The 124,835-nt window shown below is 39.3% G+C and overlaps 10 protein-coding genes and 1 long non-coding RNA gene across 20 annotated transcripts; 8 read left to right on the forward strand and 3 right to left on the reverse strand.

The window, feature by feature from the left end:
• Positions 1 to 1,341: 1,341 nt before the first annotated feature.
• LOC130567799 (uncharacterized) lies at positions 1,342 to 2,510 on the forward strand. Its single transcript, XR_008964651.1, has 2 exons — positions 1,342 to 1,566; positions 1,982 to 2,510. It is a non-coding gene; the product is annotated as an uncharacterized LOC130567799 (long non-coding RNA).
• An 87-nt stretch (positions 2,511 to 2,597) lies between these two features.
• On the reverse strand, positions 2,598 to 11,014 carry sec22bb (SEC22 homolog B, vesicle trafficking protein b). Of its 2 annotated transcripts, XM_057356196.1 has the most exons (6): positions 10,980 to 11,014; positions 10,816 to 10,895; positions 7,653 to 7,762; positions 6,805 to 6,965; positions 6,581 to 6,727; positions 2,598 to 6,470 (listed from the first exon to the last, which is right to left on the reverse strand). In XM_057356196.1, the coding sequence occupies exons 2-6, from the start codon at positions 10,888 to 10,890 to the stop codon at positions 6,316 to 6,318; spliced, it is 648 nt and encodes a 215-aa protein (XP_057212179.1). In that variant the 5' UTR covers positions 10,891 to 10,895; positions 10,980 to 11,014; the 3' UTR covers positions 2,598 to 6,315. The 2 variants fall into 2 exon arrangements, with proteins under 2 accessions (XP_057212179.1, XP_057212180.1); XM_057356197.1 differs by lacking the exons at positions 10,816 to 10,895; positions 10,980 to 11,014 and adding an exon at positions 7,862 to 8,453.
• An 813-nt stretch (positions 11,015 to 11,827) lies between these two features.
• npl (N-acetylneuraminate pyruvate lyase (dihydrodipicolinate synthase)) lies at positions 11,828 to 18,700 on the reverse strand. Of its 2 annotated transcripts, none has more exons than XM_057356194.1 (13): positions 18,584 to 18,700; positions 15,947 to 16,080; positions 15,691 to 15,758; positions 15,523 to 15,596; positions 15,257 to 15,344; positions 15,095 to 15,152; positions 14,812 to 14,887; positions 14,570 to 14,662; positions 14,283 to 14,431; positions 13,990 to 14,036; positions 13,597 to 13,681; positions 13,385 to 13,424; positions 11,828 to 12,674 (listed from the first exon to the last, which is right to left on the reverse strand). In XM_057356194.1, exons 3-13 carry the CDS (start codon positions 15,756 to 15,758, stop codon positions 12,529 to 12,531), a joined length of 924 nt encoding a protein of 307 aa, XP_057212177.1. In that variant the 5' UTR covers positions 15,947 to 16,080; positions 18,584 to 18,700; the 3' UTR covers positions 11,828 to 12,528. The 2 variants fall into 2 exon arrangements, with proteins under 2 accessions (XP_057212177.1, XP_057212178.1); XM_057356195.1 differs by having other exon boundaries at positions 15,942 to 16,080.
• A 442-nt stretch (positions 18,701 to 19,142) lies between these two features.
• On the forward strand, positions 19,143 to 26,701 carry edem3 (ER degradation enhancer, mannosidase alpha-like 3). Of its 3 annotated transcripts, XM_057356191.1 has the most exons (21): positions 19,143 to 19,270; positions 19,364 to 19,409; positions 20,066 to 20,166; positions 20,288 to 20,327; positions 20,435 to 20,547; positions 20,652 to 20,802; positions 21,278 to 21,412; positions 21,858 to 21,963; positions 22,065 to 22,162; positions 22,244 to 22,369; positions 22,460 to 22,543; positions 22,671 to 22,754; positions 23,086 to 23,210; positions 23,394 to 23,565; positions 23,742 to 23,887; positions 24,016 to 24,160; positions 24,350 to 24,541; positions 24,673 to 24,838; positions 25,004 to 25,189; positions 25,412 to 25,459; positions 25,614 to 26,701. In XM_057356191.1, exons 1-21 carry the CDS (start codon positions 19,149 to 19,151, stop codon positions 25,901 to 25,903), a joined length of 2,676 nt encoding a protein of 891 aa, XP_057212174.1. In that variant the 5' UTR covers positions 19,143 to 19,148; the 3' UTR covers positions 25,904 to 26,701. The 3 variants fall into 3 exon arrangements, with proteins under 3 accessions (XP_057212174.1, XP_057212175.1, XP_057212176.1); XM_057356192.1 differs by lacking the exon at positions 25,412 to 25,459; XM_057356193.1 differs by lacking the exon at positions 22,671 to 22,754.
• A 565-nt stretch (positions 26,702 to 27,266) lies between these two features.
• On the forward strand, positions 27,267 to 49,906 carry zgc:92140 (uncharacterized protein LOC447854 homolog). Of its 3 annotated transcripts, none has more exons than XM_057357331.1 (6): positions 27,267 to 27,397; positions 35,674 to 35,797; positions 43,996 to 44,081; positions 45,275 to 45,345; positions 47,292 to 47,352; positions 48,497 to 49,906. In XM_057357331.1, exons 2-6 carry the CDS (start codon positions 35,707 to 35,709, stop codon positions 48,536 to 48,538), a joined length of 351 nt encoding a protein of 116 aa, XP_057213314.1. In that variant the 5' UTR covers positions 27,267 to 27,397; positions 35,674 to 35,706; the 3' UTR covers positions 48,539 to 49,906. The 3 variants fall into 3 exon arrangements, with proteins under 3 accessions (XP_057213314.1, XP_057213316.1, XP_057213315.1); XM_057357333.1 differs by having other exon boundaries at positions 27,275 to 27,454; XM_057357332.1 differs by lacking the exon at positions 27,267 to 27,397 and adding an exon at positions 32,704 to 32,852.
• Positions 49,907 to 52,765: 2,859 nt separating this feature from the next.
• On the forward strand, positions 52,766 to 70,130 carry colgalt2b (collagen beta(1-O)galactosyltransferase 2b). The gene is made up of 12 exons (XM_057357654.1): positions 52,766 to 53,097; positions 62,037 to 62,147; positions 62,634 to 62,751; positions 63,421 to 63,555; positions 63,949 to 64,153; positions 64,792 to 64,911; positions 65,088 to 65,161; positions 65,302 to 65,408; positions 65,494 to 65,626; positions 66,745 to 66,872; positions 66,949 to 67,155; positions 68,537 to 70,130. The coding sequence occupies exons 1-12, from the start codon at positions 52,868 to 52,870 to the stop codon at positions 68,808 to 68,810; spliced, it is 1,842 nt and encodes a 613-aa protein (XP_057213637.1). The 5' UTR covers positions 52,766 to 52,867; the 3' UTR covers positions 68,811 to 70,130.
• On the reverse strand, positions 68,863 to 72,757 carry mpeg1.2 (macrophage expressed 1, tandem duplicate 2). Its single transcript, XM_057355859.1, is given in 6 exon segments — positions 68,863 to 68,978; positions 71,459 to 71,837; positions 71,840 to 72,110; positions 72,112 to 72,156; positions 72,158 to 72,347; positions 72,529 to 72,757. Coding segments are annotated over 6 exon segments (1,230 nt in total).
• Positions 72,758 to 75,881: 3,124 nt separating this feature from the next.
• Positions 75,882 to 100,423, forward strand: rgl1 (ral guanine nucleotide dissociation stimulator-like 1). 2 transcript variants are annotated; one of them, XM_057357220.1, is made up of 18 exons: positions 75,882 to 76,402; positions 90,729 to 90,839; positions 92,687 to 92,895; positions 93,872 to 93,946; positions 94,315 to 94,508; positions 94,614 to 94,738; positions 94,992 to 95,207; positions 95,519 to 95,622; positions 95,719 to 95,803; positions 95,908 to 95,997; positions 96,124 to 96,210; positions 96,436 to 96,468; positions 96,702 to 96,823; positions 96,913 to 97,002; positions 97,106 to 97,280; positions 97,373 to 97,624; positions 98,064 to 98,178; positions 98,323 to 100,423. In XM_057357220.1, the coding sequence occupies exons 1-18, from the start codon at positions 76,268 to 76,270 to the stop codon at positions 98,508 to 98,510; spliced, it is 2,406 nt and encodes an 801-aa protein (XP_057213203.1). In that variant the 5' UTR covers positions 75,882 to 76,267; the 3' UTR covers positions 98,511 to 100,423. The 2 variants fall into 2 exon arrangements, with proteins under 2 accessions (XP_057213203.1, XP_057213204.1); XM_057357221.1 differs by lacking the exon at positions 75,882 to 76,402 and adding an exon at positions 87,821 to 88,015.
• Positions 100,424 to 101,147: 724 nt separating this feature from the next.
• plin3 (perilipin 3) lies at positions 101,148 to 104,917 on the forward strand. Of its 2 annotated transcripts, none has more exons than XM_057356781.1 (8): positions 101,148 to 101,244; positions 102,088 to 102,151; positions 102,350 to 102,545; positions 102,640 to 102,722; positions 102,806 to 103,037; positions 103,439 to 103,797; positions 103,870 to 104,085; positions 104,173 to 104,917. In XM_057356781.1, the coding sequence occupies exons 2-8, from the start codon at positions 102,089 to 102,091 to the stop codon at positions 104,275 to 104,277; spliced, it is 1,254 nt and encodes a 417-aa protein (XP_057212764.1). In that variant the 5' UTR covers positions 101,148 to 101,244; position 102,088; the 3' UTR covers positions 104,278 to 104,917. The 2 variants fall into 2 exon arrangements, with proteins under 2 accessions (XP_057212764.1, XP_057212763.1); XM_057356780.1 differs by having other exon boundaries at positions 101,149 to 101,244; positions 103,867 to 104,085; positions 104,173 to 104,908.
• A 204-nt stretch (positions 104,918 to 105,121) lies between these two features.
• On the forward strand, positions 105,122 to 111,436 carry zgc:77486 (uncharacterized protein LOC405808 homolog). Of its 2 annotated transcripts, none has more exons than XM_057357373.1 (6): positions 105,122 to 105,243; positions 106,426 to 106,626; positions 106,903 to 107,010; positions 107,300 to 107,424; positions 107,548 to 107,655; positions 108,144 to 111,436. In XM_057357373.1, exons 2-6 carry the CDS (start codon positions 106,469 to 106,471, stop codon positions 108,290 to 108,292), a joined length of 648 nt encoding a protein of 215 aa, XP_057213356.1. In that variant the 5' UTR covers positions 105,122 to 105,243; positions 106,426 to 106,468; the 3' UTR covers positions 108,293 to 111,436. The 2 variants fall into 2 exon arrangements, with proteins under 2 accessions (XP_057213356.1, XP_057213357.1); XM_057357374.1 differs by having other exon boundaries at positions 106,426 to 106,619; positions 106,905 to 107,010.
• A 1,035-nt stretch (positions 111,437 to 112,471) lies between these two features.
• Positions 112,472 to 119,356, forward strand: abhd17ab (abhydrolase domain containing 17A, depalmitoylase b). The gene is made up of 5 exons (XM_057357365.1): positions 112,472 to 112,777; positions 113,304 to 113,674; positions 114,346 to 114,540; positions 114,833 to 115,012; positions 115,731 to 119,356. Exons 2-5 carry the CDS (start codon positions 113,310 to 113,312, stop codon positions 115,954 to 115,956), a joined length of 966 nt encoding a protein of 321 aa, XP_057213348.1. The 5' UTR covers positions 112,472 to 112,777; positions 113,304 to 113,309; the 3' UTR covers positions 115,957 to 119,356.
• Positions 119,357 to 124,835: the final 5,479 nt, after the last annotated feature.

Raw genomic sequence — 124,835 nt, forward strand, 5'->3', positions numbered from 1 at the left:
TCTTGTTTCATGCCTGGTGAGGGAGGAGGGCAGTTCCCAGGCCCCATGTGTACGCTGGGGGGAAATAACTCATAAGCTCCCTCTGAACTTCCTCTTTCGTCCTTGGTTTTTACGACCCCTGCAGACCGAAGCACAGCTGGCCGGTTTCTGTGCTGCGAAGCGAGAGAGCGTGAGAGAGAAAAAACAGGAGAGATAGAACAGCAGGAGAGCTGATGGTAAGGTGCATAAAAAAATCACAATGTCAATTTGAGCAGCAAGCAGGAAAATGTGGAAATTGTGACATTGTGATTCGAGGTAATTTGGTGATCAAAATTGAAATCAAGCCAGAGCCTTGGTGTGGTTACAAAACAAGCCATTACATGTGAGAAAGGTGCTTATTGTGGTTATGCTATCACCACAGCGAATGAGAAGGGGTTATTGAATTTCACCCATAAATAATGGCAAAAATTTAAAGATTAGAAATAGATATCAAAGATGTGATGTTAAATCACTATGCAAAATACTTAAGTAATTTTTTCCCGAATAAAAATTCTGTAATCATTTACAAGCCGTTGAGTTGTTCCAAATCTACATAAATTTCTTTGTTCTGATGAGCACAGAGAAAGATATTTGGAAGAATGCTTATAACCAAACTGTTCTTGGACCCCATTGACTACCATAGATTGTTCTATTGAACAAAAAAGAAGATATTTTGAAGAATGTAGGACAGCAAACAGTTCTGGGCCACTTTTGACTACCATTGTCATTTTTCCTACTATGGTAGTCAATAAGGTTCAAGAACTGTTTGGTTACAAGAATTCGTCCAAAAATTTTTCTCTGTGTTCAACCAAACAAAGAAATTTATACAGATTTGGAACAACTAGAAAGTGAGTAATTCATGACAGAATAACAAAAGTTTGGGGTGAACTATCCCTTTAAGCTGGGAGAGAAAAAACAATAATATTGGAAAATCTCAAAATAGTTTAACAGGAATTCATTACCTATTACTTCTCTGACAACTAACATGCCTACAAACTGTTCAGGGCCCTCGACAGCGTGTGCGCGCCCATAATCAGTTTATAGTGTGTTTAGTACAAGTGCTGTATCTCCAACCCCTGATCACACCAAGTATTTTAATTCAATCGGCCTCATTTTCACATGACTGTCACGCACCCCAGCAGCCATGGAAACAGAAAAGAGAGAGAAGGGAAGAAGGCAGGCGAGAATGACCAAAAGAGGGAGTGTCAAAATGCACCCTCTGCCTTCTTTGGTTTTACCATTATAGCCATGTCCTCTTTCTGAAGTCTTCTGGTGTGAATGCAAACCCTATCAGACAGGGGCGGTTCTGGGGGGGGCAGAGGGGGCCAGTGCCCCTGTGTCAGCACACTTGGCACCCCACTGGCCCCCCTAAATCTGGAATCGTTTCTGGAATTTTTTACCACAACCGAGCAATTTCGGGTGCAATGCACAGTTTGTCCTGCGAGTGGCAGTAACGATGCTTGTGTGCCAAAAGGAAGATTACGCAAGCAAGACGCAAACAATGTCGAGTCTGTGCGTCTTCAGCAAGATTACGTCTACATCATACAGGTAATGGAAATATTTTGTAAATATATAACGAAAATGCATATCATTACACATCATATTAAAATACTGACCTATATTTTCCGGTGTTGCGCATGTTAAATATACATAGGCTATAAAGCAGTCGTGACTCGTGCCTATACAAAGAATCAGCTGCTTCCAGAGAACGCGTAACGCACTATAGAAATTTTATTTGTTAATGAAATGAGATCAAATGCAACTTACATTTATTGGGGTGAATGTTTGATAAAATGCACTTTTGCCTTATAATTAAAATAAATGGTCTGTCATTCCCAAGGAATTAGCAGAGTTCAAGTAATCAATACAGTTTATTCTATACTGTCCTGTATATTACTTGTGGTGTATTTGAGAGTCGAGCTATAGGTTTCATTTACACATTTTCATAATTTTCCATTTGCAGTTAAAATGAAGAGAAAAATCCTAAGGATAATGTCCTTTTTTAATAAGAAAACTAAAGATAATAGTCAGTCAAGGCTGGAGAAAGAAGATGCTTCTGAAAAAGAGTCAGAAATGCACAAAAGTTTAGAGAATGAAGAAAGTCCAGTAGAACAGAGGACCCATCAGCAAGGTGATTTAGTTGTGCAGAGAGACAACTTTTGTAACCCTGAAATTCCATGTGAAAAACATGAGTTTTTACAAGAGTATTTAGTTAACATGGCATTCACATGAAAGTGTGCCAAAACCACATATATCACATGTGAAAATTTTGAAATTCATGTTTTTTTTCTTTGTGTAAAGGAAATACCTGATAATGTGACTCATGTTAAGATGACTGCTTAAGTTGATTTTTGGATATCTTGTTTATGGGTAGTTTTTCATTTATGTATGTACATTTAAGATGCAGAAAAGTGCCTAAATGTTATTATTGTTGTCATTGTTATTTTGACTATATACAATGTGTTGTGAAATAAATGACCATGGAACATTAATTTGAGCTGAACTTGTTTTATTAGCTTATTAGTTTACTTCTAGAGAAAACAGTAATACATGACAGTGAAAAATGACTCATGACACATGTTAGTGTGCACCCTAAAAGCCCCCATTAAGTTGATAATCAACTTAATGCAAACACCTCCCCACCCACACAAACTCACAGGGTGTAAGATAAGGGTCTTCGGCAGAGGTGAGAGAGAGAGAAACAAAAAAAAACATGCAACTTTACCCTCAGGTCAAAAAAAGACAGAGAATTTTTATCTAAAAGGAAGGATGTTAAGCTTTGAAAGGGGATTTTGTTAACAAAATCTAGTTACTTAAAAAATTGTTTCTTTGATGGCAGAGGCAAGACAAAACAACTAAGAGGTCTTTAAACTCTCAGGCCAAGATTGCTTTTATGGATAGAAAGGAGGAGCAGGGACCCCTGGTGCATATTGTATAAAAGCACTTTCAATAGTTCACCCAAAAATGAAAATTCTGTCATTATTTACTCACCCTTGTCATTTCAAACCTGTACGACTTTCTGTCTTTTTGAAGAATGTTGGTAACCGACAAAGGTGCCACCCATTCCCTTCTATTGTATGGACACAAAACCAATGCAAGTCCATGGGTACCACCATTGTTCGGTCAACATAAATTATCTTCTTTTGTGTAGAAAGTCACACAGGTTTAAAATGACAAGAGAGTGAGTAATAATGACAGAATCATCATTTTTGGGTGAACTGTCCCTTTAAGTCAGGCATATAACATATAGGCCCGGTTTCACAGACACGGCTTAGCTCAAGACAGGACTATGCCTTAGTTGAATTAAGATATTTATGTTGCTTTTACAAAAATGCCTTAGAGGAATACATTACTGGTGTGCATCTTGAGACAAAACAATGGCACTGACATATTTTAAGATATTTCTGGGCAAGTTATATTCAGTTATGTCAGGTCAAACATTCATTTTAGTCTGGGACTAGCCTTAAGCCTTGTCTGTGAAACCGGGCCATATAGTACCACACGAAAGGGTTCACATACTTTGTTATGATGCTTACATTAGACATTAAATATCAAATAAAATAATTTTAATATAATATTTATTTGTAGCATGCAAAGTCATATAGGCTACTGGTAACATTCTACATTCCATGTTTATTTTAATGTACTGACTTTATGCTCTTCGTTTTGAATAATATTATAATTTTTACATTTATTCCTTCCATTTGTGTCTGATGCCCAGGTTTACTTTTCAAAACATAAATTGATATTAAACAGTAATTGAAGGACCCCCTGATAAGGACCCTCGGTCTATGTCAAAATGACCGTGAAAACTGAGCCTACAAATGTGATCTTATACCGAAAACCAACCACAAAGAGTGAAGCATGAGATGCAACTGATCTACCATGACCATCACTTCTGATACACCTCGTGATCTTACAAAGAACACGACTACTACACACACACACACTCAGAACATGCTAAACATAAAAATAGTGCATACCTAATAGGGCAGCAGTTCCAAAAAATGGACTAAAGCAGATCTACATTATTTAACACCTGGCTGGCACACAGAACTGAACAGTTTCTTATGAAAGATAAGAACCTCGAGTTGCCCAGCAGAGTTCAAGGCCTGACAGCGTTTATCAACAGGTCACCCTCAGCAGACCTCCGCTAACTTCCCCTCTCCAGAGAGAACGCGAGGGGTGAAGAGTTGAGACGCAGAGCTGTGGTCGATGATGCACGCTACTATGGCAGCTTCTCTTTTCGTCTGTGCCCACTTCCTGAACACATGCAGACAGATCGGGGCAAAAACGTCAGCGTTTTGTTCTCTCTGCAAGGATGGTTAGCACATTTTCTTGCTTCCAGTCTCTTAAATGAGCTTTTGCGTTTCCGTTTTGCTAACAAACTTTGCACAATGACTCAAAACAAGAGCGAAATTTTTATTAGACGCTTTGGGACACAGTTGGGCGCACTCTGGTGGATACGTGTGAAAGGACAGGATTTATGGGACCATCACATTTTCTAAAGCCAGTCTTATGGCCTGCCAGGAAAAAGCTGAAATCTGATTGCTTAACTTAGTTAAGAATTAGTAATTAAAAATATGAATTAAATGTAAATTTAAAGTAATATCATTAAACATAACAGTGTAAAACAAGGTGTGCTCCAAAGTTTTAATAGGGGCGGTTTCCCGGACAGGGATTAGCTAAAACCAGGACTAGACCTTAGTTAGATTAGTTTCATTTTAAATATTAAAAATACTTTACAAAATACATTACTGGTGTGCATCTTGAGACAAAACAATCGCACTGATATATGTTAAGATATGTTAGTGCAAGTTGTTTTCGATCAAGACACCTCCAACATTTAGTTTAGTCTGGGACTAGGTTTAAGCCCTGTCCAGGAAACCACGCCACAGGGTCAGGGCTTTGTTCAAATCCATAATCCCAATTATGAGCAAAAGTAATTCAATAATAACTTTATATTCACTCTTTTCTCTTTAGTGGATGTTCTGGATTCATGTATAAGGAGTGTGTGTAAATGTCAGAAACGTCTTATCACTCAGTTCATCAGGTCATGCTCTTCAACAGCAATTCTAGAAGCAAATTCTTCATGAACCGCGGTTTAGCGAAAACATGCATGTGTGAAAGGCCAGGGGTACCATTACTTAACTATGATTGACAATAAACTTGTAAGGCAACTAGAATAGGCTGCTGTTTAGCAGGATAAAAACACACAAAAGTAAGTGTAATGTATTTGGCTGTTTCTGGGTATAACACAAGACACACAAAAGTGAATGTAAAGGGTACTGACATTCAAAATCTGAGTTTGAATAATTTTATTTATACAGGAGGCTTGGCAAGCTGAATGATTGCTCTTTTGATTAGAATGCATTTCTGTCTCATGAACTGAAACGGACGTCTGTACATGGATGACTGGTCGGATATTAAGTGTTTAGTTCTTCACTGCATGTAGTAAAATACTAATGTAAACTCTGATAAAGGAAGCAAAAGGACGCCAAGTCAGATGTTTGCAACTGTGTAAGGGTAAGTTCCATAGACATAGATAAGCTTGTTTAACAAAATTTCACCCAGATAGCTGCTTCTTATAAAAAGTAGCAGGCCACCACTCTCAATGACGCTTATTTTATAGATATTGAGTAATTTAACACGACTGTAAATCTCTTCAATGCGGTTCAAGCGCTGTGTGTTATGCAACTTTGGTCAACATTTTCTAAATGCTGTGGGTTGATTTTGAAACAACAAAATTTCGAATTTGTATCCAATTAAGACAACTTTAAACTAAGACTAACGCTATTTCATTCAAAAGATTTGAGAAATAAAACGTTTCTCTATTTCTTTAAAGAACTCATAAACGTCCACTGTTTGGAAGAACAGAGCATTAAACGTTCAGTGGAAGTGGTAGCCCACCCACTCTCAAACCCACAATGTGCTGAATCAACAAATCTAAATTAAAATACGTATGTCATTGAACCATTAACTCCAGGGTTTGTTGCTCTATGCTTCAGCTGTACAGTATATACGATCTTTTACAGACAAAACACGCCTTTTACTCTCTTTCATTCACACACATCCATTACTCACTCCAAGCAAACTTCTGTGTAGTTCTTAAAACAAAGATCAGTGAGAATCAGGTTAGGGACTCAACGGCCTGTTAAGGAAGGAAAGTGCCTTGTCCAACAGTCTTTAAGAACAGGCCCAGCGCTATAAAACACAACGTGAGCTTGTTGTCGCTTGACAGTCTGTCTGCTCTTCACCTGTAACTTTCTCAAGAGCCCCTCCACACATCTTCTACACTCACAGCCACCAGAAGCGCACATATACGATAAGCATGATGAAGAAGACTCCGCCCGCAGCTAGCTTAGCGTACGTGGAGCGCGTATTCAGGTACTTAGCATCGCTCCTGTATTTCTTAGACAGGCTGGAGAGGTTGCTGGCCTTAGAGTCCAACGCTGAAGAAAAATAAAGAAGAAACGAACAAGTGAGATATTTTACTTGTAAAACACTGACTCTACCCATTCTAAAATTGAATTGCATTCAGTAAAACATAAGAAGTGTTTACCAGATAAGGCTTCTCCTCTCTGCAGAACTTCTTCTATGTTGGCCACCATGATCCTTTGAACATCCTGCAGCTCTGTGTTAATGTTGCTCAGGTTTCTGCGTGCTCTACTGTCAATGTATGACTTTTTGGTCTTCTGAATATACGTATCTATGGATAGGTGAAAAGTATTAGGAAACTAATGATGTTCTGAAGTTCTGAAACTGATGGAAAACGAAGGCCATTACCAAACTCTATGAAAGAGTAGGGCCTGGAGACCGCGGGCACCTTCTTCCCATGTTGTTCATGAAACTCTGCTTGTAGGTCTTCCAGATAAGCAAAAGCTAGCTTCTTTGGAAACCCAGCTTCACATAGCACCAGATAGCAAACTCCACTCTCTATGAAATAGCTTTGAGAAAAGGTCAAGAGATGCTTTAAAGGGGTCATATGACATGGCTAAAACAAATATTATTGTTTGTTTTAGATGTAATGCAATGTGTTTACACGATTTAAGGTTCAAAAAAGCTGTATTTTCCACATACCATGGATGTTTGTATCTCCTCTTTGCCCTGCCTCTCTGAAACGCGCAGATTTTTTACAAAGCTCATCGCTCTGAAAAGCGAGGTGTGCTATGATTGGCCAGTTAACCAGTGCGTAAGTGATTGGTCGAATACTGCAAGCGTTTGACGGAAATGTAACGCCTCTTACCATATTTGGAAAATCAGGTTCCAAAGCAATTATACTGACTATACTAAGGTATGCCCACCTTACTTGCGTATACATTTGGGCGGTCTTAGTCAAATCATACCACAAACTGACGTAGATTTGTGGGGGTGTGGTTACACGAGGCGTTTCAGGCAGGTCTGGGTGAGCATTCGCTTTGAGATAGAATGCATCTTTTGTTCCGACACATTCATTTTTACAATTTTACGTGTCTAATACATGCATGGGCAACTTATAACACACCAAAGACACAGAAAAACACATATTCGCGCAATATGACCCCTTTATTGAAATAAATACATATCACTCCGTTTTTTGTAAATGGCACATTTTAGCTATTGGTATCGTGTGGTGTATTTGCCATTATACTTACTGAAAGGCCATTGAACCAGCCTCTAGGGTGCATCGGGTGGGACTCTGTTCGTTCAGCTTCCGGAAGAGCTGTTTGGCTTGGCTCTGATATTGCTGGAGGTCTCTGCCCATCTGAAGACAGACGTGCAAATTAGACCCAATAACAAACTCACTTTTACATTAGTACATGTGACTCGATCCTCTTCAGACAAAGTCTAAAGGTGAACAAACCTTTTCACTTCCCTTCATTGCAGCATGAAAGGGGGAAAAGTAAAGACGTTAGACCTTAAGGTAAAATGCTGGGTACCTACACGATACACTGCAAACTACTTTTTTCAAGAGCACATCCAGGGAAAGTCTCACTGTTCTCTAATCTAAAACCAAATATACCGCAAGCCAGAATAGATGTGTTTGATCCTCAAAATCCTTAAATAAAGATTTTGAAAGACCACCCTTAACCTACAGTTAAAGGAAAAGTTCACCTCAAAATCAAAATTGTGTTATTTTTACGTTCAACATGTTTTAAGACCTCCCGGCATCTTCGGAACACAAATAAAGTTCTTTTAGGTGACATCAGAGAGATTTCCAAGCCTCCTCATAGACATCATGGTTACAGTTGAGCGGATGGACCAATTTAACGATGTCTTTAGTACTTTTCTGGACCTTGACAACAACTATAACCATGATGTCTATTTAGGAGGCCTGGAAATCTCTCGGACGTCACCTAAATAAGCATGGGCCGAATACCGGTTTCAAGGTATACCGAGGTTTGAAAGAGTCAAGGTTTCAAAACCACTCAAATTTTCTGTGATACCGTTTCTAAGGTATGAGCTGTGTTTATACAAAAATAAATAATTAAGTCATGTAATGCAATGTAGGATGTTTAGGCCTAATTTATGACAAAAATACATTTTTTGAAAGAGTCTTATAATTTCAAGGCTTTATTTTTACCTGACATATATGTTCTATGAATGTTGGTTAAAGGAGCCATGAATAAAAAACCACAATTTTAACCCGAGATTTTGTTGTATAAGAGGGAATCGTATTCAAGCTAACATCCTGTAAGTGTCAGAACTGAAAACGCCCTTGTTACTGAAATTACAACCGTTATTGACACCAGGCTCAGCGAACGCCAGGTCCTGGAATGCACCTATCTATAGGTTGAACACTGCCTCCACAGAAAAATATCAACGACTACTTCTCTAGCCCCGCCCACTGGTTCTTGAATGACTTTAGCCACACATAGTACACACTCCCGCATTTGTGATGATCGACAAACTGGTAACCATAGAGACATATTTTTCGGCTAAAGATTTGTTTTGTCCGTAAATTTAAACTAAACTGCTGATATGCCCTGTGTTGTGTTTATGCTCGGAAGGCTCCATCACACAGCGCTCTTTTGCTGTGTTGCCATGTTTGTTATTAATAAGCATGTTTATGCTTGTCGTTTGGTCTTAGATCCAAAAGCCTCAGCACTTAGGTCTTAATAAATGGTCTGTTGCAGATTTTAAGAATTATTGGTCTTATAAAATATATAAACAATTAGCATTTTAAGGTTTGTTTTTGTCTTGTCTTTATTTGCTTATTTTTTCTGTGAAGATCTGTCACTTTAGCGAAGGGCTCCCGAGGGCGGCTAGCCCCGTGTCATATGTGCAAAAGTGAGGACTTGTTTCGACCAAGCAACAAACATGCAACATTGTGCAGCACCTGGTTGTGGAAGAACAGTCGCTTCCTTCGGATTCTGATATTAGGAATGCGTGGTTGAAGTTTATTTTTAAGTACGTTCCTGCTCACGTGGGTGAAACATTGAGCATTTGTTCGCGTAATTTCACCATTGATTCCTTTGGGAACACAGCACTGGATTTGCGGAGAGACTAAAATTAAAGAGCAGTGCTGTGCAGTCAATATTGGATCCGACAGGAATGGAGCAGCAATCTTATGTGAGTAAAACATATTTGTACTATGCGTCACTATTGCTTTGTTAGAGATCGCTTGATATGTCCTGATAATGTGTAACCTAACATTACGTGTCTAACCAAATTCACAGAAGGCTCCAACTAAGTTTACTACGCAAGCTGCTATCCAATCATAACAGTGGGCGTTTACTTCCAAGTCTTCAATGCAGCCCGCCCATTTAAACAGAGCGTTTGACGAGACGACCTCAAAACCTGGGTAGAAAATAGCCTATTACTTATTGATTTTGATGTTTTCGAATGTAAAAACCACGCGAACATCATAAGTAGACCTCATACAACAGTATAAAACAATAAACAAGCCCAGTTCAGGACACCTTTAAACTTAAAAATAAAATGTACTTGTGTCCAGTTGAAAAGTTGTTGTTTGTATACGCAGACATTTGAAATAACACATTTTAGTGTTGAAATAGCAATACCATGAAACCGTGACACTTTTGCGAGATGTTATCATACCGTCAAAATATCATACCGGCCCATGCCTACACCTAAAATATCTTTATTTGTGTTCTGAAGCGCCGGGAGATCTTAAAACATGTTGAACGTCGTGTGGGTGAGTAAAAAAACACAATTTTTATTTTGAGGAGAACTTTTCCTTTAACAGCAGTTTAGCTCTAGATGGGGAAGTGAGGGGTTAATTTAAATTTACTGAGTTAAAGGGACAAAGGAATCACATAGTTTGTGCAAAAGTATCAGATCGTCAAACATCCTCTGAATTTCGAAATAATAGGGGTTTCAAAAATACATACTGTAATTCACTGGTGTCTTTGAACACGCAAAATATATTTTGTTTGATAGTATGTCAAATTGGTCAACTAAATACAAAGCACAACATGTACCACATTACTGGTTCGCATGCGACTTTAAATTCCATATAAGAAATATAATTATACCTGAATTATCATGTAGGGGTAGCTTTTTAAATTCAGATACCATCAATAATAGAAATTTTAGAAAAACATATTTTATTAGAAAAAACTTGTATCAAGATTTCGCACACTGCAATCTGAACGTTTAAATGTCAAATTAAATAGCTTTACGGATTCTCCCTGTAAACCCATATCAAAATTAACCATGGTTAACATGTAGTAAATTAGTTGGATTGGTTATTATTGAATTTTCTCTATTTTCAAGGCATTGTTCGTTGATCTGTCACAAACTGTCCTCTCCTGTCATTCTCACTAACGTAAAGAAGTGATTGGGCACAGATACCTGCTCGTCCTCCTGCATTGAAGCGGCCAGCGGCAGTCCATCCGCCAGACGGGCGATCATTGTCAGCAGCACCATTTTGCCTAATACGAGATTAAAAAACGATATACGTGAAACAGATAAAACAGCTGTACAAAATGTCTATGTAGGGATTACAGCTTCACAACCCTCAGTACGCTGAGCTGGCCGGAAATACGTGAATGTTTAGTGTCGCTCTATTTTTGTCCCGCCGGGTTTTACTTTTAAACCCACAATCATTGGTTCCGCATAAACTGGAGAGATGTGTGGATTAAGGCATATGTTTAAATGTTGTATATCTGTAGAAATAATAATTGATAGTATTTAGCTGAATAAACATTATTCATGTGCTACTTTAGCCTAAATTTAGACTGTTTAATAATGTTCAATCTTTAATGTCGAAATTTCTCCAATGGCGTAACTAATTGTGAAATGTGAAACTTTTACCCAGTATGTGGTGTAACTGGCTATGATGATATTCGATTCTGAAGAATGTTAAGCATAAAATTAGTTTTCAAAAAAGTACAAACTACAACTTTAAGATAAATGAGCACAGTAAAAATATGTATCTTGATTAATTTTGTTTAAGGTCTTCATCATAACACACAAAGTAGCACTGTGCATTCAAGTAGTAAATTGACACTGACGTGTGAAATAAGACTTGCAGGTGCAGCGAACAGACACAAGAGGGCAGCATTTCTCAAATGTGTCTGTTGAAGGAAGAGTTTAATCTAAAATGTTGTCATGACTTGAATTTTGAGGAGCTTGGATGTCAGTGTCAGATACAAATTCTCTCCAGATACAAATTCTCTCCAGACTGGGAGAAAACGGCTAGTGTTGTAATACAACAGTACGTTAGTACTGTGTAGTCAGCATTAAACGTGATGGGTGATGACAGTACAGTCCTGGGCATTATGTGGTCACAGTCTTCATAAGACATGACATGGCACTCCTACAATTCAGTATTTTTATTGTAATTATTTTTTGAAAGTTTAAATTTTAAATACAATCTACAGCCTGAAACAGAACAACACAGAATGTTTAAACACATGACTGATATTTAATTACTTTCATTTTAATGTAAACATATTTCTTGAAATACAAAAATTTTCCCTGTATTGTGTTATTACAAAATGATACAAAAATGTGAGTTACATGTGCAAATATGAATTTAGTGTATTAATAGTACAGTAGTACGATAGTACAGTATCAGTTCTAGTAACTTGATAAAAGGTTAATACATTGATTCTATTCTGCATGTCAGAGCAGTGGATTTTCATACTTGCAGTACACGTTTTGCAAGAAATGCCTTACAGTACAAGTTTTGTGAGGAATGTAATTTGTTACAAACTGTAGAAATGCTTTGATAAGCGTCTTACACAAGGGTGCAATAGTGACACAGCAAGAGCTGTGGAACTGACCTCAGTCGCCAATTAATGTAACAGTCATTACATTAATCACCAAAAACAATACAATATTAAAATATTAAGAAAGTTCAGAAAGAAATAATTATTTCATTTTTCTGTGGTTATAGGAAAAACATAAAACAATAAAAGATCAAGCGTATAACATACAAAATGTACATTTCAGAAAAGTAAATTTCAACTGTGTATGTATAAAAATTCTTTACAAATTCAGCAATTTTAAGGTCATTAGCACTGTTGATTAAGTCAAACCTGTCTTCTGAACTTTGTAAAGTTATGTTAAACAAAAGGAGTCCTTGATTTTCTGTGCTATAGTCTGGGCCTTTGAGATGGGGCAGGGCAGCATTGGAAGACGGGGAGGACCCAGCGCTAACCCTGACAGTTCACTCATCACCTGTTTATTCACGGCCACATCAAAACCTGTACAGCACAAATGTTTCAAATCAAGTGAGGTTAATGCAATCACTTAATGAAGAGTTTCCTGAAATATACACGAGAACAACAAAGCTATGCCAAACTGAGACCTACACAGGGCTGGCGCCAAGGGGGGCACGCGCGGGCCATGACCGCCCCCGAATTTGTGTTATTCTTGTTCACTTGTACGGAAAATAGCATCCTGCACGAGTTGTAAGTGTGCCCTTGCACAAATGTGGTAGTTTTGACTTTTTTTGTATTAATGATGCTGATTGTGTGCCCTCCCACTGGGAGCCACTTGCTCCCCTGTTAGTAGTGGTCTGGCGCCGACTCTGGACCTACAGTTGTACTCAAGGTTATTTTAGTTTACTAAAATTAAAACTTTGAAAACGTTTCTGTTCATTGAAATTAAATAAAATATTGACCTAAATTAAAAAAAAAACTGAAATAAGTTTAAAGCACTAAATTTATAATAATAAACAAAAACTAAATTAAAAATTAATTAATCTTATATAGCAACATAAAAAATTACACAATGACAAAAGCAAATACCAAAATTGCTAAAACTTTAAGTAAAATGAACATAAAAACTTATGAAACTTGTATTTATGAAAAATAAAAGCTAATTAAAAATATTTATAAAACTAAGTAAAACTAAAATCAAAACTATAAGAACTCTGGCTGTACTGTAAGTATGGGGAAAATGGTCAACTCACCAAGGTTCTTGGCAAATGTGATAACGTCCATACATTTAAACTATAAGAAAAAACAAATGATTAAATGCTGCGGTTAAAACTATAGAGTAAATCATAAGATTACGGTAACACTGTTAACGGATGAATGAAATGATTGAACAGCAAAAGTGGATGTAAAAACACATGTAATAAAGCCAAACAGATGCACACATAACATGGGACGGGTAAGATACCTGTATGTCTCTGGCCTGCGTCATGTTTCCCTCATCAAAAGCAGAAAGCATTTGCTTCATTTTGCATCCGAGGTAGTTATATGTGCTGAAGGAGAGAGAGTGTTGAGATTTTTTATACCTCCTCAGTTACAAGAATGTGCGAACAGGCACTGTTTTTGTTTGGAATCCATTGTTAAGCCAATCTTTGTAACTAGATTCTCAAACATGTGTGAAACTGTTAGCAGAATACTAACTGTTAAAATAACAACCAATTACAACAAAGAGGTCACACTATTGTCAAACAGCATTTCATGATAACTAAGTCCTGAAAAAGAAGTTAAAGGGCTGAAATTCTACACTGCACGAGTCATGCTGAATGGAGAAGCTTGAAGATGCCGCGATGTTGACACTTACCTTCCTACAGCTCCATGAACACCCAGTACCAAAGCACCCAAGAGTTGCTGAAGCACAAAGTGTTGAATAAAAACATTTCACACAGGTTAAAACACCAAATGATATCCATAAAACTGTTGTTTTATAAAAATGTTTTTCTTGTTTCTGCAGGTACAACTTTAATTATTTTGCTTATAGTCAATATGTCTCATGTACAGCTGCTTTGTAACAATGAAAATTGTAAAAGCGCTATATAAATAAAGTTGAGTTGAGTTGTAAAAATCAAAATGCATTAGATTAATGAGATGTCATACTTCATCTACTCCATACAGGACAGACCAGTTGTGGGACTGGCTGTAACAGACACACTGTCCAAGGTCCCTAAGGTCAGTTCCACTGTATTTCACTCCCTTAAACGAGGGAATCATCTTCTCAATGCCATTAAGCACATCAGCCACTTCCACTGGAAGACAAAAAGAAGGAGTTCAGTTGGGTAGAGGGTCAAAACAGAGAGAAATCAAATACTAAATTATAGATAAAACGAATCTCTAAAATGTCACAGTAAAAACTGATCGACAGTAATGATGATGGTTTCACTTACAAGCAACTCCAGTCATGCTTGGAATATGATAATAATATAGCGGAAGATCTGGAGCAGAGGCTCCCACTTCCTTTAGAAACATCCTCAATGCATCTGAGAAAAAGAGGAAGGTGTGGTATGGCAGACATGAGAAAGAACAGTTGACTATATCTTTAAGAATGATTTTAAATTTTAAATAGACATCAAGTAAAGCAGTAAAAAAGAAAAATGTGAGAAATTAGAAAAAGTGAAAAATTAAAAACCTGCATTAGTGGGTTTGAAGTAGGAAGGGGAGATTACTGCTATACCATCCGCCCCTATACTGGAGGCATGCTGAGCCTACAGGAAACAAGAAAAACATCCACTCAGCATTTTGAATCAGTCACGAGGAGTGAACTACCTGTTAATTTGTACCTACATAAAAAATATGTATTACACAAAAACAGTCTTAGTTCGAATGTTTTTTTGGGTGCTGTTGTTATATTAAAAAATGCAGGATTGCATTTAAAAAATGGCATGTGAAGTAAAAGAAAAGTGTGTGCTCACCAGTTCTTGAGTATCTTTTATACTCATACAGCCAACATGAACTATAACCTGCTCGAGTCTGAACACACACAAACACATAGTCACAACAAAAGTCTTCTCCCTCTAACAACTATTACATTTCATCAGAAAATGTAACAATTTTGTGTATTATACATAACTCACTTGCCCTTGCCCTGTAGGCACCATTCGGCAGCAAGACGCTTTCTTTCATCCACAGTAAAAGAACAAGCTTCACCTGTTGTGCCATTTACTTTTCAAAAGAAGATGGAGTTAATTACAAAATATAAAAATTACTTAACACACTTACTGGGAAATGACGTACAGTAAAGCAGCTTTCTTTACCCCAAACTATTATATTTAATGGAAAAATGTTGTATAATTTACACAATGTTTTATTACACAAGAATGCAATTACAGCTTTAACTTACCAAACACCTTCTTGACACTCTGTTTCTCTGTAAGATAATCAATGTATGACCCAATAACAGAGAGATTAATCGCCCTGAAGAACAACAAGGAGTAAAAAAACAGATCAATGATCACAGTTGGACCTCATGTAAATAGTATTTTTTTTTTGAGAGGATTCAAATTTTTACCCATCTGTAGTGAGAGGTGTGAATGTAGCTGCCACGAGCCCAGTAAGCTTTTTCATGTCGCGAGACATCTTTGAATAAACATCAATGAAACAACACGAAATTAAACCGTGTTAACGTTACTCATCATTGGACATGACATGTCATTCATTATGTTGAGGCTTTCGATAGACATGGAAAGTCGACCTATTTTTTTTAGTTATTAAACTTTTAATTTACTGTGTGCCATAACAGCAAAAAAGAATGCAACTTACAGTACCTTTTCTTTCCCGTGAGCTGAATAAGCTTTTTTCCAGGGCTCGGGCTGTACTGCACTTGCAACTGAATCGACAACTGTATATTGTTTTGCCAGTTACGTCACATCACGAGGAAGTCATGTGAGATGCGTGCAAGCTGTGAAATGTAGTTTTTTTTGTCATTTTTGTCTGAAAACCACCTTAATTAAAAATAAAAATTGCACCCTGGCCATTTTGCGTTTATGGACATTATTAAAATTATATTACGAATTCAAACCATTACATAAACTAGGTTACGTTTCTTTGGCAAATTTCCTGTATACTTTATACAAATAATACATTCAGTATATTTCCTGACGTTATTACGAATATTGTACTAATAAAAGAGTAACATTTGTTAGTTGAATGAGAAATACATTATTTTTTCTCAGGGCGCCACTTGGGGCAAGTAGGCAAGGGGTCTCTATGGCGTTAGAAGTTGGACAAAACTACTGTATGTGAGCGTGTAAATACAGCGCGCAAGCAGATTACAGCTGCGCGGGCACACTGAAAACCCTCGCGCGTAAAATGTAAACCTGTAGAGATCGCAAATCTCTAACTTGAACACAAAAACCAAGATTGTGCACGTAAATCAAGACGTACGAGGGGAAATAACAAACCCCCGAGTCAAAGCAGTCGCTCGCGCACAGTATTGACTACACGCACAAATGCTACTTACGCGCGCGCGAGCTGGGATTCTTCATGCGCGCGAGTCATTTTGACTTTGGCACTAAGGGGGCGGGACACTGCGATTTTGTGACAACAAATGCCATTGGCCCTGCTCCTTTCTGGAACTCCCGTTGTGATTGGCTGTTGCTGCCGCCCTCAAGTCGATGACAGAACAGGAGAGATGGCAGGATATAACATTATATTACAATTTAACATAGACCTAAGGATTTTTAACATCAACCCTGAGTCTTGTCATCACTTCAAGAGTGTTATTAGTTTAGAGACATTGTACCACCCTTTAAATAATAATTGTAATTCACATTTGATTGTGACACTTATCAGCTGTTCCTTAAATATCAGTTATTTCTAAATAGTTCAAATCCGATATGTGCATCCCCTGTACCTTCATTTTACATTTACAATAAAACGCAATATGACATAAACACCTCCCTTAAGTAGTCTTGGAGCATTGCCTGTGTACTTTTGACTGAATTGTTTATCCCTTTGACAAGTACAATGTCAAATGTCAATGTCAAAAATAATGAGAAAAAAACTGGACATAAAATGCAAATTTGAAATATTTTATTAGCTCATTTTTACTGAATGCAAACCTTCCGCGAGGAAAAGCCGTTTAGTTTCGGTTTTAAAGTAAGAAACGACGTTCAAACGTCACGAACAGGCAAATTGGTTTAATAATTTGTAAATATAATGTCATATATGTTATTAAAAGACATATTTATAATTATTTTGTGTAATGTGTAATATTATATATGTGTAATAAATGTGTAATATTAAACTGCTCCTCTCAAAATGATTTGCAGCATCCGGGTTACAGGGTGTTATTAGTTTTGAGCGGTCCGGTCCCTTGGGAATGTCGCGACTGGCCAATCAGAATCAAGCATTCAAATGAGCCGTGTAATAAGTTTAACTAATAAATACATACAGCCAGGCTATGTATAGTTATGAAACTCTGACTGACCTCAAGTTAAAATGATTAGTCTCGAAACTAATGGATTCATCAGACAAACGACTGCCCATTATGAAACGTAAGCAAAACTAGGCTAATAATCCTATTGCCACTTAAGTGATATTAGAGCAGTGGCCAATTTGAGGTGTATTTTGCTGCCATCAAGCTGTTCTTGGCGGCGCTAACAGCCCGGTGATCACGGAGAACTCACACATTAGATTCGCGTCGAGGCCAATTTTAAAATAGGCACTAGTATCTTTATAAATCAACTGCAGATTCTTGGTTTCATATTTAAAATCTTCGATACAAAAACACCACAGTGAAAAAATGGCTTTAGATGTAGGCCAATAGCGATTAAGCTGATGTTGAACAGGCAGCTTTCGTGTCCAATTGAAAAGATCTTTCGGCACTCCCCTACCTTTCGGTACGCCCAGTGCTCCGACCTGCAGACACCCCTGTCTCACTTGGGGCGTGCACTCGGTTTTACCCGGATGCGGATGTTGACGTCCGCCTATGATCTGGCGTCAGCCGTGTGTGTGATCATCATTCACATCATTCACTACGGGATCGTAAGAGAGAACCGTGACCCTATACACCAGACGTAAGACCACTCGTACGGGATTTTTGTTTCATTTGTAGCTGTTTTGGATTCGAGTAAACATCGTATCCACTAATGGCTGGTCGACGGATTTAAGATCGTCTTTATGCTAGTTAATCAGCATGTCTCATTTAGTAACAGCTGTTGTAAAAGGCGAGCTGTCATCGACGGGTTAGGTTAGCCGGTGAGCTAAACAACAAGATTCGCAGATCGCCTTGACAACAATCCATTTCTTCTGGATTAAAAAAAACCTTTTTGCGTGAAGATAGGGCATATCCCTCGCGGTTAAAACGGAGATGAGACTGTAACTGGTTACCCAAGATTTCCACCCTCGGTTTAAGAATCAAGTTATATTTTTGTGAATGAAACCGATCTTGTTAACGTTACCTGTGGTGATGGTTGCTCTTAACAACAAAGCATCGTTTTCCATGGCCCCATCTGGAGCTCCCATCAAGCCTGTCTCTGCTGGGGATCTGTAGGGATGTAGTCTTGTTATTGTTGTATGGCTGATGATCAATATGTCACATGGATGCCCGTGTGTTATTAAGGTGACAGCAGGTGGGGCAACAGAAGCTGTCAGGGAAACAAGAAGGAAGTGTATGAGAATTGACTAGTCAGATCAGTATGTCTTCTTTAATCAAGTTCTACTAGACACTGTTGAAACGAGAAGCATCTCAGAAATGCACCAGAACTGCATCCATCCAAGCAAGACATTTAGATAAGAACGGGAGGTTTAAAGTCACAGTTGGAGCTGTGAATGTTTATCATAAAAAGCTGATACTCTGATGGTACTACATCTGCCTGGAATCTTTCTACATATGGAAGTGATGGAACAACTCATCTAAGACAACAGAGAGTTTGACAGACATCTGCTCAAGGTGTCTATTGAAGTGTACCCTTCATCCGTGTGATGGTGAGGAGTGGTCCATCGTGACACCTGTGGATTAAAGTCATGTTGGGATTGTGGATGCTTCGTTCTGCGACAATGTTGCCTGCTTTTTGGCTGCTGATATTTTTGGGAACCTTCATCAGGCTGTCTGAGACCATGACTAGAGAGGAGAAGAGCAAACTTAGGTAAAGTTTGAGTTAAACTCAAGAGATCACTTGACCTGTAAATGATAACCTCAGAAATGTGTTTGTTCTGACATTGCTTTGCCTTCTTCTCAGGAACCAAGTTCTGGAAATGTTTGACCACGCTTATCAGAATTACATGGTATGTACACACCATACAGTACTGTTTAACTGCTTTTGTGGTTCTTTAAGTACAGAAGTGCATAATATCGTAGAGACTGTTTCTTAAAGGGATAGTTCACCCAAAATTGAAAATTCTGTAATAATTTACTCACCCTCAGGTTGTTCCAAGCCTGTATAAATATATTTGTTCTGCTGAACACAAAGGAAGATATTTGGAAGAATGTTTGTAACCAATCAGACCTCATCCCCTATTTACTGCCATAGTAGGGGAAATAAATACTATGGGAGTCAATGTGGATGAGATCTGTTTAGTTACTGACATTCTTCCGAATAAACTCCGTTGTGTTTAGCAGAACAAAGAAATTTATACAGGTTTGGAACAACCTGAGGGTGAATAAATAAAATTACAGAATTTTCATTTTTGGGTGAACTGTCCCTTTAAAACATATTGTTCCAGCACATAATGTTCCAGAGTTTTTCTTGACACTAATCCCCTCTCACATAATTTGCTAGGTAGAACAGGTTGCAAATCAAACAACGTCTTTACATATAATCATGTGTCTTTGGAATGCGACAGCCTCGTTTCAACTCAAAGAACAAATGCACTCACGAGAGGTCTGATTGTAGATAACAACTGTCTGGTTCCACTTCCATCTCACATTTTTTTGTCTGAAGGACCACGCCTACCCTGCAGACGAGCTGATGCCCTTGACCTGCCGTGGACGAGTGCGTGGACTAGAGCCTAGTCGAGGGGATATAGATGATGCCTTGGGGAAGTAAGTCGTAGACGATAATTAAGTGGACAAGTTTTGAAATTGTAGATCCACAAGTGGCATTGTGATTCATTTGTAATTCATTGAAATGCAGTAAAAAGAAACAGTTCTCCTGTTCTTGCAGGTTCTCGCTCACCCTTGTCGACACACTTGACACTCTTGCGGTAAGTAACACCTTAAGCACAACACGAAACCACACACGCAGACAAATATAAATGTTAACTCACACACCCAGGGTTGTTTGCTTACTGCCTGGTTTGACGCCCCACAGCTGTTGAATAAGACGGTGGAGTTTGAGGAGGCAGTGAGGAGAGTAGTGACCGATGTACGCTTAGATAATGACATCGTGGTGTCTGTATTTGAGACCAATATTCGTGTGCTAGGGTAAGTAATTCTGTACAGTTGTAAATAGTATATGATCTATTTTTAGTCTAATGTGTATAGTGAATTGTGAATTCTTTGGTTGAGTTAAACCTCTGTTCTCTCAGTGGACTGCTGGGGGGTCACTCCATGGCCGTCATGCTGAAGGAAAGCGGTGGAATGGTCTGGTACCGGGATGAACTGCTGCACATGGCCAAAGATCTTGGGCTCAGATTGCTGCCTGCGTTTAACACCAGCAGTGGCCTGCCTTACCCTAGAGTGAGTGATCACACACGTGTACACACATGCAACATGCACGACTGAAATACTATCAGGGGTATGAAAATATGTTCACTTTTCTATGTCCCTGGATTTTCTTTGGACAGTCTATGAAATAGCCTTGTAGTGGTTATAGTGCTAGCTAACACTCTTTCCTGTTTGGCTGTGCTCGGCATGGCAGTGGTTTGTTAAAAATCTGCCTTAGTGGAGTGAATAAGGAGACTGTGACTCCCCACCATAACTGCACAGTCTTATTATCTGCATGACTGTTCCCTTCCTTGTCGGCATTGGCATATTTTACTGGCTTGCAGTTTTGTTGTAAACTTACAAAACATTCTCAGCTTAGTCACCACATTTGCAGTTATTACACAATAGGTCTGTGTTGATGACGTCTTTGTTATCGTAGTGTACTTTAAGGTGTGCTGTATATTTAATTTCAATTATTTTTCTGACATGTGATGGGTTGCATTTACAGGTGAATCTGCGTTATGGAGTCAGAGGACCCGAGACCCGTACAGGCACAGAAACGGACACCTGCACTGCCTGTGCTGGTACACTTATACTGGAATTTGCAGCCCTGAGCCGGTTTACCGGAGATCCCACATTTGAGGTATCAGATCAACATTGCATAATGTTACCAGTTTAATTTTAAGTAGCTAATAGCATTGCTTTTGTGTTCCTATTATTATGTTCTGAAAAGATAATTATTTGAAAACATGACGTTCTGTACATTTCCTGTTTATCTGCATAGTTAAGACCACTAAGTTATCTTCTGTAAATACAAATGTGGTTGTTGCATAACAAACAATGGAGTTATGTAGCCGCAGAATGTTGATTCTCAGAATGTTTGTACTGGTTCAGTCTGCAGAATGTATATTCCAATTAGTTAAGACCTAAATGTACTGTCTGCAAGAAATTATACAACCAAGGGAAACAGATTGCTTATTTTCAGGTCAGGAATGTTTTCTGTGGCTTCGCTGAAAGAGACTTGCGATGACTAATGTATTAAAATAGGCCAATATTTAGGTGTTGTCATTTTGACGTATTGTTCACAGGCCCATGCGAGAAGAGCTCTGGACTTCCTTTGGGAGAAGAGACAGAGGAATAGTAATCTCGTGGGAACAACCATTAACATCCATTCGGGAGAGTGGGTGCGCAGGGGTGAGCCTTACACAAAAATGAAACCAAACAGCGGTGGATGTGTTCACATGTTAAGACAAAGTAGTTTACATTGAAATGTTTTTGTCATTTTTTCCTTACAGATAGCGGAGTTGGCGCAGGCATAGATTCCTATTATGAATATTTGATGAAGGCCTATGTATTACTAGGAGATGACCAATATCTGCAGCGTTTTAATATTGTGAGTATATAAAGTTTTACTTCAATTAGTGGATTTAGGAAAAGTTCTAAACATTTATTGTGATCGCTTGGTATGTTGCAGCACTACGCATCCATAATGAAATATATCAGCCAACCTCCTTTGCTACTGGACGTCCACATCCACAAACCCCTGCTACCGGCCCGCACCTGGATGGACTCCTTGCTTGCATTTTTCCCTGGACTGCAGGTGCAAAATCAGTGTGTCCATTGTCTCTTTCTTTGCATATTGTCAGGAATATGAAAACTTTAAAGATCTGCGCTTCTTGGCTCTTTGCAGGTGTTAAAGGGGGATATTCGGCCAGCCATAGAGACACACGAAATGCTTTATCAAGTCACCAAAAAACATAATTTCCTCCCTGAGGTACAATAGATCCTCTGTTCAGCTGTCTGTCTAAAACTGTTTGAATGTTGTCAACGTGCATGGTTTACAGACTGGCCTTGGCTTTGCTCTACCACCCAACTATCTCTCTTTTGCATCATCTTGTCAGGCGTTCACCACTGATTTCAGGGTTCACTGGGCCCAACATCCCCTACGGCCAGAGTTTGCAGAAAGCACCTACTTTCTTTATAAGGTATAAATGAGCGACCGAGTTTTCAGCCTACTTCCTTGGCGCTAATCATCCAGCAAATGTAATCACATGCGATGTGAAGGGATTCGAGTGATTCAAGTGATTTTTCAGTCAGGACTGAAAGACACTCAATGTTGTGTTGCTTTAAACCTGTATGACTTTTTTAGACATTTTTAGGAACCTTCCCGTACAGTTATGGAGACTGTTCATACTTTCTTCCTATCATGTTGTTTGGTTTTAGACAAGTCAAATGGGTTTGGACAACATGTTTATGATAGAATTTAATTTTGGGGTGAACTATCCCTTTAACGCTGTGTTTCCTTTGTTCTTAAAGGCCACCAAAGATCCGTATTATCTGGAGGCGGGGCGGACCATTCTGGAGAATCTGAACCGCTTCGCTCGAGTTCCCTGTGGATTTGCTGCTATGAAGGATGTGAGGACAGGGAGTCACGAGGACCGGTAATGTTGCTTACGCATGTTGCTTGAGAGATGGTTTATTGGTAATGGTGTTATACAGTTTGACTTGGTTTTGTAAAAGGAGCATTTATGAGTAAAAAGAGGAAATATGATTAAATAAAGGAGTTTCATAACTGAGAGTTTTGTTGTCTCAACAGGCTGACTCACAGCATTTATCTCTTTCAGCATGGACTCTTTCTTCTTGGCGGAGATGTTTAAGTACCTGTTCCTGCTGTTTGCTGAAGAGGAGGATTTGCCTTTTAATGTGGAAGACTACGTCTTTACAACCGAAGCACACCTGCTCCCTCTCTCTCTGTCTACTGCCTCGAACTCAACGCCCCCTGTGGTTGATAATATGGTATTGCACCTCAGCATCATTAGAGTTCTGTGTTGTGTACCTCTAGGTTTTTACTATAACCACTAGTCAGTGTTGAGTTTAATATAAGGAGCTCTTTTGTTTCCGAGTATTCTTTTTATTCTGAGATTTTAGTGGTGTGCTGCTTTCTCAAATTTTATGTCTTTCTGCCACCCCAGGCTGAAGAGGACCTTGATGACTCAAATTTTGAGTGGACTTGCCCCAACACCCAGCTTCTCTTTCCTGACCCTGCCTTCCCACGCAATTTTCGTGAACCAATCAGGAGTGCTGTAGATAAGAGCTCTCCACGCCCGGCGCTCCAACGGTGAGAACGTTTGACCATCTGGACTGTGTTTCTGTAGCATGTTACATGTTCAATAGCGATCGCTAAGACAAGCCTTTTATGTTTGAGATTTCAACATCATTTTGTTTTTGTCTCTCTCTATACTGCAGAGAGCCTGGTATGGGCCTTCCTCCATTGAGGGCTCAGGACTTCATGGCCAATAATCCAGAGCACCTGGACTTGCTGAGACGGATGGGTGTGAGTCTCATCCACCTGAAGGATGGTAGAGTGCAACTCGTTCAGCATGCAACACAGGTAACACACAAGGTCTCTTTTAGAACTTTGAAGGCCCAGTAGATGTTTGCCAACATTCATATGGCATTTAAATGTGTGAATGAAATGAAACAGAATAAATGCTTCAAGTATAGCTAATTAACTTGGTGGCCTGTCAGTCTGTGTTATAATCCAAAAGGAACGCCATCCCACAACTCTCTCCCTCCGCAGGCTGTGAGCGCAGTTGCTGCAGAGGACGGCATGCGTTTCATGCAGGAGATGATGGAGCTTTCCAGCCAGCAGCAGAAAGAGCAGCTTCCTCCACAAGCTGTTCAGATTGTGTCACACCCTTATTTTGGTAGAGTGGTACTGACCGCAGGCCCCGCGCAGTTCGGAGTGGATCTTTTCAAAAGCAGCTCTGGGGTGAGTATGATAACTGTGACCTTGACCTTTCTTGTATCTGTATTCTTTCTGATTTGTTTTTGCTGAAGGGTGTGAATATTAGTCATGCTGTATTGTGTATGCCGTTCTCATCTCTCTTTGCTCTCCCTCAGGTGCGTGGGTTCGTAACCGTAGCCGAGCCCTACAACGGCTGTTCCGAGTTGACTAATGGTGAGATTGTGGCTGGCCGGATTGCTCTGCTGCAGAGGGGCCAGTGCATGTTTGCAGAGAAGGCCAGGCATATTCAGAAAGCTGGGGCCATAGGAGGCATTGTCATCGGTGAGAAACGTTACCACCGATTCATCAAAAACATCTCAGTTTTGCTAATTCTCTTATGAATGGGCCAAGGAGAGCTAACCTTTTTTGGGCTATTTTTTGTTTGGTCATGTATAATACAAAGCATTTTTAATTGTATTTTTCTCTGGTGTGATTATTTTTGTTTAGATGATAATGAGGGCAGCAGCAGTGACACTGCCCCATTATTCCAGATGGCAGGAGATGGGCGGAACACTGATGATGTCACTTTGCCTCTCCTCTTCCTGTTCCACAAAGAAGGCAACATCCTTTTGGAGGCTCTGAAGGAATACAGGGAGGTGGAGGTGCTGCTTAGTGATAAAGCAAGAGACAGAGGTGAGACGCCTCCTAAGACATAGCAGAAGCATGAGATAGTACTTCATTTAATTTTGCTCGATTATCTTTTTTATATTAAGATCTAACTTGAGAAAATAGTGAGAGGTTATGCATGTTGCTCCTTCTGTTTTCATTTTTTTCTTATTCTTCCTTCCCTCAGTATTTGTAACTGTCCTCCTTTTACAATGCTTCTCTTATTTCCTTTCTTTCTTGGATGAGCAGAAGCCATTTTTAAAGGGAAAGCCCTCCCGGGCACCCTCTTGGATGGCAGTAAGTACCTCTCCTCCTTGGGTTTCCCTTTGTGCGTCAAACCCACTTGAAAGATGCTTTGTTTATAACGAAGCTAACACAGGTTTTTGCTTAGTATATTAGGTTTAGATTTTATGCAAACACCATTTATTCAACCACCCTCCTTTCATCATAGGTACGGATGTCACAGAGGAAGAGGACTGCTCCACGCAGGAGAAAGAGCACAGTTCTGACTCCTCTGAACCTCTTGACCAATCACAAGTCACTACTCAGGAACAGGCGGTGGAAGGGCAAGAAAGTGGGGTGGGGCCAGCGGAGGGTGGGGCCAGCAGTTATGTCGCTGTGGACGTAGGGGAGGAGCCTGCAGAGGATGAGGACTCAAGTAGCCGATCGGTGGACTCGCTTATGGCTGATTGGCAGGAGGACTTGGAAGCCTTTAAGCAAATGGAGAAGGATGAGCTTTGACATTCCCATTCGTCTCCTTTTTAGTACAGTATGTCCCAGCCATAGCACAGACTGACGAATCAGTTCTGCCATATATGGAAAATATATCGGACAGGTGTGATTATGAGCGTTGGCTCAAAGAGCTCATTTTCTACAGTCGCTTCTCAGGGTTTATTTGTGATTTTCTCTGATTCAACCTGTAAACTTTAAGAGAAGACTGAAAATTGTATTTTTGGTCTGATTGCACCCACACATTACCTCTTCTCTCTCCGCCCAAACGGTTCTGTCCAGTTTTTGTCTTCTTTCTCACAAATGGATTGCCTGATAATTGATGCACAGGTTTAAATCAACAGTGATTTATTATCTGAAGGACTGATTAATTTAATGGCTGGTTTAACTGTGATGAATTGCTTTTTGCAATAGGATTAATGCTTGGTTTTCTCAATTTGTAGGGTCTTAATCGGCCATAAAAAAGGAAATAAGGAATGATACAAGTATATGTGTATGTTTGAATGTTTGTATGTATGTTTATTGCTTTTGATTAGTAAGAAAATCAGCCTGGACTTGAATTTATTATCCGAAAAAACTGCAGCTTCAAACTTTCCGCATTAAGTATTTAATGGTCTTACACATTCAATCCAGAAAGGGTCTATTTTTGAAAGATATGAGATCTGTCTTTTAAGGAAAAAACATTTGTTTTTCGAGGATAGAGACATGCGATCATTTCTAAAGGTCCGCCAGGGGGCGCAAGTAGACTGGAACATCGTGCCTTGGGGCATGAAACGTGATAAGCTCAATAAAATTGATGAATAATTTTAATATGGTTGCGGATAAGCCTCATGTTTTACTGGGAGAACGATAATTAAGTGAAACCTCTACAGATATATATGGGAACAATGAAGAAACATGATTGCTTTTTTAATTCAGATCAAATCTAGCTTTTGTTTTACTTTTGTTTTGTATCAATTGCAAAGAGAAATCATGATATGCTAAAGCTATATGATTCATATTTTTCATATTAAATCTTTTTATTTAGGTTGTTGCATATCAATGCAGTCCCACACAAATAAGGCATTTATTTTCTTATGCAAAGCTTTCAACCTTTGAATACAAAAACTATGTGCAACAATACACGATAGTCAATGTTATTTTATTATATATATTTAATGTACGTATGTTGTTTATACATAATCGTACAATAAGATTAATATAACAAAAACGTAGATAAAAAATAATGTGTAAAATATAATTGGACTAACAATAAATATAATATATTAATTGTCTAACCAATTATCATTATTTCTTAAAGCATAGCTAGACATGCAACCGGGGTGATGTTTTAGGTCAATTTGACTAGTTACTCCCCTCTCACGTCCATGCATGTGGTTGGTTTAACACACGGGCTTTAGCAAGATGGCTGCACTTCAGGAGTGTGCGCTGTAAAGCAGCGGTCCACATCACTGGAGCCAGCGCTTATTCACGTCCGCCAGTGATCGAGCGGGACGCGTCTGTTAAGTGAGTGTTTTACTGTCATACCAATGCTTTTCAACAGGATATATCGCGTGGATTCAGGTTGGGGCTGATGTTGATTCTTAAATGCAAACCGCTTGCTTTTTTTGTTGCTGGTGTTTGGCTATTGCGCTCCTGGTTTTGCTTCTGCCTGACTGATTCATTTTTTGCATGCTCAGTTTGAGCTGATCTGTGAGCAGATTCAGGGCATTCTGGCGCCGTGGGCTGTGTTATAAAACCTAGAGAACCGTTGCAAAACAAGCCAGCGTTTTTGATTATTAATGCATGCGAAATGACCAGAACATTTTGGGGTGTCCAAATTAAAATCGTATTTAGTTTCGCAGTTCGCTGGGTTTGCCATTGATACAGCACATAGCTCAGCAATAGACGAGATGGATATGTTGCAGCGGTTGGTTTGTTTGAAATTTCTGACATGTTGCATGGGAATTTATTGATTGAACTGTAGATTTGCAACGTTCTTATGTTTAACCAAGACGCCGACGTGGAAGCTATGAAAACAAAAAGACACCTGGTTTGTCAGCGCGCGCGCGCACACACAACTGTCCTGCTGGCAGACAATGCGCGCTCTGTCTCTTTCCTGCGCAGTTGGACGCAGCTGTGTATGTCGTTCTGTCACTGTATTTTATATGCTGCATTTTAACTTTATGGCGCGCGTGTTTAATGCAAGACGTGTGTTCAGTCTGTAAGGAAGCTAGGGGGTACACAGCCGGATCTGTACCTCTCTCTTTCATCAGTCTGACTCCTCCATCTGTCTCTCTCGCATCCATGATGCTCTACGCACATATGGCTTTTGTTCTGGTGACTGAAGAGGCTAAAGGGCTATTAATAGCGACTGTGCATCCTGCTTTAGGTCACTTGGTCTCTGCAAGCAAAGCTGTGTTTGTTTAATCAGTTTGATCGGTTCGTGTAACTTAAGAAAAGCGACCCAGATAGCTCATGGGGTTATGATGCAATGTCAGGGTGACATCACTCAGAGAGGAGGTTACCATAGTTACGGGAGGTGTGTTGTGCTGTGTTTCTGAGGAGCGACTTGTACATTCATTTGTGAACTTGACATAGGTAATATGGTGACGTGATGCGGACAGTCTGATCTGGATGATTCTTGGGTAGTATGATGTGATTTATAGCGGTTGGAGGTCTGTCACCAGACAGAATTGCGTGTATCATGTCAATTGTGTCTGACTTACTTTCCTCATTGGAACACAAAAGATGTTTATCAGAGCAGTGATAATGAGCAGTGACATTTACCATCATGTTGTTCCAAACCCACATGGCTTTCTTTTTCTGTGTAACAGAAAGACGATACATTTAGAATAATGTTCACGCTGCCTTTTTCCATACAATCTAAGTAATCGATGACTCAGTCCAACATTCTGCCTAACCAAAGTCCCTTTAAGGAAAGTTTCCCCACTCTGTGCAATGTTTGCAATGCCTCCGGGCAATTTCAGTCATACAAGACCAAGTCCTTCCTTACTTAAATGAGGAAAGACCACTATCCTTAAAATCATTTGCTAAGAATGTCACAAAGCAAAATAAAAAATGACAAAATCTGATATCAGTTTGTTTCCTAAACTCAAATTGAGCAAAAACACACTTTCCAGGTTCCAAGTACTGTATACTTCCCAACACTTTGTACCCCTCCCTCTGAGAACCATTAGTCTTTAACGATTTATGATTGGTTGTTTTACTGGGAGGCGGGACTTAGTTCACCAGAGCAGCCGTACTCATTGCACTTTCCCCCTTTCAGAGTAATAGAACTATGGTGTCTTATTAATATCTGTAATCTTTGACCTACTCTTTGTAAGTCACTTTGGGTAAAAGCGTCTGCTAAATGACTAAATGTAAATGTAACATCATCTTCTTTGTGTTCTGTGGATAAATTTTTGTATAAAATACTATTCCTGTGGTAGCCCCAAAAACCCTCAAACAACAAAAGTATCACAGAGATTAAGATTTTTTTAGGCCAACCCCGAAGTTAGCGCCGCACTGGTTCCCTCGACAGAAAGCCTATGGATTTTTCCCATAGACTTTTAGAAGATCGCAAAAAAATAAGCTCTGTGATTAACACAGGTTTATGATACTTACACGTTTTGTCTATTAAGATTTCATCTTTACAGATTAACACAGTGCTATTTTTGAAGCCTGAATACAATCACCAGGAGTAAAAAGCTAACATAACGGCTACACTGGTCGCTCGAAATAACATCACCACAACCAAGCCTCCTTCTAAAACTTCTTCAAACCAATTAAATACGTGTTCCCTGATAAGTAATTACTCCGATAATGAATATCTATCCACGTTTTTAAAGATTTGTGTCCATGTTGCATTATTTGAGAGATTTCTATGCGTGACGTTTAATGTCCCCGCCAAAGGATGTAGTCGCTTTTAGCAATTTGCTAGCAACCGCCATTTTTAAGACGCGATAAAGCATTAAAATCACGATTCGGTTATAGCTGGTGTGTTTTATGTCATAGAATAAAATGTGAAAATATTTAGGTTTTGTTAGCCACAATCCTTATTTTAGGCATTTAACCAAAAACCTATTGACTTTGGGGCGATGGAACCGGAAGTGCTAAAATCTGAAAATCACGTTGGCTAAAACCTTTCTTCTGGGTTTTGCATACAAAAATACGTAATCTCTGCGATACTTTATATAACTCTGGTTTGAATTATTAACACTGCAGGTAGAAATGCATTATGATGGTCCTAATGTGCCCATTTTTTATGCCCTGCCTACAAGAGATGCAGTCAACCACAGTGAAAGTTCGTTGTTCCGAGGTGATTTTTGAGGTTGAACACATGTCACGCTTTTGTTCCACGGGGTGAGGTCAGGCTAAAGTGTGCGTGCACGTGTGACTACTGTCGATTGCTGTCCTGAAATGAAACAAACAAAACATTCTCCTCTGCGTCTGCCAAACTTGGATGTGTCTCAGCATCAGGGTGCCGTCTCACGTACATACTGAAACAAGAGCACACACTCATTTAAATGTTTAAATAACAATTCGCAAGATGTTTTTTGAACATTATTCAAATTTAGTAGACATTTTGCAAAGGGATGTAAATGAGTTTCTCACAGTGGGAGGGATTTTCAATTCAAGACTTTCAGAAGCTCATTAGAGAGACCATGAAGCTCCGTGCATATTTACAGGAAACAGGCAGACCAATTATCTTGCAGCAGACATAGAATTGGTATATAATAGATGTCTTTCTAATTTGAAATGAATATTTATAGGCAGAATTAGGAAGCACTTGTTAGCTTAATAGAGATGGATACAGAAAAATACAGACCTGACCCCAGAGCTAATTTCCACGAAGCTGTAGCTTTGCGTCCCTGTTGAAAAAAAAACAGCATATGCTGATTTGGTATGTTTGGATGCTGGTTTAAGCTGGTCAGCTTTCCAGTGGCTCAGTGGTTAGAGCATGGCGCTAGCAACACCAAGGTCATGGGTTTGATCCCAGGGGATTGCACATAGTCAAACAAATGTATAGTACAATGCGATGTAAGTTGCTTTGGGTAAAAGCGTCTGCCAAATGCATAAATGTAAATGTCATGTGCTGGTCATGTGCTAGTCCTTAGCTGGTTTAAGCTGGTCAAACCAGCAGCAAAACATACCTAACCCAGCATGTGCTGTTTTTTTCAACAGGGGTGTGTTTACTCGGGGAGATGGTACTTCACATAGAGGGGAAGATACAAAGGTGTGTTTTTCATATGAAAAAATTAGGTACTCTTTCAAAGCCACAAACCACTAAAAGTTCAGTTTTAGCATGAAAGATGTTAGTCATTTGCCCCTTTTCTGACAGTCATGACAGACGCACACGTACAGTAGTAGGCGACTGGCACAAATAACTTGCCTTGAGCTGAAGTCACTGTTTAAGTCAGTCAGATACAGGGACGGTTGAGACATCCTTGGGTGGTACGACGTGACAAGACATCGGCTGGAGATATCAAATGTGTTACTGATTACAAGTAGGTTTTTATACACTGTATTGGCCTCATGTTTTTTTATTCTGGCCTTTGTGCTGCTGTGTGTAATTTGAAGTGTTAAAACACTAGGGCTGTGTATTGGCAAGTGCCTTCCGATACGATACATATCACGATAGATGGGTCATGATACAATATATTGCTATACATTTCGATACGATACACATTTGCGATATATTGCAATATTTTAAATAGAAAATGTAAAAAGCAGAGTTAGAAATACAACATGCTGTGCACCACCTGGGGTTTTCTGTAAGGATAAGTGTAAAAACATCCCTTACCTCTGCAGAGTGGCCATGATGTGCGATGCATGGACCTTTAGATCAGAGGTTTGGGTTCTCAAACTGTGGATTGCGCCCCTCAAGTGGGTAGCACAGGGGAATAAAGTGGGTCACGCAAGTCACTTAGCTGTTGTGGTGCATTACAGTTAAAACACTGAACATGGGCAGTATAAAACACCTGGTTCATCCGTGCTGTAAATGTGCTGGTGACAATACATGTCATTGTTACTTTTCTTAATAAACTTTTTGTCACATGCACTGCAGTAGCCAAGCGACTTGTTTCATGACTTGCGAAGCCTACAAACAGCATTATTTTATATAACTCATTACTCCATTACTTATTTTGAAAACCAAAGCACACCCACAAATCAGCTCTGAGAGCTCCAAGCGTTCTTATTTTTTTCACCATGCTCGCTTCCGTTTACTTTTGGCCGTATGTATTTGACATGATTTAAAAAAAAATATATCGATAGTAGACTTATCACTATCGATACACTATCGAAAAAAAAAAATATTGCGATAGTTACATGTATCGATATTTTTGCACAGCCCTATAAAACACGTTGTTCTAGTTTAATCTGTAGAGACAACAATAAGTAAACCATGTTGATTTTCCTGGAAAGTAAAAACCTTTTTTGTATTGCTGTGGTTGTACTGATGTTGCTGTGTTTGGCGTCTCAGACAAACAATGAGGATAGCATTTGCATTTTATGTAGTTTTAAGACACACATCGCACCAGGTATGATGTCAATAACATCAAATGGCATTGGTTCTTCCATGTGACTCATCTGGGCAGGTAATCAAAAGATGGCTTCAGGGGGAATTATCCTTTTGGGTAATATTTGGGTAAATTTGTCTGCTGAATGACTTTAGTTCTCGCTTCTTTCTTAGCCTCACACCTTTAACTCTCCTTAAGCTCTCCTCTCTTTCTCTCTCTCTGTCTTCTCATGGTTAGAGAGTTCCCTACTTAAACAGTAGAGCTATTCTTTCAACAGCTCTCCGCCTCCAAACTGCCACTCACTACATATAACAGAAAGAACGAATGGAAGCGAGAGAGAAAGAGTGCTTAGTCTTAGGATAGCCGAGAGACAACACTGAGGAGTGTACTGTGGGTTGGCAGGATTCTGATGATCTGTTTAAACAGGGACGTAGGGCTTGATGCTACAGCCTTTGCGGGTGAGTAAGTATTACATCGAGTACCTGAGTGCTGACCTGTTTGCTTGGTCACAGGTGGAGATGAATGAATGTGTCTCTCCGGTTCCTCCGAGCGCAGGTCCGGTGATCGTGCTATATCCCTTTTGGTGCTTTCCTTCCCATGATTCTCGTTCTCTCCCGATGAGCCTGTTTTTCAGGGTGAGCGGTATAACTCAGACAGCTCTCAGCCCTGCGGCTTGTTTGAGGGTGTGTGTGCTGAGCGTGTGTGTTTGCGAGTGTTTATGTGAAGGATGCGTGTGATGCTATCTGGCTCCGCTGATGTTTAGAAGGCTATTCATTTATGTCCTCGCACATTAATCCGATTTTTCTGTTTGTCTGAATGTAGGCATCATGAAAGTGTGTGTTTCTGAAAGACTAGAGGACGAAAGTGTGCGCGTTTAAGTCGATAAGCAGGTTAAAGCAAACGGTTAAGACGCATCCTATTGACACACTTTCACATCTGGATGCCGCTGACTGTCCCATGACACTCACATGAGCTGTGTAGAAACACAAACACACACATTCATATCCAGGCACTGGTCTAGGTACGCGCACAGCTTTCGTGAAACTCAGACGTAAGCGGCCTCTCTGCGTTAGAGTAAGTATACCAGATGCAAGTGCCCAGATGGCTTTGTGTTTATGTCTGTCATAAGAGGTGTGAAGAGACTTTGCCTGTTATGTAACAAAAGAGTTCCTGTAGCTCAGCTTCGAAGGGCATGAAGCCAACAATGGCAAGGTCAGAGAGCACGCAAACTTATAAAATGTAAACACTGAGTGCACTTAAGGTCACGTTGGCAAAAAAACATTTGTCACATGTGACAGTGTAAACCGAGGAATACATGAATTTTTCATATGCAGTGAGGGGGAATTCCACTCAAGTATCAACCTTAACATGGCAAAATAAAGGTTTGACAGTTTATCACATCACTGATAGCTTAGATGTCAATATTTGGTTGTTTGAATACCCATGTCAGGTTCATTTTAAAGCATGATTTTTCAATTAAGTGCCGCTTTCAGAATTGTCACGTCACTAACGGACCCTATTCCTCATAAACACATAAGGCACATATGTTCTTATGAAGAGCATCCATTCACCATTTGTTTGGTATCATTCATTGCTTCTAGTTTGTGCATTTTAATTCACAGAAATCCTACACACAATGGGTGTCCTTTTTTGTCACATCCAAACCATGTGTATATTTCCCTCATCTTAAAGATCCAGTGTATGAAATTTAGCGGCATCTATTGGTGAGGTTGTAAATTGCAACCAACGGCTCACTCCACCCCTCCCTTTCAAAGCGGTGGCTGACACAGGGCTAAGATGTCGTGACGTTTTTGCTTCATTGCCGAAGGAGATAACGTGTTTAAGAATGCACTCTGTAGAGCAGTTTGTCCGTTTAGGGCTCCTGTAGAAACAACATGGCGAATTCCATGTAAGGGACCCGCGGTGTATGTAGATAGAAGTAGCTCATTCTAAGGTAATAAAAACATAACGCTTCATGATGTAAGGTATTTATACACCTCTGAAGACAGTGCTATATATTATATTGCATTTCTGTCAACACATCCCCTCAAAAAAGTACCTTCAACTGACTTTTAACACTTATAAGTGATTGTGCTAAGAGGATAAACAAATAAAAAAATTTAAATCTTTATTATAAATGGAATAGATGCCTCTCTTTTCACTCGATTTCTCATGTAAAACTCCCTACTGGGGCAGATTTAGCTTTCACCTCAGCAGCTTTCAGCGAAACATCTTGTTTGCTCAAGACCAGCAGCAGAGAGCGGTCAGGCTCATGTGTGCACACATACTGTACGTACCCGCGTTTGCACACTTTTCTTTTGCCCGTACACCTGGTGCTTTGTCCCGCACCCCGTGCTGCTGAAGGCAGAGCTATAGATGTAAACACTGCCCCTCCTGTCAACTTTAAATGAGGAGAAGAGAGGAGGAGGAATCGCCCGCTCTTTTGATGTTCCTCTTCTCTGCTTTGTCCTCTCTCATTTTCTCTCCCTCATTCGCTCAGGGTCTTCGCGTCCTGTGTGAGTTAGATATGAGGACATTGTCATCTCTGTCACTGTTCACTTTTACACATGAAAGCCGTTAAATTGCAGGAAAATTGCTGGATTACCTTGTCTAGTAAATGTACCACGTTGGCTGCGCACACATGCAACAGCTTTCTGTCTTTTATCCAACCTTGTACACTTGCATCAAAATGGTGTTCAAATTCTGTGATTGTAATTTGGTGAAAAAGGGTATTTTGTAGTCAAATAATCTGTAACGGTAATGCTTCTTTATCTGTTTGAATGGAGGGATCCTCTTTCATTTTGCCGTCTGTCTTATTTGACAACATTACTATTTACAATGTAGGGAATAGCCAGTTCGATTGTCGAAAAGCTGGAAAACTTTTGTTCACTTTCACGCTTACATGTAAACAGAACAAGTCAGTTAAATTGACAGAAAAGGACATATGTTACGCCGCTAACTGCTTTTGAATGATTTTGAATGTCTGTCTTATGTTGGCCCTGGTTCAGTTCAGAGACGTGTTCGACAAAGTTCATTGGTAGGTAATGGTGAAAAAAAGGAATCCGTAAGGCTTCTGGCTTTGAGAGAAAGCATGTCTGGATCTGTTTCGGCTCACCTCGATTGTGTTTTCTTTTTCTGATGTCTTTGTGATCGGTAGGACGTAACCGCTACGCAGCCGAGAGTGTTAAGACGTTAACCGTCTGGCCAACATTACAGGAGGATTTTAAACCTGTGCATTGATGGTCTCCTTGTTAAATATGTTCTCTCTTTTTCTCTCAGGTGAAATGGTGAGAGGGGGGTAGGAGTGAGGCCATGGGCTGCACCTCAGCTAAGCAGGTGTCGGCTGTGCCCACCGACGAAGAGGGCCGAAGCAAAGCTTATAGCAACGGAGACCTCTTCAGTGGTCAGTGTCACATAAACGCGCAATATCACATCCTCTTATTTCTGAATAATTTGGCTACTTTAATATTGCCTTTATTTATACAGGCCCATGCAAGTGAATGCAGGGCGATGAGAACATGGGCATGTGGGTTTAACTGTTATAAAAAACACAGTTAAGTGTTCTTTAGAAATTGCGAAAATGAAATTACTGTGTTCAGAGATGGTGCACCGGTTAGTTACTCTTCAAGTAACAGTTCAAAATGTCTGTCATTGTTTACTCAAATTCATGCTGTTCTGCATCAGTGAAACAAAATTATATATTAATCCGAATGGTAGGGACATCATTTTCAATACAGTTCTCTCAGTTTACAATTTATTCAGTTTTTGGTGTAACTCTGGTGTAATGTCACAGCTAAACTAAGAGCTTTTATGGGATTTCAGCTTCCACGGAGTCTTTGTTTGCACGCACTATACCATAAATATCAATCTATAAAACACTGAGAGAAACCCAACATACGTCTCTCTTCTTTTACTGCTGATTGGCTACGTGCTGATTAATCCCACCAATCAGATCTAGAGCTTCTGTCTGCACATCACAGTCTCTTTAGTGGTAACATGCAGGGAAAGCAGGGCAGAGATCAGACTGATTTCCGTGGGAAGCTTTGAAAATGAAATTTCTCCCTGGACTTTTATTGATAGTTGAGTCAATTGGTCCGGTTCTTTGAGTCAGTATTTTTGGCTACCTTCCCAGTTATATGAACTAAACGTATGTACTTTGTGGATGTGGTGGAGTCTACACTGAGGAGTGTACAGTAAGGATTGAGACACTAACACTAAACATGGTTGCTTAACTCTTCATACATTAAAACTGCTGTGGTAGATTTGGCCTCATTCTTCGCACAGTAGGTGATGGTAAACAATATAGCGTTTGGGTACCAATGACTGACAACTTACTGGGATGCACTTATTCTTATTGTGCATACTGTAATGCAGTGACTGAGTAATGTTTTATTTCCTTTTTTCAAGAGAAAGCATCCTTTTTTGAATGGTTGTTCATTTGAAGAGCTATTTGAAATTGATTCTAGTTTTTTTAACTGCTGGCCAACCTTGTCCTTGCATGCTTAAAGGTAATCGTTCACAAAATGAAAATCCTGTCATCATTTATGCTGCGCACCTGTTGTCATTTTAAACCTGTGTGATTTTCTTCTGCAAAACACAAAAGAAGATATTTTGAAAAATGTTTGTAACCAAAAACCGTTGGTCCCCATTGACTTCTATTGTATGGACACCAAACCAATGCAAGTCATTGGGACCAATGGTTTTCAGTTACGAACATTCTTCAAAATATCCTCTCTTGTGTTCTGCAGAATAAAGAGAGTCATACGGGTTTTAAATAATGACAGAATTTTCATTTTGAAGGTGAATTCCCTTAAAGCTACAGTATATGTAATGTAATGGGAATGAAGAAGAAGAAAAAGTTTTATTTATATAGCGCCTTTCCATAGCTCAAGGTCGCTTCACATAGTGCTATACAATACATTTGCACATCCACATACACAATACAAACACATAAGGCCACATATAGCCACATTATCCAAAATACATATTGAAAAGATACGAATGGGCTCCTTCGGTGATGTCTGTCATCATTTTTTGTTATTCATGTAGACTGGATATCTGAGATTAAATTGGATCGAATAGTTGTTTGTCATAACTAAGAAAGGGATCTTAGTTATATGATCTTAGTTAAGAAAGGGATCTTAGTTTTATGATCTTAGTTAAGAAAGGGATCTTGGTTAAAGCCAAAACGTTTTTGTAATCATTCAAGATTTTTGATAAACTTTAAGCAGAAACGTGTTAACAGTCACACAGACAGTAGTTCAAGTTGTTAATATACGCGTCCATGCTGTGAGAAACATTTTACAATGTTTTGGCAAACTAAATTCATTCCGAGTATTCTTGGATGCATCCAGGGACTAATTCTGATGCCTTTGCCTATGTACAGACTGTGAGCTACATCTGTGCCAACATGCGTGTGTGTGTTTGAGAGGATAACGTTATCAGTGCCTCATGCCTGTAAGTGTGTGTGTTGTGTAAATTTTATGTTTGTGAGGCTGTGAATATGTTTTAAAGGGTTTTGATAACAGCAATAGCGAGCGATGTGTGAGAAAGTGACAGAGATTATGGAAGATTAAGAATTAGCGGCGAAACATCAGAAAATCCATAGGAAACACCCAATGACCAGCCACAGGAGGCGGCCGCCTACCCTCTCTCTCTCTCGCTCTCTCTTCCTGCCATGTTCTTTTCTCTATCTCTAAGGATTCAGAGCATGCGAGATGGAGGGGAATGGTCTGAGAACAAGAGAAAGTGAATGACGTGGGATTACAGACTCTGCTTCTCCCTCCTCTGACATTTTCCCTCCCTTTTGCATATCTGTCGTTCTTCTCATGGCCACACTTTCCTCATTTCCTTCCTTTCTCCGCAGCGGGCCGTCTCCCTTCTACTCCTCTACCTCCTTTCCGCACCCTTCCCTTTATCAAAGCTGTTCGCACAAGGTTGGTTATGTAAGAAATAGCATAGGGTTAGGAAGTGTCGCCCCCTTAATGTAGCAAAGGGCACGTTTTGGTGATCCGAGTACTGCAGAAATGAGAAACTGGTTGAAACGTTTAAAATTGTTTAACTGTATTAAAAATTTTGTCTGATTTATGTGCAAATATTCAAATATTGTCTGGGAATAATGTGCAGCAATATTGCCTTTGGGATGAATTTATAATTATAAATTTGTGTTCTTTTTTCTCATCTTCTGTTCCTCTGATTCTTTCATTCTGTGTCCGTGTGTGACTTATAGGATCATGTGACGGACCAAATGCACAGAAAAATCTTCTAACACCCAATGCACAACGTCAGCTAGAGTGTTATATTCAGCAGAAAGCAAGAAAGGCGATTGAGCTGTGACCTGCTTGATGTGGATTACTGCCTCTGTGTGTCTGTCTGTCTGTCTTTCGATGTGTCTCGCTCTCGTTTTCTGTCTTTCTGCTGACAACCCGATGTCCTTCTTGCCATTGCCCTTCCTGGCTGTCAGTCACACAGCCAACAGACTGTTTACTAGTCAAAGTGTGTCAGTGTTCAGGCAGCGAGTGTGTGTGTCTCTGTGTCTTCATCTGTGATTCAGTGCCTAGCCAATCCACACACAAACACAATCTCCTGCACACACAATGACAGGATAGGCCAAGGTGCCCTAAAACAAACAAGCGGACCAGCAGGCAGAGAATATGCTATCTGATTACATGCAATCTGAAGTGAGCTGTGTGTTTGTGTGTATGCTGCCTGCCAGTCTAAGAGGGTGTTCAAACTGACAATTTGCAGTGAAAAAGCAATGAAGATCAATGAGATTTGGTGATTTTGGGTGATATGAGTTGGAGGTGCAATGTGGGCATGTTTAGTGATGTGACAAAGTGGAGCGGTTTCTTCATGTGCAATGATGCAATATTAGGACGACCAATAGCAGTCATTGACTTCCCAGGAAACAATGACCTGGCGGCACAGATTTAGCGGCTTGACACAGTCAGGCCACCGTCGGCACACTGTCGACAAGCCGATCAATGTAAAAATGCTGTCTGTCTGCCAGCTTTTTTCGGCTTGCTGCCGCTGGGCCTCTGGTGGTACAGCAGTGGCAAACTGATAGTATATCCAGTTTGTTTTGAGGTCTTACAAGACATTTTCATCTTAAGAATGGAATAAACTGGCTAAATAGTTATTTAATATAATAGTAGGCTAATGAAATGCGTGTGATATGTCTCCTGTGATTTCCTGTAGTTAAGTCTGGGCAAAATAGAGAATTTCATGTCAGTTTGAGTAATTTCACAGTAATATGTAATTTGCATCAACATTTATGAATTTGGTGTTTTTGAGCAATAAACAGTGCATTAATCAGTTTGTGTGTTTCGTGGGAATTAAACCCGTGAGCTACAGTATCCCTGAGCCAAAGTGATTTGTCTCTGCCCAGGGATGCAAATAAAACATTTATGTGTGGAAAAACGGTCAGAATTGGAATTTGCAGCTAAACCTGAATGCACACCAACACATGGGGACTCATGTAAATCGTACAGAACAATATTTATTCAATATCAAAAAATGCAAAAATGATTTTTAGGTTTAGGGAATAAAATATACAGTTTGTACAGTATAAAAAACATTACGCCTATGGACTGTCCCCACGGAGATAATAAACCAGACGTGTGTGTGTTATAGTTTTATACAAGTGCATGTGTGATCCTAGCCACTGTTCACAAGACAACTGTTTAGCTAATGTTTTCAACAGCAACACGGTTCGGTAGAGCCACCGATCATCTCTATGACACTCTGTAGTCTTTACTTTAAAGTTATAGCTGCAAATGTTACTGTTTCAGCGACTGATCTTGAACCAGATGTGTGACATCAGTCTTGTTTCTCTAGGCAACTCGAAATGCACCGCTGCCGTCTGCTTTTCATAATCAACTTCACAGTCGCTTATAAATGCAGACAGTCGTGGGATGTTGGCTTATTTCCAGAATGGATGTTTCTTCTTGGTTCCCATGTAACATACAGTATTACGTCCACTAACACACGATAACATATGACCGGCCGCAGATTACAGTACATAATTATTAGTTCTTGATGTTTGTTTTCCCTTTCCTCCCGTTTTAGTCATTTTCTTCCTGTTTTCCTTCAAGATTTCAGTCATGTAATTTATCAAATTAACTAAAGACTTTTTCTTTGCAATTAAATGCCATTTAGCAAAGTCATCATAGAAGCTGGCAACTCCTATTTTGGTGATTTTTTTCAGACAATGTTGCTTGCTTTTCTTCAGGAACACTGATCAAAAAACGTTAGCAAGACATGGTGTTTTTTGCTCTGATTGAATCTGCTTTTGGTTTCGTAACCTTCCTCTGTTCTGCGATAGTTTTCCTACTATCAAAGAGAGAGCGCGAGAGATTGACAAACTCACCTCTCCTCCTGTAGACTCGCCGTCTTAACAGACACCCACTTATAGAATAGCTTCAGGGCAAAGCTTCTCCACACTGATTCTAAAAGTAAAGCTGCCCACTCATGTTCCACAGACATGCCACTCACAGCACTGAACACATCAGAAATCCAGCCAGAAGGTAAAAGTGTGGGGTGACCAAGTCGTGTACCTGTTGTGTACCCGTCATGTAGTCCGATTTGTTTCGTTTTAGCCGAGCGAGCAGCCAGATAGCTAAACTACCTGGTGGACAAAAAGCATCATGCCAAAAATGCTAGGAGATATGAGAGTGTATGGGAGCCAAGACATATTTGACATGACCCGGGGTGAAGAAGTTATATTTTTTTCAATTGCAATTTAGAGTTCACTCAAAAATTAAAATTCTGTCATAATTCACTCGCCCTCTTGTCATTTTTTTCTTGTCTTGTCTTGACTTTCTTAGTTCCGCCTGGCACCCATTCACTTGCATTGGTTTTGTGTCCATACAATAGAAGTGAATGGGTGCCGCTGTTGTTCGGTAACATTCTTCAAAATATCTTCTTTTGTGTTTTGCGAAAGAAAGTCATACAGGTTTGAAATGACAAAAGGGCGAGTAAATGATGACAGAAAGCTGCTATTTTCTGAACTTCTGCAACTTTCTGATGTCAGCCACATGAGTTTAAATTGAACTTTTCGGATTTCTCTTCCAGCCACCCGCTCTCGTCATCATGATCTGTCTTGTCTCCTCAGTAATAAAATGATAAAAGAAAGAGGCAGAAAGCATCTTCTTTCCATCAGCTCCTAAAGGTCGGCGTCATGCTGGTGTCACTAATTAACTAATCAAAACATCTCCACATATGAGACGCTCTTATCTCCCTGCCAAAAATAGCCCATCTGCAACATACTAAAGTGACGAAATGTCAGTCTCACTCGTGAGTGTGCAACTCCAAGCTCTGCATTTCTCTTAGATCCGTGAAAAGATTTATTAGGACTGAGATATTCTTCACATGTCCTTTTTTAGCAATGCTGTCTTCCTACTTGTGTGTGTGCGTGCGTGCGTGCGTGAGTTTGTGTTTGCATTTCTGGCTATTTGGGTTTCAGGCCTGTTTTGTGTAACATATAAAGTTGTAGGTATATTACTGCGTGCTGTGTGTGCATGTGTGTGTTTGTCAGCATGTTTGAGCATGCTCTTTTGTGCAGAAACATGTTTACATTCCTCAAGCTGTGAAAGACCGTGTCTCTCGCGCCTTTTCTCTTTATGTTTTCATTCTTGTTCTGGCTTTTTGTGCTTGTTTGTATGGGCTGTGGTGAGTCACATTCACAGACTGCCCACTCCAGCTGTCATGATTGTAACTGACAGGGACGTCACGGCGAGAAAAGAGAAGAAAACCCGATAGAAAGCGAAGATAAACTGAGATTGAGTGGGCCGCAGTTGTCTCACATGCTGCTTTTTAGTCACAGGATAAAAGACAGCTTTATGTTTGTGTGGGTGTGTATGTGCCATGAGGAAGTGAATGTATGGCTGCTGATAATCTCTGACAGCTGGGAAAGGGCAAAATCTAAAGCGTTTATTTAAAGCGGCCCTAACGCGGTTTCTGCCCATCTCATATTAATCTTGAGTACCTATATAGTAGTATTGCATACTTTGTATGTTCGAAGAGTATTTAGTTTGATCACATTTATAAAAGATAGATACAGCTGTACGATTATTTCCGAAAGCATACGGCGCGTGCGGGGGGGAGGGGTTGGCTGAACTAAAGCACGTGCGCACCCATTGCCAACAAAACACAGACATCAGTTTCACTCATCGCGTGCGGTTCATGTCCGGCACCTTTTAGAGCTGGGACGGCTCCATATATCAGTTTCAAACTATCTCCAAATCCAGCGTTATATCCACCGTTTATATAACATTCATCACCCAAATGCAGTGAACAAACAAACACCTGAACTTCGCGAACGTATGCTCTCTCTCTCTCTCTCCTGCACACAGTGAAAGTGACGTCTGCGCATGCTCCTTCTCCTGCTCTCCTTGCTGCCGCATGCTTTTCCGGGAGAATTGTCCAATAAGGGACTAAGAAAAATTGTTACAAAACGGTTTTATATGTTCGAAAAAAACTTTCCGAAACGTGTACGATCGCTGGGGGAGTGTATCGAGCACAGAGATACTACGTAATACGCCCAACTCGTTTTTTTACAAGTTGACCATGTTAAGCATGAGAAGACGGCACGTTTAACATCGTAAAGAAGTCAGAATGCATGACACACCATTGCACCACCCCTTTAAAGGAAAAGTGCAAAAAATTGTTGGGGGGATTACTGGTTATTTTTTCCATGCAATTACAGTAAATGGGGACTAGCGCTTTTAAGTTTCAAAAAAGCACCATTAAACATCATTCAAGTGGCTGTATGATTTCCTTTGGTCTTTGGTAGATAAACAAATGTCTGAGGTGCTTTTTTAATGCAGTGAAATTGAAGGAGGCGACTGAGGCCGACAAGTTCCAAAAATTATTATAAAAGCAGACTGAATAAGTTACATTTAGTGTGTTCATCACACAAAGCACAAGTTTTTTTTATCAGATTTTGCTCTTCTTGAGTTCTTATTCTTAGACATTATGCAAAATGTTTTCATTGAAAAGATAAAATATGAACAGGTAAGTGAGTAAATGAAAGAATTAAAATGTTGTGGGTGACCCGTTCCTTTAAACAAATCCTTACTTGAAAAGTGCTTTGACCTTATTAAAATATGGATGTACAGTATGTGAAAACATTAAGTTTCACTTAAAGTGATAGTTCACCCAAATATACAAATTCTGTCATCAATAATTCACTCTCGTGTGGTTCATAACCTGTATGACTCTTGCTTTTGTTGAACACAAAGAATATTTTGAGAAATGTCTCAGTGGTTTTGTGTTCATACAATGGAAGTCAATGGGCGCCAATGTTTGTTTACCAGCATTCTTCAAAATATCTTTTGTATTCTGCAGAAGAAAGAAAGTCATACAGGTTTGGAATAACACTAGGGTGAGTAAATAAAGACACATTTCATTTTTGCGATTACTATCCATTTAAAGCAGGTTTAATGCCGTTTCAGTCCATGTGCTTTTTATAAGCGTGTTCTGCACAGTTCCTCTAGTTTTTCCACTCCATAATTACAGTATGTTCCATCAGTACTGTTAACAACCCTAGAACAAACCTCTCACCAACTCTTCTCTCGTTCTCTATCTCCATCATCACTGCAGATGAATACAAGATGAAGGGAGTGGAGGAAGTTAAGTACATGCGTGGAGAAGAGGACCGAGTAAACGCACGCAACCAGGAGAACCTGGTGAGATACTCTTCCTCATATGTTAATGTTTTTGCATACACATCGCCATCGGCACATAAGATTGTTTTGTAGCTTATACATTGCACAGCTATGTGTTTGTGCAGTGCACACATGTGCGGACCTGTATGGAATGTTGGAGGTAAATTCGGACACATTTTTCCCTTTGTCACAGACTCTCGTGTGTAGGCACTCGAATTACCAGACATCATATTTTCGTATCGGGGAGTTTATACATGCATATTTTCATACTCACACTCGAATGTCTAGACTTGTCTGGTCTGATGCTTTGCCTAATGAGAAGACATTAATAACTTCAATATTTCAAACAGTCCTTTTCTGTAACCAATTCGATTGAATTCAGTTTTGTTTCTATAGCACTTTTCCCAGTTTTGCATTGTTGCAAAGCAGCTTTACTGTAAATGCATATGAATACAGTGACAGAGGTAGAAAAATGGAAATTATAAAATGTATAGAATATTTAATGAATGCTATTATTTCAGTTTTTTACTAAGTGCAATTGATTTGAGAATGTGTGAATGATGTCTGCTATGATTGACACACACTTCACATGTTAAATTAGCAATAACGGCCTGCCAAGGTGTTGAATACTGTTATGTTATGTAAATGTGTTTTGTTGTGTTAATGTGCTCATTATAGGTGTAAAAACCTTCTATCACATGTTCATGTCTTATCCAAAATAATTTAAGAAGTATAAATCCTCATTCAGATGTATAATTTAATTGTCCCTCCAGTTGTGTTAGTTTCTACACTATGTTTACAAAAATATGAATTATGAATGAAATAAACCAAACTAAATTGTGATCAGCGTGTGAACATTTGAGTGTGTCTGCATAGCGAGTCCCAGAAAAGTCTCCATGTGAACTGACCAGCCTAATGAAGTTGGTCAGATCAGAGCAGGTGTTCGGACGCCCATGTTCAGATAAGGAGAGTGAGAGGAGAAGAGCGAGAGAGAAATAAAATGAGGGAGACTCTCTGTCACCTTCTCTCTCAGCAGGGCTGTGTTCTCATTAGCAGTGGTCAAAGTAAGGTCACTCCCAGGGCCTCTATATCACACTGTGTTCTGGAGAGGCTCCAGGAGCTGACGGGCCATCAGGGATGGGCAACGTAGTCTGAATCTGGCTTTGTTTTGAGCGGTAGTAAGTGAAAACGTGTTCTTTCCGGGTGTGTTGCAGGAGAAGAGTTCAACGCAGTACAGGACCAAACAGCACAAAGAGGTGCCTGGGCCCAGTGCCAACAAGACAAAGTGAGTGGGGTTATAAATGTGCCTTTCTGTTTACTGCGTGCGTGTGTGAAAATGAGCCAAAAGTGTGTATATTCTTTGTGGTTTACTTTGCATTTGTGGCATGTCTGCTCTTGAGAGGTTTTTTTATGGCATGAGTATTTTTTTTCAAAAGCAAAAAATAATACAAATAGCAAAATAATACAAATGAAAAAAGACTGGATAATCTTCATAATAGCTTTCTTTGTTAAAGGTTAGGAAATAGTTCAACCAGAAAGAAAGCTCATGATTATTTACTCGCCCTCATCTGGTTTTGATGCATATGATTCTCTTCCATGGAAAACAAACAAACAAACAAATCTAAACTTCATTTTCCGAACACTGGAAATTGATGAGGACTTGGCACTGAGGATGTTTAGCGCCATAAACAATTTTGGTGAATAACAACTTAATTGAAGTCTGTTCCATACAATAAGCTGTTATATGACTTCCTAAGACTTATAGTGAATGTTAGCCGTTATTATGGGGTTTGTCATTTTTGGTGCTTATCACTGTTCTATTTTATATACAGAGTTCTGACATGAAGAATTTTTGACATTTGTTCAGCAAATAGTTTTATAATATTTATATTCATTAGCATGTACATTTTATGATCTATTGAGCATTTGTATGTTATTGCCGTAACACATTTATTTTGTGATTATCCTGCTTATTACCTCATGAGTAAATTATTGGACACGAAATAATGATTGGAAACATTTTATTGGCTCATTTATAACAAATGCAGATCTTCCGCAAGGGAAACCTGTTGCCATATACGAAGTTCAAATGAACATGCAATTTGGTTGAATCATTGGTAAACAATCGCACATATGTTATTAATTATTATTATTATTATTACATATTTATATTTAATTTATGTATAATATTAAACTGCACTGGTCAAAATAACCGGACGACCCTGTGTTGTTAGTTCTGGGCGGTTATCAGGGAATAACATGCCTTGGAATGTCATGACTAGCCAATCAGAATCAAGTATTACAGATCTGTCATAACTATAACAGATGCAACTTTTGGTTTTAAAAAAGAATTAGTAAATGCTGAGATTAACATGAACTAAGATTAATAGTTTTTTTTTAGTTCATGCTAGCTGATGCATTAACTGATGTTGACAAATGCATCCTTATTATTGTAAAGTGTTAATTGTTAATAACTTCAAGGAAACTAATTATATAGTGTTACTAAATAAATACACAAACCAAAGCATGAAAACAGCATTTTATTTTGAGTAGCTTGTGTGACTGTTCAGGTGTGTACGTGTGTTTTGTGGGTTTGTACATTAGAACTGAACAGTTCCTTGTTTCATGTGTGTGCGTGTGTGTTGTTGTAGTAAGGCTCGGTTAATGTGTTCTGTGTGTGTGTGAAGCCAGGATTTATGATCCCTGCCGTAATGTCTCTATAAAAGCGATTCCCGCCCAGCCACTCTGGATCCTACAGGAGCTGGTAGTTCTGTGTGTGTGTGTGTGTGTGTGTGTGCGCGTGTGTGCATGTTCGTGCGTGCGTGTGTGTACTCAATAGTTGTTGTAATGGAAAATTCTAGTGTATTTTTTGCTTCCCATCTCATACCCCCACTAACTTCCTCTCTCTCTCTCTCTATCTCTCTCTCTCTCTCACTCTCTCTCTCTCTCTCTCTCTCTCTCTCTCTCTCTCTCTCTCTTTCTACACTCTCTCTTCTCTCTCTCTCTCGCTCTCTCCGCTCTCGCCTCTCTCGCTCTCATCACGCTCTCCTCCGCTCATCCCTCTCCTCTCTCTCCTCGCTCTCTCTATCGCCTCTCTCTCCTCTCCTCTCTCTCTCTCCCTCTCCTCTCTCTCTCACTCTCTCTTCTCACATCCCTCTCTCTCGATCTCATCATCTCTCTCTCTCTCTCTCTCTCTCTCTCTCTCTCTCTCTCTCTCTCTCTCTCTCTCAGTATACATACGTCAGAGAGTCAGCAGGAGTTTTTCAGAATGCTGGATGAGAAGATTGAGAAGGTGAGGAAGAGAAAAGAGGCACTGGAGTGAAAGATGGATTTGAAATTTTATTTTATTTTGGGCCAGCACATACCATTTAGAGTCAGAGTAGCTTTATTGTCATTTCAATCATATACAGTTTGTACACAATGAGACAAAACTATGTGTACAACCATTCCAAGAAAAGCTTGTTGATCAAGACTGTGACATTTAACAAGGTTATGTCCTATTGCCATGTATATTACTTCCCTATGACTAGAGATAAAGCAATGTATTTATGGCTCAACCATATTTTTTCCTAAACTTCCCTTTTACGCTCTCGCTGCTGTGTTATCTGTCACTTTTGAGGTCTGGGATCAATTGGTCTAAAGTGGATTAAATCAGAACATTTTGTTTTTAAGTGGTTTGTACATTATGTAAGTTGAAAGGGTCACCGGAAGCTGAGGCTTTACCGCACATAAATCCAAACTTTAGGACTGACTGTCCCACACTGTCGTTATGGAAATGATTAAATCTGACCCATTGTTTCTGATAGCGTCGTCAATATCTGCTATATCTACATCGGTTGCTATAGCTGCTAAATGCTTACGCATCAACACAGCCCCAAGAGATGAGAGATTAGCTGTCCGTGTGGAAAGGGAGGCTTGAAAACTGAACTTTTCTGCTTGTGTAGTATGCACACATTTGAAACTGCTTAGCTTACTACATGTAAGCTAACTACTACACTACTACGAGCGTAAATGAGTCAATTCAGACACAGCTACAATACATACAGTAGACATCAAGAATACTGAACTTTATGTATACTGTATTCACGTTATGTCCTGAATAGCAAAAACTTAGATTAGCTTGTTGATATCGCCGCTGTCTGTCTGAAACCTCGTATCTCCGTATTTCGTTATTTTTTATTTTTTGAACAAAAATTATTATTATTATTAGTCTTTGTTTGTCACTGGGTTTTGCAAATATCTTACCAGTAAAAATTATTTAAAAGTGCTTGTCAACTTTGACAACAAAGTATGTGTTTTTTCTATTTCCTTAAAAATGTGGACATCTGAGGTTTCAGACAGCAACAATATATTTTCACTTTTAAGATGCTAGTCTAACCGTTTTTGTCCTGTTCTCGCTTCAGTTTTCGACTTGTCTTTCTCTATATATTCCCCAGGGGCAGGACTACTGCTCGGAGGGAGAGGACGATGTCACATAGCAGAGAGGCTCCACTTCTTGACGAAGACAGAAAGAGAGTGTGAACTCAAATCAGTGTTTCCAATGTCTATAACACTCTGTCAGTTTGAGAGAAAGCGTGTGTGTGTGTGTGCGAGAATGTTCGAGTGCGCTTGCGAGAGTGAAAGAACGCAGGATTTTTCCTTATAGGCTGTTGCACCCCTGAACTCTTCTCTCTTGGGCTCTCTTGCCCCGCATGGAGATCAAGATGGTTGGATGAGGGAACAGGCTTGATTGATGTATTATCAACACAGACTCGCTCTGACGTGATCTGAGGACCCAGACCCAGAAACGGCCCCCTTCCTCCCTTTCCATGACGGAGCCACGTGAGACGGAGAGATTATGCAGAAAAAGCAGGATGACAGGATGTGGAAAAGCAAGGCGACATGCCTCTCCCAATCCTTATTCAAGTGGCAGGCTGAAGAAAACGGACTTATGGAGGCACGAGAGGAGAGCTCTTGAACAACATCCGTCATCTTGTGTTCTTTTTCTGTTTCAGCGGGAAGGGGGATATGAAAAAGAGAGCTATTTTATTAAGAGTGATTATATGAACGAACCGGGTGATTTTTATTATTTTGATAAGAGCGACATGAGGCTGAGTTTTGAAATCTGGACTCCTGCTTTTTTGAAGGACGTTTTTTTATTTGTGGAGGTTGTTTGTTTGTTTATTTTGTATGTATTTCGGCCTTATTGAATAGATCATCACCCTTGAGCTAGTGTTGTAAGGTCAGGATTGTGCCTTGACCCCATAATGCTCACACACAGAACTAAAATACATTACCACACCCTCTTTCCACACACAACTTCTCACTTTCTATTTGTATATCCTGCTTTTATTTGTCAAGTTCTCATAAATAGGCAGAAATATGAATAGACTGGTAACCGACAGTTGTTGTTACCCACACACATAGCTACCAAAATGGATCCCTTACAGCCACTAACAAACACTGTTTAACTCATAGATCCACATGAGATCATGGAAGAATTGCAAGGATGTGGGATTGTCAAACTGAACAGCTTTTATGGGTTTTTGAGGGCTGTGTTTGTGTTAATCTGTCGGTTCTGACTGTTAATCTTTATTGAGGGGATGTATAGGAAGGGTTAAAAGCGCCCTGTAAATGTTCAGCTGCAGTGTTTCCCATTATTTCGTCTTTGTTCATTCACTGCCTTTCTCACCTCGTAAGTGTAGAGGCTGATGGTCTTCAACCATAAACGAGACCAGCGAACCAGTATGAGGTGGGGTGGGGTCACAGCACTGGTCAGGCATCTGTAATTGTGATTACTGGATTGAATCCTTTTTAAAAATATATTTTCAATATGTTTTCTTTTTCTATTAAAAGGTTAAGACAGAGCTGTCGTGTTTGTGTGCCGTCTCATTGATAAATTGTGATGTGTGTGTAGGTTTTGCTGACATCATACGTCCATTTCAGCGTCATGTTTCCTGTTGGTTGTCTGACGCATAACGTTAAAAATACTTTAATGGTTTCTGAGGTAGAATTTCAAATGAAGAGATGTGGAGATTACATTTCCATCATGGAGTAAATTATTAAACCGAACAAATAGATAACCGTATCGTTGAAAAGCTAACCTACATCACGTCTTTTCGCAGAATCCAGATCTAACGAGCTGTTTGTCCAACGACATGAGGCACATGTGCGCAATATTAAAATAATTGAACGCACGTATATTATACTTTGTCTCCGCCTGTTGGTAGAACAGCGGAACTACACGGGAAATCTAGGGAAACTAGTTGTTTAAAGTTTTAATTGAAATAGCAGTGAAATGTTAGTTATGTAATTTAGTTTTAGCATATCTGTTTGCTGCAGTATTTTAATATTTTTATTTAATTTTGAATTATGTATTTTTAAAGAAATGCATATACAGCCTAGGGCTCCATAAAAATAAAGGAAAAATAAACGTTTTCTGTCTTATAATTGTATATTATCAATATTGAATTAAACATTAAAGAATATATTAAAAGGCATACAAACAGATGCACAGTGCATCTGATTATTCACACATATTTTTAGGTTCTGCTGAACTGACTTTAAAATAAACAAATGCTTTCCCCCCCATTTTACATTTACGTATAATAAATTCAATAGTTCAACATTAACTATTTATTTTTTACTTTTTTTTAACAAAGTATAAACAGTATGGAACTGGTCCGTGTCATCTGATGTGTACCTCTATTTAACCATTTGCCACTTTATTAGAACATTACTTGCTCATAAACAGTTTTTTCTCCCATTATCATAGCTTTTTCTTGGCCTCTTCCTACAGTTGTGACTCTACCTGCTGAGGGAGGTAGAGTGGTGCAGTTAGGAACATGGGCAAGTTCTTTCCACTGAGGTAAAACACAATAAATCCTTTCTCATGTTAAAGACTGTTCATTAGAGAACAACGTGTCCTGGAGGTTTGGCTGTTTTTCATCTCTCACGTGGTCTGCCGGTGTGACACAAACTTGGGCACAAACATGGTTTAGTGAGTTTTACCAGGCTAGATATGTGGTTGTTACACTCTTCAGAAGGCCGCAGTGGGGGTGACAGAACTTCATGATGGTTGACGTGTGTTGAAAATGTAAATGGAATCATTTAGTAAGGTTTAATGTGTGTGAGAAACAGATCCATCGCGGAGCAAAGAAAGATTTTGTGTGTGTGTGCTGTGCTGGGTTTAGTCCATGTGAAAGCTTTGGCTTGGATGTAACCCTGCATTGCCAACATGAGCTCACAGCAATTACACCCAACTCAAACCAGCAGCCCTCTCTCACCCATCCTCTCTCTTTCTGTCATTCCAGCTCTATCGTCTTATTTTTCTTTACCTCTCCATCCATATATCTTTCCATCTCTGACCACCCCTTTCCCATCCTCCATCAATCATGCACTTTCTGAATGACTGATGCTGCCTTGAACTGCACAACCCCAAACCGCTGAGTTCCAGCTCTGTACTAAACGCTAGGCATTGTGGTTCAGTGGTTATAGCCTTTTAACTCTTCGCTTAGTGCTTTAAAAATATTCACACCAGAACTACTAGAATAACTTGCTTCTTCCAAATGTTTACTATAGTTTTAAGGTGTAATAGAATAATTCTGTCAGAATAACTTATTCAATGTGAAAATTTGTACCAGACATGGACGAAGTAACAGACAGAAACCGAGGCTGTCATATCATTTTTGTCAGGTAAAAGATCAAACAAAAATCCACAAAAAGCATCTGCAGTTTTCATCTGTAAAGGTCTGTTTTCTTTCTGGTCTTGTTTCACTGACTCTAAAGCCAGTAAAAACCTAAAGTCTCACTTTAACTTTTACACTTAACACAGGTAGTCCTATAGTAGTGTGGTTTATTGCTTAACATAATGAAAATCATTTACATTGCGATTTTAAATCAATTAAATGTTATAAAACTAGGAATGGTTTTAATTGTACTTTCCGTTTGAACACTAGAGGTCGCGATAAGATTAACTGCAAAACACGACGTCCTATGGAAAAAGTCAGCTATTTTAAATATATTAAAAAACTATAACCACAGTTACAATATTTCTGCCTTATTGTTATAATAAGGGTACTATTATTCAGCGTAACTTGTTAAATTTGCATTTGCAATCACTTTCAACTTAAAATAACAAACAGTAATTCCCTTTTAATTGTATGAGAGCTTATTCTAATATATTTTAAATATAATGAACTGTAGCAACTGTAGTATCCTGGCAGAAAGTGAGCGGAAGCAGCAGGTGTCAGCTGTACCAAAATCCCTCGACGCACTGAACTCAGCGATGATGACGTCAGTAATGTCGGGATGCACGAGACTGGAATGAGAGCGCAAGATGGAAAATATTAAATGAGCAACGAGGAAAGAATTGAGGGAAACATAGGGGAAATAGATCTGATCGACGTTTCACAGCCTCATGAAAAACACGAACAAATCATAAGCGTGCTATGAAAGCAGCAGTCCTGAGATGTCCCCACTGTGACCGTGCGTGTGTATTGCCAAAAACGCACTTCTACTGTAATAAACAAAAAAAACATGGTTAATTTTCCTAACGCTAGCCCAAAAAATTGAATTCAATTAAGTTTGATTTTGTAATATATAAGAAAAAAATCATGTTCATTATCTCGCAGGTGCACATCGAGCTGAATGTTTGGGGGCGGAATTTGTTGCGTCGAAAGGGTCCCCTAACAAAGCTCTCCACCTTTCTCACCCTAACCCTGCCCCTCCCCTCCCCTCTCTTGTATCTTTCTGCTTGCCCACTCACCCACTCTCTTTACGCACCACCGTGCAGCTCAAGTTTTGACAGCGTTGTTCATCAGGCAGAGATGCCGGCTGTGATGTTCACGAGGACGGTTGTGCTTTGCGCCCTAATGGTGCAATACAGCCGCGCGGAGCTTTCTCCTCCCGTGCCGGACCCGAATCCCGTGCCCGAATCGTCCCTGCTCAAACCCAAAGTTATGATCGCGATTCTGGCTCGGAACGCAGCGCACAGCCTGCCTTACTACCTGGGCTGCATCGACAGACTGGACTACCCGAAGGATCGGATTGCTATATGGTGAGAATGACTAAATTGAACGGATATTGTGTGTCATGAGAGGGTTTGCTTTTGCAGCTTGTTTCGTGGTGCAGGAGGACGCTGAAAAGCGAGAAGGTCGGGTACATAGTGGAGTTATTGTGGACGGTGCAGGTAAGGTTTGGTTAATGAAAACCTTCTGGCAGATAGAGGAACAGAGACGCCGCTGTCTGCGTGAAGCGGACCTGCTAACAGTTTTTACTACACTCTGGCCACACGTGTGTGCACGGATTTAATTACATGTTAAATGAAGATGAAAGGCTTTTGCTGGCTAAGCAACATGGCCCTAATAATAACCACTAACAGGAAACAGTTTGCAGAGTATCATCTAACTTTGTACATTTGGGAAACGCCACAGGCAAGTTTTATGTGTATGATCAATTTGATTATAAGCAAAAATATGGATTTTTAGGACTTCCAGAGTTGTGTAATATGTAATTGTGTAATTATATCTGATTTTTGATACTAGCCCTAAGTTTACAACATGGCTTTTTCTCTATCTCATACTTACAAACTTATAAACTCATTCGTTTGCTTGCTGTTTAGTTATCATGCACATACTGTCTTCACTCCTCTTTAGTTGTTCCTTGGATAAACAGGTGATTTGCATGCCGATCATGTTGAATTGAAACAGCTCGGTCCATCCGTACATTGGTTGGCGCACACACAGCTTGTGTTTTGCCATCCTCAAGGCCTTCATCTGAATTTCACAGAATTTTGAGACATTTTATTTGTCTCCTGCATTGTCAATTGCATATTTAAACTATTTATAGTCAAATTTATGACCGACTGACAAGTTTTATGCTAAGTGTCGTGGCAACGGCAACACAACAGTGACACAAAATTCAGTTCACAACACATAAAAGCCTAAATCCTCGGCTTATCTAAAGCTTTAGCTTGCATTTTTTGCCGCTCCTTGAGAAAATGCACATTTTTGTCTCGTTTGTGGATGAGGTTTCCGCTCATTTATACCTGTGTTTGTGTACCTTTGGACTATCAGGGCGACTCTCTGGAATTTACAAACAAACGGGGCAATCAGATGAAAGGTGGCAGGTTTCTCTGCCTTGTGAAAGAATGCAGGGAATTAGGGAACAGAATGGAGGAAGGGAGAGGGAAGAGGAGGGAAGGGGCACAGTTGGAAATTACACAGGGACATCACAAGCAGCCCAACAATCTCCATTCCATTCCTCTTGACTGTGGTTGCCCAATGTTGCACCTCTGCCGCCCCATTTGAACATCAAAAACCTTCTCTTTGGTTTGACGAAACCTCTCCGATACAGTATGTTGTTGACATGCTCATTTAGGTGTTTTAAGACGATACTTTTTCCTTGCTTCCTTTTTGTCCTGTTTTTGTAAAACTCTTGACATTTTTGCATCTGGCAGATGCTTTTATCCAAAATAAATGCATTTAAGCTGTGTTTTTTACATCACTTTACCACATGCGCTCTTCAAATAGATGGAACTGAATTTCATATTGAATGCATTGAGCGCTTCTGTTATTGTTTGGCTTTAGCACGTGCTGAACAAATTGCAGATGCTGAGGACACGAGAAGAGGCGAATTTCCACTTACAACTCAGACTGCAGACAAAGTAATGAAGAGATATCTGAAACAGTGTGAATTTGAATCGTGATCTTCAGAGGCACAGTCTTGTAATAAGTCACACAGTCTTATGGTGCTAACACAGACTTTGACATGATAAGTTTGATCCAAACATGCCTGAGATTTATAGTACAAAGGTTGATTTATGGGAACTGCTCATCTCTTGCATCTGGTCTTACTGTTCTGATATAATTTTATTGACAGATGCGCGACCAGTTTTCCCCTAGACTCTGTTGTTAAATTCATCGGTTGTGATGGAATGCTGGGCACTTTGGCAAGTTGTATGAGAGTAAATATGCAAAGCATGATGAAAAACGATTTACTTAATAATAGCGATATGTTGGGCATCGATCTGAAGGTCAGATCTGTAAATAATCATGTGTATTTATTACAGCTGCTTGTGCTGTGCTTTCTTTATTTGATTAGCATGAGCGTTGTTATGATCACAAAGTTCAGTGGAGTCTGTGGCCCAAATTGCACCCACGCTTCAGGATGGTTTTCTGGGCATACATGGACATATCTGCTCACAGTTATCTCCATTTAGTTGTCCGACTTATCCACCAAACCTTGTAAAGCCCAGGTATCCCAGAAGGTCTCAGCCAGGCATCAAACTCACAAATGGAAAAGTGCAGAAGGCCAGAAGACGCAATGATAGCAGGCTTAAGTTTTCTGGAGTCGAGCTGGAATGTGCGGTGTGTTGGGTCTGGGCAGGTGATCGTGAGTGTAATATCATTATGTAAAAATGTCATGGCATAAAACCATGTAATGCATTATCACAGAAGAATGCATCTCTGAACTGAAGAATTAAGTGCTATTTTAAAGCGAACTTAGTAGGTCAGACACTGACTGTGAGGCAAATCTGTCGTTGGTTATTTTACGTCCCCTAAAGGCAAACTCACCTCAAGACTTGCTTCACGCATGCCTTTCATTTGTATGCGAGCAATTCTGCAGGGAAATATTTTTGTGAGTGGTGACGTAACTGCAGATTTAGTGCTGTCTGCTGGTTTCATCATTCTGGTAAACCGCTGAGATCAGAGGCGAATCCTGGCATAGTTGAAATAGGCTGTTGTCTGGGGCAGCAGTGTTCTCTACATCCGTCGGTACGTCTGTCCATCTGTTTCTCTTTTATTCTCTCATCAGTAGACCTGCTCTCACACACATCACATCACTTTTTTTGTAGTGTAGCTGATGTGTTTATATTCACAGAAAGGTGGAAAGAGAGTGATTGAGTCCATAAGTGAAATAAGAGTCAATGTTTGAAACTCTTGTCAGTGTGTCAGGTGAGAGTGGACATCTCTGCTATACTGTTAGTCTATGATCCTGTGTGTTTATGAAGTAAACGCTTCAGAAGCGAGCCTGTCTGTCTGCATTAATGTATGTTTGCAATTTGTGTGATTTTTCTTCTGGAAGATTGAATTAACTAATTTGGTGGGTTTTTTTTGTTGCTGCTGTTGTGTCAGCATGAGCAAAACTTGCCCTCTAGTTGTGTGTGTGCGGGTGCGCAACATGGCAAAGGTCTGCTGACAGAGTGTAGCTGAAGAAATTTAACTACCACAGAGGGTTCACAAGCCCCCCTGCTCAATCCAAAGAGCCGGGCAGCCACGTCAGCCCATGCATGGGGGCAGAGCCACTTCAACACACACATTGATATTTTCTTTTGGAAATATTTGTTAAAATGTCATTCAAATGATTTATACAGCACTTTTTACAAAAGTTGTTTAGTACTTTATGCAAAGAAAATATATTTTCTTATATTTTAACTGTCAATGTATTATATTATTTAATACATATTTGAAAATATCTAGAATAATAAGTTGATAATATATTACAATATTGCAGTATACTAAATGATACATAGGGAATTGCCGCTTTTCGTATATTAAAAATTTAAGCACTTGCTTCCAATATATGGGAATGTGTTACAGTGGCAAGAAAAAGCATGTGAACCTTTTGGAATTTCATTGTTTTCTGAATAAATGTGTCACAAAATGTGATCTGATCTTCATCTAATCAAGGGTAATGACAAACAAGGTGTCTAAAAATAACACAAAATTCTGATCTTTCATGTCTTTATTGAACACACTCATTCAACATGGCAGTGGAAAAAGTAAGTGAACCCTTAGAATGAATAACTGGTTGACCCCCCTTGGCAGCAATAACCTCAACCAGGCGCTTCCTGTAGCTGTGGATCAGACTTGCACATCGTTGAGGAGGAATTTTAGCCCATTCTTCCTGGCAGAACTGCTTTAGCTCGGTCATATTCTTTGGACGTCTCATGGGTATGGCCCTCTTCAAGTCAATCCAAAGCATCTCTATTGGGTTGAGGTCTGGGCTCTGACTTGGCCACTCCAAAAGGCGGATTTTGTTTTTCTGAAGCCATTCTGTTGTAGACTTGCTCCGGTGTTTTGGGTCGTTGTCCTGTTGCATCACCCACCTTCTACACAGTTTCAGCTGACGTACAGACACTCACATTATCCTGAAGAATTGTCCGATATACTTGGGAATTCATCTTCCCCTTAGCAAGTTCCAATGATGCCTTCAAATCTTTGGCTGTCATTCGGGGTTGTTTCTTTACCTCATTGATGAGTCTTCGTTGTGCTCTTGGTGTCATTTTGACTGGGCACCCACTTCTTGGTAGAGTAGCAACAGTCCCAAAGTGTCTCCATTTGTAGATTGTTTGCCTAGCTGGAGACTGGTGAATTTCTAAAGTCTTTGAAATAACTTTGTAACCCTTGCCAGCTTTATGTAAATCAACAATTCTTGATCGTAGATCCTCTGAAAGCTCTTTTTGGCGATGCATGGCTCACATAAGTGTGTTCTTGTGCAGCGCAAACCTCAAAAGTTTGAGGGGTTTTTACCAGTCAAAGTAGCTGTAGTCCACACCTCAAAACGTATTATCTTAACGAGACTCCAGGTGTGCTAAAACCTGACTCCAATTAGCTTTTTTGAGGTCATTAACTCAAGGGTTCACGTACTTTTTCCACAAGCACTATGAGGTTTTTTTGGTTGTTCTCAATGAAGACATGAAAGATCAAAAAAATGTTGTGTTGTTATTTTAGACACATTTTATTTGTCAATACCCTTGACTTAGATGAAGATCAGATCACATTTTATGACAAATTTATTCAGAAAACCATGAAATTCCAAAAGGTTCACATACTTTTTCTTGCCACTGTATGTGATATGTTGCATGTATAATGCATATAATACATTACATTTTATTTTCCAGTATATTTCCATGTATTTACGTTTAGTAAGGGGTGGGCTGCAACAGTTGACGTTGCAAACATCAGACCGTCTCAAAGCAAACCAGCGTTGATATACAGTAGGGAACGTACTGATAACACCTGCTCTTCAAAACCAGCATATCATTACCTTGAGCCTTTTCTCTTTCATTATGATCATACACACTCTCGGTAAAACTGCAGACTCATTGTTTTAGCCGGAATCAGAGTTGGATAATCGACCCAGAATAAAGCACTGTCCGAGCAGGGTTCAGCTTTACAAAGGCATTCAATTCAGTTATGTGCTTTACTTTTATTCAAAATTGCTCATAAAATGTCAAATGTGTTTTAAGGCTAAATGCATTGTTTTATAAGCATGTTTCGGTTTTTGTTTAAGAGATGTATGGTATAGAATATCAATGAGCCAAATTATTTGTGTTAAAACTAATTCTGTAATAAAAAAAGGGAAAACGGTGATAAGAAAAGTCGTCCTTGTTCAATACCCTGATAATTGTTTGTGGCTACTTTTACTGCAGGTGGAGAGAGTAAAAGATGTGTTTGAGGTGAGCTGCATGTGTTGTCCAGATGCTCTCAATAAAGACATGTGGAGGGAGAGAGATAGTGAGCCCCGGGCCAGTCAGATAATGAGCTGGAGAACTACAATAAACTTCAAAAGGGCGGTGAAAGAAAATTAGGTTTTTATAAGCGGAGTCCTGCTTCCTCCAAAGCACAGCAGGAGTGCAGAGATACATATAAATATGGAGTTAAATATCCTGCCACGCACACACAAACAGGTTTGAGAGATCATATTAGTCTAATGAGGAATTTTCTTGAAGTAAAATATGAAGCGGTTTTTTACTAGCGTGGACCATGTAAAATGTTTTCACAAGCTGGTTTTTGACATGTTTCTATGTTAGTGATGACATTTTCAAAAAGTTGGCCCTTTTGGAAGTAGGCAATAAAACGGCTCATGCTTGAGCAAAGTGTCAGAGGCCTATTGTTGCCCCTGGGTGTGGAAATTTGTCAGGGGTTAATTTAGCACTGAGGGTATGAGGAGAGAGGAAAAGGGGAAGAGTGTTCAGACATATGACTAACAAAACCTGAAAAATCAGAAGTCATATGCTCAGAGGTTCAAATTCTTCAGACTGTTTGCTTGTTGGGTCCTGAACATGACTGTGACTTTTGCCTTACTGTTTCAAAACGTTTAAAAATCACTAAACACTGGTAAACCTATTTACTACATATGCCTGCTGAGATAAAAAAAAACGTGACACAAATTGTAAACTGTTAACATTTAAACACCACATATTTGATTGAATGTGCAGCTGTTGCCGTTTATTCAAATAACAGACGTTGGCCGACGCAAAGAATTGTGGGTTATCTCCAGCAACGAAGGATACAGCTCATGTATCCTCCGAATTCCTGTCAAAGAAGGTCGCATTTGAAGGGTGCCTCCGGAGAGTCCTACCTGATTTTATGAAACGAGACAACCTCGATGACGTAGCAGCCTTCGAATGAGACCTCTGGAGGACGCAGCCTTACGAAATGAGACACAGCCAACTTCGAACGTGCTAAAGTGTTTCCTGTAAAGTGTGCCTTATGCATCAGACGTTTAGCCAACGGTCCTTGGGCGTGACGTCTGAGGCTGAGACTACTCACATACTGATCCGAATCAAAGCAACCTCCTCTGGGGGGATTTTTTAGACGATATTTCTCCCCAACGGCTGGAAAGTATCTCCATAGATATCTATGAGTATCTCTGCTAAAAGCCTTAGTACCGCAGGGTAATGTTAACACAGATCCTAGCTTCTGCCTGACTTTTATCCTTCTTTTTATACTTAAAATCTACAGACCCGATATTTCATGTAATAAATAAAACATTGCACTTTCTACAGTCTTTCTAATGCTGCGACTGAGAGATCGGTTGCAATTCTCAAACTCACCACTAGTGGCCGTTATAAATCCCATTCTAGACCTGTATTCCGTTGATTTTGGAAGTAAAAATAATGATTCTTGATGATGAATCATTGTTACTGTTTATTAAAAAGTCACACAGATTTACAGGAATGAGACTTGGCAGAAAGGAAATGACAAATCTGAATGGTCCTTAAAATGACATGAATTTTCCTTTATGCAAAATATAATGTCTCCTTTTTCTCTACATTTGTGGAGAAATGTAAACCAGACATAATATAACATGATTTTAAACACCATGCAGAAATCATAAATCTCCATGCCAACATTAAGTTTGTGTGTGGACTCATGTAAGTATGTGTTTTCAGTTTATGACTGCACCATGGAGCATAACCCAAATGCGTTATGAGGGTCCCTTCCCCGGGGGTGGGAGAACACATGTGCTCACATAAACCGTTGGAGAGACATTTAGAGACACAACGTGTCTGTCTGTTCCAGATGTTTGAATCTTTGTTTTCGGCATGACATTTAACTTGTGAAAATGCACAACAAGAACAAACAGGGAACAGATGACAAATTATGTAATGAGCACAAGCACACATTTAAGCACATAATAATAACGTGCACATGCATACACAATGTCCTCTGTGTGTCATTGTTTACTCTTATTTTAATGGGTTTTTAATTACGTTTTAAAAGAATATTACAGCTTACAGTCTTGATTTTCTGGAAAACAACTGTGGCACAAGCAAGTCATCAGAAAAAGCTAGTGATCTGTTTGACACCCTCTGCTTTACCTGTCATTACCTGTGTGTCAGGTGTTTCTAACCAGTTATAAAGGCCCAAACTGCTTATCTTGATGCTGTCTGTTTCTTCTTCCGTTATATGCTCTTAAAACCTGGGACACTCATAAAACATATAACATTCCTACTATACAGAGTAACACAAACTCAGGTGTAGGCCTGTGTTTTACCTGTAGTGTGAATGACAAAGTAGCAGTCGAGGGATTCAATAGCTCGTGCCTCACTTGTTATTTGGAGTCGAAGAGTGTGTAATAATGTTAGTTACTCTATATTTTTGTGCATCACTGTTATCTGTTGTCTGAAAGTGTGTTAGTGGTTGTGTGTTTATTTGCAGGTTTAAACTAGAATTACTGCAGATGTCTGGTAATGTGATGTGTTCTGTATTTGGGTATTGGGGTTTAACAATTGTTATGAGGTTATTTTTTCCACTGGAAATTAAGTCCAAAACACAAATTAAGAATAGTAGTAGTTGTGCAGTATTTGATTTCAATATCTCTCGTTTAGCCTTTCTGTACCTGACAACACATTAGAGTTTAATTTACCCCGTAGCTTTAAATATATCAGCCCGCACTGCTCCACAACAGCCTTTTCTTCTAACTGCAACGTTTTGTGTAACTATGTAAATCCGAGTACTGAGTATACACACCAAATGGATATTATTCCTGGTAGAGGTCAGGGAAGGAAATGTATAGTGGGTGTGTGAATGCGAGGACTGAGGTGATGTCGATATTTGTTGGTTCTTTCGCACGCTGTTTGAGTGTAGGATCCTACTGCTGTGGAGATTTCCACTGGCACGGCCAAACTGCCCTGACTCAAATGAGGCCACTGTGTGTTTTGTGTCTGTCGGTGTTTACGTGTGAGCGATGCTGGTAAAACACACTGTTATGTCAGAGCTTTTATGTTCGTCATTTTGTAATGTAATCAAAACATGGATTGTTGTTGTTGAGATCATAGAAGCAAAGTCATGTAAAGTCTATAATGCTTATCTTATGTGTAGATAGACTCAAAAGCTAAATGCTGTCTGTGGGTGGATAGGACAAATAATAATACAAAACGTCTCCTACATTCGTCAAGTTCTTGTTAAGTTTCACACTTCCCTGCAAGCATTTAACCACTCTTGAGGAATTTATCGGCCCCGGAATACAGAGCCTAGCCGAATACTAACATAGTCCAATACCGCTTTTGACATTTTCAGAAGAATTTAAATGGCCTTATCTGGCGCTGTCACAAGTGTAGAGGAAAGATGCAATAACTCGAAACACATTGTTGGGTACTTCCACCCTGACCCGAGGGACTAACTGCATTTCGACTGCTACTTATGCTTTAGATTGCAGAATTATTGTTCAAATGAAGTAAACTTTCTTTTTACAACATAGTAGGGCTGCTGCAGACCATAATGTGGATAACACCACAGCCATGCTGAGACAATGGCTGAAGAACAGGCAGAACAGATACCACTACGTGGAGTGGAGGCCCACGGAGGAGCCAAGGTTGGTTAAAAAACATCTTGTTCCAAAACAGATGGCTGGAACAGTTTCAATGTCAATGAGCACTAATGTCTGTTTATTTCTGGGATTTGTCACAGACTCTCCCGATATGGATTTAAGCTAGTCCTAAACAACATGATTATCTTTCTGCTTGATTGAAAATGCCTCTAGTCCCACACTGGGTTTCTGTATTGGAAACTGGCTTCAAATTGCTTTCACTTGTATCAATGCCCTTTACCCAGACCCCTGCAAAATCTTTAGATAGGCCGACTAATGCTTTACAGTAAAGTTTGCATTTATTGAATGCAACACATTCAGTTTTCCTTATATGTTCTATTGTCATTGCATATTTGTAATGCTAAAGCTTCTAATAATACAAACAAAAACGCACTAAAAACAACAAAGTACTCATGCAATAGAGGATATATTTAAAATGTATCTGTAGTAAATATTTTTTAAAGAAAAAGTATGTCTCTTTTCTGGTGTCAGATCGTACACAGACGAGTGGGGTCCGAAACACTGGGCTCCATCTCGATTCAACCATCTGATGAAGCTCAGACAGGCAGCTCTGAAGACTGCACGAGAGCGTTGGGCTGATTTTATACTGGTGAGGTCATAATAACAAAAAATACGCTTTTCAGTTTTTTTCATACCAAGATCATTCCACATCAGTGGAAGAGACCATTCTAAATTTTCATTTAATCAGCATTTATTGATGTATTGTGTCCATTCCAGTCCAGTGTCTGTTGAATTTCAACAAAATCAAACCTCAAAAGTGACAAAGTCATCCAACAGCCATGTGAAATACTGACAGCATGACAAGACACATGAAAACTGTGATAAAAATCACATAATTATTTTGTTTTATCATTATGTTTTCATTGTTTTTATTATATCATTATTTTCACCTAAAAATATATTTTAAACTTTACCTACATGTACAAATATTACTGATGTATTGCTTAAAAGTGAATATGAACTCTGAATGAGTTTTCTTTGCAGTGTTAGAAGTCTGAAAAAATACAGAGCATCTTTTCTGTTATTTTCACTTGTTTCTCCAATATTCATTTTGTTAGTAGTTTACAAAATGAAAAAAAAAGCATTTTACCTAAACACATACCTATAAATACGTTGTAGTAAATTCAGAAAAACTGAAAATAATTTTGAAATGGTCTCTTAATTTTCCCACCGGATATATATTAGGCACCGCACAAATAATGTTTGTTATAAGATTTTATATAAAACTAGGGATCTCTGTGTTTTTCCTGTCTCTAAGTTTGTTGACAGTGATAATCTCCTGACCAACCCACGGGTGTTGAATCTATTGATGGCTGAGAATCTCACACTGGTGGCACCCATGCTGGACTCCCGATCTCTCTACTCAAACTTCTGGTGTGGCATCACGCCTCAGGTACAGCTTTACCTGTACACCAAAACACCCATAAGACCAGTTCAGTCCTGAACTTAAAAACAGTAACTGACAAAAGACATCAAGAGACACAACAAGGGCTGACTCAGTTAGCAAATATACAGTATATAAATTGAAGTATTGAAGATATAGACATGTATAATATTCACAATTATTTTGATCATTCACCACATTCACAAACCTTAATGACTGCTGAAGAACTACACTGTCTGTAATAGGCACTACTAAAATTCTTCAAAATGTTGGTGTGTATCTGCCAACATCATGAATCAAGTGAATTGCAATATACCGCATTATATGTGACCTTGAAATTGAGGATATATTTATCTCTTTGGGCATTGCAAACAGACCCTGATCTCTCTCACCTTCTCTCAGGGTTATTACAAGCGGACCCCAGACTACCAACCTATACGTGAGTGGAAGCGTTTAGGCTGTTACTCTGTTCCCATGGTGCATTCCACCTTCCTATTGGATCTGAGACGGAGCTCCACACGAGAGCTGGCCTTCTATCCACCTCACCCCGACTACAGCTGGGCATTTGATGACATCATGGTCTTTGCCTTCTCAGCTCGACAAGCTGGTGAGAGAAATCTGTTCTTCGTCTATTATGTGGTCTGTCTTTTTTCAATGCGTATCTCGTGAGATTTTTTAAAGTAACATTTCATTTTGCAGTGCAAACATATGAAGACAGTTAAGGGGGCAAGTCTGCTTCTGCGGCCCAGAAGAGACACAGATCAGATTATAACACTTAATTCACCCAACCTTGAGCTGTTAGATTGTGGTGCAGTAACTGTTGGTGAGGAGGGTGTGTGTATCTGTGTGTTTGTGTAGTTGCTTTAATGTTGGATAATCTGTGGCTAATATAATCAGCTCCAGCTGGGCGTTTTTATGGGCACTCTGGGTGTTTGTGGATGTTCCGTTGAAGAATTAATGTGCGAGGGCATGCAGTGAAGTTACAGTAAATGTAGAGAAAACAGCCACAAAACTGAAACAAATTATGACACCAAACACACCCATGGACACGAACCATAAAGGAGAATGCACAAAACTGCACACACACACATACTAATGGTGTAACCCTTTGTGTCCTTAGATGTTGGGTGGTGCTAAGCACAAATGTTCACAGAATAACATCAGATATTTTGTTTCTGTAAAGACACATTTTATTGTATACGTATATGAATCAAGAAGCTTTAAATGCTGTTGTTTTGTGTGTAGGTGTTCAGATGTATGTGTGTAACAAAGAGCATTATGGTTTCCTGCCTGTACCTCTGAAAGCTCAGCAAAGTGTGGAGGATGAGGAGGAGAGTTTCACACACACCATCACTGAAGCCCTTAGTAAGCTTTATACATGAAATAGATCTATACACACGTTCACATATACAGTATTGTATGCTCATGCAAACAAACATCTACATGCACAAGGACACGCAACATTTAAAACCTCACACACACAGTTGAATTTTCAATTGAATGTAAACAAAACACATTTCATTTTACTCCTTATTCTGTAGTTGATAATAACATCAAGCCCTCCGAGTTCCTCTTCACTCCAGCCAAAGCTCAGGACAAGATGGGCTTTGATGAGGTGAGAGAGCAGAATCTGTGGAATGTCTCGCTCCACCGAACATTTATGCACATGCACCGAAACTAAACCTTTGAAGTGATATACTATTAGTTTCTCTCTTTCATTTTGCTTTGCTTCCTTTCTCTGCCTCGTCCTGTCAGATCTTTCTGATCAATCTGAAGCGGAGGGTGGACAGAAGGGACCGGATGTTGAACTCTATGGCAGTTCTGGGTCTTGAGGCCACACTGGTTGAAGCTGTAGATGGAAAGTAGGTCATTAATCGGCTGTTCATATTGATAATCAGTTTATTTTTTATTCAAGCACATTATCAAATGGGTTTTTTTTTTCACCAGGGCTCTAAATACATCTCAGCTACAGGCTCTTGGTATTGAGATGCTGCCAGAGTATAAAGATCCATACTCTGGCAGGGTGTTGACACGTGGAGAGATCGGCTGTTTCCTTAGTCATCACTTCACCTGGAAACAGGTATACACACTGCGGGCTGTCGCTAAACATCATGAGGTCTTAGGCACATTTTTTTAACAGGCTGGCCCTCTCTCCCATATTGTACCATAGTACTGTACTGTATATTAGTGGCTTCTCACAACCAGAATCTGTCTAAATAATTGTTTTTCTTTCTTCAATTTACATGGTGTATTGTTTGACCATTTTCTGTAACAAAGGTTTTCATGCTGTTTTTAAAATTTCACAATTAATAAAATAAAACCAATGGTATAAAATGCTAAATATTACATTAAGTGTGGTTTAAATGTCATAACACACACACAAACACTGGAGTCTTCATGTCTCTATAATGTTTGGAGCAATAAACCGGCCACCTGGTTTCTGAAGTATAACTGTCATGTTAATCTCAGCTGGACAAGAAATATTACCACTTATGTGTAAAGTCAGCTGGTGTGCCAAAATGAGCTTAACATGTTATGTCCTGTGTGTGCGTACACACAACTATATTTTGGGTACAAAAATGTGGGTATCCAAATCTGAGCAAAACCTACCTTTGGGGCTCATTTGTGAAAACACTATAAAAATATTGTAAATAAAGCTTTCTGTTATTGTTAGAATATGGGTAAGGGTGATTTTTATTTAGTATATAACATAGTTTATAACTAGCTGTGTATAAAAACAATGTAAGTCTAAGTTTTAAAGGGATACTTCACCCAAAAATGAAAATTCTGTCATCATTTACTCACCTTCGAGTTGTTCCAGATCTGTATACATGTCTTTTTTCTGATGAACACAGAAAGATATTTGGAAGAATGCTTATAATCAGACAGATTTTTTTCCCCCGTAGGAAAAATTACTTTATCATTTTTTTTGTTATGTTGAACACAAAAGAAGACATTTTGAAGAATGTAGGACAGCAAACAGTTCTGGGGCACTTTGTATTTTTCCTACTATGGTAGTCAATGGGGGGCAAAAACTGTCAGGTTATAATCATTCTTCCAAAAAGCTTTCTCTGTGTTCATCAGAACAAAGAAATGTATACAGATTTGGAACAGCTCGAAGATGAATAAATGATAAAAGAAGTTTCATTTTTGGGTGAAGTATCCCTTTAAGATACATATGTAAATGTGTTTGTGTAGGTGGTGGAGAGCGGCATACAGCATGCGCTGGTGTTGGAGGACGATGTGAGGTTTGAGCCTCGATTTAAGAAAAGGTTACAGATCATCATGAAGGATGTTAAAAAGGCTCATCTGGACTGGGACCTTATGTAAGAACAATAAAAAAGCATATACTTTTTTTACTGCTAACAAGTACATCATTATTTTATTCTGTCCTCTGCAAAGCTATGTGGGCCGTAAGCGGATGCAGGTAGCCCAGCCAGAGGTGTCTGTGGAGGGCGTGAATAATCTTGTAGAGGCAGATTACTCATACTGGACTCTAGGTTATGCTATTTCGCAGCAAGGGGCCAGAAAACTCCTAGCTGCTCAGCCGCTTGGCAAGATGCTCCCTGTGGATGAGTACCTGCCAGTCATGTTCAACAAACACCCAAAGTAAGTGTGATGGATGAATTACATAGATGTGTGCTCATAACTAGTGTAGAGAACGTGTAGTCTCTCGCACACACATTTTCTCCTTTGCTGTTGAGTGGGGCAGACCCACACAGTGCTAGATTGTTCAGAGAGTGAAAATAAGTATGGCGACCCTGCTGGGTCACTCAATGGCTGCTTTCTACCTCATTTCCTCTAGTGGGAATCCTGCACAGCTCTGGTTGCCCCACTGGTTCTCTTTCTTTCCAGCACCCTCAGCACCTTGCGGTCCTTTGACACTGTTGTCTCACTGTTATTCTCTGCTTCTCTCTCTCTAGCTTTGAGGAATTTTGGGAAGGGCCAGTTCTTCCTGTTACCAGCACTAGAGGGACAAAATTCCCATTGATTGGACTTTTGGGGGAAGGGCCATTGGTATTAGACAGATGGATTACTGTATAAATATACTGCACTTTCTGTGATGTCTGTGTGTGTGTGTGTGTGTGTGTGTGTGCGTGCGTGCGTGCGTGCGTGCGTGCGTGTGTGTGAGAGAGGGTCATTGTGTACTCTTAGTGTGGGAATTCAGTGTTGTAGTAGTGTAAAAAAGTAGTGTTAGGAATGCTTTAATGTTTTTGCTGTGTTTAGGTAAACTGTTTAGCTATAATGTGATTAAATGCATATTAGAAAAGTGAACTTAAAAATATAAATTATATTACATTAAATTACATATATTACATTACATTACATCTTATAATTATTTGTTATAATAATACAATCTTCTGAAAACTGTTTTCTTACTTCCTGTTTGCAAATGTCTATCACAAACTTATTTTTCATCTCTCCTGCCTGAATTTAACCCTTCTTTGGTTTGTGTTTTTTTTTTCACCATTATAATACATCTTATAACACTTTTTTCAGTTTTTAGTACTTTTTTCAAAATCAAATAGCCTTTTTTGATAAATGTGATTTAGCAGAGGTAAATGACAATTAATCACATCTGCTATCTGTGTTTGTTGTAGTTGGTATTGAACATGTGTTTATACATAAATTTAGATGGTTGTTTTGTTTAAAAAAAAAAAATTATGCTGCAAGACCACTAGACCTGCAAACATTGGCTATGTAACAAAAATATGAACATCATGCAAGGATGAATAAAAATAAAAAATCAGCTTAATTGTTTCACGCGAAATATTGTTTAAGAAGCAATTAATACAGCATCTATAAACAATGACACCGAAAATATGGTGGAAGTATAGTTACGTAAAAAAAACGTACAAAACATTTGATGGCTTGCAGTTTGACTGCACCAGATGATTTTTTGCAATTCATCAAGACACATTTGTTTTGTTTTCTCACAATCTACACAATATGGTTTGAGTTTTAAAGTCTTTTTCTCTCTTTCTCCTAGTGTGGAGTTCATGTCTAACTTTGATCCCAGGGATCTACGTGCTTTCTCCGTTGAGCCATTGCTTTTGTACCCGACGCACTATACAGGCCAGCCGGGTTACTTCAGCGACACCGAGACCTCCACTATTTGGGATAATGACACAGTCAACACAGACTGGGACAGGCGGTATGTCCAAAAAACCTCCCAGCAGGGACGAATAGATCCTGTCGCCCAGAACAGTGTAACCGGGGACATACCACCACCTGCATCCCGAGCCTCTCGAGATGAGCTCTGAGGAAACAGAACACACACTCTCAAACAACATCACTGACGGACTCACAGACCGGTTACTCCTCAATCTCCAGCAGTCCCAGCCTCTTTGGTGAAACATCAGCCAATAGCATGACAGCTGGCTGGGATGCTTGAACACCATTGGCTGACTGGCTGGTTGAGTTTGGACAGTCTGTGCACGGAGGGCCACAAAAACACACAAGCTCCTTTATTATTCCACTTTATTTATTTCATCATACCTTCCAAAAACATTTAGGGGCCGAACTGTCCCTGGTGGATATTTAAAAAGTCTTGAAAGATGACACAACAAGGCTTTCCATGAGGACAACACAGCCTCCCTCACTCGGACAGTGACACACACAGACATATGGGAGTTAGATTTGGGTTTGGCAGTGCAAGAACAAGGCTTGTGCAGAAGAATCTTTATTTACAATACTTTTTAAACAAAATATAGAACAAACCGATATGATTTGTGGGTAGAATGATGAATTCAAAGACCGAAAGTCTTTCAACATTTCCAAGCCAAGAATGCCATGAGGATGACAAAACATCAAACCATTGTTCTGTCAAACAAGTTAGAGAAGATATAAATCATCAAGAGCTAAAGAAGTAGCCTTTATATTTTTACAGTTGACGTTTTGTTTTTAGGAATCCCAAATTAGAAGCATTGGAGGGAATTAGTCACTTTTGTGGGGCAACATCAATTCATTATAATTTAAAGTAATCTCTTGACATGTTAAAATCTATTTGTTTCATCTGGACTTTTATGTAGGCTACTGTAGCAAATTTATATCTTTGTTTTTGTTTTACAATCATCTAGAAATCGGGTTTATAATATGTTGCACAACACATGTCTATGTCTAACATCACATTGTCTTCCTGCAGAGACCTCAATAATCATTTCCAGAATTTTCCAGGAGACTGACGTAGTTTGAACAAGTGTTTAACTTCTACTGTGCTATGTCATCATTTGAAACGGGATGCAATCACTCTCATTTCTTTAACTCGGCAGGCTGGCTCCTGTTTTCTAACTGTAGATTGCATTGCCTTGTTTGAGTACTGGGGATGTCATGGTGCTGGTGGTGGGCTGATTCAATAAAACTGGACAATCAGTTAAACACGACTCTGGACGTAAGCTGGGCAGGGTTGTTCAATGCCAGTATAGGCCAACCAACAACTGGATACTCATCCTACTGATTTCACATTTTCTGGCTTTCAGTCATCTGTGCTGATCCCTCACTCTTCCAATGCAGACACTTCCAAAGCAGAAAGAATGCATGTGCACACTGGATTATGAATATTAAAAACATTCATTGTTACAGAATATGCTGCCAATATTACAATATGTTGATGGCCAGAGAGTAAATATGAAATGTTTATGCAAAGCAACTTAACCAAGATGCTTAAACATGAAATATACAATATTGTGGGGTATTCTCCATAAGAGAAAGATGTTTTAATAAGCATTTTTTTCAAAGTGTTTTAATAAACAACTAAAAATAAGGTTTTAAGAGGATGTGACAGAATGTATCATTAGCTTATTATAAAAAAACCTAACGCCAACCCAGTGGAAAGTCCTCATGATAAAACTGTGATATGGCCTTATAAAAGAGGCATTTCGCTGGTAGTGCTAGGTTATAGTATATCTTTTAAAAACAGTCACGAGTTAGTGCACACATATGCATACATAATATGTCTTTGTGTTAAAAATATAAAAACATTTACGTTTCACATACTGGCCGGGGTTGTTTGATTAGAAAATCAGTTTCGGCGCAGTTATCTTTGGAATGACCGCCATCTGCTGGAATATAGCTATAATGCAGAGGGGAACATGGAGACTCGTCACACCTCTGGGTTCTATCTGACCTCACTTCTTCCTGAAAGCAGAATACCTCACCTTAAGGTCATCAGCTGATACAGCATGTCAAATATTGCATATATAATATTAATAGGCTATCATTAGTTTTTTATAAGGAACACTACAGATAATGGGTTGTAGGCCTATTTCAAAAACAGGATGCCATTGTTCATACATCATTGACTATTGTCTAGTTTATTAGCAACAAAGCATTAACAAAATGCAAATACAAAGGTAAAAATATAATGATTTCACTTTCCTTTTACTTGATTTTTTAACAGAACAGTCTAAAACCAGTTAACAAGCAAAATAGTTTGATAAATACAGTTAATAGGTCTATAGCCTTTGAGGATGTTGCAAACAAGGAAAAAGATACAGTATGCCTGTATCATATCTTAAAGAAAATACAGTTTTAAATGTTTTCCTAAATACTAGAACATAATAATTGTATTTCCCATCACCACGTGCCAATCACTGTACAAATGATTATAAAGAAATCATAATTCCTATAATCTTGTGATTGTAAAATAAGGTTGGTTTGGCAAAAGTCCCCATTAATCAAATATAGAAAGAAATTCTTGGGAAGAGATGATATGCTAACATTTATGCCAATAGAGCTTGAGTGGGGTCTTCACTCACACCTCTCTCAATATGATCCTCACAATTGATTTCTCCATACCCCCTATCTGCTCTAAAACCAGAAACCCTCCTTCTCCCTTTCATGAAAAATACGGCTCCTGCCACCAAAACAGCAACCAAAGTCATTACGCCACAGGCTACACATGCCTTCCCACCTCCAGACATCTGTTTAGAAGACCCCTCATACCAACTGACTATTTTATTAACTTCATCAAGCTTTACCAGTTGCCATGTCTTACTTTCTCCAAGTCTTACCCAGGCCTTACTACATTCTGTCATTACATCTACAGTGTTTGTCGCGAGCATGCTGACTGATGGTGGTCTTGTAAATGGAGATAGGTGGACAGGCTTTAACTCTTCACCAGTGAACACAGCCGACTGGACACAGTACAATACCTGACAACCATCAGGAATGGCACCAAGATGTTGACTGAACTTAGGTGGACAGCGGTATTGGCCCAATGCTAGAGGGTTGCCAGAGCGGCAGCTAAAGAAACCGCCAAAAGGTACAGAATATTGTGTTCCTTGCTCATATAGTCATTGCTCAGACAGAACATCATGCCATTAGGCAAAAATCTCTTGGCAAAGAAATTTGGAGGGCAGCTTTGAGATTTGGTCAATGGGTTCTGTAAAGAAGGTCCAAATAAACCTCCAAATAGATATCCGGAGTATGCAGGGGCTCTCTGATTTGTAGAACACCAGTAGGTGTCAATTTTTGCCTGACGGGCATGGTAGGTTTTTTTACATATGGTATCACAAGAGCTAAATAGAAACAAAATCGTACTACAATCTTCATAGCACTGTTGTAGTGTAACCATGTTCTACTGTCTCAGAGTGTAGTAGAGAGGCAGTGGTTGGCTGCATGAATACCGGTTGCTGGATTTTTTTGTGCTAGCTCATCACAGATGACATTTCAATCTAGAGTCAATGAAGTGCACATTTGGTAAATGCCCCCAAAGCTCAGATTGGTTACTGGACCTTCACGTGATGCATCCTCCACATTGGCCTGAAAGTTGAAATTTGGGGAGTTTATATCTACACATCCTGGAATGACATTTATATTGTATCTCTCTCTGCAGCCTGCTGAACTGATAAAGCTAGTTACTGTAACGTACTGTTGGTGTAGGCAGTTCAGGTAAAGCTGATGGGTTAAGGAAATAGTGCAGTGGACTTACTTGAACTTGTGATGTTACTGAATTTTCTTTCACTTGATGTGTTTTCATACGCTGATTTTCTTCTGAGAATTGTCCATTGAGCACAGGAAGAAAGGAAACATCATCATTGATGGAGCTTGAGGTGGAGCTTTTCTGTTTCAGCCACGACATGATGATCTCAGAGTGAGTTTCTACTCCGCTTGTTTTCTGTGGAATGACAAAGACTTCATCTGGAATGAGATAAACCCCATCTTCTGTAGTCTGGCACTGAGAATAGCTCAGGTTCATCACTTGTCCCATGATGTTACGCAGGTTATCCCAGCCTCCACCTAGATCAATGCATAAAATGTCTCCATATTCACCACAGGTGTGTGGAAATAAACTGTTGGCATATCTTGTCTTTGTCAAGTACTGTAGGTCGAGTTTGTTTTCTTAAGAGCACACATGTGGTGTTTAATGGCCTTAAAAACAAACATGTCTTGATCATTGTGTGGTGGTATTGAACATGAGAAATGAAGCACAGTATCTGTTTATTTGTTCTCTTCATAAATGAGTAACTGCACAGCCTATATGCTCTTACCATACATTAATAATTAACAATAAACATGACAAATAACGGTATTGAATGTATAATCATTTTTAAAATATAAAATATTGTATAATAAAAATGGATAGTGATTGATTATGAAGGAACTTCATGTCCATCAAACAGTGGCAAAGAATCCAAAATGTTTAGGAAAACTAGTTTATGCAGTATATTTAGCTATGTTATTGACCAATGTAAGCACCAAATTTTATCAATTGTAATAAACGATTGAGCTTTCCAGATAAAAAAAAGTGAAGGCTATATGAACGGTATCTGACGGCTGAGAATATTACTGTCAGATACTGTTCCCCCTGTGGTACATTAGATAGAAAGTTCATACTTGTCTCACAATAACACTGCAGACTTTTAAAACCACAACAAGTACAGTTTCAGCTTCAAATCACAAAATTTTCCACCAAAGCAGGAGAACGTATCCTGACATCCAAGAAGGTTGCTGTCAGATAATGTTTCCATGAATTGAATGAGGAAAAAAGGAAGCTTGGCCTCAATCCAACAACCTGCAGTCTTCAAGACCCAATGCACTAACCACTAGACCACTGGGCCTTTGATTTGAAGCCTTATTGAAAGGGAACGGTATCTGGTGGCTCAGAGTGTTACTGTCAGATACCGTTCCCCCTGTGTTTCATTAGAAGTTCATAGTTGTCTCACATTAGTACTGCAGACTTTTAAAACCACAACAAGTAGGTTCTAAGAGTTTCAGCTTCAAATCACTAAATTTTCCTTAAAAGCAGAAGAATGTATCCTTACAACTAAGAATGTTGCTGTCAGATAAGGTTCGCCTGTATTGAATGAGGAAAAAATGAAGCTTGGCCACAATCCAACAGCCTGCATTGTTCAAACCCAATGCACTAACCACTGGACTACTAGGGCTTTGGTTTGAGGGCAGATTGACAGTGGAGCCTTTGAAGGCTATGTTCTCCTGGTTATACAAGGGGGTATATTACTGTCAGATACCGTTCCCCCTGTGTTCCATTAGATAGAAAGTTCATACTTGTCCCACAATAACACTGCAGACTTTAAACACCACAACAAGTAGACACCACAACAAGTGAGACTGTCTTCAAGCACAATGCACTAACCGCTGGACCACTGGTCCATTTTTCAGGGGTGAGATTAAAAGTGGAGCCTTTGAAGGCTATATTGTCCTAGCAGGGGGAACGGTATCTGACGGCTGAGAAAGTCGGTATGAGATACATTCCAAAAAATGATTTCTTATTTAGTATTTTTGTGTTGTGTATATTTCTGTACAATCTTAAATCAAGATAAATTTATCTGACAAGGAAAGTTACATATTTTATTAAATCTTGTTTTCTAAAAGAAAAAATATAAAAATCCATGCTTAAAACAAGCAAAATATCTGCCAGTGAGATAAGGAAAATACATTCGAATAAAGTACTTAATTCAAATGTCTATTTCTTACCCTATTGACTGAGTTTATATTGTGTGTGTTATTCCGCCATTGTCCCCTAGGGGGTACTAAAGGACAGCAGAGTTTCTAAACTCACTATTTCTGGTGAACTTTATCCTTTGACAGTTCAATCCTGTCGTTTACGAGAGTGTTGCACGTCCATTGTGTTCTGCCTAATGCCTTCTTCAGCACTTTGTGCTGAGAAATGGAGCCATGTCAAACAGCATTAGTCCAGATGTGTTCATAGATGCAGAAACAGAAAGCAGTTTCTTAAGAAAAGTGTTCCCATACAGTAGCTCATTTGTTGTGCACACAACCCTAAATCATGAGTTTGAGTCACTGAGAAAATTTATATTTGGGATGCACAGTATTTTGCTTTAAAGAAAGATCTGCCAAATGCTGCCAAAATCTTCATTTGTTAAGATTGTATTAAATATGAGGACGTGTAACTTGCACATCTGTGCAAACATGTAAAGACATATTGAATAAAAATGTGTGCCTGTAGTTCATACTTTCCAGACCTTACTGAAGCTGTCAGCTAAATGTACTGTATATAAAAATGTACCAACGAAGAGACTGAAAGGAGAAATTTGGACATTTTAGATGGGTCTTTTGCACACATGCAGCTGAGGTTTAATTAACCTTCAATATTGCTTTTTATTGGATATCTCTTTATGTGTTCTGTTTAAGGCTTCTAAACGTGTTCTCCGGATGTTGCTGTTGTGGTGTTTAATGTTACTGATTCACATATCTGCCGGAGGCATTTTTGCAACAATCGGAAATTCTAAACTCTGTATTTTATTAACTGTCCCAGGTTCGCCTCAGCACACTTAAGTGTCAATACAGTTTGTGTCTGTATCAGTATGTCTGTTTTTTACATTTACTGACAACAACGCAAAGTTCACAGGTGGCTGATCAGGTGGTCTGTTGCAGTGGTCAATGCTCGTGGTTCTCCTCGATCTTAAATCTAAGGTTACGTTCATGTTCAAACTGTGAGCACTTGTATTTGGTCTTTGTATCAAAAGCAACATTGCTGAATTATTGGTTAACGGGAAAGTTCCATTACCAACAGCTACTGCATAACTAAGATAACTGTACATGACTCATGTCTCAGTCAGGTCCTCCTCCAACTCTCTCTCAACTGCTGTTCTGGCTTTTGAATCAAAAACATGTTTTCTAATACATTTTCTGCCAATGGCTCAAAAGCCTAAATCCTAAATGTTGAATTTTGTGATTAAACCGGCATTTGGGTTTGGGTTTGGAACTATTCCTTTAGAATGTTCTTTCTTTTCCGGTCTTTCTCTTCTCTCTTTGGGCATTAGTGCAGGGGGAGGGCTTATCGCTTACCTCTCCTCCTACTTTCAGAAAGACCAGAGAGAGAGAGAGAGAGAGAGAAAGAAAGAGAGAATTACAATAGACTTTAATCAGCAATGTGGCCAGAGCAGAGAGGCTGCCAACCTCCACTCGGCTTTGACTAAAGAAAAATACATTGTTTATATGTGTTGGGAAGCCATAATTGTGGAAGTCTAAACAGATCTGTCGGACTGTTTCACCTCAACAAGGGCAAGAACGAGCTTGCAGGAAAATACTATAAAACTTGGACTGCAAGTGCCTTCCTGAGATACGGACATTTAAATAACACAGGATCAGCGTTTTTGTCTCATAGATTTGTGACTGGACACAGAAGTGGAAGAAGACGCTCAATACGGACATCATACTTTAAATCACAGGCGCACCGGGTCTTTTCAGCCCTGCCGTCCCGCTTGAGAATGTGTGGGCAACCTGCACGGGCATCATGATTTCTCACTACCCGCTGGCATCGCTGCTTCCCTGGCCGCCCATCCCGCAGTACCTAGATCTGGATGAGGATGGAGGAGTGGCCCTGCAGAGGTATCAGCCACGGTCACCTGAGAGCAGCCCTCGACACTGGGTCAGTCATCCACTGTCACTCTGTGTTCCTGTCATATAGTGCTTATTTGGTGGTTTCTTATCATTTTGTGAGTGTTGGTGTTTGTGTGAAGATGAATTGATAAGTAAATTAGTAAGCTGTATTTTGTAATATTCAGGTTTGGTTTTAGTTTAAGTGATGAGATTAGATTTTTGTGGTTTGGCTTTGTGTAAAAGTGCCTGATTTGCATGGAGCTCATTTTTTGTTTGGCTTTTGGTCAGAACAATTTATTATGTTTGCAGAAGGAATAAATTGTACTCACACGGGTCTGAAAGTTGGTGTCATTTAAAAATGTGCTCACAATTAGGTGTAATTGAGGCAAGCTTACTTTAAGTAGTCCCACATATTTTATTCAAAAAAGATATATATATTTAAATTAAAAGGTGTTTGTAGGGGTAAATTTAGTGAGTGGTGGTCTACATATTTAGGGGACAAGTTTGTACCCAAAAGTGGGAAAACCTGAGAAATCTGAGGACCTTTGTAAAATATTGTACATTCATAAAGTTTTTTTTTGTGTCCTGTACAATGATATGCTGAAAATTATGTTAACCTACATTTTGTCTTTCAGATGTGGTCATTATGTGTTTAAAAATAAACAGTGGGAAAGTTAAATCACCTAATCAGGGAACAATAGAAAAACAACAGTGAAGATTAGCCTTGTGAAACCCCTAGATTCATTTGGCCACCTATACATTGACCAGCAGGGTTTGTTAAGAGGATGAGGTGTGTGATTGTGTGTTTTTTGGTGTTGTGTGTGTGGGAGGGGGGGTTCAGAGCGGGAAAAGCTCTCTCTCTGTCAGCACTTTTTCAATAGTCACACAGTGGTGCTGACCGCTGCTGAGCGCTTACCAGCATGTTATGATTCAATTCAGGGAAACAGCATCATTGTATTACACAGAAAGAGTCTTAGCATCATAACATAATCTCTGAAGGCACAGATTAGAAGAAAGTGATAAATGGTATTAGACATGATGACTGGAGGTCAGGCCGGTGGGGTTGAATGTTTAACAACATGTTAAACATGGTTTATTTGAATGGTGTGTAAATATGTGAATCTACATAGCAGATTTGTTTGCACATTTACAATACAGAAATTTGGACTACTCGTTCCTTAATAGGTTATTTTAGTTTACTAAAATTAAAACTTTGAAAACGTCTCTGTTCATTGAAATCAAATAAAATATTGACCTACAAATTATGGGGAAAAACTTAACTAAAGGAAAAATTGAAATGTTGCATCAAAAATAAATTGAAATAAGTTTTAAAGCATTAAAATTATAATAATAAACAAAAACTGAAATAAAACTAAAATAGAAATGAATTAATATTCTATAGCAACATAAAAAATAAACAAATAAATTATAAAAGGACAAAAGCATATACCAAAATTGCTAAAACTTTAACTAAAATTAACATAAAAACGAAAGATCTAAAAATAAAAGCTAATTTAAAAAAAAGAATAAAACTAAATAAAACGAAAATGAAAACTATAATAACTCTGGTCCACAGTTTAAAAGATGAACTCAGCAATGTTAAACAAAACAAAACTGTTTCATCTTTTTTAAAGTAGCCACTTCGATAACAGCTCAGCACGTTGAGCATGATCCCGAGCTGACATAGTCACCCATTTTTTAATTGGAATTTTAATTCTGTAACGAAACAAATACACAATTTACACAATATATATTTGTCTACAAAACTTAGATATATGCAAAAGCCTTTGGTTCAAAAGGTTTATAAGATGATAAACTATAGCAGTACATAACAGGCAGAGAGAAGAAATAAAGTAAAAACAACAGAGAGCGAGAGATCCATCCTTCTTATCCAACATCCTGGCTCAAGTCCCTTCCTCTCACACTTCTAGAGAGTTTCCGAGTATTGTTCCTCCGACAGAGTATTGTTCCTCTGACAGTGAAGCTATTGAGAGTCCTCTGTCTTTCTACCCCACGCTCACCCATAGATTCCAATACCATACACATGCTTAGTTCACACACTCGCATCCATTCAAACACATTCAGTGACAAGCAGCAAACACGCAGATATTAAAAAAGTGGAACCACATTACAGTAGAGGCTGATACAAATAGGCTTTGTGTCTCATAAATGCTTCAAATCACTGAAAGGACTTTTTGCTCTCTTCTCTCAGTTGATTTATTAGCAGGATTGTTTTGCATTGCATATGCATTTCTGAAGCATTTTTAAACACAACAAAAGCAGTGAAAAAAAGAGAAAATAATAGTAAATAAAAATAAGTGAAAAAAAAACTTTCCAGGTGCCCATTTTCCAGTCTTTCCCATCCGTATGGCTTTAGACTGGGAACCACTTCATCGCTCACTTAGAAACAAGAGAGTTTATGTATGTATGTATGTGTCCTTCACCAGAGTTGCAAAACGGCTTGTTAAAATGTAATTGGGCTTTAATCGTCATAAATGGCTTTGTTTTCGTGGCCTTAATGATGAGGATGGTGACCAAAGTTCACGTCAGATGGGTCAAGTCGCTCTGCATCACTCCCTGCGCCACCAACCATAAACGCTGATATAGCTGCTGATTTTCTGCTTGTCGCAGCAATGAAGAAAAACCTTTGTAGTCAAGTGATCAAGGACCGGGGTCAATGCACTCACATATTCTGTCCATATGGCACAGTCGTGTTGTACACATTTACTCTTGGGGAAGTCACCACGGGTCAGTGCCATTGCCCATTTAGAAAGCGTTGCGCCGACCGCAAGCGCGTGTCTGAAATTATGCTGAATATAGGACTCGCAAGCTAAGCATTCTGCATTTTTGCATGACTTCCCGTTTTGCAATTAGCCTTCAGCACCAGTGGCAGATGTTCTTTGGAAGTGGCACTGATGGTTGCTAGACGACGTTTCCTTTCTTGCGTTTAGCGAGTCACGCGTGACTGAGTGGAAAATTTAACTTGTAGTTTAGTGATTCATGTTTGTTTGCAACTCTTCTGAACTGGTATAACTTGCACATGGCCTGTCTGAGCTTACACAAGCACTATAGTCATGAATGAAGCTCTGTAAAGGGTGCATAAGAGGTCAAAGCCGTGGCCTAGTGGTCAGCGCTTCAGAAAAATGAGCTGGTGCTCATCTGGAAGAAGTGGATTTGGCATGTTTTGCTTTTACTCTGATATCATTCAAAGTTTAAACAATATGTATAAAAATAGACTCTTCAGGTGGATGTTTGACAAATCAAGCAAGCAGTTTAGAGCGAAATATTTTCTGATGCTTTTGAGTGTTTTAAAAAAGAGGAGCATTTACTACGATGCTACCATAGTCTGCATAACTGTACTATTAAATTTCCACTGTGGGTTTAGGTTCACCGTGTATCATTATAGCACAAGTTAATAAACCTATAATGTCACTCTCATTGAAATTATGGTTCAGGCTAAAGTCCAAAAGGGAAAAATCAGTCAGCTGGGGCGGAAAGTTAATAACCCACATGGATCAAGCAGTTATACATTATGTATTTGGCTGATCCACAGCAAGTTACAGTGTATTCAAAGTAGTATACATTAATGCATCAATTTTTGTATTGCCTGAGAATCAAACCTACCGCTCTATCCTTATATGGAGTGGATGAAAACAATGGTGCGAGAAACAAGTGAGAACAATCTGAGATTGTGTGTGGGTATGTTTGGCATTGTCAAATATTTAAATGTTCTTATCTTACAAATAGTAAAGCATGTTGAAGTCTGACGTGTGAAGTTAAATCAATTCAATTGTATGTTATATCAAATTCAGTAATATGCACTGTGGGGGTTAGGTTTACATGTAAATATTGTTTGGACATTGCGTAGAACAGATCTAAATCATTATAGTTTTTAAGGAAAACTCACATTCTGGGAGGTCTGTAAATAATTCTAGCTGTGGTAGATGACAGGTATGTGTGTTTAGCTTCACAGAGCAAAAAAACAATAACTCGTTTCAAAATTCTCTTACTTTCTCTTTATTTCAATTAAGTGCATTAACAAGCATTTAAATTTAGAAAGAAGAAAAAAAACTCTTTAGTCTTCCCCCATATAGTCTGATCTCAGTCATGTGGTCCGGCTTAATGCCTCCTCCATCAGGCAGGAGAGGAGGAAAAGATAAATGAGTAGAAAGGAAAGTGAGAGCTTTCAAGGCAGACAAATTCAGGGCCGGTAAGTTATTTTACTGTCTCATCAGTCACTTCACACTGTCTGAAGACTGAAGTCTCCATCTATCAATCCCTAACCCTGTCTGTCTATCTGTCTTTCCAGGGTGCCTATCTCTCTGTCTATGAACATAGTGAAAGTAGAGGTTTGAGTAAATTGAACATCCAAACCTGACTGACAGTGGCTAATTAAAATATATTTAATATTTATCAAATTTACCAAAAAGGGAAGAATAACAGCACGTCGATACCAACATGTCACACACAACTGGCCACCATAGCCCAGGATTTGTTCTGTCTTTAATCCAGACATATTGAAACCAGACTTCCATGATTATAATACTTTTCATGTTGACTGTAATGTGCCACAACTCCATTACAAATAGGCCTACTCTGCAAAACATATTTTTAATACAATCAATTTGGCTTTACAAGTCAAGAATTTTATATTTTAACAAGTTTTTACATAACTACATGCCATCAAAATAAGTAAAGCAATTTTAACTTGACCACTTGGCAAGATTTAAAACAGTAAGTTGCAATGACTTGTAAAATGATTTACAATGTCCTGAAAACACAAGGCAAGCAAAGTCCTCTGAAAACACAGGGAAACGAGTTGTATTCGTTTTAAGGGACTGCTGAGCCAGCTGTCTGGTTAAAGTGTATGAAATTGTTTTGCTGGTTATATTTTTGCATAGGCGAGGTGAATTTCTGCTACATACTGAAGTGACCAGATGACCCAGATGTTTTAAAGAAACATTTAAAACAGGCTTAAATAGTATAATAAACTAAAGAACAACAGATAGAAAGAAAAATTACAGGTGTATGAGGGAGGAGAACATGAAATGAAACAGAACAAGAACTTAAGATGGTGTTATCGTATCAAGCACATGATGACATGTTTTTGGACACTATATAAAACACTCCAGCTGGCTTCAAGGCAGATCATAACTCAGCAATAAAACTCTTAGCAATAAAATTACAGTTTATTTTTTTCTGTCTTGAAGTTGCAGCTCTAAGCAAAATTATTTCACACTGCCCTCTACTGGGTCATGTATAAAAACAAAGACATCAAGAACATAAACACACACACACACACACACGCACGCACACACACACACACACACACACACACACACACACACACACACACACACACACACACGCACACACACACGCACACACACACGGACCAGTCAGGACTGACGGTGAAGTTCTGGGAAGTGAGTATTTATGAGAGTTCTTGACTGTTCCAGTCGTTTGAGGATGCTAACAGATGTATCTACCACATATTTCACAACAACAGAGTTTCCACTGTGGCATACATTTAGAACAGTACATGTAGTCTGTGCTTTGATGGAGCTCAGTGGGGAACTTGTCACTTTCTCTGTTTTGTTTCGGTTTTTATTTATCTGAAACCCTCTGAGGCAATCACGGATTTTAATTTCTTCTTTAATCGGCAAATCTTGATTTTAGTTCATGTCATTGTGACATTGAAATGTACAGATTTTTTGTGCAAAAATACAGAAAATACAAATAAAAGTTAAAAAATACAGTTATATACTTTTATCATATTTTTTATATATAGGAATGGAATATTAGTGTACTGCATACTGCACAGTATAAATGAACACTGTCTGTTATTTTTTTAAAACAGTATGCAAAATAATACGTATATGCTAAATTGTTTTCTCATTTAATCGTAAGTCCACTTACAGGTATCTATAGAAAATAACATGTTTTTTATGTTTTCCTGATCTTGCATTTTTAACCATTTGTGTGAAACCCCTTGTCAATCACCAAAAAAGAAAATTACTTTTAGTCCATTCATTACTGTTAAAAGCTCAAATCAAGCATGTTGCACTGTGGGATTTAGATTTTTTTTGTAATTTGCTCTGATTGTATGCTTCAAATGTCGCAGGTCATGCAGTTATTCTGTGCAGAAAACCTGCAGTGGTATTCATAGTGTACACTTTTCTGACTTTATTGGACTTTGTTTGATTTTGGACTATAATAACTTCTTGTGAAGATTTAATAAAAAGACAAACATGAAGTCTTTTGTGGTATTAAAGAAAAACATGTTTTCACTGTGTTGTTCCTGCAATGTTATGGCAACAAAAATTGAAAGAATTGTGAATCAGTGTTTCCAGATTATCTGTTTGTCAGCATAATCTCAAAGCAGAGCTCAACCTTCCCCCAAATCCATAGACAGAAATACCAGCATTACATAAAACTCCCAGCGCCCTCTAGCTCCAAAACTCTGATCCAACTCTCTCTGTCTGAGTCAGCTCTGCTCATAACTCTCCATCTGATGCTAGCCCGACACAGCTGTCCAGAATCTGATCGTATATCTTCCCATACACACGACCTAGTCTGGGATTTTCTCCTTTATCTTTTTTGTAAGTGTGTTTGGTTGTTTAGGTGCATGATAGCTGCCTCGTCGGTCAGGTACGATGACGCCAGGCTTTGGAGTTGGGAGGTTTAAGCAGGAAGTGGGAGATTTCCTGGAATTTGTGTTTTTTTACCCCACAGTGGTGCAATAACAGTGCTCTGGTTACTCATGCCGATGTGCTCCGTAGCTTCACAGGCCATGTGTGTTTATGTGTGTGTGTTTGTGTGTCAGTCGACCACAGGAGGAGAGACTGGTTGGAGACTGGGATTGTACTCTGGGGAGGCTTAGACTCAGTATGTCTCCAGTGGTGAGATTACTTGGTGTCGACAGGACAGATATCTACAACCCCCCTGTACAGTTATATGTGTATCAAAAGATAAAATGGTTAAAGGAGTCATATGGCGCGAATACGTGTTTTTCTGTGTCTTTGGTGTGTTATTAGCTAGCTGCCCATGCATGTATTAGACACGTAAAATTTAAAAAATTAAAGTGTCGGAACAAAATATGCATTCTATCTAAAAGCAAATGCTCACCCAGACCTGCCTGAAAAGCCTCGTGTAACCACACCCCCACAAATCTACCTCAGTTCGTGGTATGATTTGAATAAGACCGCCCAAATGTATACGCAAGTAAGGTGGGCATACCTGTCAGTACAATTGCTTTGGAACCTGATGTTCAAATATGGTAAGAGGAGTTACATTTCTGTCACATGCTTGCAGTATTCGATCAATCACTACGCACTGGTTAACTGGCCAATCATAGCACACCTCGCTTTTCAGAGCAATGAGCTTTGTAAAAAATCCACGCGTTTCAGAGAGGCGGGGCAAAGAGGAGATACAAACATGCAAGGTATGTGGAAAATACAACGTTTTTGAACCTTAAATCGTTTATACACATTGAATTACATCTAAAACAAACGATAATATTCATTTTAGCCGTGTCAAATGACCCCTTTAAATTAGTAGGTTACATTGTAAAGAAAGCTTCAACCATGAATTTGAATGATATAAGGACCATAACCAGACAGCTCTTCTCAAATCCTGAATATTACCCCGCCCTTACAGAACAAAAATATACATTTCCATATATTGGAAATTGGTGCTAATATTTTGCAATATACAGTACTATATGCATTGACAATATATGGCTATATATTGGACATAAAAATATATTTAGAAACAAAGACAAAAATAAATCTAATATTCATCACATTTAATTTGTTATTGAGTATATATTGCACATGAATGTTCCCAAATAAATGTGAATGTATGTATACACATATATGGACACATTCAAGGAATGAGTTAAAACAGATTTCTAGTTCCCAGCATGCTTTGCTTCTGACTGTTAAAGGAGAGTAAAAATGTTTTCATTTATGTGTTATTTCATGTCTTTTTGCTGAATATTAATGTAGGGGGAGATCTGTTAGTGTTTAATGTTGTATTACTTTGAAATTCATAAGGGTTTCTAGTATTTGTTAATATCTGGGGTTACCATGGTGTTGAAGAGTAGAGTCTGTGGATAAGATAACGATTGGCTAAAAATCATTTAGATTTTATGTTACTTTCTTTTAAATGTTATGCCTGTGCGCTTCTCAGTGCATTGATTGTCTGTTCACTAAGTGCTTTAGTATGAGCAGGTGAGTTTATGCTATTGTAAACTAGCTGTGTTTTAAAATATGAAACATGTATATGTAAATGATTGTTAAACATAAGTAATATATATTTCCATATGAGTGTGTGTGTATATGGCATGAGTAAATATATTATGTTCAAGATATTTTTAAATACAAAGTACCATATCTTATCACATGCACATCAATATATTATAGTGTATTACTGAATATAAAATTACATATATTGTGAGATATAAGTAAATATATTGTCACATATTTTTCAATATATGAAAGGCGGCAATTCATTACGTATTATTCAATATATTATAATATATTTACACAATATATTATTCTGTATATTTTATAATATACCATTAGGTCATTTGATATATTTTTAATTCATGTATAAGGAAATATATTTTCTTTCCGTAAGGGACATCTATGCATTTTATTTAATCATCAGTTTAATTAACATCACTGATGTATTTACTCTCATGACTCATATACGCACTCCCTCTACCTAATCCCCGGGGGCTGTAGTTACATGTGAGATCAGAGGTGTGTGCGTCAGCCGTGTCCAGTCCAAACGTCCGCCATTTGTCAGGTCTTGTTGTCGTGCACTGTGATGACATCACTCCCTTTTGAGAGCAAACAGCTGTCCCTGGAAGGGGGACTGGAGGTCACAACCTCTCCCACTGCTCCTCCACGCTTACCAGAGTCCCTGGGGACCAGCCGAGCAGAGGACACCCGGTCAGACCAGCCTGGGAACTGGAGTGGATTCAGGAGAACGAGGGTTTCCCCCGAGAGCCTCACTGCCCTTGCTGGCCTGCCTTTTCTGATCAGACAACATACGGCTCTGCTTGTGGGAAGGCAGGGATCCCTGCTTAAACACGCTTCACTTTGTTGAACTGACTGTAGTGATGGTGCGTGACGTTGAGGGTGATGTAGTGTGGTTTGACGGAATCATGTAATAGGTCATCAGGGTGCTCCTAGGTGAACAAACTCTTTTAGTACAACCTTGATTTGGGTTTCTAAGACATTAACCACACACGTTGACTGAATGCCTTATTAATGATAATTCTAGATTGAAAATGTTTTGAATTCTTCGACTCTTTGCATATTACATACTGTATGTAACCCTGCATGTGAAAACCCAAGCTAAAGTCTTTTCTACATAAAATCATATAATGTAAAGAACATTCTGTGAAAATATAACCTTGGTATCTTTAATACTGACTAAGTAAGGACACGTCAAAAATTGAAATCAATGTTTAAGAGGCCAACTTTCAGTATTTTGTCCAAAATAATACAACATAGTGTCAATAAAATAATTAATTTCAGTACTCAAAATCATTCAATTCAGTATTAAAAATTTCAGAATTAAAAATAAAAATTTCAACACGGTATACCAAAATCTATCACATATGTGATAAACACACATTACCTACTTTTGTCATTTTTTGGCTATGACTAACTCATGTGCTCCTTATCCCATAAATAGATTTTTAGACTTTAGACTGGATTTCACAGACAGGGTCACATATTTAAAATATTTTGAAATGTTTATTGAAATGTTTTGTGACACTGCACGTGAAAAAATGAGCAAACCTGAAGTTTAACATTCTAACTTCAAATTAAATCAGAAGACATACTGTAGACAACTTGCAGTTTGTGGCAACCTGTGCTCAAATCAAACACTCTGCAAATATTTGGGTTTTGTACATTTAGGTTAATGGTTTTGTTATCAATGCACTTGGTTAGGCCACTATACAGTTCACTAATTGGCTTGGGAAAGTCCCCCAGGGGCATACAGGGTTAAATCCCCTATTCAAATGCACAATGGTGAGAGGTTATCTCTGTTCACTACATGAAGCAGCCCATACCCAGAATCAAGCCCATGATCTCTGTGTCGTCCGAACAGAGGATACGAGTCAATTTATTATTAACTTTTTTATTAACAACAGTTTTGTGTTTTTGCATGAGGAAATGGTTACTGAATCAGTCTTTTAAAAAAACGGGCCTTAAAAAACTTTATACCATCTCACCACTGGTCCTTTTCCAATAGCTGAAGGGCCAAGAACATTGAATTGTTTTCCTTTGTGCTCCTCAATGTGGCTGAGTGAATGATCACACATGAATGATCTCAATTGCTCTCTAGAAAGCGTACGTGTAGCTTGAGTAAAAGAGACTAAAGTTGAATGTATTTATGTGTGTGTGAGAGAAAGTGAGGTAGCGAGGCACCACGTCACACCTGCTCATTTCTACTTTGTCTCCATTGGGTTCCTCGGTTCAAACAAATGAAAAACCAGACGGCCTGGACGTGAGGGACATGAGGAAAAATCCCCTCACCCAAACAATCAACTATCAACCTTACTTATATTGTCTCAGAGTTCAGTCATGTAACCTCATCAGAAGGCCTTGCCCTGCCCTCTCACCTTGAGCTGGCATGGCTGTGTCTGAATTCTTTGGATAGTTCACCCTTAAGGAAATTATGATAGCAATTTTTTATTCTTTTAATGTAGATAAAAAGCTGGGACTTTTTCATAATTGTATGGTATTAGCACTTTAACAAAGTGTCAGTACTTTCATGGCATTTTTTAATCTACTCAGATCTGTAGCTACAGTGCCAAAAATCACATTTTGGGATTTTTTGTAGACAAATGACGAATGATGAAGTTATTTTAAGAAATCTTCACATTATAGGCTATATGTAAGAAAATCAAGACATATGATCCAACAAATAAGTATTGACTACTTTTATGGTTCTTTTTGAACTTTTTGAATCTGTGGCTATAATGTTTTCTACTCAAAATTCCATTTTGTGACTCAGGGTGACCAAATGATGCCTTAAAATTCCTGTACATTTGTACAAATGCATCACATTGTTTAAGAGATAATACAATAAAAATAATAAAATGACTTCATAATAACATTTTATAATTACATTTAATATAATAATAATACATTTTTACTTTTATGGTACTACTTGATCGTTTTGGATCTACAGTGTTTTCTGCCAAACATCCCATGACCTTAAGAAAAAACGTAATCACATAGGCTAGTATAATGACAGAAAATCTAAATGTGTAATCTGTGATAGACAATTTTTATTTTGTAATATATTGAGATTTTGTGATATAAAATCAACGCAACATTCCGTCACAAATACGCTTTTAACACAATGTGGGACGGAAAGTGCAGTGGGCGGAGTTATGTCATTCACTAGTGAGGCGGGGAGGAGTTGGTGGACTGAAGAGGGAGGGAGAGAGGGCTGTGTATCTATATGTGAGTGAGTGCTCTGGAAGAGGACAATTCACCCAGGATAGCGCTGCTTTCAATCGGCCGATAAACTTACATTTTCCCTTTCTCTCCGGACTTCATATGTGTTCTGATGCCTCCGCCGGACGATGAGAGAGGCCCTCACAATGAGATTCGCTTGGAAAGCTAAAATGGTAACGTAAGAAGTTGCGGTTCCCGTTGCCTCCTCCGCACACTGTTGATTTTGCGGTTTGAGCTTCTAGGGGGGAAGAAGACGAGGGAGGGAGAGAGAGAGCCTGGAGAGAAGGATAAAGAAAGAGTTTGGGGAGGAGGTCGTGGGGAAGATAAATAATGTTTTTAGACTGCTTTGCATGGGCAATAAAATGTATCGTGCTCGTATGTTTATCATCCGCGCACGACTTTGGATCTAAAAGGCTCCACGTAGGCGGCAGATGCGATCCCGTTAGTTTCTCAGTCTAGAAATAACAACTTTAGTTGTAATGCGAGTGTGAACAGCCTCCAGGCGCTTGGTCTGCAGACGAAAACAAAGCGGATAGATTGGTTTAAATACACTTGTTGTTATTGTTTTCCGCGCGGCATTGTTTCTTACGGGCTTTAGGATTTTGTTGTTTTTGAATGGCAGCAGGGGGGAGAGGGTCTCTGTTTGGGATGATAACACGTTCAGCATCCAGCAGATGATGCACCCCTTTATTGCTTGTTTACATGGTTTGAAAAGGCCTTATATGTTCCACAACTTAGTTTTTCAATTAATGTATTTAACGTTTCTTCTCATATCGCCTTTTTAGTGTTTCAGTCTTGAGTATTAAATATATGACCTATTTTAAAGGTCATAAAGGATAAAATTTCATACAACCACAAATTAACTTTCACATAGTCTGATGCATCACGTATGGCAAAACTGCAAGAACTCCCCAACATTTTTTTAAGAATGAGAATGAAAAAGTATATTTTTCCTCTTATATCGCCCCACCCTCTTCAATCTGCCTGTGCCGCCGAGCAGCCTTTAAAAGCCGCTTTGGAAAACATTTCTTCCAGTACAAAGGGACTGCACAGTGCATAGACTGTGGACTCAGCAGGGTCCAGGCAGCGAGCGCGCAGACCTCCTACCATTGTTTTTGAGTGTGGACTGCATGACTCATCCAGTATTTATCTGAACGCACTGTACAGGAAACGGCCGGGAAATAGACAGACTGATCCACTTCATTCCAGGGACAGTTACTTTTTTAGGCCCATAAAAATGCAGATGTTGTCTGGCTATGTCGCAGTGGTGAAAGGATTTAATAGAAAGTCTAATGACATTGAAAGAAAAACAGAACTTTCATAACAAACAAAAATGTTGTTACAATTAATAGTTCCTTTTTAAAGTAAAGAAACTTTGTAACCAAGTAGTCTAAGATGCAGAAATTCTTCTTTGTATCTAAGAGAGCTGGATACACTTGATGGACGTATACAGCATTAGCTTTTCTTAAAGTCTTGGCCGATATACGCATTATTCAGTCTTGTTGATCATAGTTGTGGTAAAGTCTGCTGACTTTCTCAATAAACCAAAGATGATTTTTTAAACATTAGGCTATATAAGGACAGACCCACAAAATATTGTTAAAAATATGTAAAAATATGTCAAAGTTCATTCGGGTTTAAAAATGAACAAAAAGCATAGACTATTGAGCAACTTCAAAATCAGTGTTCACCTTACTCTGATTCCAAACAGTAAGATTACAATATTGATTCATAAATTAAGCTCTTGGTCGGATTTTGCAGTAAATGTCTGTTTGACGTCATTTGACTTCAACATAATATGTCAAGTAACCTGCAATTTCATGTTTTAAACAGAGATTGGGATAGAGAAACAAAAGTTGAGGAGTGCAGCTTTAAAAATTATGATTTTTTAATTAAATTACCAGTGTGCATCTCGAGACAAAACAATCACACTGATGTATTTTAAGATATGTCAATGCAAGTTGTTTTCGATCAAGACACCTCTAACATTTGAATTAGTCTGGGATAGGCTTAAGCCCTGTCCGGTAAACCGGCCCAAAATGTGTTGTTTTCATAAAATGTGTACTTCATAAGAAGTCTTGCAGTTCTTTGCACTGTAGAGAAAGAGTTTGGGATATGAGAGACTATGCAGGCACACATATATCACACAATGATACACAACTCTACTTTATTGATATTGACTGCGGAAGGCAGAATATATTGATGTGGCCGTTCGTCACTCTCCGACAGTTTAATGTGAATGTTAGACTGTGCGGAGGCTGAAAGGCTGAAACTCAATGCTGGTCATCTCATTGTACTGTTTGTATTTGCGCGAGTGAGTTTGTGCGATAGAGAGTGCACATGTTTGTGTATGAATATACAGTATGTTTACAGATTTTGGTTCCTAAAGTCTTAGGCTAGATGGTGAATTCCTTGACTAAGAATCTGTAAAAGCTCTTAGCCTCATTTTTTGAAAACCTCATGCCAGCTCTGATCTCATCTTTTCTTCCTCTCTCCTCTCTTTCATGGCCTCTTTTCTCTAAATTAGTGCTTAGTTTTGATCATAAAATTTAAAGGTGCACTCAGTTTTTTTATTTGCACTAAGTAATACTAATATAGCAGTCGTCATGGACAAACTCCTAGTGGTGTGAAAGTTTTTTTAAGGTCTAAACGTTATGAGGTTAATGAGATGAGACATGGCAGCTAACATGTGGTGACATACTCTGTGTAAAAACAGTTTGAGTCTACAATATTTTAAACTGATTTGTCAGTACTCTCCAAGTCTCCATTTCTTTGTGTGAAACTTGGTCGACTAAATGACTAAATGCGCATTTAAAGCCGCAACTGAGATATGTTGCTTGCTGTTTTTCAGTGGTGTAACATTAATTATGTCCCCCCTTTTCACAGAGCTCTGTGCAGGACTGGGGGGAGGAGGTCGAGGAAGGGGCCATATACAACGTGACGCTGAAGAGGGTCCAAATCCAGCAGGCGGCAAACAAAGGCGCAAGATGGCTGGGGGTGAGGAGGCCTTTGATCTGAATGCACTTCCACATTTATTTAAAGAAACACTTTGGTTGCTCATGCTGGGGCAGTCAGACAGTCGGGCATATTAGAGGTGACCCTGTACAGATTTTTATGGTCTAGGGAAGTATTTCCGTTGTAGATTTATAGTGTTCATGGATTTATTCGAACATTTAATGAAAAAAACATGATATAAATTTGTTTATTTGGTAAAAGTACAGCTCTGTTAAAGGGATAGTTCACCCAGAAATGAAAATTCTGTCATCACTTATTCACCCTCATGTCATTTAAAACATGCATGTAACTCTTCTGTGGAATGTTTTGTCTCCATACGGTGAAAGTCGTTGGGGTCCCAGTGTTGTTGGGGCACTGACGTTCTTCGAAATATCTTTGTGTTCTGCAGAATAAAGAAAGTCATGCATGTTTAGAATGGAATGAGGTTAGAATTTTTATTTTTGGGTAAACTATCCCTTTAATGTTATCACTACTTTATCATGTTTTCTATGACAGCAAAACATTGAACTTCGTCGGTTGCAAACATTTTCCAAAACTTGTTACATAAGATTCAAGGTTATGCTCATGAAGGCACGCTGTTTTGACTGTTCCAATTTGCTGCTGTAAATACTGTTGCTTTAACCTTTTAAAGGAGTCATATGACACGGCTAAATCGAATATTATAATTTGTTTTAGATGTAATGCAATGTGTATACACGATTTAGGGTTCAAAAACGCTGCCTCTCTGAAAAGCGAGGTGTGCTATGATTGGCCAGTTAACCAGTGTGTAGTGATTCGTTGAATACTGCAAGCTTGTGACGGAAATGTAACGCCTCTTACCATATTTGGAACATCAGGTTCCAAAGCAATTGTACTGACAGTACTGACTTGCGTATACATTTGGTCTTAGTCATCTCATACCACGAACTGACGTAGATTTGTGGGGGTGTGGTTACACGAGGCGTTTCAAGCAGGTCTGGGTGAGCATTCGCTTTTAGATAGAATGCATCTTTTGTTCCGACACTTTAATTTTTGCAATTTTACGTGTCTAATACATGCATGGGCAACTTATAACACACCAAATACACAGAAAAACACGTGTTCGCGCCATATGACCCCTTTAATAACTTTTTCTATATTGTCAACACCCTTCTGAATCAACATCAGAAAACAATACCCCCATGAGCTGATATTATTTCCATACTGAAGCATAACAATCCGGCTGTTAGTTTATTGTTACACAAACAGGCTGTTTCTGCAATGAATGGCTGTGAAGTAAAAACACATTTTTTATTTAATTATTTTAGAAATGTGACTGGTTGAGATAATGCTCATTTAAAAAACGTGAAACACAGAAACTGAACATTGCAATTTAAAGAAAGCACATGTCTTCCAACATCATCTAGAACCCCGGTCACAGTGTTTATTGCATGACCTAGTTTTGTCTACCACATCTCAATCTCTTTACATGTGGTTCTAAAAGATTTTTTGAGCTTGTTTTTTGCTCTACCACCGATGCACCCATCCACCTTCTGTGTCCAATGTTTCTGCACAACTGTTGTACTTTTTGCACCTAATGAAGCATTATTAAAAAGTCTGCTGACTTCCCAGCATGTTTGGGAGAGGGAGGAGGAGGGCTTCTCTGATTAAAAGCAGATTGTAGGGTTTCCTGTTGTAGCGTGCTAGCCGTACCAAGGTCTCATTCTTTTCCTTTCCCTGTTTATTTCAACTTTTCCCCCAATGTTTCTGTGGAAGCTGAATCAACATGCCGATAGTAGGACGCACACTTGAAATGTAAAAGCTAAACTTCTTTATATAATCTCTGTTTTTGGCTTGTTGTCCTCTATCAGGCGGAAGGCGACCGGTTGCCCCCGGGTCACACAGTGAGTCAGTTGGAGACATGTAAGATTAGGAGTATCCGGGCAGGGACGCTGGAACGCTTGGTGGAAACATTACTCACAGCGTTCGGTGACAATGACCTGACCTACACCAGCATCTTCCTCTCCACGTACAGGGCCTTTGCAACAACGCAGGGGGTGCTGGAGCTGCTGTTGGGAAGGTGTGTGTTTGTGAGAAATTTATCTGAGATGAAAGTGAAGACTTTTAGCTTAATTTTTTGCTCTTTATTTGTGTTACTGTACATATTTGAGCTAGAGATTTCAACAAATCTTAAAGAGTATACTGTAACTCTGGTAGCTAAAATCAGAGATATGTAGACTTAAATGAATATAGTGGTTGATAGGGTTTGAGTTTTCACTTAAAGGGATAGTTCACCCCAAAATGGAAATTGTTTCATCATTTACTCCCTCTCGTGTCATTCCCAACCTGTATGACTTTAGTTCTTCAGCAGAACACAAAAGAAAATATTTTGAAAAACGTTGGTGCCCAAACAGCAATGGTCCCTATTGACTTCCATTGTACGGACATAAAACTACTGAGACATTTCTCAAAATATCTTCCACAGAAGAAAGTGTTATGTACAGGTTTTGAACAACATGAGGGTGAATACATGATGATAGAATTTTTTGGGGGGGTGAACTATTCCTTTAAGCAACCAGTAAGTGGTCAGTTAGCAACCACCATAGAAGCCATATTGAAATGCATTTAAAAACTTTTCAACTTTCAAAATTATGTGAGTTCATGCTTAAAACAAGACAAACAACTGTCAATGAGGTACTGTAGGAAAAATCAACTTGAATAAGGTACTTAATCAAAAGGTAAAGCTTAATTCAAGATTTTCATATTTAATTATAAAATTAAACTCACTTTTTTATTTTTTTCAGAAAGCCTTTTGCTCCCTAATGTATCTTGATACATTTTTTACTGTCATTACATACTGTTATTACATTTTTTACGTTATTTTTACTGGAAACAAGACAAAAATCCTTTCTTTTTTGCACTACATTTTGCACTACTTTTCCATACATTTACTGTACTTCTGAAAATAATAGTTTAGTGGTTGGTTCCTTTAAATATTTGCTGTGGTTTCTGCTCTGTCAGTATGTTTACCGGCAGGTCTCCTCTCTCTTTCACAGGTATGGCAATTTTGAGGATTGTGAGGGAGAGAGTAACCAGTGCCGGGCAGGAGAGAGCAGAGGCGCTGTGAGAACGTGAGTTTGCTCTATCTACAATGGCTTCCCAACAGAACTTGTGTTTGTTGTTTCATTTCCATGAAAGCTTAAATGATGACCGTTGAAGTTCAGAAGAAACGTTAAAAAAGGGAACTAAAAAATGTTTGGTTTCTACATAAATCGCAACATTGCAAAACTAGGGATTCTCTCACTGGCAGTATCAGTATCATTCTTTTGAGTTAGTTTGGCATCATGGTAGTGTATTTTACTTTTTTCAATTATGGTTTTATTTTTGTTTTAGTAATCTTACATGTTTCATTTAGTTTTCATTAATGCTAACATTGCTCACTAGCATACTGTATGTCCTGTTTTTCACTAGTTTGTGTGTTGTTCCCCTTTTTTCTCAGTGCTTTAGCGTCTATCCTCAGAGCTTGGTTGGATCAGTGTCCAGAGGACTTCCAGGAACCTCCGTCATATCCAAGCCTGCACCGTGTGCTGGGTTTCCTGCAGAAGGCCATGCCGGGCTCAGAGCCAATGCGCCGGGCTCAGAGTCTGCTAGAGCAATTACAAGTTCAGGCCAGCCTGGAGAATGAATCGGATGGTAGGTCTTCTTCGGTCACTGTGAATTTACTTCATCTGTGTCTCTATTTCTGTTCATGTTTGTCTTCCTGTGCTTACAAAAACATCTGATGTTGGATTGTTACAGGAGGCTTCCTCGGCAACAATCCTTTCTGCCTGGGGGAAGAGGAGGAAGTGGAGATTGAAGTGCAGGAGGACTTTTTGTCCTTCGAGGTCGACCTCGTAGCAGAGCAGCTGACCTACATGGATGCGGTAAGCGAGGGCGCAAATCTAAATAGATAGATTTACCAAAAAATGTGCATTTTCCATCAAATTTAATATGCATGCATAATATTTTAAAGAATTGGCAAAATGCTGTTAAAAATAGTCATATTCAACTTACCAACAGTGTTTAATGTCAATCAAGCAGAAATAATAATCATAATAGTAAGCAGTAGCTTTAGTTAGTTTGTTGGTTCAAGCCTACTCGTCTTTACACCTCAACAATGTGTCCTTCCTTTCACAGCTGTTATTTAAGAAGATGGTTCCTCATCACTGTTTGGGTTCTGTCTGGTCTCAGCGTGATAAGAAGGATGGTAAACATTGCGCGCCCACCATTCGTGCCACCATCACTCAGTTTAATGCGGTGACAGCGTGCGTGGTCAGCACTATACTCCGGCAACGGCAGATACGGCCACACCTGCGTGCCCGCATCATCCAGCGCTGGATCGACATTGCACAGGTGCTTAATGCACACACCCGCAGTTGCATGGACACGTTATCTTGAGGCTCATAGAACTAGGTCAATTTGCATTTTTTTGTGCTTTGTAAGTATCTAAAAATATTTGGGCTTTTGTGGCACAGATCAAATCTGATATCAGTCTAAAAAGGATTTTAGATTCACTTTAAGCATTTCAGCAACTGCTTTGTGAGTCTGTTGTAGTCTGGAACTAGATCAACCAAACTAGACAAAATGATGCCAATGAAACTTAATCCAGATTTCCAAATCATTTCTGATAGATAAAACATGCTAAAACGCTTTTATGTGCTCAGGAGTGTCGCATTCGTAAGAACTTCTCGTCTCTGAGAGCCATTGTGTCAGCTCTTCAGTCTAATCCTATATACAGACTGAAGAGAACGTGGGCGTGTGTTTCCAAGTAAGTTCTGTCAATCGACTATACATTTTTATTCTTATGTACAGTATATTAGATATATTAATGCTGTAAATACTATTTCTTATGACTGCTTGTTAGAGACAGCATGCAGATGTTTGAGGAGCTGTCCGATATTTTCTCTGATCACAATAATTATCTTACCAGCCGAGAGCTGCTGATGAGGGTGAGCCGGCAAACATACACGCACCCACTTCTCCTTCTTAGCTTTAGTTATTAAGCTTTGTTTAGGCACTAGTAACTGAAATGATATCTGTCTCATCTTTTCAGGAGGGCACTTCAAAATTCGCCAGTTTAGACAGCTGCGCCAAAGACCATCAGAAACGGTCACAGAAGAGACTACAGTTACAGAAAGAAATGGTTTGTTAGCTAAAACTACTATCCATATGTATTCATATTGTCAACATTCTTAATAATTACATATTTTTATTAACACCTGCTTTAAGTGAAAAAAAAAACAGTCATGAATTAACTTTTTGTGTACAGGGTGCCATGCAAGGGACGATCCCATACCTGGGTACTTTTCTCACAGATCTGACGATGCTTGATACAGCACTGCCTGACCAAGTGGAGGTAAGTCGGCTGTATTCTCCATTTTCATTGCCAAAGAAATGTCGAGAGAAACGCCGAAGCGAATTATCTCTTGTGGTATTAACTTAGCACTGCCAGGGTGCTGAGGTATTTGTTTCCAAGGTTTATTATGTGACCTTCCTGTGGATTGTTTCGCAAGAACTTGGAAGACTTTTCATAACAAAATCAAGGAAGATTTGTGCTAAAGTGTCTTTCTGTGTTTTATAGGGAGGACTGATTAATTTCGAGAAGCGACGCAGAGTGAGTTTCCTCACTATTTGTTATTTATTTGAATCACTTTTTTTGTGTCAGTCCTTGTCTACTTTTTAAACCAAATCATACAGATGAATCACACTGCAATTCATAATATGAAAAATATGATTTGTCACTAAAATAGTTTAATAAAAAAGATTGGGGACTTTATTTCGCCTCTTGCTCTGTAGCTATTTAGAGCCATGTGAGTCATGAATACAATCTCTTTCTTGATCTCTCAGGAGTTTGAGGTGATCGCTCAGATTAAGCTTCTGCAGTCAGCGTGTAACAGTTACTGTCTGACCCCTGACCCCTCATTTTTACGCTGGTTTAAAGGACAACCTCTGCTCACCGAGGAGGAGAGGTAAACACATTCTTTCAATGTATACGTTTTATGTTTATATTATTTCTCATATTGATATCAGTTTTGGTCTCAATATTAATGTCTTGCAGCTATGCTCTGTCCTGTGAGATTGAAGGCTTAGGAGACAACAGCCCAACGTCACCAAAACCACGCAAGAGTATGGTGAAGAGACTGAGCTTGTGAGTCACCCAAAAACCACATAAAAACCCAATAAAATACAAAAGCTATAGGAAATAATGTCAATGAAGGTTTATTTTTTACTCTGTCTTTGTCCTACATTAGACTCTTTTTAGGGACCGACGCCTCAAACTCTCACATGAGAGAAAGTCCTCGGTCGCCCCCTACAGGCAGCTCAGGGGAGAGCATGGACTCAGTCAGTGTGTCTTCCAACGACTCCAGCCCTTCAGAGGGCGAGGGCATGACACCTACACACTCTATAGATACTCATCTGAAGAAGGTACTAACATCTTCCATAATGCCAAAAATCTCATAACATTTAAATATACTTCAACATAATATTTCATCGCTATATCTGTATGTTTACCGTAGCTATCCGAGTCTTCCTCCTGTACCTCATTGCACTCCATGGACACCTCGTCTTCCTCAGCCAGTGCTTCCATATCTCTGGCCTCCCCGACACTGCCCGGGCCTCCCTGCACCCACCGGCGTTCGGTCTCTCTGACGCCCATGACTCCAACCTCGCCCAGTTTCTCACCCGCCTACAACACACAAGCTCAGGACGCTTGCATCATCAGAGTGAGCCTGGAGCAGGGCAACGGAAACCTCTACAAGAGCATCTTGGTTAGTGGGGAATTTTTAAATCATTAATGTACGTTTAGCAGTGCTTCCAGTAATTCAGTGCTTCCAAACTGTTTACCACGGTCCCCCCGTGGCCGCATGGGGTAAATAAAAATGTTCAATTAGATTTGTGAACTAACTTTTTTAACTATAAACAGTATGCAGTGTAGATTTAAAATATATTTCTCAAAATGTGTACGTCATCTTACCTTCAGTGAAATATGATTTGCAAATGTTATAGTGGTGCACATAATTCACATAAATCCTTACAAACTGGTAGTAAATGTTCATAATTTAATGCAGTGATAGAATGTACTTTCTAGCTATCTTATAGTAAATTCACAAAGGAAAACGATATTAAGCAGCTTTTTAAATCTCAAATAAGTCTCCAATCACAATGGGCAGCTCTAAATATTTGTCTAAATTTTGCTTTTCTGTGCAGCTGACAAGTCAGGACAAAACTCCGGCAGTGATCTGTCGAGCCATGGCCAAACACAACCTGGAAGGCAAGCAAGCTGCAGACTATGAGCTTGTGCAGGTCATCTCTGATGAAAGAGGTATTATATATCTTTCCATTCTACTTTAAAAATACAAAAATAATAGAGATTGATGAATTAAGGACTGAAATATATTTTCTGTCTGTGTTGTTGTTGTTGTGGTAATGCAGACTTCACATTCACAATCCTTTTTTCTGTGTTTAGAATTGGTTATCCCTGACAACGCCAACGTGTTTTACGCCATGAGCACCTCTGCGAACTTTGACTTCTTGTTGCGTCTGCGTGGGTCTGAAGGGAGGACGGTACAGCTGCGCAGTCATTGCAGCTCCACTCTACCGCGCACGCAGCAGCGCTCCAGTTTGTCTCTTAGACTTAGCAAGGTCACGCTGTGACCTCTGACCTTTGTTGGGACTAGATGGACTACAGAGGGTGGAGACCTTGAAAATGGGCTTTACAGACTATTGCAAGGGGGGATACTATTGTTGATATACAAAAAAAAAAACATTTCTGATTTTAGGCATACCATGTTCTTCCATTCTGCCTTTTTGAGTAATACAGTCTGAATACAGCATGTGCCTCCACTTCCCCTGTCTAAAAATTCACAGCCCTTTATTGGAAGAGACATGTCCCACCCTCCACTTTGCTGGATGTTTTGCACATGTGCAGGAAAGTCTCCTGCTCCTTGTCAGTATTTTGCATTAGAGCACATTATCTCTTCCCAGCCAAGAGACCTACTCAGTTTCAGCAGAAAGTGAGAGGAAATGAAGGAACTCTGGGAAGGGAATGAAATAACTTACATCAGTATTGAAGATGATCTGCAGGAGCTGTGATGTCAGTGTTTCCGTGTCCCTTTGTGCACCGTGTGAACAACGTGGACTGCAACCTTAGACTTAAAGTGCTTAGACTGGCTGCTGTCAGTCAAGATTGTGGCATAGCAAACCATAGAATTTGTTTTATTGGATTCTGTATAGATACATCGACATTGCTAAGGCCAAATTTTAGAAAAGAGGAACTGTTTCCTCTAGGTATTATGAATGATGCACATCTGTGATGAACCATAAGGTTTATGAAGTCTGTGGCCTAATACTCAATTTCAGCTGCCTAACTTTTCATGTCTATTCTAAGCATTTTATATCTATTCTCATATTGTGAGCTGCGTGACGAATGCAGAAAATGTGTTCTGATTGGTTCCTGCTTGGTTTTATCAAGTCTGTGGAATTGCCTTTACTTTGATTGGATCAATGTTGTGTCTTTAATGTGTTATCACACTGATAGGATGGGTTTTGTTTCTGAAACCTGGATTGAGCTGCCTTCCTCTCTCATACAGTGGCACTTGCTGAGGGGTGGGTGGAGTCAGGAGGTGTGTCTTAAAAGTGTGCTTTGTCCACAGTTGTAGCCTTCCTTCATTCTATATTCAAGCAACACTATATTAATTATATATTTTTCTTTCTATTTCCTTTTTATATGTATGTTTTTGTAGGAGCTGAAGAAATATGATTTGTATAAGAAAATGATTTTGGAAGTTTTAAAAGGCTGGCTATGTAAAACTAAAAGAGAAAATTTTAAAAGCTGTGAAATATGAGCGTGTGATTGTAAAGCGAGTATTACAATAGGTCAGGCATTTTCACTATCACGAGCACAATAATTCACGTACAGTTCACCATGTGAAACATTATCCAAAGCCTTTGAGATGTTACTCTTGTGCAACTGATAAATATCACTTAGGCGGCGGCATGTACAAAAATATGTTTTACACTAAAACTAATTGTTTTACACTCAGGCATTTTTAACACTGATCGGTTTTAGACATTTCAAAATGCTTATGGATTTCTTGCCTTAATCTGATTTGATCTTTACATAATGCCATTAGACCATAAAACCGCTTAGTCTGTTGTTTAGTACTTGTTAGTATTCTGAATGTGCTTATTTTTTACACATCCTGTGGTCATTAACTTTGACGCTTGTAATTTGTCAACAGACACCACACCACAGACACCAAGTGCCAAATTTGCCCTATTTTTCTTTTTGTTCTCTCTTGTTTGTTGCATTGAACATACAAGGCTTCAATGACACTATCAGTGTAAAACAACTAAGACTGTAGAGTCTTAAAAGAAGACGGACGGCAGTGTTTGTTTTGCTAATTTGTCTTGGTTCAGATTTACTCAGCACTTGTGAATTTTCTCAGTTCTTTATTTTGAATATTTCTTCACTACCAAATAATTGTCTATATAACGTAAGTGAATAAATTATTATCATTACAATGTTTTGTAATTGAATATTAATTTTCATTAAATGGAAACTCTGAAATGCAGTATGGTCATTGGCTGATATGTGCTTTTTTTACCCATAAAAGTAAGAAGTGATTCATTTATTCATTTGTTAAAACTGTTTTGCAATCTCTTCCTGAGGCCAGTAGTTCACACAGCAGCTGCTGTCATCTGGGTAAGTTACATTTTTGGTAGTCATTGTCATTTCAAGTGTTAGTCTATGAAGACATAAACACTTGTATTTTGTTAATGTTTACCAAGTCAACAGCATACATATCTCTTATATCAAGTGATTAGCAACAGAGTTGATGCTGCTTTTTTATCAGTGTGGTCATTTATCTTGTTTAGTTGTTATATGGCCTCAGATGAACTCAAGAACAATCCAGATTCAGCTAGTCTGTTCAAGATACAAAGTGGGGTTTTACGATGAGAAGAATATAAACTGGATATCAATTTTATCAACATAACAGAAATAGTTTGTTTAATATATTATATATTTATATAATAGAACATTCTTCTATTTTTTAGACAATTTCGTAGTGGAGGCGGTTTTAGGCTTATAAATACTGCTTTTTTTATCGAGGGCAGAGATATTTAAGCATCTAACACTGTGGCATCCTTCAGTTCGCAAACAAATTCAACGAGTATTGAAGATATGAACAAAAATGAAAGAGGCAACAGCTATTGAGTGTAGTTTCATATTAAGGGATTTCTTATAGAGAGGGATTGGTTTGTTTCAAAGAACTCCGCCTAACTGCGCTTTTATTGCGACAAGTTGACACAGGCTCTGACCAGACTTGCGATCAGAGTCCCACATCAACTCAACGCGGGTCAGCGCAGGACAGCGGATCTATTACAAGTAAGTTCAAATGTAAGAAAAATAATATAGTTAATGAATGCGATGGCACATGTTTTTATTGTTTTAAACGAATCGTTGAGTTAAAGAGTTGCCATTCAATAGTACAACGTCAAATTTCGTTTCTTCTGAAAGTGGAGCGATTACGGATTGTATCCAAATTTGTCTTGTGATTGTTCCTTGACGCGTAGTCATATAGAAACCCCGCATTAAAAACTAATAATAACAAATCTGAAAGAAACAAATTAGACATTGGGTGTTACAGTAAGAACTGTATCTATAGTAAGATTGTACTTCTGCTGGGATTAGTTGGCTGCCGTTTGGCTCTCGGGTGTCTAGCTAGCTGTCAGACTCCACACGGAATCAATGGCGCAACAATGAGATTTCACAGGAAGTGGGTGAAAGTTGACGCCCTTTATAGTCTAACCATTTGTCAGGACTAGAATAAAATCTGCCTCGATCCAATGCAATAAGATAATTTAAGAAAAAATTAATTATGAGAATATAAAATGATTTCTCATAACTGTAAAAGGCATTTCTAATCCTGCACTTTGTCTTCGCACATTTAGGCCTATCTGTGATTTTTCTCACCTTTGCACCATGATTCATTAAAATCATGACAACTCTTGTTTATCTTGTTATATGTTAAAAGTCCATTTGAAATATATCTTGATTGAACGAGTATGATGTCCTGGCACATTGCAGGAAGGAATTCTGGGCCCCCTGTACTGTAATTTCAGTGTCTACATGTCAGCAAATAAATTAATAAACATTTAAAAATAATAAATAAACGTTTTTCTTTCTAAATGTAGTTTTCTCTTTTTAAAACGCAAACATCTCTTGTAGAATGACAGATGAGAAGACAAGTGAGATGGACACAGAGACACCACAGTCTGCACAGGATCAACAGGTCCATTACACAGTTCTCTGACCCTTACAGTACCTACACATAGGCACACACATCAAAGATTTGGTTCTTTTCCAATATATAAAACACACAAGGCCATATTAAGACATGTAATTGTACACATTTGTACACACAGAACAAAATAAAACTATGAATACCAATGCACGCATTTCATCAAACATACTTATTACTTGGTTTCAGAGCATAGTATGCAGGGTGAGTAATATACCGCTGGTGAGTTCAGCCTGTGGTGCGGTGTTCAATGCCTACAGCACTACAAAGGATAGTGTACCGCTCCTGAAAGGAGTCATGGAGGTGGCAGAAAGTGGGGTACGCACTCTCGGGGCTGTTGCCACGACAGGTTCCAAACCCATATTTGACCGTCTAGAACCACAGCGTGAGTATCTGTCTTTTTACTTTATTCTTCATGTACATTTTCTAGTATTAGATGTTTTTATGTGTGTGTGTGTGTGTATGTTTGTATTCTGTAGTTGCTGTGGTAAATGAATATGCCATGAAAGGGCTGGACAAAGTAGAAGAAAAGCTTCCCATTTTACAACAACCAGCGGACAAGGTAATGTATTCTGCATGTACTCCGTATTTAAAAGCCTTTGAATTTGCTATCTTGTAAATTTGGCTTTTATTTTTCCATCGCAGGTAGTATCAGATACAATGGGAATGGTGTACCAGTCAGTTACAGGGGCCAAGGATGCAGTGATGGGAGCAGTGTTGGGTGGAGTGGAGAAGACACGTATTGCTGTAAATGAAAGCATAAATACAGTCATGGGGTCTCGTGTTGGCCAGATGGTCAGTAATGGTGTAGATAAAGCTCTTACCCATTCTGAGGACTGGGTGGATCAAAACCTTCCACTGAGTGAGAAAGAGCTGGGTGAGTGTAGTCCCAGTAATGTAATTACTGTGAGGAAATAGAGAAATGTTACTGAGGTTAAAGGTCAAACACATTTGTGTACAGTTTTGGCGAGAAGCATGTTAAATGAAGCAACAGAGATTGCAGCTTTAAGAAAACATTTCACTTTTAAAGCTTTTTTCATATAAATGACTTGAATCCAATTCAAATTGACCCAGTTTAGATCTGAATCCTGACATGTTTGGTCAGTTAAACATGTAATATAAAGGTTAGGTTGAATAATTATTTTAGCTCATTAGAGCTACATGCAATAAGCTTGTCTTCTTTAAACATATATCCAAGTTGTTTTCTCACGTTGGTACAAGAACACAATGAATCCCAGGTGTTGATACCAACCTCAGTATTGTGTGTTCTGCTTACAGCTGCCCTGGCCGAACCAAGGCCAGGAGAGGAAGAAGGCTTCATAGTAACCTCTAACCCCAGCTACTTTGTCCGTCTGGGGAAGCTGTCTTCCAAAGTTCAGGAGAGGGCACTTGAGCAATCCCTTATCAGGGCCCGCAAAGCCAGAGACACTACACATACGGCAGTGACTCAAATGACCAGCACCTTAGACCTGCTAGAAAGTGCCCATACTGCTTTGGCCAGTGCCAACCAGCAGCTAGGGGGGGCTCCCGAACAGTTACTTCAGCGGTGGAAGGAATGGAAGGAAGGTCAGCCCAAAGAAATGGTGCGAGAAGCAATTGGAGAGGCAGAGGTTGATTCCGCAAAGGACCAGGGAGAGGTAGAGAATACTACTTACAATGCATTATAATTTTTTTAACAAATGTTTCACAAGTGTGTCTCCCCACAGCAGCTGGAGCAGAGAGCCTTGTCGATGGTTCGAGGTCTGAGTGACCAGCTGAAGACAGCGTGTTCAGGGGTTGTGTCCAGTGTTCAGGGTCTCCCAGGAACTGTGCAGGAACAGCTGCGGTCTGCTAGACATACAGCCGAAGAACTCCAAGTGGCGCTGAGAAGCACCAGTACGCTCACACCACTTCTCTTACTGCAGACACGCCAGCAGATAACACAGGTATACAGGTGTAGGCCATTATGCATTAGTCTATTCTATTTTATAATTGTTCATTTTTAATAAAACTGTGTCGTCCTCCTTCAACAGGTACGACAATCTTTAGATGGAGTCGTGGAATATCTCCTCAATAACACTCCTCTCAATTGGTTGGTTGGGCCTTTTGCACCGCAAATAACAGAAAAGGGGGAATGAAGTTGTCACTTAACCCTAAATAAAAGCCATGTTTGGATAAGACAGATAAATAAATGCTGCAAAACGTCATATTGAAAATTAAGTTTAACTGGTGTTAACTGGTTTTATTAGGCTTACACTAGAAAGTGCTATAATGCACTTAAAAATAATGGTATTACTTAATCGTTGTCAGTATTTAAGGGTATTGAAACTTCTAGGTAGAATATGGAAGCTTTGATTGTGAAGCATTTAACCTCTGTGGCATTTAATAAACAATGAGTACAATGTATTTTCAGAATGAAAACACCATACTTCATAGTCCCTGATTGTGAAATAAATTCGTTTCTATATCATAGGTCCAGTAATTGTATAAGAGATGTTTATGTAACATGCAAAATAAATGGCTCAATAAAATATGTTGTAAAGTTTTGCTTACAAAGGGGAAAGCTGTTAAATGTTCTTACATTTGAGAGTCAAGAATTTGGGAGCCATTATCACGCCATGCATTCTTTGGGATTGAATCCATGACCTTCACACTGCTAGCTAGCTATCCCCATGCTCTAACAGAACTGCAGAAAATATATATAATGTATGTTAATAAACACAAAGTCTGCATAAAATTATATTTCAAATTGAACTCCATTGAAAGTCTTCACATGCGCTATAAAAAGTTTTAGTATTTTGATGTTGCCCGGTGTGGTTATCTGCAAAAAAACTTGCTACAGCTGTGACATTAAAAACAACATAAAAGACTTAAATCAAATATATCGCGTGATGAATTAATCAACATACTTAATTTGAGTAGTCCGGGTGGAAATGTGACGCGGTTTCGATGACGGCGGAAAAAATGAATTGTTGCGGGTGACGTCACGCCCGTTGTTTCGGATGACGCTGGGCAGCAGGCCGCACGCGCATAGCAGGGACGTACTCTGTCAGGTTTTTGTGGATCAAGGTCGTCGATTTCCCCTCAATCACAACGAAATACGGGTAAATATTAAAGTTAACGGGTGTTTTAAGCCACAGCGAGTTTTCTTAGGGCGGTCTCGAGGCTCCAGTTGTCCTTTTTGTTTGCGTGCCATCACGTCAGCTAGCTGTTAGCAGAGCTAGCGCATTAGCTTGGCTAGTTGGATGTAATGAACAAAACGACTTTCATCAAGTTAGCGACTTTAACACGGTCAACCGTGCGTGATGTTAACTACTTTTGAAGGGATTGTGTTCTCGTAATGTCATTTTGATGTTGACATCACTTCGGTTTAATGTTTTTCGCGATACTAGGATCAAAGACAAAATCCTAATTTGCGTTGGTCAGCCTCCAAAATAAAAGCATTGAATCATATTTGCAGGGACATTTGACGTTTAGACAGTTATGATAAACTTCTGTATGCCCGTGTTAAATATTTACTTTAAATGGTCTTTGAATTGTGGCGAACTGTTGCCTGATTGCAAACCGTCATTTGATCACCAGGTTGTTTAGGTTTCAGTAACCTGGATCGTTCGTTTGTTTGTTTGAAAAACAAAAAGCAAACTAACAAACAAAAGAACGTTTGTTTCCATACACTGTATTGTCAGACTCGCACTTGGCTGTAGCAGGCTCTTCAACAAATAAACCATAATGGTGTAAAGTTTAGTTTTGGTTGGACTCACTCATCCTTTATCTGAAGTCCAGTAACATTAAACAGCTTCACTATAGAGGAAATGCAGGCTTCTTTAGGGTGTTTTTATTTCAGTGGAGGTGGCTTAAACCCAGTTCCAGGTGCTTAGATATATATTAAAAAATCTGTTTTTGGTGTATAAACATTTTTTATCTCATCATTAGTGACATTGTACAGATAAATCAGCCATGCCACCGTAAGGGCAAACGTATGAATGGCTGTGTTTCAGGTTATGTCAGCAATGTATTTTTCGAATCTTATCAAAGGATAACATTACATTTTTGTTTATTTTTAGTAGCCTAATGACAAAAACAAAAACAAGTTTGCATACTTCACAAAATCACATTAGAAGTTGTCCATATGACTTACATAAACTATATTCAAGGAGATTGGAGTGACTAGACAATAAAAGAATATTCATTTTTATTTGAACTTTTCTTTTTTTACCAGGTCTTTTAAGACATTTCAATATCAGTAATGCTTATTGCTATAATTAAGTCTTCAACTCCATTTTTAGGATTACCCTCTCCCATCCCCCTCACCCCCCTTCTAAAAACAGCATGGCTCAGGAGACAAATCAGACGCAGGTGCCGATGCTGTGCACTATGGGATGCGGTTTCTATGGTAATCCTCGCACCAACGGAATGTGCTCTGTCTGCTACAAGGAACATCTGCAGAGACAGCAAGGAGGGGGGAGAACCAGCCCCCCAGGTGAGAAAGATAGGACACTGGCTTAAATAACAAGAGACCCAGTACTTGCTTTTACATTCACGTACTGCATTGCAATCACATTTGTTCACTCGGTGCATTAAAGTGTGAATCAGTACATTGACTGCCTGGGTTTGTCCCAAATCTGTTCTTGCCCCAAATGCCCATTATTCAAACACATCTGATTCAACTCATTCACTATTTAGAGGAGTACTCAAAGGCCTCAAATGAGTGTGAGATATGTAAGGGTTAGAATATGGTTGGGTAAGTTTCTCTCTGTGCTTTCAGCTGCCACATCACCTGTCGATTCCCCAATTGCATCTGGAGTAATATTGGAATCCACGCCTGTACCCACCATAGAAGCTGTTACCCCCGCTGAAGAACGAACGTCTAGGTAAGAGTTAAATGGTTTTGTTGACAGGCCCTTTAACACAAAGAATAAATATTCAGTGCCCAACAGGGACATTTATCTAAAAGCAGTAATGTTGTTATCAAATTAATTAAATGTTAGTGTTAGAAATTATTACATATTGATAAGAATTCATATTAGTAGTTGAGGCCCTTAAAGGTCTTAATTTTTTCAACTGTGCAGCATCCCAGGTTCCAAAATAAAAAAGAAAAATAAAACGCTAAGGAAAGAATGACAACTAACTGATATATTTGCTTGAATTGTGTTGATGCAGCTGTTTGTCCAGCCCAGTAACCCAGCGGATGACGGCTATGAGCATCTCCCAGGACACTGGAACCACAGATTCAGACAGGGCAGAAGCAGAAGACGAAGAGGAGGAAGGGTCGTCTAAAAGCACAGGTCAGCTGTGTTTCTCTCATGCCTATGAGTCATTAAATCATTCACTTGCGTGTCAGAGTAACATGTAGACCCAGAAGCAAGGAAATTGATTGTCCGGCAAATGATCTCTCGCGTATTTGACAGGCCCAGTAGGAGAGAGCTCACAGGCGTCATCAGATGGAGATCAGACTCCTGACAAGAACAAAAAAAAGAATCGGTGCTTTACTTGTAGGAAAAAAGTTGGCCTCACGGGTAAGTGCCACAGGAGGATCACTGTTCTTGAAAGAGGGTTACTCTTGACTTATTTATTAGCAGACTTGAAAAACTTCATAAGAATCTTACTTCAGCCTTTACAGCTGCTCATTTTTCTTGTTGAGCAAGTTAGGAAACTGACTTTTAATATTATGCTTAAATATTCCCTGTGTGTTGCTCTGTTACCTGTCTTCATGTGTTTTAACATCTGCATTGATGCTTGAAACATCTGTTCTTAGGATGCCATGTAAAAATGACAAGTATATTATATCTATAAGTGTCAGTCCAAGTTAGTAATCTCAGTTAGTTTTCCATATTTTCGGGCTGTGGTCAGGCAACATACTGCATGTTAGTGCTGGATTTCACATGGTACTGCTGGTATTCAATCTTATCTTTTGAGAACTCAACGCTATAACTTATGCTATCCAGCAGAATTAGGTGTTCAATTGAACGGCTGAAACGACTTCCCTTCCTTATTTTGTCTCTAGGCTTTGACTGTCGCTGCGGCAACCTGTTTTGCGCTATTCACCGCTACTCTGACAAACATGACTGTCCCTACGACTATCGAGGAGCTGCTGCTGCTCGTATCCGCAAGGAGAACCCCATCGTGGTAGCCGAGAAGATTCAGAAGTTATGAGGACTGATGGCTCAGCAAAAATTGTTTGACCTGCAAGTTTTGGAACCATGGCGCTGAATAACACCATTCTTAAATGGGATCATTTCTTCATTGTAGGATAAGGTGGGTGTGGTTGTAGGGTACTGCCCCTGCTTGGCCACTCCCTAAACTATCATCTCCCTGTCTCTCCTGGAAGTACGGTGCAGGAATGTGTGTATGAATGTGTGGCCGTTTCAAAGATGACGTTTGTGCGTGTGCTTGTTTTTTTCTAGAGAGCCAGGGAGAAGAGGGATTGGTTGTCAGATGGGCATCCATTTGCATTGGGGGGAGGGAGAGGACTCTTTAGTTTTTACCTTTTTTTGTTAGGATATTAACATTATTTTTTATAGGAACCCTTGGGATGTGAGTTCGGAAATCTGGGGAGTACAAATTGCGGGTGGGGGTTTCATTGACAGGATTTCTCTGCGATTGCAAAATGTTGCTGAAGAATATAGATTTTAATGACTACTCCCACATTTACCCATTTAAAATATAATTTTTGTGTTATTCTTTATTTCTGGTTAATTACCCCTTACATCAAATCCCAGCCCATGCATTTAAAAACAATTTCTCTTTTATATATTGACTTATCATGCTAATGTTGGGTGCATGAATAGTTATCGGATGGGGCTTCGAATAGGGAGCGGGGTGGGGAGTAAGTGTAAGAGCCTTGACATAAGCGTGTGACTGAGTTTTTTTCCCTTCCTCTTCTGTTTTAATGAGTGTATGGCATCAGAAAATCTATATTAATATATTGTACGTATTGAACTGTGTGATTGCATTCTATTTATTTTGTATTATCATTTGGTTGGTTGGTACTGGAGGATTGGAAGCATGTGTCCTGAAAAGAAAACTCGAAAAAACCCATTAGGTAATTACTTAACTATACATTTCCGTTCATTTTTGTATATCCATATTAACAATTGTGGATTCTGATGTTCGATGGAGATCAAGTCTGTATCTTCAAAAACGAATGGACTTGATTTGGCTACAAAATGATGTATCATTTATGTATTGAAGCACAATGAAAGTTCTTCAGTATCTTTGCACAAACGCAACAAAACTGTGCAGCACGTACAAAACTTAGCAGGCCATTTATCGCTAATGCACACCTGCATACAAGACAGTGGACTTTTAACCTTCGCCCTCAGAGTCGCAGAGCTTGGAGAAGCAAGGTATTGTTGTTAACCACCAGCAGACCAATGAATGATGCAAACAGAGCTGGCGAATCATTTGTTTTAGGTGACACTTCTGTTCTGAGATGTGTATTTCCTTAATTACTATGAAAACCGCTGTGCTTAATGATGTCATAATGGACAGTGCACACTTTTTCCTAAACAGAAAACCATTGCATGCTCGCTCTGATATTAGGCCAGTTTGCAATGTTTGCTGCAGCCACATTTTCAATTGCAATTTGAAACTGTAAAAGAATGTAAAATAAACCATGTCCATTTGTTACAGTGCATGGACGAATGGAGCCTGCCTCTACTATCCAAATTAACAGGATTCTACCGTGTTCTCTAGTGTAAATACTATGTGGCCGCCATTCATATTGAATTATGCTAAATAGAATGTTATAAGGTTTATAAGAAGGGTGGGAAGGTTCAGTGAGAAAAGTGTGTACGTTTCGTGTGTGCGTAGTACGTAGTTTGTTAATTACCCATATTATGTAAGGTGGAAGGTGCAGCGTGGTGTTCTCTGTCATCTTTTGTTTGAGGCCTGTTTTGTGCTGGCCGTGTGTTTTTACATTACATTTTTGTAAAAGGGCTGAAACAACCATATGGCACATTTTGTGTTTGTCAGTAACATTTGTCAAGTCTCTTGATGTGCACACTTTTCCATGGTTCATTAACAGTTTCCTGATATAAAGACACCTGAAGGCAGCTTGGCAGATGTGAATGAAATGTAGAAATCTGCCAGGGCTGGCACCAAACGAATACCTTGCAGTGTGATTCCTGGTGTGAAATTAAATGACCTTGTCTCTTTAAGAAAATAACATGAGCTTTAGTTAGCACCGACTGTGATTGGAGCATTAACCTCAGAGGTGCTGCCAACTCAAGAGAGCATTTGTGAAAGCCAGAAGCCAGGTGAATGTGGCTCAAAGAGCTGGCATGTACGTGGCATGGTTGGCTGAGCCGGCTTCTTGACAGCCTTTTAATGAGGATTTGGAACTCGTACAGACTGCCTACATAGTTGTCTGTGATGCTTGAAGATCCTACTCCCCTCACAGACTTGTAGAGACCACACCGCTCTTGGATTTAGGTGTACAGGCAGGTGAAAGGCACTGTCAGGGTATGGGGATGCTCAAATGTCTATGGTTAGTGGGATGGAGTCTTGTTTGAGATGTGAATGTAGGCATCCAGTTACTAATACTGATCAAGCTTGATGATATGGGCAGTTGTGGCCTAATGGTTAGAGAGTCGGACTCGTGACCAGAATGTTTCCGGTTCGATTCCCAGGGCCGGCGGGTAACAACTGAGGTGCCCTTGAGCAAGGCACCTTACCCCTACTTGCTCCCCGGGCGCTGCAGTGATAGCTGCCCACTGCTCTGGGGGTACGTGTGTTCACCACTTGCTGTGCGTGTGTTCACTACTTTCTGGATGGGTTAAATACAGAGGTCACATTTCGTTGCCTTGTACTTGTACATGTGTAATGACAATAAAGTTGAATCTAATCTAATATTAAGCCCTAATGGGGTTAAAGACAGTTGGGTCACAGTTCCCTACCTTTATTGCCTTCAGTGTGTTCTCAAATTGGCACTGTATGCCAATCTAATCATTAGCCCTTTTACACTAGCAGTGGTTCACAGACATTATTGCATGTGGTAATGAAGAAAAAAACAGAGTAATCTCTGCATAACACAAAGCAGAATTGCCTTGAAATTTGTGAAGGTGTTGAGACGTTATCCTCGCGCGGTAGTTCATCAGAACATTCAGAAAGACAAAGTGAGATTCAGCTCAGGCATTATCGGCAGTACATTAACCAGCATTCGTGGATTAATTTACCAGCGTGCCCAGTCCCCCAGAGACACCACCAGATACCTTTTTTTCTTTTAAAATTTAGGATTGTATGATGTGTATGAGTAAGTATAAAACCAATAAAATCACAAAGTTTATTTTAAAATTATGCAATGTCTTGTGTGTTTCTTAAATGTATGCTTGCAAGTCTGCTCTGTTTCCCTAGCATCAGGAAAATGCATTCCCACACATTTTCCCACAGCAACAAGAGTACATCTTTGTCAGACACATGTGAAAGTCTTTGCCCTTCCTCTGTTCAGTAGAATGTCTTTTCATGCTGTTACATTAGATGTGTAAACAATATGTGTATGCATTAAATATGTCTTGTGTCTGCATTTGAATCATCAAATGCCACATCAGCCCTGCCCTGTTCCACCACTGACAGCTGATTTACAGCTGCTAGTTGGTTTTGTTCAAGTCTGTGGGTTATTTAGAGTCTGGTTTTAAATGAGTTGAGCCATAATATATGTCATTTGCATTTTGTAGGAAAGTTTCATGAGATGCCTTGCTTTATTAGAAGTTCATTAGTTCCATATAAACCAATGTGTTTTCTCTCTGGCTCAGTTCTTGAATTTTTTTCAGCTTTACATTGTCCAATATGATCTTTGCCTCCATATTGTGTCTATTGTTTGGTTTTGCATGCACAACTTTTTATATTAAAAGAAAAAAAATGTTTATGCACAGAGTTTAGTCACTTTTCATGAAGCCTTTAGCTACAAGCCAGTTTTATTTATTTGCACGATATTTGTTACGTCTCTTCTTGGATGGATGTCTGTCAACGTCAGCTGTCCGGGCGATATTTACAACAACGCAAGCAGATGTGACAACAGACGCTCCTCCTCTGTCCTGTCGGCGTAGTTTCCGGATGCGGTAACGTGAAGAGCATAGACGTTCTCAAACTGGTGAATATTTCCCACTCTACATAGTTTCCGCATTGAGTCACGTGCTACTCGACAAACCCTAGTTTGATAAAACAATTTAATAATCATTTTAACATCCAATCAAACAGGTTATAAATCCACGAATGACTTCCCATGTCGCATGTTTAGTGTCATCAGAAAGTTTCACAGAATAAAAGCACAATATATGAAACACGAACGTAGCAGTGAGCCCAACGAAGAGTGGGAGGGCTAAGCGGCCAGACATCTACAACTGAAGTGGAAAAAACACACAACTCTGTTAGCTTACACCAGCAGATGAATACATGTCAGGACGGTAGCCGGGAGTCGACTCATCGCCGAAGACGGATAACCTAATATTGAGTTTGATTTCTAGCGCTACATTTTATCCTCGGATGAGATATGTCTCCAGCGGAGCACAGACGTTTATTTATTGTTTGAGTCGTAGCTAGCGGGCTAACTCTCCTTTCCCCCCTAACTACGAGCTAGCTTCTTGGGTGTGAAAACATATAAAATCCGGCATTGGCAGGCTGTGGTCAAGAGAACGAAACGTATGTTTTACAAGAGTAACGTTATACATAATTGTATTTTGTTGGCATGTATTGTTCGTTTGCAAATGAAATATGGTGTAAATCTTGAACTAGCGATGATCGGTCTGTTGGACTGATGTGACCAAGCTGTTGCTTATTATGTATTATTTATATATGTTGTCTAAACAGTATCAGATAGCACATTGACCGTCGGTTTTGAGATGGAGTGGTCAGTATAGTTGAGGATAGGTTTACTGTATGTGTTTCCCAATTCTACCTGGGCATTACTTATTAACCGTCTGTTTACACTTGGTGCGTTCTGCCTTTAAGTGTTCTTGAAAGTTGTTTGTTGTACATAAGTAACGTTATGTATAAAATGCCGTTGCATATTTTAAAGTTGTTATGACTCATTGCACTCATAAGTGCTCATAGTACTTCTATAATCCTTAACTTGTGTTGACTTTGTTGTAGTGTAATCCGAATGTCAAATGAATCATCCCCGTCTTGTGTTGAATGTTCATTGATCATGATCTCTTATCTCTTGCAGTTGACAATGAATGGCCTTTCTGTGAGTGAGCTGTGCTGCCTGTTCTGTTGCCCCCCCTGCCCCAGACGCATTGCTGCCAAGCTCGCCTTCCTGCCCCCTGAACCCACCTATGCCCTCCTGCCCGATCTGGAGGCCGGGCCGGTACCGGCCGGACCCACAGGGAAGTCGAGCCTTCGCTCCAGGGGAGGAGTTGGGAGTTCTGTAGGAGGAGGAAATGCCACAGGGGAGGGGCGCTGGAAGCTCCACCTCGCAGAGCGGGCGGAATTCCAGTATTCCCAACGGGAACTGGATGCCACGGAAGTGTTCTTGACTCGCTCAAGTCGGGGGAACAGAGTTGGATGCATGTACATCCGCTGTGCCCCTTCGGCGAGGTAAGAGGGACAAACAACTGGTACCATTAGGCAATCTTAACGCTTAATCCACATCTTACGCTGAACTCGTAATGTCACGTTTCATCTGAAGGCCTGTGTGCCTCTTTTCCTCCCACAAGTCATTTACGTTCCGTAATTCTTTTTCCATCTTTCCTTTGTCCCGTTTCCTGCTTCCTTCTCCCAGTTTGTCTGTTATCTCTACCCAGAAAGCCGTTCTTCCTGAACGCATTCCTACTTTATCATCCATCTCTTTGTTTTTACGGCTGCTGCTTGTTCCTTTGTTGCTTCATTTCCTCCTTATTGGTGATTTTATAGGACGACTACATTTGTTATTGGCTGTATTGGATGGATGGGACATTGTAGGAGTCTTATTACAATAGATGTGTTTACCTCGCATATGAAAGTACATGTGGCCTTGAGTGTTGTTTTGAGACACTTTGATGTACAGTCAGCCATGTTTTGTCACCTGATCATATACTGTAAATCCATTCACATACACACACCCATGCTAGTTATGAAACTATTCCCTGAGGCCTGTTGGGCCTGTGCTTACTGCCGATCCACCTACATGATTAAATGATTCAGCAAGGGAAATTATAGTTTATTAAGTCTTTGAGGATTCCTTAATGACAGGTACTGCACTACAAATCCCATCAACCCTTTCTCTCCAGATTTACCGTGCTGTTCTCCCATGGTAACGCTGTGGATCTAGGCCAGATGAGCAGTTTCTATATCGGCCTGGGCACTCGCATCAACTGTAATATATTCTCCTATGATTACTCTGGCTACGGGGTCAGCACGGGAAAACCGTCAGAAAAGAATCTGTACGCAGACATAGACGCAGCGTGGCAGGCTCTACGCTCGCGGTAAGACACAAAAAAGATACAAGGGTGATGCCTAAATGAGTTTAGGTTCTAGACTCCTGAGGGTCTAAAACACATTGTATTATTGGCAAATATTCACCTTAACAAGTGTTTGTTTTTTCTTTAAAATGCCTTTTCTTACCTGTAAAATTAGGAATCGGATTCTGCTCTGTGTTAATAGTTTCTGAACAAACTGTCACTAGCGAATTCTGTTTACGACTCACACTCTTGGTGTTAATAGACTGTAATATCCGGCAAAACATTAATTAGCTTTGGATATCTCTCTCTCAAACAGATATGGCATCAGCCCAGAGAATATAATTCTGTATGGACAAAGCATTGGCACAGTGCCCACGGTGGACCTGGCATCCCGATACGAGTGTGCGGCTGTGATTCTTCACTCCCCTCTCACCTCTGGCATGAGGGTGGCCTTCCCTGACACTAAGAAGACTTACTGTTTTGATGCATTTCCCAAGTAAGTAAAAGAACCATTGATCTCATGCATTATTATTTGTGTCTTATTTTCATTGGGGGTTTGGCAGGGCTCGTCACTGGATTTCTTAATGAGCCAATGGTTTACCTTGTCACGATCAGCACAGATTGTCATTATTTATGAACGATTCAACGGTTTTGCTCTTGGCTAGAGTAAACGGTGTGCATTGTGATGTTCATAGCTTGTGAAGATTATATTGAGCTTGATATAAAGTGTGTTTAAACAATTGAAGAAATGTACATTTTGTTTCTGCATTGTTTTTATTATTTAATTGGAAATTGAGCTCTTGACTGAAGGGATTTTAATAGTAAGGTTTCATTATTGTCATTGTTGCATGCTGGCTGTGGAGCTTAGAAGGTTGTTGGATTTGGTGGATCGTGTCACTCAGTGCCAGTGTAGTGGAACACATGGTCACCATACAGCTGCAGTCAAGACCACTACTGTTCTCCAGCACACAAGCCACTGGGCTGGTTTAGTTTGCTGTCAGCTGTTTAGTTTGTGGGAATGCACACAAACACATGTATACACCACTTGTATACACCAAGTGTTGGAGAAGCTAGTTTAAAACTATAACTTAGTCAAGGTGCTCTGAACATCTACTGAACATATATTATAAAAAATACTTCAGCTATTTAAAAAGAGATGTAAATGGTAGTTTCCTGAAAGCGCATAAACGTTATCTTCTTTTGTGTTTCTTCAGTATTGAGAAAGTGTCTAAAATCACGTCTCCAGTGTTGATCATCCATGGGACTGAGGATGAGGTCATCGATTTCTCCCACGGCCTGGCCCTGTACGAGCGCTGCCCCAAGGCCGTGGAGCCGCTGTGGGTGGAGGGAGCCGGACACAACGACATCGAGCTGTACAGCCAGTATCTAGAACGCCTGCGTCGTTTCATTGGGCAGGAACTGGCGGCACAACACGCCTAAGCTCTCCTCCGTCTCTGTGTTTCTCTCTTCAACTTGTCATCCCACCATACCCCAGTCTGAACGAGAGCGAGATGGATGATCGTAACTTATTGAAGGCTGCCATTTTGTATGGACGTCTTATTATCGGAGCAGCTTGACACAGATGAGCTGCTTGGATTTGTTATATTCAATGTTTTCCTTTCTTCACCTTCGTTTTTCATCTCCCTGTACTTGTGAGCGTGAGTGGAAACCCTGGGGGATGGAAGCAGAATTTCTCTGGGGCGAGGACGGATCCTTTTCTGCCTGTTGAAGTCGTTCTCCGCACTCTAACCAGTGCAAGGAAAAAGCCAGACGCAGTTTTGTACCTCCGACCTGAGCATTCGTCTGTACAGTGGTTCTCCGGCTTGTTCCCATGATGAATCAGCCGAGAGATCTTCACTTCCCACTTCTCATCAGACGACCTAAAATAGCTCAATCCCAGCGCCAGCGCGCCTGGCAGTTTTCCAAAGCCTGGATGGAAAGCGTTGACCCTGCCGGAGGGATCAGAATAAACAGGATATTTGGTGGTGGATGATTTTAAGTGTCCTATACCAGTGCAAAAAAGCCGATCTTAGCATGGTGTCACCTCAACCTCCCTCCCCCTTTTTAGTTCATTAATGGAACCATTTGGCTTCCTCGGGATGGCTCTTGTGTCCAGGTGCGTGGGGTTTTTCTCTCTCGTATTCGCTTTGGGATGCTGACCTCTATGTACAAATGTGTTGCCCTCTGATGAGTTTCCCTTTTTGTAAAAGATGAACCGGCTTTTGGTAAAGTGACCTGGTCTACTCTGCTCCAGGCAAGGAAAGCTGGAATCCTGGGACTTGGCCTTTGTCCCCAGCAGATCAGTCCATTTCTCTTGCTGTCTCCTCCCATTCTTAGTAGTATATGAGGGTGTCCATAACACCCTGAGGTGGAAGAGACCGGGAAGGTTGCCCAGTCATCATATTTCAATGAAACCGCTGTGGTTAGGATTCATCACTTGAAACACAGTACACTTGCTGCTCTCTGAGTAAAGCTAATTTTCCATAGATCCAGCCAGATCCATACGTCATGGTTATGAACTGTCGGGCCAGTAGAAAGACTGAGGTTGGGGACTTCCCTGAATCCAGAATTTTGGCATAGTGTTTTCACACGTCTACAGGACAGGATCAGGCAGTTGAACCTGTTAAAGAATATATATTGTCATTATTTACTCATGTCAATCCAAACTTGTCTTAGTTGCCTTTACTGTAGAACACAAAGGGAGGATTTTGTTATAATATCCTGGTTATTCTTTTCTATTTAATAAAGGTGGAAATTGACTGTGGCTGGCATGCAAACATATTGTAACGGTTATAAAATGTCTCATTTTGCCATGGAGAGCTAGGCTCGATGTTAAGATGTCATAATTTAAATGTTGGTCTTTTTCTCATCTTTTTGCTGTTTTTATATGGCTCTTCTTGTAATTTTGGAGTTTGACAGCCCCAGTCCTTATACACTGAATTATGGAAGAAAGTATTCAAATCCTTCTAATGTTCCAGGTTTAGATCGACATGAGACACAGTTGTTGCACAACTGTCTTGCGGATTAACAGTGTGAAAGCAAGTAACGCACAAACATGGATAGTAATCGGTCTCCCCTGTGGCAATGACATGCAACTCGCAGCCAGTTTTTCCTGTTTGTGGTTAGATGTGAATGATCTCCCTGTAATAGAAATGTTATGTACTCTCATACAGTTTGCATTCAAGCTGTTATCTCAAATACATCTGTTGTTCTTGGGTTTTTGTGTTGTTTAAACAAATGCTTAAATAATGGGAGTTATAAACCAGATCATGTAAGGCACAGTATATAATTTAAAGATTTTTTTAGGATTATGAAAAAAATATTTCTCTTTCCTTGTCAAATTACTGGCTTAGTGGAACATGTTATTTTTCTAAAGGCTGTAAGCGGGATTACTATTGATTGTAACTGACATTTGGCACAACAATGTGGTCATTTGAAACCTTTTTATGTGATATGGCTTTACTCTTTCTTCTTCCCCCTTAAGCGCTGTCATCTCGAGTCAAGCTACTCATCTTCAAAGCATTTTCCTTAGATATGATGATGCAGCTATGACTTAAAGTTATCAGGTTTTATGATGTATTGAAGATCAAGACTATTAAAGGCAAGAGGTTGAAATCCGCTTTGAAATCCCAGAAACACTAGCGCTGAGATCATTCAGTGATGTCTTATAGCTTTTCAACTGTGAATTAACAAGAGAGCTGCTACAGATCAATTGAATGGTCTCAATTCAATTAAAGGGCCATATCCAGTAAACGTTTGTTGTTTTTGATGCATAAAAGCTTACCAAGCCCTTTTATTAAGATAAGACACCACTTGACATAACTTTTGCACTGTGGCTTCATAACTATTCTGAATGCCACATAATTTATTTTGCCTCATTAACTGTATACATTGTCAGGGTGTTTTTCGCTGGATTAATATTTGGATTTTGTCATCAGAGAGGTTGTTTGACTTTGGAGGAAATCATGTAATATGTTCCGTAATTCTCTTTTCAACCCTTTTTTCCCCAAGTTACCCACAAAACCTGTTCTCATGTTTTCCAGTACACCCGGTCATGGGTTCTGTTCTGTTCAAACTTTATTCCACTACTACACAAAGCACAGTGATCATTCTGTATTTAAACAAAACACTCCGTTGGTTAATAATAACCAAAGCCTGTTTCCAACAAATCTGATTCCATGTTCCAACATGTATTAGTTTATAAAATCTGTTGTTTGACACAAAGGGGCTTGTTCATTCTCCATTCTGACCAAAGATGACAGGTGATGGCAGCCCACTGCCATTTGTCACCACAACTGGGATGTGGACTGCAGAAGGAGGGGCCTCACTTGGCCTATTCAGACAGAGCCAGGTCTCACACAATACCGGCTGCTGTTAAAGCCATCGATGGGATGTTTTGTCCATCATGTGGACTGTTGGTGTGTGTCTACCGCCAGTACGGCACAAGTGTTTGGAGGCCTGAAGCAATACTGACTGAATCAGAGGACTAGATATATGGATGCACTGTGCATATACACAACCCGGGGGGCACATTGGTTTGAGGTGGGGCTATCACCCAGAGGCGCCATCAAACACATTCAGATACAAACTTTACTAAGATTTTCTTGTTTAAAGGATATAAGTTATAGAATTGTCTTTTAAAACTATCAGATGTATAACATTGTTTGAGAATCTTAATCTTGAGAACCTGTTTTTTATCTTAATTGGTCAGGAGACAGAGTCATGGGTGTGTTTTATCTTATAAGGCATTAGTCTAATGTTGTTGTTTTTAGTTTTAAAGATGTATTTCCTTTTCCAGAATTATTGAAAGTATGAGATCTTAGAAAATAAAAAGATGAATTGGTAACTGGTGTACGTCTTTTTCTTGTAAAAGAATCAACACACAGATTTAGAGACTTTTCTGAGGAAAAAATGCATAAAACAGAGTAGCCGCTGACTTCCACTTAGACTTCTTATTTGTAATTTTGATTGATATAAAATAGGCTTTAATGATTCCTGAAGAGAAAAATGTGCTTTTTCAACCCATAAGCTTGTTCATTTTTATTTGTTTATTGCCACGTCTGTCCTTCTCAATTGAATAAAAAATAGCTCTGTGTCGTCCACTGTTCTTAGGGCTTATTGCTTAATTCTGTGTACTAGTAGGCGTACAGAAAGGAAAGAGTCGCTGTGGATTTTGTCAGCATCAGATGGATTCTATTATTATCCTTAAAAAGTCTTCAACTAGGCCTATCTGTCTCGTTTTAATTACTGCCCCTAGAGCTCTGGCGTGACCCAGCCGATCAACCACCGCTATACAGGCAAGGCAAGAGGCCTTAATGCTGCCAGATGGGATCTACGGCCTTCTGTGAAACACGCATGCTGGTTCATTTGCTTCTGTGGTAAACGCGACGTAAACATGCACACAAAAACCTTGTTTACACAGTCTAATCATACAGGGATCACATATTACAAGGGCAATTTGCTTACGTTAAAATGTGTCATATCACCAGGCAGCATATGACATGCCCAGCACGGGTGATCTGAACAAAAAAGTCACAGCTTAAATAACGTTACTGTGTATCATACACAGTGAATGACACAGATAATTCTTTATAGTAGGCAAAACAATTAATAACTGTTTTCTCAATGGGTTTTCTCTTCAGAAAATAAAAATGTCACGCATTCAAATCCGCTTGAGATGTCTGTAAACGTGTAATTCTCCACGTTGTTACCTCAATATATATTTTTCCGCACACAGTAAGGCTGAACAAAAATAAGACATTAATGTATCATAGGTTGCTTTAGGAAACGTGATTAATGTTTCTCGCACCGATGTGTCACCCGCTGTTTACCGAGTTTGTATAACAGTTTGCCCGAGGCTTGCCGGTGGACGCGTGTTGTACATTTCAGTTGCTGCCACTAGAGTGCGCTCACTACGCATTTGAACTGCATCGCAGTTGGATCGTTCAGACACGGCCCATCGATTCAAACATGTTTCATTGTTCATCCTTTCACACATAAATGTAAGAGAAAACTGCATGCCACTTTGACAAGTTGGTATTTTGCATTTGTCAGATCTGCACTATACTGTAGATGGAGCTCTTTGTTCAGGTCCCAGCCAGAATAAAGAATTTGGCAGATACACCAGAGGAAAACGGACCTTCTTGTTTTCCATGAAAATGCTCGGACCATTTTTAAAAGTAGTTATCTGTGAAAAACTTTTGAGTTGCAACTGTTTATTTTGTGGGGAAAAGTTCATTTTTGTGGGAGTAACAAGGATCAGATTGGCGTGCTAAGAAATCACAATAACAAGTCTTTTGACATTTGATTGATGCAGCATGATGTCTGCATGACTGTGTGAGCTATTCCCTCATAACAGCAACAAAATATGTGTTATTTAGGTGTGTCATATTCTCACTGTCCCCTGAGATCAAAATCTCTGTCTTAAAAGAATCTGCTTCAGTCTCTCAAATTGTCTTAAAAATCAGAAATATGTGTCTATTTCTCACTGAAATCTCTGTTTTTGTGTATGTAATGTTCTGCCGCATGTTTATTATCACACGGCCAAACAAACAAACATAACCCAGCGTTCTTGTGAAAAGTGATAGATTTGTTCATGCAAACCAACTGAAGTGGAATATTGCATATATTGTTGCAGTTATTTTGTATTTTTCTTGAGTGTTTTTTTTCCTCAAAACTATGCAGCTATGGTCCCGTGATCTGGTTCTGCTATGTTCAGGTTTTGCATAGTTGTTCGATTTATTGCGGCCCAGATTGACCTGGATGTTGGGTAATTAAAGAGACAGGGACAGCAGGAAACCGTGGATGCTATACCTTGCCTGAGGATATGGGCTTGTCGTCATGCTGCCATTATCGGCGACCTCTTGTGCTGCATGATATCCTGTGATTCGATCAATCCATGTGCTTGTGCTACACGCCAAACATCACCCCAACCTCATTTGATACCTCCTTCTCTGCTTTTTTAAGCAACACGAATGCATTGTCTGGATGATATTTATTTACAGACTTGTTTTGCTTTTGTACCAGAGCGCATTTCTAACTTCATTATGAACTGTTTGCTCTGATGCTTCACAACTGATTGCACAACTTGAATCAAAATAATCTTTGCACTGAATTTAATTTTGTTGCAACAGCATGTGCACAGTGACAGAATGTTCTGCTCTGGTTGTGCATGAACCACTGCCTTCGATAAACAGAAATCTGTATGTCAACATTTAAACGCACAGCTCTCTTGAAGTATATCTTCCCTTTTCCAAATATCAACATCAAGGTTGTAAGAGCTGAATTGTAAAACATGAGTCATCTGGTTCTGGAGAAATCTCATTGCTCCATCTCTCTCTCCTACACAAACTTACGTACACACACCCCAATCTTACGTCTAAAACTGTGCATGGCAACATTTGGTTTCGGTAACACAGAGGTTATAGAAACAAATCGTGACAAAGATGAAATATGACACATAAACTGTCTTGAGACCATTTATCATTTAATAACATATTAGTGTGTGACCTTGGCCAGACCAATACTGGAATTGGATTTGAACATATTTCATGTGGATTTAATATAGCTTCCAAAACTTACCCTTGCATCAGCAGTAAAACATAATTCACCTGCCACGTCTGTCATTTTCAGCGATTTTTGATTTCGCTGGGTGTGCGTGATAAGATTTTTATAGGCTTTTGACATTTTTTTAAATATTCTGTCTTTCTACACCCCACGTATCTGCATAAATGATTCAGATTTTTAAACATTAGCCGTATTCAAATTCACATTCATGCTCCGGTGAAAGAAAACCGTCTGATGGAGGCACAATTTGGGTACCTTTGACAAAAGTATGACACTAATTCATGAATGTCTGAATATCCCTTTTTATGTTCAAATGAAGTAACCTCCCCGAAGTGAATTCAATGATACAAGTGTCTAATAGCTACCCAGACAGACTGTTGAATTGATAGCTTTTCATAAGTCATAATTTACTTACACAGATAAAGTCCATTAATTTCATGTACTCGGCTAAGTCGGCTTGCACAGTTGACGTGGCTCATTAATCTACAAAATTCTGTCTTCGCATAAAACCAGATTAAGATATGCAAGCTTTAAATAAACATCAAATGAGTGAGGGTCAAACTGGCCTTTTGTAATAAACTGTGTGAATTTATCACTCCGTGTAATCCATCATCACAATATATCTGCTGGGAATTTGCTGTTTATGTTTCATTGTCGCTGCGTGACATTCACAGGAATGCTTTCCTTGTGTCACTTGGAAAGAGTCCAGCGTTGCACAAAACTCAAGAATCTCTCAAACGTTCTGTAGCGTAAACAGTCGGGATCCATTACACGGAATTTATAAAATCGTCCCTGAGTGGGCAGCGTGTTTGATAGCTAGAAATACATCCCTCTGCCCCTGGGCTGACGTTTTTAGAAGCATTTTACCAAACTCATCTGAACATTTATAGAGAGAGGTTCAAACTGAAAACCCTTGTCTCCAGGGCAACATAACGAAAGCTGTAAACAGCTACAGGTACCTACTGTGTATTTTTGACAAAGTGAGCCAAAGAAACAGTATGATATCAGTTAGCATGCTGTCGAAGAGGAATAATCTATTTTTCTGCATGCATTTTTTCATCTACAGGCTTTCCAAGCCACTTTTACATGCCTCTGATGTTTATTAGTCCGAGTTTGTTTCAGGTATGTGTTGCCAGCGGGTCTGTGGCCGCAGTGTCTTCAGCACTCAGGATGAGATCTCTGATCTGCTCCCAGTTAGACTGCCGTGACACCTCATGATCGACCGCAGCTGTCTCACCAAACAAGGGCTTCAACTGCAACACAGACCACTGAGAAGGGAGAGATGAGGTAGATGTGTTGTCCCATTTTCCCTTTCTTCCATAATTTTTTCAACCACACACATAGCCTGATTGGTGGCTACCGTGACAATCTCTTCCCTCTGGGTAACAGCACAATGGATCGTCCAACCGGTCCAAACCAGCTTTGTTTTTATCAGCGCTGGACGTCTACCAAGTTCAAATGACCTGTAATTGCATTTGCATTCACAAACGTTGAGTCAAGGCTCCATGGAGAGTATGTTTATTGTGATGCAAGTAATAATGGCTGTTGATTAGATTTTTGCATGTGCTTATAATTATAGCCAAAACAGTAAAGAATGAGGTTGGATTTTGGGTGGCTGACAAAAAGTCACCTAGGGCTCGGCGTATTGTTGTGATTTGCACTTGTTGCGTGGATGACTCTTGATGGAAAACAGTGTACAAATAAGCCCTCGCTGCCAACAAATCACTAAAAGTGGAATGGCGGCTTTTATACATCTATCATTGAGGATACTTGGGCCATTAGGCTGTATTAGGCTATACTTGGTTTTTACGATATGGAATTACGGACTAAAATCTTGTTACTGCAAGAACGAAAGCTGGGCTACTGTAAAGCCATACTGTACTTGAAGCAATGGCCTGAGTTCCATTTAAAACTTTAGATTTCTGTAATAATGGATATGAATATGGAATAAACATCGCTCGGTTGTTTGCTGGCTGCTATCGGGACCTGCAATCAAATCACAAGGAAATGGAGACATGATGGTTGGCTTGTGACTGCAAGTAATTAGATTGAGCTTGATCACATGCAGTGTAGCCCCTGAGCTATGATATATGTCATTACCCAGAGATATCACATTTCACCCCATGTTGTGGAGTTTAATGGTGATCTCACTCTCGTGTATCTCGCCCAGTCACAGGCTTACCCACGTGCACACCTGGCAACCAGCGTTTGGCCCGGGGCAGAGGAGAGGAACATTATTTTAGCATCACCGAAGACTCTTGGTGCTGTCAGGGCGATCTGTGGTTATTTCTCTAGCAGAAATGAAAGGCAAAATAATGTTGTTCTTTAAAGTTCTTTGTCTCTGATAAACTGCGCCGTTTCGTGTTCCCAACACGGATTTGTGGCCCGAATTTGAGGCGAACGCTCTGTTTCAGAGCGCGAGTGTGGGATGAAAGCCAGCCAGAACAAAACTGTGCTTCTTTTTTGTTTATTTATTTGTTGTCAGTTCCACATCGCTCTCTAGTGAGCGCTTGACTTTAGATCAAATGCGGGGAAATGAACAAAGCAAGATATCTTTCCGTAGAATTTTCCTCAAAGTTTCTTTGGCCTAATTTGATACTTTTTTAAAGATCACAGTAAGGAGAATATTAGTGGGTAATTGTAAATCACCGAGGTTCAGCCAACTCAATTACCCCAAATGTGACAGAGACTAATCGTCAGAAAAAATTGGACTTCACGTGCCGGGGCCTGAATTGTCACGGTGACTTTTTATA

This window comes from Triplophysa rosa, linkage group LG17 (assembly GCF_024868665.1).
Source record: "Triplophysa rosa linkage group LG17, Trosa_1v2, whole genome shotgun sequence".
Lineage (NCBI taxonomy): Eukaryota > Metazoa > Chordata > Actinopteri > Cypriniformes > Nemacheilidae > Triplophysa > Triplophysa rosa.

Bases quoted from the DNA above. Each gene is read 5' to 3' on its own strand.
- sec22bb (XM_057356196.1), bottom strand. From the start codon at position 10,890: ATGGTGCTGCTGACAATGATCGCCCGTCTGGCGGATGGACTGCCGCTG. The intron at 6,728-6,804 runs GTAATGGCCTTC...ACCTATCCATAG, and splicing joins CTACTCTTTCATAGAGTTTG to ATACGTATATTCAGAAGACC. The intron at 6,471-6,580 runs GTAAACACTTCT...ATTTTTCTTCAG, and splicing joins GAGAGGAGAAGCCTTATCTG to CGTTGGACTCTAAGGCCAGC.
- npl (XM_057356194.1), bottom strand. From the start codon at position 15,758: ATGTCTCGCGACATGAAAAAGCTTACTGGGCTCGTGGCAGCTACATTC. The intron at 13,425-13,596 runs GTATCTTACCCG...TTTTTCTTATAG, and splicing joins CGCAGGCCAGAGACATACAG to TTTAAATGTATGGACGTTAT. The intron at 12,675-13,384 runs GTGAGTTGACCA...TGTGCTGTACAG, and splicing joins CACATTTGCCAAGAACCTTG to GTTTTGATGTGGCCGTGAAT.
- edem3 (XM_057356191.1), top strand. From the start codon at position 19,149: ATGTTGGGATTGTGGATGCTTCGTTCTGCGACAATGTTGCCTGCTTTT. The intron at 20,548-20,651 runs GTAAGTAATTCT...CTGTTCTCTCAG, and splicing joins ACCAATATTCGTGTGCTAGG to TGGACTGCTGGGGGGTCACT. The intron at 25,190-25,411 runs GTGAGACGCCTC...TTGGATGAGCAG, and splicing joins TGATAAAGCAAGAGACAGAG to AAGCCATTTTTAAAGGGAAA.
- zgc:92140 (XM_057357331.1), top strand. From the start codon at position 35,707: ATGGGCTGCACCTCAGCTAAGCAGGTGTCGGCTGTGCCCACCGACGAA. The intron at 35,798-43,995 runs GTCAGTGTCACA...TCATCACTGCAG, and splicing joins CAACGGAGACCTCTTCAGTG to ATGAATACAAGATGAAGGGA. The intron at 45,346-47,291 runs GTGAGTGGGGTT...TCTCTCTCTCAG, and splicing joins CCCAGTGCCAACAAGACAAA to TATACATACGTCAGAGAGTC.
- colgalt2b (XM_057357654.1), top strand. From the start codon at position 52,868: ATGCCGGCTGTGATGTTCACGAGGACGGTTGTGCTTTGCGCCCTAATG. The intron at 64,154-64,791 runs GTGAGAGAAATC...TTTTGTGTGTAG, and splicing joins CTTCTCAGCTCGACAAGCTG to GTGTTCAGATGTATGTGTGT. The intron at 64,912-65,087 runs GTAAGCTTTATA...CTTATTCTGTAG, and splicing joins CACCATCACTGAAGCCCTTA to TTGATAATAACATCAAGCCC.
- rgl1 (XM_057357220.1), top strand. From the start codon at position 76,268: ATGATTTCTCACTACCCGCTGGCATCGCTGCTTCCCTGGCCGCCCATC. The intron at 90,840-92,686 runs GTGAGGAGGCCT...GTCCTCTATCAG, and splicing joins AAGGCGCAAGATGGCTGGGG to GCGGAAGGCGACCGGTTGCC. The intron at 95,804-95,907 runs GTGAGCCGGCAA...TCATCTTTTCAG, and splicing joins GCCGAGAGCTGCTGATGAGG to GAGGGCACTTCAAAATTCGC.
- plin3 (XM_057356780.1), top strand. From the start codon at position 102,089: ATGACAGATGAGAAGACAAGTGAGATGGACACAGAGACACCACAGTCT. The intron at 102,152-102,349 runs GTCCATTACACA...ACTTGGTTTCAG, and splicing joins AGTCTGCACAGGATCAACAG to AGCATAGTATGCAGGGTGAG. The intron at 102,546-102,639 runs GTGAGTATCTGT...TGTATTCTGTAG, and splicing joins TGACCGTCTAGAACCACAGC to TTGCTGTGGTAAATGAATAT.
- zgc:77486 (XM_057357373.1), top strand. From the start codon at position 106,469: ATGGCTCAGGAGACAAATCAGACGCAGGTGCCGATGCTGTGCACTATG. The intron at 106,627-106,902 runs AGATAGGACACT...CTCTGTGCTTTC, and splicing joins ACCAGCCCCCCAGGTGAGAA to AGCTGCCACATCACCTGTCG. The intron at 107,425-107,547 runs GTCAGCTGTGTT...CGTATTTGACAG, and splicing joins AGGGTCGTCTAAAAGCACAG to GCCCAGTAGGAGAGAGCTCA.
- abhd17ab (XM_057357365.1), top strand. From the start codon at position 113,310: ATGAATGGCCTTTCTGTGAGTGAGCTGTGCTGCCTGTTCTGTTGCCCC. The intron at 114,541-114,832 runs GTAAGACACAAA...TCTCTCAAACAG, and splicing joins TGGCAGGCTCTACGCTCGCG to ATATGGCATCAGCCCAGAGA. The intron at 115,013-115,730 runs GTAAGTAAAAGA...GTGTTTCTTCAG, and splicing joins TGTTTTGATGCATTTCCCAA to TATTGAGAAAGTGTCTAAAA.